Source organism: Python bivittatus, unplaced genomic scaffold (genome assembly GCF_059951505.1).
Source record: "Python bivittatus isolate LINGU-HERP-01145 unplaced genomic scaffold, Pbiv_v1 ctg000820_np1212, whole genome shotgun sequence".
Taxonomy (NCBI): Eukaryota; Metazoa; Chordata; class Lepidosauria; order Squamata; family Pythonidae; genus Python; species Python bivittatus.
This window is the reverse complement of record NW_028277107.1, coordinates 2,012,566-2,154,888: the sequence shown is the minus strand read 5'-3', so window position 1 is coordinate 2,154,888 and position 142,323 is coordinate 2,012,566. Positions and strand designations below refer to the sequence as shown.

Below are 142,323 nucleotides of genomic sequence, written 5' to 3'. Positions count from 1 at the left end.
GAGTTGGCCAAGCTCTTCCCCAACCATCTCTGTACTATATTCCCTGGTTTTGTGGCCCAGAACACTAACACCACTGTGATTGTTTTGGCCAAGACTGAAGAAATGGCAGCTGAGAAAATGATGCTGAAGGCTGTTTGTCAGAGAATGCAGGTGGCTCTCCTTGGCTGGCCAAGGAAGAGGAAGGAGGTCAAGAAGAAAAGCAGGAGGGAGATGAGGAGAATGTAGGAGAGATCCCGATTGTTGGCTTTGATGATTGGAGTGTCTTGGAATTTAATGAAGATTTCTAAGGCAAAGCTTGTGGTTAAAGACAGGAACAAGGCAATGGAAGCCAGGATGATCCCCAGATTTTCTTGATAAGAAAGGAAGGTTTTAATCTTGGGGATACAGTGATCTCGATAGAAGTTTGGATGTTGATCTTCTGGACATGTGGTGCATTTTTCTGCATCTGAAAAGAGCAAGAGTAAGATCTCCCATTAAATGCATATTTTGGGTGAATCTGGAGATGGTGTAAAATGGGGTCTCCCCTCCCCTGTTCCAAGGGAGACTGGGCTGCCATCCCTTGAGGATGCTTTAATTTGTGTTCCTGAAATCAGCAGACAATTGGACTCATGGCCTCTTCCAGCTCTGATCCTTGTAAAGGGGTATTTTGTTCTCCAATGACCTCAGCTCCTTGTCTCCCATTACAGAGAGGGAATGATTGAAGCCAGTTTTACAAAACACATTTCCAGATTTAGTCCTTTAAAAGGGCAGTTTTTCTGTCTGGTCAGTTGTTACCCTGGTTGGTAGCTCCCCCTCCCTCTCTTCCCCTCCCACCCATGCCTGGACAGCAACGATTATCCTCTTCCTTTTCCTTGATCACATTTTTTGGTGCCTGATGAAAAAAACCCACTCGAGTGTCACACTTTTTACTTTTATTCCAGCTAGAAGGGAAAACTGGGAGGACTCTCCTTCATTTGACTGTGTTGTTGTTGTTGGCGCCACTGGTTCATCAGTGAAAGAAAGAAAGATCTCACCTCTACCATTCCACTGCTGAACCTATTTGGAAAAACAACCACCCTGAGCCTTCAACCTATGTCTGAGTGGACCAGGGAACAAAGAGAAACAGTAAGAGGGCCAGATGTTCCCCATTTCACTGGTGGCTGGGCTGGAGTGGGTTGAGGATGTGATCATACATTTCTCTTCTCAGCAGTTAGTGGATCATCACTTCCAATCAAGAGAAGAAGGAAGTGTGGCTCAGCCCTGGGTCATGATTTCTCCTGCCTCAGCCCCCTTCAGGAGGTAATCCAGAGCCTGGAAGGACCATCAGTCCATCAGGTCTGTGATTCTGATTCAGTGTAGGGACTCAGTTTTGGGAGTGCTATAATCTGGATTTTCTGAACATGGTAATGAAGAGTAGAAAACAAAGAGGCAGAGAGAGAAGTCTTTGGACTCTGGAAGCATCCTAGATGGTTGTCTGCCTCTTGACTTCTCAGGAAATCTGGAGCCATGAACTTTGGCTTCCCATAGAATTAGTTCCATCCAGACAGGGACCCTTGCAAGAAGACCAGATCAATCGTCTTCCAAAGACCCACCCAAGGTCATTATGTCTGGAATCCTGGAAACTCTCACTCTTCGTTGAAATAGGGTGATTAGCAATTTGAAGAATGAAAGATGTTTGCAAAGAGGAACAACCAGGAATGCCATCTCCCTGGTAGTTTTTAAAAAGCAAAACTTAGAAATGTCAATCAAAACACCCTTTCTTTGAAAATGTCAGTGTATGTGGTCTTTCCCAAAGCCTGCCCCTTTCCTCTCGAGTCATCCACCTTCCATGGTGGAGATGGTTCCTTCTGCACAAGGAAGAAAGTCATAGCAGCAGATGGGCCTCCCTTCCTGAGCCACCTTCCTGAATCCAGGCCCACAGCTTTCCACACACCTGGAAGGGGGCAGGGGCTGAGCAGAGAGAAGAAGAACATCCAGAAAATGAGTTATTGCATTTCCTGAAAGAGGTCAAAGAGTAAAGGCTTGGGGATCTCCAGCTTTGCTAAATTTGAAACCTATAAAAAACTTGGAGCTCATCAAACTGATCCGGCTGAATGTTGTTTCCCTATTTATCTTCTCTCCTAATTTTCCCACACTACAACTTTTAGTTTAAATTGTCAATGTACACACTCAAGGGAAAGTTGGATGGATTCTTTGCTTTGGTGAAATGAATCATGTTGCTCCATGATTTAAATCTCGCTCCCTTGCAGAAGATTGATAAACAGTTAACTGGAATAGTTAAGGATATATTTCTCATAGACACCAGAACATCTAAGGAAAGAAGATGTTGCCTCTCTTGGAGAACCCAGATGACATCCTGTCCCTGTCCCAACACTGGAATCTTATTCACAAAGAGTGGAATGAAGCCTTTTCCCCACCTTGTTCAGCACTTCCATCTCTGCAGTGGCATTCTGGTTGATCTTAAACTTGAAATCCAAGGATCCCTGTCTTTCTAGACTTCCAAACATCACTCTGCTAACAGACATATTGGAGAAAATCACCAAGGTCACTAGGAGATTTCTTCCAACACTCCAGCCTAGCCTAAAGTTCTGATATTTTCTGATTGTCTCCCATCCTGTCCAAATAATATCCTGGCCTGATCTCTCTTACTTTCCAGATCATAAACACTTCCTCTGGGTCAAGGTGACCCAATACAGTAACTTTATTGCAGTCGTCAACCAGCACAGGTCAAGCTGACCCACCCATGTAGCATTCTTGGCCAGAGGGAAAAATCTAGGAGACTTTTCTCAAACTTTCAGCCTAGGCTAAAGTTCTGATATTTCCTGATTGCCTCCCATCATGTCCAAATAGCCTGACCTGCTTAGTCTCAGGGCCCAAAACAGGGCAATCATTCATATATGAAGAAGTATTGTGCAAAACAAATGGTTTTGTCTGGTGGATTCTAAAAGGACATAATTTCTCCTTCAGATCAGTAATTTAATCTTTCCCGATACTAACGAGGCTTCGCTGTGGCTCTAAATCCCAAGGGAATTCCAGTAAACCACAGACAGGCTGAGCCTGTCTTACATCCCCTGACTGCCAGAGGCCCTAAAGCTCAGTCTTCCTTCCCAGGAGCACAAAAAGGAATTCCTGTTTCACGCAGTTGTTGAATTCAACATTTGTGCCTTTGGAGGGCTCAGAGACAATCTTAGTCAAAAGGAAGAGTCAAGCATCAGCAGGAAGAGAAATCAGCTGCTGTGGCTGGGATAATGGCAGGGCCAAAGAGCATCTCCTGGTCTTCAGGTGGCTCCAAGCACAGCTGCATCCCTGGGGGGCAATCAAGGATAATGACCCAGTTGAGTCCATTCCCAGCAGCTGCTCCTTCTTCTGATGACAAGCAATGTCCTGCAGAAACACCAAGAGAAGGCAGAAACAAGGAACAGATGTGGGACTTTCATGCCTCTCCCAATCCGGGGCCCTCCCAGAATCCCTCAACCAATATGGTGTGTCTCTGCTGCATCACAGAAGATGAGATGATTCTTTCTTGGATCACATGAACATAGAAAATTCCCTGGATTAGTTCTGTGGGATCAGAAAACAGAGCCCTTCTGCACCCATTTTGTCTGCTCTGATGAATCAGCAGGGACTCCCCAAAATCTCAGCTGAGCAGGATCTTTCTGGGCCCTAGGCTCACTCTCTCATTTTCATCCATATGCAGGCTTGGAGGCTGATTTTTCCAGCCAAGCCTAAGGAGACTCCAGCCAACTTTGCTGCTGGGAAATCTGTAAAGAACCTGTAATTCCCACTTTCCCTTAAAAGATATAGATTGGATCCATTGTTTCATTAAACCAGAGTTGGCTCTCCTGAATAAGCCAGTTGTGGATTCCCAACTGAGCCAGGATTCATATCAGAGAAAAGCCACTGCTTTCAGGAATCCACTCATTAGCTTCAAGTTGGAGAGCTCATGGGGAAGCCTGAAAAAAAAAAATGGAGTGAAATGGAGTGGAGGAGGAGGAATTCACCCTGAAGCAATGGCTAGGAAAAGGAAGAAGTTGAAGGAGAAGGCATGGCCTAGAACAAGGTAGCCTAAGGAGACAAAGGGATCCAGACCCAAAGCTTTCATTTAAACCAGAAAAATTACTCATGAGTAATGAAGAGTTGAAGGGGAGAAACCTCAAGGCTGTTCTCCCTACTCCACTGTGGCCAGCTGGGATTCCACCCACATAACTCACAATGGGATTGAGGGCAGCTTGGGGTGCACCAACCGTCCAGGAGGGTCAGTCGGCTCCCTTGGCCATTTGGCAGGGAAAGAGGCTGCCCAGCTTCACCAGCTGGAAAACCAGCCAGTGAATTGCAGGGAGGATTCAGGTTGAAGGCAGAACAGAGGAGAATCAGACTGAACTGGCCAGGAGGGAGGAGATCCCAGAGGGATCAAGCAGCCAGAAAAATTGCTACATGAGACTTGCAGAGAGCGTCATGCTGGGAAGAATTTCTTAATTAAGCGCAAGCTGTGCTTTGGAAATGTCCTGCTCATTTTGTTGGAGAGGGTGAACTGGTAGCTTTGAACAACCCTGTTAGGACACAGGAAGACTTATCCCATTGAATTCAGCAGCTCAAGCCCTTCCTGCACCTGTGAAATACTGTCTGTGGCTGTACAGATTTCAGGTGGATGCTGGACCTCCATTTGGATAATCAAGGAACAGAAGGAAAGATTTGACCTGGAAGTCATGTGTCTTCCTTGATGTAGAACAGAAACATTCAATGTTTCTTCAGAGTGGGAGGGGGCAGCCTGTGGCTGTACAGAGGCTGCTGAACCATAATTCTGATAGTTCCCAGGCAGCCTGCCCAGTGATCAGAGAGACTGGAAGTTGTAATTCAGCAGCCTCTGAAGGGCCTGAAGTCCTCAAGGTACAGCCATCACCAAACATATCAGACAAAACAAAGGTCTCTTGTCTAAACTTAGTAGGTGATTGCTCCTCAGTCTGTCATTCCTAGAGCAGCCCACCCAAGATTTCTGGAAGGGACAAACCATTCCTAACCACAATGAGGCCAAAGTGACAAAATGTGCAATGATCTAAACTCCACTCTTTTGTTCTTACCATCACCTGACAATATGTAAGGATTGGAATTTGTGTCTCAGCACTAGGATGCATCTTTCATAACTTGCCCCTGCCTCCTACCCCTGCAGATACATGGGAGAGAGGCAAGGGAGCAAAGTGGCAAAATGTTTCTCATGATACCACCATCAAACCCATGTCTTTCTTTGAGATTCAAGTAGAAAGGGCTGGGGATTGTATCGTGATACCATGACACCCATTTCATTTCTTCACCACTGTGATTTGTAGTAGACACTTACAGAAAGAAGATATTTAAGACCCAGCATCGAATATTCCAGCTCAGATTTTAATTTTGGCAGAGGGGTGCAGATAGACTTCTTGACCTCTTGGATCAGCAGGAGTGTCAGATTCAGCCGGCACGGCACAGCTAGGGACTTGCCCAGCCGTGCTTAGTCAGTTTCACCACCCGAGCGCCAGTAGAGAAAAAGGGGAAGTGAGAAACCACGAACTGATTAATGGACCAGCTGGTGCCGTTTAACTAAACCACAAGTGGATATTTTGTGTCAATGCCAATTTGCCTCGGGCGCTGCAGACAAAGGGGAGAGCAGTGGCTCAGAGGCAAAGCAATCAGCATGTGATTGAGAACTCCCGGCTTTGTATGCAACAGAAAGACCCAACGAAGACAACAACTGTGCTATCAATAAAAAGCAATCAAGAACACAAAAGAACTGGACTGAATCTGCCATTTGAGTGAAGGGGGGGATTACTGCAGGTAATCTGTAACCAAGCAACAGGGGCTAAGCGTGGGAACGGGGGAACTATAAATTGGGCTGTAAGATGTGCCAAGCCAATTCTGGCTTTGTCTGTACTTACTTATGTTATGCTTGAGTAAACTTTGCTGAACACACGTGTCACAAGAGTTCCTCTGAGATGAACGGGGTAAACCTTACAAAGAGAACCACAAAGATGAATCCTCTAGGTCTCTCATGTTGAGCATCTCTGTCTGAGGTTATACAGCAAGGGAGAGGTTTTCTGGAGGCTTCTCTTTTCTTTGACTCTTCCCAGGGAAAGAGGGGCATGTCAGATGTATGTATGCATGTATATTTATTTGATTTATATACCATCAGCTCCATACAGAGGCATGGCAACTTGCGTCAAAGGGAAAACATCCACTCTATTACATAAAGGTATGAATAATAAAGCATGCACAATAAGTCTAAAACAACATCAGCACCACAGCATTCAAATGTCCACAGTAAGAGGAAACTAACAGTGACTTCATGACATCAGAACCACAACATCACTACATAAAACTGTCACTCATAATAACAGCAGTATGAAATCAGCCAAGGAAGTTAATACATGCCCCAGCCCCAAAGCCCCAGCTTCAAACAATTTCATCTTGAAAGCTTTCTGGAAATCCGTTACATTGAGTTATCTCAGTAGTTCTCCAGCTGGGCCCCAGGTGGATTTTGCAAAGATCCTACTTCTCCATATAATGATTAGAATGATAGTGATTTCTTTCTTGCCTTCATGTTCAAAGTCATTCTTCTTTCCCCTAGAAATTCTCTGAAAGACTTCAACAGACTCAGGGCAGCATCAGGAAAGTTGGTGCATTAATTGTCTTGGGCCCCTGGGAAGCTGGACTGAGTGGAAGCTCTGCTGGTGTGTTGGCCCATGACTCCGTCATTTGGGAAGTCCTCTCTGGCCTTAATATTATATTAGAAAAGCCATCCAAACCCTGTCTTGCTGCAATCCACTTTCCAGTTCTCCAAACTCTTCTCCTCTCCTAATTCTAAGATCGGATACAAGGCGGGGGGTTCATTCAGTTAAAACCAGAAATGGACCTGCTGCTTATTCTTCTCATGCAGCTTTTGTTGCCCCAGGCAGCCTATGGCATACTCTGCACCAGGTGCTTCTTGACTTTGGAGAGAGATGCAGTAGACCCATTCAGTCAACACAGGACAGGAGACCATCTGATCAGTGGAATCTTCTCTGCAACGAATGCTCATGGATTTGAGCTGTACAATTTCAGTTTGAGCCCTTCCACAAAGGCTTATGGGTAAGTCATAGAATGATGTGATGTGATGTGATGTGATGTGATGTTGCCTTTGAGGAAAGCTGGAAGGGGGGCAAGTTACATTTCATACATCTGTATACAAGCAGCACTTTTTGGACCACTTTGAGTTATAGGCATACTGAAGTGGAACACATTCAGCAGATAAAACACAAGCAAGCTTTAATGCTCAGCACACTTATACCCAGAGAGCCAGTTTGGTTTAGTGGTTAAGGCACCAGGCTGAAAACCAGGAAGCACTGACTTCTAGTCCCACCTTAGGCACAAAGCCAGCTGGGTGACCTTAAGCCAATCACTCTCTCTCAGCTCAAGGAAGAAGGCAAGGGCAAACCACTTCCAAAATCTTGCCAAGAAAAATCCAGGGATTTTTCCAGCCAATCACCAGGAGTCAACAGTGATTCAAAGGGACCAAGCCTTCACCCCCCCAACACCCTTCTATCAAGCTGATCGCTACATGAAAAAATTGCTTTGATCTTTCAAGATGATTAGCCTGGGAGGTCATGGTCATGGTTTCAGTATGTCTATCAAAAAAAAAAAAGGATAGGATAGGATAGGATAGGATAGGATAGGATAGGATAGGATAGGATAGGATAGGATAGGATGCTCTAACTGGTCACTGGCTTCCTTTTTGAGTCTTTCCTAGAAGACAGTTCTATATCTTTCAGAAGGACAGTAGCCACAAGTCCAAAGACATTACTAGTCAGCCCTGGAGCCTTCAGACATTCTGCCTAGTTACTCAGTTGTGGCTTTCCACAATAGTGTGTGGAGAGCAAAAATGGTAGTTCAGAATGTATGTTGTTGTTGTTCAGTCGTTAAGTCGTGTCCGACTCTTCGTGACCCCATGAACCATATTGCGCCAGGCCTTTCTGTCCTTCACTGCCTCCCTGAGTTTGCTCAGTTTCATGCTCATCAGAATGTATACCTGCTTAGATCTCAAACTATTCAGGATCTCTGGAAGCATTGACTTTCCAAAAAACGAGATTTGGATTTCCTCTTATCTTTCTCCATCTATTGATGACAGTTTCTTGTTTACATTCTCTGCAGGCACTTACAATCAGAAACTGTGGGTAACTTATGAGGAGGCTGGTGTTTTCTCTTCACCAAATTCTATGCAAAATGGACAGCAGATTGATTGAGAGGCACAGTGAGTCTTAACATTTGCATATACATGGATCTGTTTTACATTTCTGAGTTTTTAAATTAATGATGTAAAAAATAAACAACTAAAAAAAGAGAAAAACAAATAATATATAGTACCAGTAAGTGGACAGAGAAATATACAGTCTACTTTGCATAACTCTATAAAGAGGGAGTGTAAATCCCCTACAACCCACACACAAACACAAAAACACACATTTATGTGTGGCTTTGTCTCTATCCTGTCTATAAAACAATTTGCTCTTCAATGTAATTTTGTTCTCCACTTCAAAAGTCCCTTGGCAAAATTCTCTTCCACTCACCTAGAGCACTCACTCATGTTGCACACTTTTCTAAATACTCAAATAGCAGAGAAAAAACAGCAAATATATTTATTAAAAAGTGGTGATTATTTTTATTGTGATGCAAACAAAAATAAAAACAAAACAGGATTCATGTGTGTGCATGGTTTTTAAAAAATATTAAAATACCAAATAGTCTTTTGGAAATAATTAACTGGTTTCTGAGGAATACACCTACCAAAAGTCACTTTCTATTTTATTTTGATAGCAAATGTTCTTTTGTATTCAGATCTGGTCTTAGGAAAATAATGTAACATTTGGGGAGGAAAATGAATCCCAGCAGGCCAGCACTGGATGCCAAGATGGAGAAGATCTGCACGGCCACCATATACTTCCCTTTGGTGCTCAGGTAGGTGGATACAAAGGACACCCAGACACTGCAGAAGACCAGTATGCTGAAGGTGATCAGCTTGGCTTCATTGAAGGCCCCAGGCAGGTTCCTGGCCAGGAAAGCCACTGTGAAGCAGATGACAGACAGGAAGCCCATGTAGCCAAGGGCAAGGTAGAAGATGGAAACAGAGCCTACATTACATTGCAGGATGATCTCCCCAGATTGTGAATACATGTCAGAATCAGGGAATGGGGGAGAAGAGACCAACCAGATGCTGCAAAGGACAACTTGGAGACAAGAGCAAAAAAGGATGATAGAATTGGCCAGGCTCTTTCCCAGCCACCTCTGTATTTTATTCCCTGGTTTTGTGGCCAAGAATGCTAACACCACCATGACTGTTTTGGCCAAGACAGTAGAAATAGCAACTGAGAAGATGTTGCTGAATGCTGGTTGTTGGAGAAGGCAAGTGGCTCTCCTTGGCTGGCCAATAAATAGGAATGAGGTCAAGAAGGAAAGCAGGAGGGAGACGAGGAGGATGTAGGAGAGATCCCGATTGTTGGCTTTGACTATGGGAGTTTCTTGGAATTTAATGAAGATTCCCAAAATTAAGCCTGTTACAAAAGACAGGAACAAGGCAAGGGAAGCTAAGATGATCCCCAAATTTTCTTGATAGGATAGGAAAGTTTCAATCTTTGGTATACAGTCATCTCGATGGATGTTTGGATGCTGATCTGATGGACATCTGGTGCATTTTTCAGCATCTGAAAATAGCAAGATTAACATCTACTGTAAAGCATGCTCTTCCATCAGATGCATAGTTGGAGCGAAACCTGTGATGGTGTACATGAATGTATGTGGAGAAAGGTAGTATGCAGCAATGGTTAGGAATTTTGAGTATTGTAATTCATAAGGACAAGTGCCAAAGGTGAATGAGAATCTCTGCCAAATGGTTCCAGAAAGAGCTGTGTCTGTTTTCAGAGGTTGCATTGTTTGAATCCCATATTCTGTGAACTACCTTTTAGAGATGAAATCCAACACACTCTGCAGCTCTCCCACCAAAAAGCAATGGAGAGATGATAATTGAGACTTCCTGTACTGGACTATGTGAAGCACAGGAAGGTGTAGAAGGTTGGACTCAAGGTCTCAGTGGCCCCTTCCAGCTCTGATTCTTTTAAGAGTGAAGATATTTCTCCAATAAACTCAGCTTCCAGTCTTCATTTGTAAACTGGCTGTTAAGGAAGCTGATTTAATAAATTCCCCTTTGCAAATGTCAATGCCTTCTCCCCTTTGATCAAGGAGATGGCCAGGTCTTCTGTCTGGACAGCAGTTCCCTGGCTGGTGGATTCCCCTGTCTCTTTATTCTCTGATCCATTCCAGAAAAGGAAGCACCAATGGCTTCCCTCTCCTTGGGCATCTTTCTTGAGGGCTGATGAAGAAAAGCCAGCCTCAGTTTTACTGTTCTTCCTGTGACTCCAGCTAGAAGGAGAAACTGTTGTCAGTTTCACCCACTTAAAAATAGAGAAGGTCCCTCGTCTCTCATCAGGGAACTTCTTAAAAGAAAAAAGGGAGGGAGGGAGGGAGGAATAGTCCAGTGTTGGACCTGTTGGTAGACCTGTTAAACAAGCAGGTCTAGCTTTTTACTTATGCATTAGTGGAGGAAAGGAAAGGAAAGGAAAGGAAAGGAAAGGAAAGGAAAGGAAAGGAAAGGAAAGGAAAGGAAAGGAAAGGAAAGGAAAGGAAAGGAAAGGAAAGGAAAGGAAAGGAAAGGAAAGGAAAGGAAAGGAAAGGAAAGGAAATGATCAGAAGTTCTCCATTTCTCCAGAGACAGCAAGAAAAAATGACAGAATTTCTCCACCATATAAGATGAAGAGCAAGAAATGTCATCTCCTTTCTAATGCCAAGTCCTCATTGATCCCAGCCTGGTTCTGATTTAAACTCAAAGATTATTTATTAACATTCACTATGAAAGAAATCATACAAATTCTTATGAAATGAAACACACACACACACACATACACACACACACAGAGACAAAAAAAAATTAGAAATTCCTATCAAATACACTTTCATCAAAAGGGTCAGGATATTTGGTCTTCCCCAAAGTGTGCCCCTTTCCTCCAGTGCCACCCACCTTCCTGGGTGGAGATGGTTCCTTCTGCACATGGATGACAGTCATAGCAGCAGATGGACTTCCCTTCCTGAGCCACCTTCATGAATCCGGGATGACAGTGTTCCACACATCTGGAAGAGGGCAGGGGCTGAGCAGAGAGAGAGAGAAAGAACCTTCAGAAAATGAATTTACTTCCAGAAAATCGAGACAGGAGGAAGGAATTGTTATTTCCACTTCAAAGTTTAGCTTTGATCAATGAGAAGCCAGTAAGAAATGTGAGGTTCATCAAACGGAGTGAACTATATATTCCTTCTCTGTTTCTCTTCCTTTCTGATGTTTCATACACACTACAATTTTCAGAATTTCAATTTAAAATTAGATATTAAATCCTTCTGGGAAATGTTGGATGGATCCTTTGCTTTGGCTAAGTAAACCACGTTATTTGCCTGACTGGCTCAGTCTATCTCCCTTTCCATAGACTCAGTGAATAGTTTGCATGAAAATTGAAGACTGTTTTTCATGGCCACCTGAATAGCTATAAAAAAGAAGTTCAGACTCTTGAGAACCTGATGAGTTGACATGAAAATTCAAAGGCACATCCTTCCCCAAAGAAGCACAATCCTGTTGTTGCCACCTGTAGTGGAGTGAAATCAATATTATTCCCACCTTGTTCAACATTTCCACCTGTGCGATACTCTTCTGGTCGATGGTAAATCTGAAATCCTGGGATGACCATTTTTCTAGACTCCCAGATTTCACTCTCTTGACAGAGTTGTTGGAGAAAATTACCCAGTTCACAATGTCCAGGTCAACTCTCAAATCCCCTTTGTCATCCAAATATACCCCATCAATGGAATTATTGTGAAACTGAGAGTTTTGAAGGAAGGAGTGAAGCTGGAAAGCAAATGAAAAGAAGAGTTTAGACAGGGCATCAGTCGTTCTTTGAGGGGAACCCCTTGGTCTATGCTGGGAATTATCAGAACATTTCTCCCTCTCTGCTCAAAGACCAGGTTCCATTTTCATTTTCCAATTTTGTTAGGAGAGTATCGATAAACATAGGAATGATAACACTTACTAACTTAACGTTTAAATCTATACATCAGAACAATTATTGTAAAGGACAGAAGTTGGAATTAGGTTGGATTTGAGTTTTCAGAATAATGTAATTGTTCCGAATATGTAACTAAGGGATCCACTGAGAAAACTGATTCCCATCTGCAGGGGAAACATATCTAACGGAAAAGAAATACCTGCCAAGCCTTCAGCCTTGGAGCTTCCACCGTCATTCCCCTGTTCCTCACTGATCTCTTGTGTCTGGATGCATAAGCTGAATGTAAGGCCCGTCCCACAGCCCAGATCGTGTTGTGAATGAGAAAGCTGTCCAGAGCCTGGATCCGATCAGTCTCCTTTTGGGGCAGAGGCTCCAGTTCTTCTCTCTGTCTGCACCGACTCCACAGTTTCACCGAAAAGGCATCCTTAGTGGATGAACATGTAAAAGTTTCCTTTACAAAGTCATGCATGGATTCGTAAAAGAGGTGAAAAGCATCATAGTTTGCCCATTTCCTTTTCTGTATCAGAAAGGAAAAAATGTCACCAATGTCATCCAAGGCCCTATTAAACATCAACTCAAGACTGAGATCCCAGTGAACTGTTGTGATCCAGACTTTTCCTACAACATGTTTTTGAAACAATTGAAAAAGTCCTTGAACAGCCTGTATTCCTATCTCGAATGAACTAGTCTCTGCACCATAAACAAAGACATTGACTTGTCTCCATCTGACATATTGTTCGAAATTTAGCATCATCTCACCATAATTAAGTCTAAAGCTTTGATATATAACCACACAAATGCCATTAGTTAGCAGCATAGAAGTCAATGTCCTCATGAACCTCTCCCCCTGGTCTGTGTCTGAAGCCACCAGACCCACCAAGTTCCACCTGAAATGAAGCAGAAGCTTGACCATTCCTGGGTACTGGATTCCTTCTGTGGGGAGCATTGGGTAAAAGAAAGGAAACCGAGTTTTATCACTCAGAATCTGGGAAGCAAAACCATGCTTGATCTGAAAAGGAAAAAGACAAATTTATTCTTTGACCCGTAGAGCCTCAAAATAACACTCTTCTCCCCACTGACTACCCCTGAACTGAAGATCCTTGGTGGGAGCTTTGCTTCTCTGCTCATCCATTGCTTCTCTTCTACTCTTCTAATTGCAGCATTTTGCACTCCCAAGAGCCAAAAAGGTTCCTTGATCTGGATTAGAATGATGGCAGGAGAGAAGACATCGGCTCTAACCCTTCCCTCCCATTGGGTCCCTCATCCGTCATCCTCAAGGCCTCCCAGTTCCATCATAACTCTCTCTTCTTGGATTCCAAGGGAGGAAACTCCATCTGAAACTTTCAGAGCTGAATGTTGTCTTCCAGCAAAGACACACCTGGGGGATTTTGTAGGTGCCCAACATGTTTGAAATCTGGATGGAGATGCCTGTCTCAGCCTCTTCGAGAACGGCCACTGTGTTTCTCTGCCTTCCACAGCTGTAGTTGGGAACACTGGCCTCCCCAGCTGAAAGCAGGTCCAGCAAAGCATCTGAAGTCATTTGTGGATTGAAAAAGCTTTCATAAATTGTGTATCCCAGGGTGACGTTAGGTAAGAGCTGGCCATTCTGGTTGATGTCCTGAATGGCGAGAAGAAATGGCAGAAATTTCCAATAAAGTTTGGATGTTGTCCTGCAAGTGTAAACATATCAGTAGAATAACATTTTATTTAACTGTTCTTCCATGATAATAGTTTTAGCCAATTTAGTCACAAATATTTTTACAGACAGATTGCTATATTCCAAAATCATTACAATAGAAAAAGGGATAAAAATAGTACAAAATATTAGATGATATTTCAAAGGCACCCTCCCAGTTGGTTACAGTAGAACCACTTCAATTTCATGGGTCAGTTTTCAAGCATTTTATCCCATATTTGATGGTTGGTTTCCTCTTTCTTAATAAGAGTGGGTGATATACCAAGATAGCTTCCATATGTCAGTGCAGATTTAGGATTCTTTCAATGATATTACATTTTGGGATACTGAACGGCTAAAAAAAGCTATTTAATATGAGCTCTTGCATATTCTTGATATTATAAAAAATTTGGAGTGGGTCCAAGGGTTAGACTGACTGAAAAAGAGGAATATCATCAGAACCAGCTTCTGATGCCTTTCAGAAACTCGTTATTCTCCCAGCTCTAGGGCAGAGTGAAAGTTGAGCCCTTCTTAGATGGACCTTTGTAGTTTTTTTGTTCTGTCTTCTTTTTCTGTTTTCTATTGTGTTTCTATTGTGTTTCTATTGTTTTCTGTTTTCTACTTTCTATTCTATAAGCCACCCAGAGCCATCCAGCCTATAAATTGTATAAATAAATAAACCAAACTACAAATAAATAAAGTACATTCACTCTTTCTTTAAATGAAGTTAGATTATCCAATACTGCATAGCTGGAGAGACAAATATCTGCTGTCTTTCCAACCAGTTGCAAGTACATGAGTTATAATGTTTTCATTTGAAAAAAGTTTGTTAGGTACTTGACATGAACTTGTGAATGAGAATCAGAGACATTTCCAAACTCCACGAATGCAAATGTTCTTAACTGGGACTTTTTCATCTCAACAGTAAATTTGGGTGTGGGAAACAAGGGTGGACTCATCTCATCTCTGATGCAGAGAGGAAATACAGTTTCCCTCTGTGCTTGGGTCAGGGCGTCCGCCAGAGTCCCGCTCAGCTCAGGGGTGAGGTGGAAGGTGTTGGGCAGAGTGATAATCACAAACACTCCTGTTTGTGCAGAGCGCAGCAAAAACTCCAGGAAAATATTAGCCATGACAGCAAACACAATGCAATGTCCATTTCTTGTTTCCCAAAGAAATCCAGTCAGAAAATATATACTAACTGGTGTTTATTGATAAAAATGCAAAATTCCATAAAATGCAAATATCATACAAAATATAAAGAAAAACACATCTTCTCATTTAATGTAGCATCCAAGACTTATTAGCAACACAAGCTTAACAAAATCTCTAGCTACAAACTCTTAGAGAAGAGGTACGCTACTTGGTACTTTGTTACAACTACGTAGCCCATAAAACCTACATAGTGGCTAACACTAAAACAACTAACAACTACTAAGAGAAGACTGAACATTTTCCTCCCTTTGTATTATAGCTCTATGCCACCCCCACTGGGTAACTAGCATACACACGCCAATAGGTGGCAGTAAATAGCACAATACACAACACACAATAACAGGTGTTTTTCACATGATCTCTGTAGTCAAAATATTATTTGTTATTGTTGTAAAGATAACGGGATGAATCCTTTCCCATGAGAAAGAAAATCCTGACACCCCTCTCAGCCCGTTTTCGACACAACAATTACACGTTACAAAAATAATACAGACAATTGATTACAACAAGATAGAATCAATTACATTTGTTCAAACCCAAGTCTGGTTAACATTGTTTCATGTTGTACAATAGGCAATGATTTGGTAAATACATCTGCAAGATTTGCTTCAGATACACAAGATCAATGAAATTTTTTGACATAGCTTGTCTTACATTTGTGTACTTTACATCCACATACTTAGTACGAGCTTTTAAGTTTTCTGTTTTAGCTAACCCTATACAGGCCTGGGAATCTTCGTGCACTGTATAAGGCAATGACACTTTGATGCCTAAATCAGTGAATAATTGATGAAACCATCTTAATTCACAAATTGTTTCTGACAAAGCTGCGAATTCTGCTTCTGCAGTAGACAAGGCAATTGATGTTTGTTTCTTTGCTTTCCACGCAATTGTGGATTCACCAAATTTACAAACAAACCCAGTTATTGACTTTCTATCTCCTCCTTCTGCAAATGAAGTATCAACAAAAATTACAGGCTTTTCAGGCCCTTTGGTTGACATTTTGAGACAAAAATCTACTGTACCTTTTAAATATCTCATTATTCTTTTTAATCCTTGCCAGTCATGCTCAGTTGGTTTAGCTACTTTACGGCTCAAAACTCCAACAGCATAGGATAAATCAGGACGTGTCCATTGGGCTAGGTGAAGGATTGAACCTATCACAGAATGGTATACTTCAGGTTTTTCACACACCTTTTCACATGTCTCATGTTTTAAGAAATCACATGTCATTGGGGTCTTTACAGGTTTTGCATCTGACATCCCCATCTGTGCTAACAACTGTTCTATCTTTTTCTTCTGACTCAGATAGATTTCTCCATTTTCAGTTCTATGCACTTCAATACCAAGGTAGTATCTTAACATACCCAAATCCTTCATTTTAAAATATTTCTCCATTTGCTTTGCAAATTCTTTTATCAAGTTTAAAGAACCAGTGACAAGACAAAAATCATCAACATAAGTGATAAGGACTGTATAATTTTCTCCAGTTCCTCTGGTGTACACACATGAATCAGCTAATGATTTCTTGAAACCAATTTCTAACAAAGCTTTATCTAAACATTGATGCCAACATCTCCCAGCTTGTTTCAATCCATACAGTGCTTTACGCAACCTGTAAACTTTCTGGGAATCTCCACATGAATATCCTGGCGCTTGTTTCATGTAAACAACTTCAGGAAGATCAGCATTTAAATAAGCTGTATCCACATCAGAATGATGAACAACCATGCTTCTTTGTGCAGCTAAGGCCAACATTACACGCAATGACTCAGGCCTAACTGTAGGTGCATATGTGAGGTTGTAATTCACAAATTGCTCTTGTGAATAACCTTGTGCCACCAACCTAGCTTTATACTGCACAGTATCATCAGGTAAAAGCTTCTTTCTAAATACCCATCTGGAACCTATGGCTTTTTCTGATACAGGTAAATCAACAATTTCAAAAACATTTTGTTTTACCAATGAATTAAATTCTGTGTCCATAGCAATGTTCCATTTATCTTGCTCATCAACAAGTAAAACTAACATTTCTTTGAAGTCTTTTGGTTCGCAAGTGATGTGACATACTCTCACTTGTTGAACAACAAACCTTTCAGGTGGAACCCCTTTTGTTATACGGGTTGACCTACGTGGAATCTCAAAAACGCTTTGTTCCTGTTTTTTACTTTTCTCTTGTGCCTGTGCCTTTAACTGCTCAGCTTCAGCTACAGCCGGCAACTCCTCCGCTGCCGCTTCTTGTTTTATCTGCGGAGAGGGGGGTGCATGGGCTGCTTGCTCTCTAGCTAAGTCTGTGTATGAAGGCAAAATGACTTCTGAATTTGCATGGAGCCTTTGCCAATTAGAAGGCTCTTCAAAATTACAACTTCTGGAAATCACTACTCTTCCTCCTCCCACTGAAAATCTATATCCTTTAGATTCTCCTGAATATCCAACAAATCTAAGATACCGTGTTTTTGGTTGGTTTTTCCTCCTTTGAGCCTGAGGAATCTGTACGTAGGCAAACGTTCCAAATGTACACAAGTGCTTTAAGGAAGGATATCTCCCATACAGCAAAAAATAAGGAACTTCATTCACAGCTGAATTCCAGTGTCTATTCATGAGAAACACTGCTGTTAACATTGCTTCACCCCAAAAATGGGATGGCACATTAGCATCCTTCAGTAGGCTATCTTTCAAAACCTTCAGAACGCCAACCTTGCGCTCAGCTACACCATTTTCCGCAGACACACCAACATTTGTTAATCTGTGGAAAATGCCTTTTCTATGTAGCCAGTTTTGAAACTCATTGCTTACAAACTCACCCCCTCTGTCCGTTTGCAAACTCCCTACTTTGTGCCCATGTTTTCTCTCAACAAAAGCCACAAACTCTTTGAAACGAGAGAAAGCTTCAGATTTCTGTTTAAGCAAATAACAAAACGTGAAACGTGTTTTATCATCCACTAACACAAACATAAATCTTGCTCCACCTTCACTTAAAGGAAACGGACCAGCCAGATCTGCATGCACAAGATCAAATGGTTTTTTGACAATTCTGCTACTTTTCCTAGCAATAGGTGCAGATTTTATCTTAGATTGCTTACACACAGTACAATCAAGATATTTTTCACACTTCTTGAATCTCAAATCTGGATACACTTTTGCCATTTTTGACAAACATTTCCATCCTGGATGTCCAAGCATTCTGTGATAATAATGTATACAATTATCATGCAAAGACACATTGCCAGTGCAACTTCCAATTAACACATCTTGTTTAGGAACCATTTCATACAATTGATTAACCAATTCCCCTCTAGCACATTCAATTCCCTCTTTACTGACATAGCACTCAGAACCTTGGAATACAACAGTATAGCCAAGTTTAGTTAATACAGGGACACTGAGAAGAGAATAATCAAGTGTAGGCACACAAAATACATCAGAAACCACTTCCCCCAAACAAGGAATGAACACGTTACCTTGCATAGTGACCTTAGCTACAGAACCATCAGCCAAGTTAACTTGCTGAATTTTAGGCTTGCATTTGGTCAGTAACAACTGCTCATTGTTTACAATGATTTCACTACAAGCAGAGTCCAACAACCACTTATCAGTACAATGTTTGTTTCTGTTAGACATCAAGGCAGACACCATTCTAGTGCTTGCTCGCTTTTTAACAAATTGTCCTTTTCCACAACGAGGAGCCTTTCTGGAACTCTCAGTAGGCTGGTTTTTCATAGGACAGTCTTTTAGAAGATGTTTGGTAGACTGACAACGAAAGCATTTCCTCACCATGCATGCAGTCTCTGTGCCAGTAGAAGAGCACTGCTTTACGTTATCAAGCCTCTTCTTTGATGGTAATTGTAAATCCCTTGAACTCTGAATTTGTTGCAATCTGTTTGTCAGGTAATCAACAGTAAGATCTGCTGGCGGTAAAACATTCACAGTTTCTACAAGCATATCAAACGAATCATCCAGACTCGAAAGTATTATACATGCTTTTTGATTCTCGGGAAGCTGCATATTCTGATCTGCCAATTCAGCAAACAAAGTTTTCATCTTGTTCAGATGCTCAATCACATTAGCACCTTGCTCCAATTTAAGGTTATACAACTGCTTTGACAAACTTACGATGGCAGCTGAAGTCTGTCTTGCATAGATTTCACGCAAAGCCACCCAGCATCCATTAGCAGTCTCCAAATTACGAACATGCACTAGTTCTGAAGACTCAAGTCCCAATATAAGATTACCATATGCACGGTCAAGCAAAACTCTCTCAGCATCAGTAGGAGCTGCTGGCGCAGGATTGTTTACAACTTGCCAGAGCCCTTCTTTCATGAAGAAAGATTTCATCTTTATACTCCATGTCTGATAGTTCTTTGAATTCAATCTTTCAAACGGAAAACTCACCGTTGTCGTTGCCATGTTTTATTCTTTATAACAGGCACTTGACACAGAAAGAATCCAAACTTCAAATGAAACGTTGACCAGATGCTCACAAGCAGGGTGATAAATCCATAAATCTCCCATCACTTAGGAATTTCAGTCCTGGCTTCCAGCACCGGCATCCACGGCAAAACAAGCCTGGAATTTCACATCTGGGCTAGCACACGCCTACGACCACAGTCCTGGGACTAGCACTCCTGGAACCATAATCCTGGGACAACACTCCATACCTGGGCTGGCACAGCACCACTGGCCATAACCTGGGCCCATAACCTGTCGGGCAGAGTGATAATCACAAACACTCCTGTTTGTGCAGAGCGCAGCAAAAACTCCAGGAAAATATTAGCCATGACAGCAAACACAATGCAATGTCCATTTCTTGTTTCCCAAAGAAATCCAGTCAGAAAATATATACTAACTGGTGTTTATTGATAAAAATGCAAAATTCCATAAAATGCAAATATCATACAAAATATAAAGAAAAACACATCTTCTCATTTAATGTAGCATCCAAGACTTATTAGCAACACAAGCTTAACAAAATCTCTAGCTACAAACTCTTAGAGAAGAGGTACGCTACTTGGTACTTTGTTACAACTACGTAGCCCATAAAACCTACATAGTGGCTAACACTAAAACAACTAACAACTACTAAGAGAAGACTGAACATTTTCCTCCCTTTGTATTATAGCTCTATGCCACCCCCACTGGGTAACTAGCATACACACGCCAATAGGTGGCAGTAAATAGCACAATACACAACACACAATAACAGGTGTTTTTCACATGATCTCTGTAGTCAAAATATTATTTGTTATTGTTGTAAAGATAACGGGATGAATCCTTTCCCATGAGAAAGAAAATCCTGACAGAAGGGAGAGATCATTCGGTGCCTGTCTTACTTGAAGAATTTCACTGAGGGACTTCTATTGAAGCTTAATGGTTGAATCCTAGCCTTCATTGCAGAGACTATGCCTCTCACAAAATAATCTCCTGGTTTTTACAGATTCTGCGGGTCCACTTCACCCTGCTCCAGAGTCAGGAGGCATTTGGCTTTGAGCACCCCACAGGCTCCCCATGGCCACAGAAGCAGCACAAGTAAAAGCAGCAGCAACATGACTTGTGTTCCTGACTAAGCCTTCTCTGTGGCACCTGCTTTTTAACAAGGAATGAGAAGAAGAGGTGGAAGAAGCGCAAACCTCTTCCAAGACTGAAGCTTTGGATCCAGACAGTCCACCCAAGGGACATAAAAACAGCCCCTGCTTTTCCTGACACCACCCCAGGATTCTCATTTGCTGACATGCTTGCGTAAAATCGTTTGCAGAAGTGTCTCTAGAGACTTCACATAAAGTCAGCCAATAAATCACTATGATTTGAATAATTGCAAGGAAGAGAACTGTCACCTCTCTGAACCCTGAACAAGTCATCAGGCAGATGCCTAAAGGGAGAACTCACAGATGTGGCTCCAAACTTTGAAGATGGGCCAGTGAGGGAGGCTGGAGAATTTGGCCCCAAAGCTTTCCAACAGAATCCTTTTAGAAAACCCAGGATCCAGAGAGACCTTTAGCATGGCCAGCAAGAGTGGCATATTGATATGGATTTAATTGGGCTTTTTTTTCTAGGCCAGTGGTTCCCAACCTTTTCTATGCCCCATACCCCTAGGAAATATTTGATTAATGTTCACACCCTCTACAAAAGGTAATATCACATGAAGATGAAGAAGTCTAATTTCTAATGCAGGTGGACAAGTTGAATAAATAAAAAAAAGAGCTTTTAACTCAGTGCATAAAATTGTCACACCCCCTGAAATTCTATCTGGCACCCCAATTTGGGAACCTCTGGTCTAGGGCAATTTGCAGATAGGTCTGTAAGTAGCTGTGAATCCCATTTAGAGATGAGCAATTAGTCCCTGTTTGGAGGCAGACAAATTTGGGGTCAGCAAAATAATTTCCTGTTGATCTTACTAACCTTCACTTATGCTTCCCATCAAGTCTGGCAAAATCCTGAGAAGGAGACCTTTTCCTCAGCGTGAGCTGCATCAGCAGTTTGGCTTCAGTTCTGCAAGTGCAATTCAACCGTTACTCTTCTCTTCTCTTTCTTTGCTTTGCTTTGCTTGTGAAGCAGAACTAAGTAGCTTTATTTCTGTATTTCTCTTGAAAATATGACATTCCTTATCCACAAGTTATGTGTCAACTTGGAAAGCCCTGACACAATGATTTAAAATGTAGGGTCCTTGCAGTCATTCAGAAGTACACATAGACTCACACCCAGAAACTTATTCTGTACACTCAAAAACAAATGATAGTTGAAAAAAAAAGGACTTAGTGCTTTTCCTTCCTAAACTCAGTAGCAATGTATGGCTGTGAGAACTAGGCCATAAGAAAGGCTGAGCACCAAAGAATTAATGCCTTTGAATTGTGGTGCTGGAGAAGACTCTTAGGAGTCCCTTGGACTGCTAGGAGGTCAAACTAGTCAATCCTAAAGGAAATCAACCCTGACTGCTCATTGGAAGGATTGATATTGAAGCTCAAGCTTAGATACTTTGGCCACCTAATGCAAAGAGAGGACTCTTTGGAAAAGACCCTGATGCTGGGAAAGATGGAAGGCAAAAGGAGATGGGGATGGGAGAGGATGAGATGGTTAGAGAGCATCACTGAAGCAATGAGCATGAAACTGAGCAAACTCAGGGAGGCAGTGAAGGACAGGAAGGCCTGGCGCGATGTGGTTCATGGGGTCGGACACAACTTAATGACTGGATAACAACAACAAAATTTTGAGAAATCTCCCCAAAATTCACTTTATTATTTTGATATCAAATATTAATTTGTATTCACATCTGGCCTTAGGAAAATGTTGTAGCATTTACGGATAAAGATGAAGTTGAGCAGGCCAGCTGTCAGAGTCTGCACACTCATTCCCAAAATTCAGTAAATCCGCTGGAGACTAAACAGTTCCATGTAAGATTTCTTTATTACGAGAAGTGCACAGCAGCATAGATTGTTGAGTCTAATTCTACAAGCAAAACTGTTCTCTTTTTAAGCCCCAAGTTCCCCCCCTTGCTCCTTCCTTTTCCCGCTTGAAATTCTTCGCGCCTTGCTCCGGTTCTCACAACGCTTGGCCTTGGAGATGCCTGTGTAGAGATAAAGATAACAGCACCTGCCCTCCTCTCCCCCCTTCAATGGCAGGTCAACCAAGCGGCCTGAAACTAACATTCTTTCTATTAACTCTTACTAGGCATAATAAAAGTAATTTTTAAAAATCAGAGGTTATAGCTTGCATAGATCCTGACATGCCACCCTCCAGCAGAACGAATGTTCTCACATTCGAAAGATAATCTGAAAGACAGAAAATATATACAGATAGTAAATTACAGAAGTTTTCATTTAGGTTTATCAGGATATTTTGAATGGAACAAAGAAATGAGTGTCAGAACCTGCATCACCCAACTGTTGTTGTTTTCCATTGTATTGCATTTGTTGGGAGTTGGATTGATTTGTTTCTGCCACTTGTAACTAAGGGTGGATGTTAATGGTTGTAAGGGGAGTTGGGAAGCAGCTTAACCATATATGGGCAATTTAGGCTGGCTTGATTGCCGGCCAGGCAGCTGGGGCCCAAAGAACCAGGAAGAAGCTTGGGGAGGAAGGAGAGAGGTCAACAACAGGTGAAGAGGAGTCACGATGCCAGGCAATAAGGGGAGGGGGGATAAATAGAGGGAGGTTTACCCAAGGCGTTAGTTTTAGCAATGTTCTATTTACAAGCTACATGTACCCCTTAATTAAAAAGTATTTTTCCGAACCAAGTCCGGTTGCGTGAGAATGCTTCAGAACTGAGAGCTGGACATCATGGACTTGACAATGAGTTTAGGAGCCTTAACATTTGAGCTGTCAACCCATTCATGGTGTGTCTTAGGAAAATGCTTCCATTGAACTAGATATTGTAGTTTGTTTTTATATATTCGAGAGTCCAATATGTCTTTAACTTCAAAATGACTTTGTCCTTCAATCATGATGGGAGGTGGAGGTTCAAATGTTGGATGCCAATGTATTTGATTGTTTAAAAGATTTCAATAGATTCACATGGAAAACAGGATGTATGTTTCTATAATGTTTTGGTAAAGTGAATTTAAAAGCAACAGGATTAATAATCTTCTCAATGGGGAAAGGCCCAAAGAATTTTGGGGCGAGCTTTTTCCAAGGTTGGGAAGATCTCAGGTTTTTGGTAGAGAGCCAAACCATGTCACCTACCTTCCAAGGAGGGTTTGCAGAACGTTTTCTATCAGCAAACTTTTTATGTTGGGATTTGGCTTTCTCTAATGTTTTTACAATGAGAGGCCAGAGGTTTGTAATGTTAGTAATCCATTGATCAGCTGAAAGTTCAGGAAAATCTTTTAAAGGTAGTTCTGGGAAAGGAGGGAAATCCTGACCAGTAGCTATTTTATAAGGTGTAAATCCAGTAATTTGGTGTACCGTGTTGTTGTAGGCTACCTCAGCAAAAGGTAAAAGTTCAGACCAATCATCCTGTTAATGATTAGTAAAACATCTTAAGTATTATTAAAGTAATGAAGTAATTTTCTCAGTCGATCCGTCCGTTTCCAGATGAAAACTGGAACTCAATGCCTGAGCTGATCCAATTAACATAATAAATTCTTTCCAAAACTTAGAAGTGAACTGTGGGCTGCGATCTGAAATTACCCTCTTGGGGGCGCCATGGAGGCGATAGACATGTAAAATGAATAATTTGGCAAGTTTTTTAGCATTTGGAATTGAAGTACATGGAATAAAATGAGCTTGTTTAGAAAAAAGGTCAGTTACAACCCAAATAACCGTATTATGGTTACTTTCAGGTAAATCAACAATAAAGTCCATAGAAACCTCTTTCCATGGTTGTTGGGGAGATGCGACAGATTGTAAAAGACCCAAAGGTTTTCCTCCCCTCTTTTTTGACATGGCACATATAGGACATGTAGATACATATTCAGAAATGTCTTTTCTCGTGGTAGGCCACCAAAATTGTTGACGTAATAAATGCAAGGTATTTATAAATCCAAAATGACCAGAGGTTTTATCATCATGGCCCCTTTCCAAAATCTGTTTATGTAGTGAAGCTGGAACATACAATTTGTCTGCCATCCACTAGGCTTGCTGTTCATGGGTTAAAGTATTTTTATTGTTTTGAAACCATTCATCAGAGTCCATTGCAGCATTTAACTTCTGAAGCAATTCATTAGTAGGAGGTTGCTTAGAAATTTTGGCTTGAGCTCTGGTAATTGCTACAGAGCCTGGTTGTGATTCAGGGATAACTGGAGCTATTACTTGCTCTCACTGACTGTTGTGCTGAGGCAATCTTGATAACGGATCAGCCAATAAATTTTTCCCCCCAGGGATAAACTTTAATGTGAATTTAAAGTGGCTAAAAAATTGAGCCCAACGCACCTGTTTAGGAGATAACTTTCTAGGTGTCGTAAGGGCCTCTAAATTTTTATGATCTGTCCAAACTTCAAATGGATATGATGAACGTTCCAGGAGGTGCCTCCAGGTCATCAGGGCCCAACGTACAGCAAAAGCCTCTTTTTCCCAAATTAGCCATCTTCTTTCTGTGTCAGTAAATTTGTGAGAAATATAAGCACAGGGCCTGAGCGATCCCCATTCATCCTTCTGGAGTAAAACCCCTCCAATTGCCACATCAGAGGCATCAGCTTGAATTACAAACAGCTGACTAGGGTCCGGGTGCTTCAAGATTGGTTCTGCAGTAAATAACGCTTTTAAAGCTTCAAAGGCGTTTTGGCACTCTTCAGTCCAAATTAATGGGGCTCCAGGCCTTTGAGCTTTTGCCAGTCCTTTGCCCTTGGTTTTAACAAGTCAGTTAAAGGCAACGCCACTTGGGCAAAGTTTGGAATGAACTGGCGATAGAAATTAGCAAACCCCAAAAAACTTTGTAATTGCCTTCTGGTTTTGGGAGCCTCCCATCCCAAAACATCTTTTACTTTGGAGGGGTCCATTTCGATTCCTGCATGCGATATGCGATATCCCAAATAGTCCACTTGTTGTTTATGAAATTCACATTTTGACAATTTGGCATACAATTGGGCGTCCAGTAGTTTTTTTAACACTTCACAGACCAACTTTACATGATCTTTCAAGTTATCAGAGTAAATGAGGATGTCATCCAAATAAACCAATACTCCCCAATACAAATGTTCATGGAACACCTCATTAATTAGCTGCATAAACACCCCCGGGGCTCCAGAAAGCCCGAAGGGGAGGACCTTGTACTCATAGCAGCCAAAAGGAATGGAGAATGCAGTCATCCATTCGTCCCCTTCTCGAATTCGCACCCGGAAATATTCCTTTTGGGTCATAGAATACATTTTTTTCTTTGGGAATTTAGCCCCTGGTTCAATTTCAATAGCACAGTCAGTGTCTCTATGGGGAGGCAGTGTGTCCGTTTCCTTTTTACTGAAAACAGCTTTCAGATCTCTGTAAGGTTTGGGAATGTTCTCAATGGACTCCGGGTCCAGGTTTTGGGGCTGACTGCTACTGCTTGCGATTGCAGCCATCGCCCTGTCCCCTTTTCCTGGCTCAGATCCCAGATAGATTCCATCTGCAAACTGCATTCACCCTGTCTTCCAAAAGACTCGAGGGTCCCACCTTCTTATCCAGTTCACTCCCAGAACTAGGGCGTAATTACCCAAAGGAGCCACTAAGCATTTAAGAGTCTCTCGGTGGGTACCTATTTGTAGTTCAAAAGGCTCAGTGCAGTACAGCACAGCCCCTCCCCCTGCTTGAGATCCATCCAGCTGGGTGAATATTATGGATGTCTTTATTTTTTTCACCCATAGCTCTAACGCGTTGACCAGAATCGGACTGATCAAGCAGCGCAAGTAGCCTGTATCCATTAACGCAGTTAGCGTAGCTGTGCGCTCTGTTTTAGGCGCTGAAATAGTCACTTTTACGGTGGTAACACTCACCCCCTCGTCATCATTGGAATCGCTGTCCTTGTCGTCCTTCGTCACCACCATGTTGTCGGGATCGGGATCGCCTGTAGTTCTCTGCTCCTTTCCTACCGAGCCTTCCTCATAAATGACGACATCTGGAAAACGCGACTCCATCCCCACAGCCGCGGTTCCCTTCTTGCCTTTACTGCCACTGGGTTTCTGAGCGGCTCTGGCGGTTTTCCACGCCTTTCCCACACGCACAGTTGGCGGTTTGGTGCAAGTGGGTGCGAATGCCCCTGCTCTCCGCAGCAAAAACAGACGTGTTGTATTGCCGTTCTGGGAAATTTCTCTTCTCTTCCTCTCGATGGTGGTTTCCGGGGCGCCTGCGCAGTACTGCTGGACTTCCGGTCGAATTCCGGATCCAAGGCTCTCCATTCGGCTTCAACCTCGCTGGCTTGCTCGATCCATCCATCAAGGGTACATGGGCTCCCTCACGCGAAAGTTAATTTCCATAGGTTGCACCGCATACCTTGCTGGAAGCAGGTGATTTTAAACTGTTCCGGCCAATCGGGCAGCTTCTCTGCAATGCTCCGAAATTCTAACCCGTACTTGCCAATGCTGCGAGAGCCCTGCCGCACTTTAACTAGTTGTGAGCGGGCTCTCATAACTTCTCCCGGGTCCTCAAATCTTCTACGTAGGGCCGTTAAGAACCGGCCAAGGTGGTGCAATTCTGGCGCTCGGGCCCCACGCAGTTTAATCAGCCACTCTCCTGCCTTTCCGGTGAGTGCCCTGCAAATGTAGAGCACGCGCTCTCGGTCAGAGGCGAATAGATGGCCCATTTGCTCCATGCACATGGTAACTTGAGCCATGAAATTAGGCAATTCACTTGGGTCTCCGCTAAATTTCTCAGTTAAACCCCAGCGCTTTAGGAGGGTTTCCTGGTTAGCCTGGGCTGGGGCGACCCATTGCTGAGCCCCCGGGACAGGCACGGGCGGCACGGCTGGAACGGGCGGAAGCCCCTGTGCCGCCAGGGTGACCGGAGTTGCTGTCACGGGAGTTGGAGGGGGGGGCTAATAGTGTCTCTCCCAACTTCTCTTCTCTGCACTCTCCCTCTTCCTCGGAGACCTGGAACATACCTGAGCGCCGTATGAGATTACTCATCCTGACCAGCTCCTTTCGCATCCAGCTGTTCTCGGCTTGCAGCATGCTCACGCACTCCTCTAGCACTCCCACGCGGGTGGATTCGACTCTCCCCGTAGTCAGAGCCCAGCGCTGCTCAGGATCCATGTCCAGGAACGACATTCCCCCCACCAGCTTGTCCATGCTCCATAACTTGGTTAAGTGCCGATCAGGTTTGCGGGGTGGAGGGAGGCGGGCGTAGGTTGCTGTTAAGGGTTCTTCCTCCTCTTCGATCCCCCCTACTGCCCCGAGTATAGGGCATTCTTCTTCCATCTCCGCAGCCGTGGGAGGGTTTTTGGGAGGGGTCTCCACAGTGGAATTATTCCCCGGGTAAATCCCTCATTAGAATTGAAGAGACTCAACAAAATGTCAGAGTCTGCACACTCATTCCCAAAATTCAGTAAATCCGCTGGAGACTAAACAGTTCCATGTAAGATTTCTTTATTAGGAGAAGTGCACAGCAGCATAGATTGTTGAGTCTAATTCTACAAGCAAAACTGTTCTCTTTTTAAGCCCCAAGTCCCCCCCCCCCTTGCTCCTTTCTTTTCCCGCTTGAAATTCTTCACGCCTTGCTCCGGTTCTCACAACACTTGGCCTTGGAGATGCCTGTGTAGAGATAAAGATAACAGCACCTGCCCTCCTCTCCCCCCTTCAATGGCAGGTCAAGCAAGCGGCCTGCAACTAACATTCTTTCTATTAACTCTTACTAGACATAATAAAAGTAATAAAAAAAATCAGAGGTTATAGCTTGTGTAGATCCTGACACCAGCACTCGAGGCCAAGATGGAGAAGACCTGCATGGTCACCATGTATTTCCCCTTGGTGCTCAGGTAGGAGGGCACAAAAGATACTCAGACATTGCAGAAGATCAGCATGCTGAAGGTGATCAGCTTGGCTTCATTCAAGGCCAAGAAGCAGCCAGGAAGCCCATGTACTTGAGGGCAACATAAAACATGGGTACAGAGCCTTCATTGCATTGCAGGATGATCTCTCCAAATTGTGAGGCCATGTCAGACTCTTGAAAGGGAAAGTCGAGGGTTCCATAAACGTAACAATCTCTCCAGGATGACAGTGCATCTCCCAGTCAGAGAAGGAGACAGAAGTGCCCAAACAACTTTGAGAACAAAGCAAGAAAGGAAGTGGGCCAAGCTCTTGCTCGGACATTTCTTCCTTATATTCTGTGGTTTTGTGGCAAATCACCATCGTGATTGTTTTGGACAGGACAGAAGGTGATGCTAAAGTCTGTTAGGGAGGGAGGGAGGGAGGGAGGGAAGGAAGGAAGGAAGGAAGGAAGGAAGGAAGGAAGGAGCCCAATTCCACGTTTCTACTGCTGAACCTGTTAAAAAAAGTCCAGCTTTTCATCATAATGTGGAGGAGCACTGAAAAACTACATACAATGGATTCAACTGCAGATGAAGCACTTAGCACATCTTCTGTCAGCAGAATTTACAAAGCTAGAAAACGTGTCACACAATCTGTTCAACATAAGCTGCTTTGTACACACTTGCACACACTTGCACACTTTTCAATAGACTGAGTGCCAGAGAGTAAAGGGGGAAATCATATTTATGAAAAAGGTGTAGTCAATTTCTGTTCTGATTGTGTGAAAATGCAACCATTGCTCCATTAGGAAAATATGCAACCTGTGAGAAAATATGATTGTGAAGATGCAACCTGAAGAGAAGTCTCCCAGCAGTGTTCCATGTACCATGCACAAATTCCTCCACAGATAATCATTCACACCAGCAACAATTTCACCCAATCAATGCATCTGATTAAAGGACAGGCTGAATGGGAGACCCAACTCTTGCTCTCTTTCAGATTGTCACAGTGTGACAGGAACGGGAGGTGTATTTCACTTTACACAGGTAGCAACTGGCACAGAAAAACAAGACAGTGAAGGCTGTTGTGGTTCTTACTATATACAGTGACCTTATTTACAGCAGATCTTTACAACCGGCATAGACACTGCAGTCCCAGTGTTGGGTTTCCTCCTAGGAACACCCTCCCAGTGACTATTCCCCCCCTCTCTCTCCTGCTTCCTTCCCCTTTCTCTCCATCTCCCTCCCCCATTTCCTGGCTTGGCAAGAGAGGGATTGAAAAGAAAGACATGGGCTGGAATTACTGTAGTGTGCTCAGCGTGGCATGACTTCTGCCTGCTCGGCCAAACATCTCCTGCTCTCGATATGCTGGTTTGTGCCAGCAGAACAGCAGCCAGAACAGGGCACCAAAACCCATATTCCACAGAGATGCATAAAAATGCCCCACATGTCCAGAAGATCAACATCCAAACATCAGTCAAGATCACTGTATCCCCAAGATTAAAACCTTCCTATCCTATCAAGAATCTCTGGGGATCATCCTGGATTCCATTGCCTTGTTCCTCTCTAATTACAGGCTTTGTCTTAGGAATCTTCATTAAATTCCAAGAGACTCCAAACATCAAAGCCAGCAACAGGGACTTTTCCTACATTCTCCTGGTCTCCCTCCTGCTTTCCTTCTTGATCTCCTTCCTCTTCATTGGTCGCCCAACCAAACCAACCTGCCTTCTCTGACAAACAGCCTTCAGCATCACCTTCTTAGCTGCCATGTCTTTTGTCTTGGCCAAAACAATCACTGTAGTGTTGGCCTTCCTGGCCACAAAACTAGGAAATCAATTACAAAGATTGCTGGGGAAGAACTTAGCTAACTCCATTACCATTTCTTGCTCTTGTGTCTACATTGTCATATGTGGCATCTGGTTGGGCATGTCTGCCCTGTTCCCTGATTCTGACCTGCACTCTAAATCTGGGGAGATCATCCTGCAATGCAATGAAGGCTCTGCTGCCATGTTTTATGCTGCCCTTGGCTATATGGGCTTCTTGGCTGCCATCTGCTTCACAATGGCTTCCAAGGGGTTTTCAATAAAGCCAAGCTGGTCACCTTCAGCATGCTGACCTTCTGCAGCATTTGGGTGTCCGTTGTGCCCACCTACCTGAGCACCAAGGGCAAGTACATGGTGGCTGTGCAGGTCTTCTCCATCTTGGCTTCCAGTGCAGGCCTGCTGGCCTGCGTCTTTGTCCCTGAGTGCTATATTATTTATAAGGCCAGATCTGTATACAACAGAACATTTGATATATAAATAAAATAGAAAAATGAGTTGTTAAAAAGCTATTTCTCAAAAATATTACTTGGGAAGTTCAAGGAACAGTATTTGACAATTTAATCTTTATATAGAAATGAACAAAAATCCCAAGTTACAATAGAAATAAGCTACTATTAAATAAACATTATTTATTCTTTTCTTTTCTTTGTTCTTGAGTGTAGAAAATAAGGGTGTGAGTGTGGATGTGGGTGTCTGTGTGAGTATGAGTAAAGACACTTAAGTTTAAATCATTGCACCAGAGGTATCCAGATTCACTCATGCTTGAAAACTGTGAATATATTTTTTAAAGAAACCACTGAAAATTACACTTGTAGAACCAAAGTTACTATGAAGGGGCAGAGTCAAAGTGCTGGAGGAGCAGCTGTGAGTCAGAGCTGTTTTAACTCTTGAAATGCCTATTGCTCTTGAGTAGACCAGGAGGATGACTGACCCTTTCTTAAGAGTTGAGACAGCCTTTTTACATGGTCAGCAAAATTAAGAATGAACGTCTGGTAGAAGTTAGCAAAGCCCAGAAAATGCTGCACACATTTTTCATTATGGGGATGGGACTGAGTGGGTTAGTGGGATAGTGTATTGTGGTGTACCTTGGTGATTAGAGGCCATTTCTAAAAGATGAAGCTGGATCTTCTGTCTCTCTAGAAAAAGAGTATGGGACTTGCAGGATTGATGTCAACCTTTCAAAGTAGTCCAGATAGGAAACCAAAATCATGAGTACTAATGCTATCTTTATTGTATGGTTACAGTAACAGAATCCTACAGGTCTGAAAGCGTGTCCCCCCTCTCCTGCTTTTACTTTCCAAAGAACTAGGGATGGTGCCTTTTCAGATGCCTTTTCCACCCCTATTCTTTCTGTGGGCTCAGATTTCTGTTACCAGACCATTGTTTAGGCTGCGGCTCTTCCTCCTGTCTCCCAAGGTTATTCTCACAAGCCATTACAAGTAGGGAGGAAGGTTGATGTGGTGATCAGCAGTGGGAGATATGGTGGGAGTCACATTCAAGAAATAAATTCTATTTATAAAGTGTTTCCTTTTTATTGTTTCAACATTCCCATTGTTTTTGTAGCCCTGCCCTCATATTGAAGTCCAGTTGCCTCACTGATCTCACTAGATACGTGATGTGAAATATCCTGTCAAATAATTCTTCTTGCCTACACTCCAACTGTATGTATCTTTTGATTTGCATCAGTCTATAAAAAGGGACCATAACCTCTCCCCTCTTTAGGCCCATCTTTTCTCCAGCACCATCAATACACCAATTTATGCTCCAACAAAATTATGTCCTGGTCTCTGGTTCTAATGTAGCCTTGGAAAATCCTCTTTCACTCACCCAAAGCATTTATATCCTTCCACACAATTTTCTATAAACTCAAGAGCAAAGAAATAGTGGGAAATTATATTTATTAAAAAGTGACGGTCCATTTCTATCATGACATCAAAACACAGGAATTGTGTTCTTAGGAAAATTAAGAGGTAAAAGGCTGTTTGTTGGAATTATTAACTGACAAGTTTGGAAAATACTTCACCCCAAACCCACTTTACTGTCTTATTTTGACATCAAATGCTCTTTTGTATTCAGCTCTGGTCTTAGCAGAATAATGTAGCACTTGGGGAAGAAGATGCAGGCCAGCAGACCAGCACTGGAGGCCAAGATGGAGAAGACCTGCACAGCTACCATGTACTTCCCCTTGGTGCTCAGGTACGTGGGTACAAAAGAGACCCAGACACTGCAGAAAACCAGCATGCTGAAGGCAATAAGCTTGGCTTCATTGAAGGCTCCAGGAAGGTTCCTGGCCAGGAAAGCCACCATGAAGCAGATGGCTGCCAGGAAGCCCATGTAGCCGAGGGCCCCATAAAACATGGTGACAGAGCCTTCATTGCACTGCAGGATGATCTCTCCAGGCTGGGACTGCATGTCAGAGTCAGGAAATGGAGCAGAGGTTCCCAGCCAGAATGTGCAGAGAATGACTTGGACACCCGAGCAAGAAAGGATGATGGAGTTGGCTAGGCTGTTCCCCAGCCATCTTTGCACTTTATTCCCTGGTTTTGTGGCCAAGAAGGCTAACACCACCATGACTGTTTTGGCCAAGACAGAAGAGACAGCAACTGAGAAAATGATGCTGAAAGTTGTTTGTCGGAGAAGGCAGGTGGCTCTCCTTGGTTGGCCAATGAAGAGGAAAGAGGTCAAGAAGGAAAGCAGGAGGGTAATGAGGATGATGTAGGACAGGTCCCGGTTGTTGGCTTTGACAATTGGAGTTTTTTGGAATTTAATGAAGATTCCCAAGACAAAGCCTGTGACTAAAGAGAAGAACACAGCAGTGGAAACCAGGATGATCCCCAGAGATTCTTGATAGGATAGGAAGGTTTTAATCTTGGGGATACAGTGAACTTGATTAATGTTTGGATGTTGATCTTCTGGACATTTTCTGCATTTTTCTCCATCTGAAAAAGAGCAAGAGGAAGATCTCCCAGAAAGGATGCATTTTAATCAAATGTGTCATTTGGGTGAAATTGGAGATTATATGAATGATTGTGTGAGGAGGAATTCAGTATGCAGTAAGAATGAGTATCGTGAGAGACGGGGCTCTTCTTTCATGGCCCAGGACTCAGGCCCTGACTCTGAAGAAGCTGCTCCAGCTGAACCACTGAGATATTAGCCTCAGGAGAAACTAAGCCAGGAATCACCTGAGGCTGATTGAACACAGGTGCTATCAGAACATAAGAGTGCTTAAGATTTAAGAGGCAGCTCTGACCTGTGTTTCCTTGTTGGAAACAACTATCTTATTTCCTGTGTCTGGTGCATTGTTCTTGAAACTCTGACCCTTGGATAGACTGATTAACCTTGCCTGCCTCTCTGAAGTTTGGGTTGAATCTCAACTATTCTTCTGAGCATTCCTGTGGAAAGCAAGACCCTGTTTGATTTATGTTCCTTTGTTTGTCTGCCATTTCTCTGTTCAGCTGTGAGTAAATTGCCACCATCACCTAGCAACTCTGTGTGTGTAGATGTGTGTTTGAAATTTAAAACAGGACATCCTCTCCATGGTTCAAGTGGTGGCTTTGGAATTTTGGTTCCTGAAATGAGCAAGCAGTTGGACTCATGGCTTTAATGGCTCCTCTCAGGTTTGAATCTTCTGAAAAGGCATCTCTGTGATAATCTCAGCTGCCTGTCTCCCACATAGATAATGGGGGATGTTGAACGTTTCTAAAAATACATTTCCACATTTAGTCCTAGAGTTGGGCAGGGTTTTGGTCTGGTCAGTGCTTAATTCCACTCCTTCTTTGTCCCTGTTACTCATGTGTAGACATCAGGGGCCAGTAGCTTCTTTGGGCATGCAATTGTAGTGTAATTCCTGTTATTTTGGCTATAAGTGGAAAAGGGAGGGAGGTATACTGTAAAAGTGGCTGAACTCTTTCCATTTTCACTCGGACACAAAGAAAGAAAGAAGGATCCACCATTTCACCATTCCTGAACCTGTTTAAAAAACAAGACCAACCTTCCATCAGAGCATCAGGTGACCAGTGATTCCATAAAATGGAAAGAAGTCCAAGTCAAGGACTTCTTAGCACAGCTTAGGTCAGCAAAACTTGGAAAACACTAGTTTTGACATGGAAGAAGAAAGTTAGGTAGAGGTGACCTTTGGTATGATGGGGGTGGGTTGAGGACATCATGCATTCTGAACAAACCATTTGTGGGACCATTTTTCCACCAGGACAAAAAGGAAGCCTGACTCAGCTAAGACTCAAGACTTCTCTATTCTCACCCTCCATTAGAGACAGAACCCAGGAGTCTGATGGATAATGTAGATAGTGATGATGAAGACAGTGTGGTTCAGCTGAGACTCAAAATTTATTTCTTCTCATGCTCCATTAGAGAGTACACCTAGGAATTTGATGGCCATTTAGGCCTTTGGGTCTGCCATCTCTGTTCAGTGTAGGGAGCCAGTTTTGGGAGTGGTATAATCTGGATTTTGTGAACACAGCAAGGAAGAGTTGAAAGTGGAAGTTGCCTGTCTTGTGGCTTCTCAGGAAATCTGAAGCCATGAACTTTGGCTGTGTATAGAAATGGCTCCATTTAGACATGGACAAGTGCAGGAAGACCTGATCAATCCTTTTCCAAAGACCCAGCCAATCTAATTTTTGCACAAATATGTTTGCACAAGATGAAGAGCAAGAGATGCCACCACCTTGGCAATGCTGATTTGTCCAGTATCTTTTCATGGTCTACTCCCACTTTAATCTCTAATATCATTTCTTCTTATTATGAAACAAATGATATGTATTATATAACAATGAACAGCAAAAAGCCAAGCTTTGAAATGCCTATCAAACCTCCCTTTTATGGAAAATGTCAGAGTATATATTCTTCCCCAAAGTGTGCCCCTTTCAATTGGTGTCACCCACCTTCCATGGTGGAGATGGTTCCTTCTGCACAAGGAAGACAGTCATAGCAGCAGATGGGCCTCCCTTCCTGAGCCACCTTCATGAATCCAGGACGACAGCTTTCCACACACCTGGAAGGAGGGAGGGGCTGGGCAGAGAGATGAGGAACATCCAAATAATGAATTTATTTCCAGAAGAAAGCAAAGCAGGTAGGAATTGGTGATCTCCAACTGAAGATTTAACTTTGTTAAATTTGAAGTCTATAAAAAAATGGAGCTCAGCAAAACATTTTGGCTGTGTGTTGCTTCACTGTTAATCTTTTCTAACTTTTACACACTATGATTTTTAGTTTTAATTTCTAAATTTACATACTAAATAAATTAAGAAAGGTTGGATGGATATTTTGCTTTAGCAAAAGGCAATCACCTTACTCCCAGGGCTCAAATGTCCTCCCTTTGCACAGGATGGATAAATTGTGTACTTAAATAGTTAAGGACATTTTTCTCATAGATACCTGGACATCTAACAAAGCAGTATTTTCTCTTTGGAGAACACTGATTGCATTCTAACCATTCCCTGTCAAAACAGTGCATTTCTCTTGGAAAGAGCTTCAGAAAGAGTGAAATAAAGACTTTTCCCCACCTTGTTCAGTGCTTCCATCACTGCAATAGCATTCTGGATGATCATCAACTTGAAATCCAGAGATCCCTGTCTTTCTAGACTCCCAAACTTCATTCTGATAAAAGAATAATAGGAGGAAACCACTGAGATCATAATGTCCAGATCTGCTGCCTGGTCTCCATTCTCATCGAAATACACTCCATATATGGAATTATTGTAGAATTGAGAGTTTTGAAGGAAGGAATGAAGCTGAAATGGAAGAGTATGTTTAGACAGGACATCCAACATTTTATTGAAAGTCCCCTTCATTTGTGCTGTGAATGAACTGGAATTTCTCTCCCTATATACAAAATCAGTTTCACATTCATTTTCCAGCTTCTTCAGGAGAGAGTCTATAATCCAAACTGAATGTCAGAACAAACTTTGGGAATTGTGAAGAAGAAACCAGAAGCCAAAGCCAAGGATGACAAAAATCTCAGAAAGGAACTGAACAAAGAGTTTCAGAGAGCTATTAGAAGAGAAGAGAAGCGGTATTAGGACAACATCTGTAAAGACACTGTAGATGAAAACAGACATGGAAAAACAAGGAATGTCTTCCAAAAGATTTTGAACTCAGGAGGCCCCAGCTTTGAATTGGTATGCTGAAGGATGTCAATGGACAGATAGTAGCCGATTCAAAGGAGATCAAACAAAAATGGAAGGAATATACTGAAACACTATGCAATAGAGATGTTAACATCTAGGATACCTTAGAAGATATCCCCTATTTACAAGATCCTCTAGATTAGATGATGAAGTTACATCAACACTCCGATCATTACCAAGTCAGAAGGCTGTCTTCACAAAGTTCAGATTTTCTTTTCCTGCATGGCAACATCAGCAACTCGATGTCCCAAAGGGTTTAATCGAGCCACATCATAAACACCATTATTTCTACGAAAGATCTTCAGCTCTTCCTCAGTAGCATGTTGAATGCCCTGCGACCTGAGGGGCCCATCGTCTGGCACTACATCATCAATCATTTTATATTTTCTATCCATGTGGTTTTCTTGGTAAACATACAGAACTTCTCCCACACAGTATGAAGAGACGCCTTTACTGTTGTCACCAAAGTCACCATCTGCATCTGGCATCTTCCTATATCGCTGCTCCCAAATGGGGGTGCCTGCTGGCTTTAGCTGAGCAGCCGGGATGACCTTCATGCCCTGGGTGACTCTGCTGGGAATATGTGCTCTTGGCATCTACTCTTGGTGTTCTTCACTCAGGAACCCCCTTCTACCATGATGAGGTAGCACAGCAGGACTTGGGGGGTGGGTATTGTATGGGCTGGTTATTAATTATTGTTCTGTTTTGGGTTTTTCAAAGCATAAGCTCATTCATTAACTTAGAGATTTAGGGTCTAAAGAGAATTGGTATTTTTGGAGGCTCCAATTGATAATATCTACCATAAAAACACTTATAAAAACTATTCAAGGAAGTGTCATTGTTCAAGAAAGCATGAAATCATTGGCAAATCTCTCTGATTGCATACATTTTCAGGTTTTCTGGGTGCTCTGGGTGGTCTTCCTCCCTATACGTCTGTCAGGAAGTGCACAATTGCACACAGACACAAAGATGGATGTGGTGGAGTGGCCCATCTGACTCTCACCCCAGGCACAGCCTGTTCGGCCGTGACCATCCTCCTGTTTTTGCAGAGGCAGGAAGAGAGGGCAAACAGATGCTTCTCATTCTGAGATTTTCTTGCCTTTTCTGGAACTCTCAGAATGGAACTGCTCTTTTTAGAAGAGGGTTAGGATTAGGGTTAGTCATTTAATGTGCAAAGTAAGCTTCAAGAGATGAGAGTTGGAGAAAGGAGAGAAAAAGGATTGTGGTCTCTCTTTCAGCTGCTCAGCTTCTGAGCAGGAATACCAATTCAGGAACATACACAGTACAGGTAGAAAAATTATAGACTGTGTTTATAAGGAAACAAGTCAGATCAACCCTTACTATGCATAAGTCCAACTGGGCTCCTTTCCAACCTTAGCCAAGGTGGTGCAGTGTTTCAGGTGATGGTCCAGGACTGGGGAGAGGGAGGATTAATGCCCCCTTCAGCCATGGAATCCCACTGGGGGTGTTTGGGCCAGTTGTCAGCCCAACTTCTCCTTAGGGTTGTTCTTGGGAAAAGGTTGGAGGGAGCTTGTGCTATGGATACCACCTTGAGTCTGAATAAACAGTGAAGTAGGGAGTTCAAAACTTAAGAATCTGAGGAAAAAGCATATCATTTGACAAGGAGATGAAACCCTAAATCTCCATTGTGAAAGATGAAGTCTCCTGCCAGTTAAGCTCCCTTTTGGTGACACAATGGAACATCCATGTCCCTTTGTTCCCTCTTGATCTTCTTCCAGATTTCCTCCATCCATATGGTAACCTGCATCACACCTACATAGTTTCTCAGCCCAGAGACTGTTGGCCACATGCTGCCATTGCTGAGACCCTTCACCATTTGGTGTCTTCAGTCCTACAGAGAGTTTAGAGGAGGGGGAAAGGAATCCAATTGGGTGCAACTGAGGATTGGAAAGTGTCTCTGGACAAAGGAAGTCCTTGAGCAGAGGGGCAGCCAGCAGATGAGAGGTCAGGGGCATTATGCTGTTTGATATATCACCCAGAATGAATCAAAAGAAAAGAAAAAAACTAATGCAAGGAAAGCAATATATGTAACAAGAAACCATTATTGGAATGAAATTATCTTGGATTGAATGAGGGAGAAGAGGGCCAAACATTGAAAGCATCGAAGTATGGAGTCAGACATGGCAGAGCTCCTGCTGCAAAGAGAGATGTCCAAGAAGAAAGACATGCAGGCAGTATAAGAGGTTGACCAAGAACCCCTTAAATGAATTTTGTGTCAACAACGGAGAAGGTCTCTAAACAGTGAAGACACCAAAGTATTCCCTTTGAAAACCATTTTAAGAAGATAATAGGTTGCAACAGAAAGGAAAGGAGTCAAAGAATGCAAAAGGGAGAGGACTGGAAAGATGGATTTATTTGTCTGTATTCAGAATAAATTAGTTTTTCAGAATATCCGTCCAGTTCTTACACTCGTGAAATTGATTCTCAGCTGCAGGAAAGAAATATGCAACAGAAAAGAAATACCTGCCATCCTTTTAGCCTTGGACTTTCCAAGTTCTTCCCACCTTTGATCCTTGTCCTCTTAGATCTGGATAAGTAGGCTGCATGTAAGGCCCATGCCACAGCCCAGATGGTGTTGTAAATGAAGTAGTTATCCAGGGACAGGATCCGATCAATGATCTCCTGAGGCAGAGCCTCCAGCTCTTCTCTCTCCTTGCACCGTCTCCAGACTTTCACCGAAAAGGCATCCTTGGTGTAGGAACACATGAAGGATAACTCTGTAAAGTTTTCCGTGAAATCTTTGAAATTCACATCCTCAGCAGATGTTGCCATTTTGTTTCCCTTCATAATAAAGGAAAAAATGCTATGGAAGTTTTGCAGGGGAATGACCTCACTTGCCATATAAATGCTGAAGTCCCAGCAGACTGTTATAAACAAGACTTTTCCTCTAACAGGTTCCCGAAAGGTTTGAAATACTACATGTAAAAGGAATATTCCTGAAGGGAGCGACTCACTCTCTGCACCATAAAGAAAGACGTTCACTTGTCTCCAGTTGTGGTACGGCCACACATCTATGGATACTGCATAGGTAGCTGCAGGAAAGGTTTGTGATAAAACTGGACAAATGCCATTCCTGATCAGCATGGAAGTCAATGTCCTCATGAACCTTTGTCCGTTCTCAGTGTCTGGAGCAAGGAGACCCACCAAGGTCCACCTGAAATGGAGGAGCAGCTTGACCATCCCTGGGTACTGGGCTCCTTCAGCAGGGAGCATGGGGTAGAAGAAAGGAAACTGAGTTTTATCCCTCAGAAGCTGGGAAACAAAAGTGTAACTAATCTGAAAAGGAATGAAAGAAAATTGTATATTTAAATTTCACATACAAAATTTAATGCTTATCATTTCCTTGAGAAAACTCATTTTATAATTGAGGACCTCTGATTGAAAGTTGCATGCTTGAAAACTATCTCCCTTGCAAAGACACACCTGAGGGATTTTGTAGGTGCCCAACAGGGTCGAAATCTGGAAGGAGATGTCGGTCTCAGCCCCTTCGAGAACCGCCACTGTGTGTCTCCTCCTTCCACAGCTGTAGTTGGGGACGTTGGCCTCCCCGTCTGAAAGCAGGTCCAGCAAAGCATCTGAAGTCTTGCCTGCATGGAAATAATTTTCATAGACATTGTAACCCAGGGTGATGTTGGGCAAGAGATGGGAATCCTGGTTGATCTCCTGGATGGCAAAAAGGAAGGAGAGCATTTTCCAGTATTCTGTTGGTGCTATCCTGTGAGTGTAATTTTCAGTGAAAAGAACATTTCATTTAACCTCTTTTTACAAAAATAGGTTAATCCAATCCACCAAAGCCCAAGAGTTCCTCTGAATGGATTACAGGATTCCAAAAAATATTAACATAAAATATTTTTTAAAATCAGTAAACTACTTTGATGAAATATATCAGCTTACATTTTGAAGGCACTATCACAGTTTGTGACAGGAACAGAGCATGTTTTGGGGCATTTCATTCACTATTTGGATCAAATGCTTCATCTTTCCTAAGAAGGGTGGAAGATAACCCCAGAGTCTCACATATTTCAAAGGAATCTTTATATATTTATTGCATATTAAGTATTGAATGCATTCCTGAAGTTTCCATCCTTGCAGTTGAACTAAAATTTCTTTAAATATTCTGTCTGTCTCTCTTCCTAGTGAGTTTCTCAAACACTTAATAATTGGAAATTATACCAGTTATATACCAGTTTGGAAATTATAATTGGAAATTATACCAGTTATTATAATTGGAAATTATACTACTTCTCCAAATTAAATATACACCTATTAAATGATCCAGTTGGAAATGACAAATTTTATTTATTTTATTGTTAAATCATTCAATTTGGATGCCCCCAACTACAACCACTATCAAGTCCACACTCATTCTCTCACACAGAGCAAATGAGCCACTGTGTGCATTAACAAAGCCAGTAAGTTATCCATTCTGAGACAGGTTTAGTTTCTGAATCCTTGAATGGAGACTTAACTTACCTCATTTACAATGCAGGGAACTAAACACAGCATTCCTGGAGTTTTATGATAGCCCCTGTATGGGCCAAGGAAGGGGTAGAAGGGATGAACCACCCTCTCTTCCCTATCCACAGTCTGGTTCGACTCAGAAGATTTCAAGGAAGTGGACATTTACTCTTTAACATCAAGCAGAACAGATAATCCATATTTCATATCTGTGCTGTAGAATGTCAAAGGAGGCTAATCAGCTCTAGCTATAAAACAGATACCCAAAGATGAAATGGGAAAGAAAGAGAGAAAAATTGGAAGATTAAGGGGACAATGCCTGTAAGACCAGAGGGCTGGAACTTCAGCAATGAGTCAGAAGTGGAGTGGCTCCAGTGCAGACTAGGAAAGTTGGCTTACCGTAATGACCGAGATGAAGGGATTGTGTTGAAGCTTAGTGGCTGAAAAAAAGCCTGGGTGGCAGAGACTATGCCACCAATGAAAAGCTCTCCTGGCTTGTAGTGATTCTGTGGGTCTACCTCATCCCTTTTCGGAGTCAGGAGGCATTTGGCTTTGAACCTCCCATAGATTCCCTGGGGCCACAGAAGCAGCACAAGAATCAGCATGACTTGTGTTCTTGATTGAGTCTCCAGCCCTGTGTCGGCTTTGAACAAAGAGCAAGCAGAAGTGGAAGAAGCCAAAGTCCTCTTCTGAGATGGAAGCTTCAAGAGCTTTCCAAATCCAGACAGGGACAGGAAGAAGCTTCACATCAGAAGGGGAGAGGAATCAACACAACTCCTGCCTACACTAAAAGCCTCCCCAGGTTCTCTTTCTCCACAGCCATTTATGCACCCCAGACCTGCTATGACATGAGCCAACAAGGCCCTAGGGGATATTAAGGCAAAAGCATGAAATTGACCCGTTTGTGTCAAAAAATCTCTAGAGATTTAGCACCAAGACAACAAAGAAATCACTATGATTTGGATAATGGCAAAGAGGTGAGGGATCATCTCTGTGATCTCTGAATGAGTCAAAGGCAGATGCCCGAAGGGGAAAGTCGCAGATGGGCTCCAAACTTTGAAGATGAGCCAATAGATGAGATGGGAGATTTTGGCCCCAAGGTTATCTCTGTGAGATTTGCCCCGTTCGACAGAGAAACTCTCGTGACACGTGTGGTTCACAAAGAAGGTTTACTCATGCGTAACGTAGTAGTCACAAGCAAAGCCAGGACTGGCTTGGTACAATTGCATCACTTGTTATATTCCCCCCTTCCCGCGCTTTTTCCCGCCTCGTGATCGCGTTGCGGCTGTGGGCTATTAGGCCCCCCAATGTCCCCCCTGATCGTTCATGATGGCAGGGTCGGTCAGAGTCCATTGTCCTTGATTGCCAGTCCCCCTCCGGCTGGGTTGGCCCCTCCCTGCTACGTGCAGACCGCGGGTTCTGTGCTGCGTTGCGATCTTGTTTCGCTGCCCTGCGGCCCCGTTCCTTGCTTGCTCGCGCCGTTATCAGTTCGTAATTAAAAGCTTCCGCTGCGGTTTTCCTGTTTAGCTGGCCGCAGGTGGCTCGTTAATTAGCGGCGCTTTCGGTTCCTCTTTTCCCCGCTAGCTACCGCCGGTGGATTCCGCGTGGTCTGGTTGCGAGCTTCCCTGCAGCCCCGTGCTTCCCTGAAACCTCGTGCTGACCGAACCTGACATGCCGCCCCCCTGACGACAACTCCCCCCCTCGGTCCTATTTCGGCTTCCCGGGGTATTTCCTGTAAAAGTCCCGCACTAGGTCCGGCGCCCTTATGTGGGTTTTACTCACCCATTCGCTGTGGGACTTGGGGAAATGTTTCCATTGCACTAGGAGCTGGGTCTGCCCCTTGTGCCTCCGGGCGTCCAGTATCCGGTTGATTTCGAAATGCTGCTCCCCCCCGACCATGATGGGTGGTGGTACTCCCTCCGCCTTGTGCCAGGCGTTCCCCGGCTGGTGCAACTTTAGCAGGCTGCAATGGAACACCGGGTGGATCTTCCCGAGGCTTTTCGGGAGCGTCAGCCTGACGGTCACCGGATTGATGATCTCCGAAATGGGGAACGGCCCCACAAACCTCGGGCTGAGTTTTTTCGATGCCTGGTGCGTCTTTAGGTTTTTGGTTGACAGATACACCTGGTCCCCCACTTCCCACTTTTCCTCGGGGAGCCTCTTGCGGTCCGCGTGCTTCTTGTAGTCGGCTTTGGCTCTTTGCAATGCCGCGTGCGCCGCTCGCCGGGTCTCGTCGATTTGGGCGAACCAGGCGTCCAGGGAGTTGATCTGGGATTCTGGCTGAGGCAGCTCCGGCATGGGGACGAATTCTCTCCCGGTGGCTACTTTGAACGGAGAGAACCCGGTGCTCTTGTGGACGGCGTTGTTGTATGCCACCTCCGCGAATGGTAGTAGCTCCGCCCAATCGTCCTGTTGGTGCCCCACGTAGCAGCGCAGGTACTGTTCGAGCCCCCGTTCAGGCGTTCCGTGGCTCCGTCCGTCTGCGGGTGCGCCGCGGAGGATAGGGCTTGTTTCGTCCCCACCCGCTTCAGGAACTCCCGCCAGAACCGCGCGATGAAGTTGCCGCCCCGATCGCTGACGATACGTCGAGGTGCGCCGTGGAGTCGGTAGACATGTTGCACGAACAGTTTCGCCAGCCCCTCGGCCGTGGGGACTCGCCGGCACGCTACAAAGTGCGCTTGTTTGGAGAATAAGTCCGTGACCACCCAAATGGCGGTCTTCCCCTTACTCTCCGGGAGCTCCACTATGAAGTCCATGGCGACCTCTTGCCAAGGGCCGTCGGGTTCCGCTACCGGCTGGAGTAGGCCTCTAGGTTTGCCTTTGGCTCCTTTCGCTGTTGCGCACACCGGGCAACCCCCCCGAGTACGCCTCCACGTCCTTCCGGAGCGTGGGCCACCAAAACTGCCGCCGGATTAAATGGAGTGTCTTTACGAAGCCGTAATGCCCCGCGCTCCGGCTGTCGTGGGCTCTCTCCATGACCTCCCGTCGGCAACCCTCGGGCACGTACAGCTTTCCTTCGTGCCACCACAACCCCTCTTGGCCGGTTAGCGCCTCTCAGTTCTGCTTGAGCCAACCGTCCCGCTCCGCTGCCTCCGCGAACCCTTGCCTTACTTCAGACGCCGCGTCCCGTCGCTCCCCCTTGGTCTGGCTTCGGGTCACCGCCTTTGCAGCCAGCCTGCTGGCGGGGATGACGGAGTCCACGATCTCCTCCCGTAGGCTGGCGTGTTGGGGCATGCGAGACAGTCCATCCACTAAGAAGTTGCGCTTCCCGGGGATGTGTTTCAGTGTGAACCTGAACCTCCCGAAGTATTGGGACCACCGTGCCTGTTTGGGGGATAGCTTACGCGGGGTCTTCAGGGCCTCGAGGTTCTTATGGTCCGTCCACACCTCGAACGGTTCAGTTGCCCCCTCCAGTAGATGCCTCCACGTGGCCAGCGCCCACTTGACCGCGTACGCCTCTTTCTCCCACACCATCCACCTCCTCTCCGTCTCGGTGAATTTGCGGGAGGCGTAGGCGCACGGGTGGATGGCCCCTCCGGGCTGGGTTGGAGCAGGACTGCTCCCGTTGCCACGTCTGATGCATCCACTTGGATTATAAACCGCCGGTCTGGGTCGGGATGGCGCAGGATCGGCTCCGCGGTGAACCGCTGTTTTAGTTCCTCAAACGCCCCCTGGCATTCTGCAGTCCACGCGAGTGCCATGCTGGGCTTGGGGGTTTCCCAGTGCCCTTGGTTTTTAGCAGGTCGGTTAGGGGAAGGGCGATTTGGGCGAAGTTCGGGATGAACTGACGATAGAAGTTCGCAAACCCTAGGAAGCTTTGGAGTTGCCTCCGGGTTCGCGGCGCTTCCCAGCCCAGGACATCCCTTACTTTCGCCGGGTCCATCTCAATTCCCCGGCTGGATATTCGGTAGCCGAGGTAGTCTAGTTGCTCTCGATGGAACTCGCATTTCGAGAGCTTTGCCTACAGCTGTGCCTTCAGCAGTCTCTGGAGCACCGTGCGCACCAGGCTCACGTGCTCCGCCAGGGTCTCGGTGTAGATGAGGATGTCGTCCAGGTAGACCAGGACGCCCCGGTAGAGTAGGTCGTGCAGCACCTCATTAATTAGCTGCATAAATACCCCGGGGCCCCTTTTAATCCGAACGGCATCACGGAAAACTGGTAGCTTCCGAGCGGGGTGTTGAACGCCGTCTTCCACTCATCTTTTGCGCGGATCCTAACTCTGAAGTAGGCTTCGCGCAAGTCCAGTTTTGTGAACACCCTCCCCTTCGACAGATGCGACATCAAGTCCTTCATCAGGGGGAGGGGGTATTTGTACTCCGTGCTGATTGCGTTCAGCCCCCGGTAGTCTACGCACATACGGAGCGAGCCGTCCTTCTTCTCCCGGAATAACACCGGGGCCGCTAATGGTGACTTCGCGGGTTGGATGAATCCCCGTGCTAGGTTCTTGTCTATGAACTCGCGCAGGGCTCCCATCTCCCTCCTCGACAGGGAGTACATTTTTGGCTTAGGCAGGGTCGCTCCTGGCTCTAGCTCGATGGCGCAATCACTGGGCCGGTGTGGTGGGAGCTGGTCAGACTCCTTCTCCCCGAACGCTGCCGCCAGGTCTCGATACTGCCTCGGGATTCCGCCGCCCGTCGGAGGTTCCCCGGGTCCGGCCCCTCGCTTTGCGGTTGCCTCGCCAGTCGCCGCTGCCTCCCCTCGCCTCGGGATCGTGGCGGTTCTCCGGGGTCCCGGCGCTGCTGCTGCTGCTGTTGCTGTTGCCGCCCGGGTCTCGGGCCCCATCTGCTCTCGCCCCGTCTCCCGGTGTCCCGGACCCTCCGCTTGTCCGCCGGTGGTTGCGGCTGCCTCCGTCTCCACGGCTCGGTCCCCTCTGCTCTCGCCCCTCGCCGGTCTGTCGACCCCGAACCGCACTGCCTCCGCCGTCCAATCGACTCGTGGGTTCCGCCGCCGCAGCCACGCCAAGCCGAGTACCACCGCGTAGTTGGCCACCGGGACCACCACGAACCTCAGTTCTTCCCGGTGACTCCCGATCGTCATCTGGACCGGCTCGGTGTAATACTGAGCTGGCCCCCCCCCTGCCAGCGTGCCATCTAACTGGCTGAATGAAATGGGCTCCCGGAGGCGCCTCAGCTGTAGCCCGAGCCCCGAGACCACCGCTGGGTGCATCAAGCAGTGGGTGCAGCCCGAGTCCAGTAGCGCCCGTAGCTGCGCCTCCCCTCCGGATCTCACCCCCCGGACGTGTATCCTCACCCGGAACGGTGGGCAGTCCTCGTCTCCTATTGGGTCCGCGCGCCTCGACTCCCCTGCTCGCACTGGGACGCCGTTCAGTGCGAGCGCGCCTCGTTTCCCGCCGGCTCCGAGTCCTCTCCGGAGGATGCTGTCTCCGGGGTCGACCACCCCCTGTGTCCTTTCTCGGTCACCGCCGCCACTGCCCCCTTCCGCGGTCGGTCACCGGTCCTTTTCCCGTTCGCACGCGGGGTTTTGACTTCGGGCCGTGGTGGGGCGCCTTCCCGCTCCGTCGGGCACTGCGCCGCTCAGTGGCCTCTGCCTCCGCATCGGAAGCACAGATTCGGGGCTCTGGTCGCCTCTCGCCTCCCGGTGGACTGCCGTCGACCGCTCCGTCTCTCCTCGGGGGTCCTCTCCCTCGGCCGGTCCCTCGTCTGGTCCCGTCGTCTTGTGCTCTGTTGGATCTGCCGCCACGCCGATTCCGCTGTTCCGGCCAGCCAGATCCAATCCTTCACTGTGGCCGGGTCGTCCCGCCCCAGTGCCCGTTCCAGGATCTCTGGGTTGAGTCCCCTCTTAAAATACTTCACCTTCAGGGACTCCGGCCAGTCCGCGAGCTTCTCGGCCAACCTCCGGAACTCCAGGGCATATTCCGATACCGATTTGCCCCGCTGCCTGAATTGTAGGATGTCGTCCTCCGCCCGCTTGGCGCTCAATGTGTCCTCGAATCTGTCCCGGAGCGCCTGCATGAAGTCCGGGAAACTCCGTAGTTCCGCCGCGTTGGCATCGTACAGCCCGATCACCCAGCTGGCGGCTTGGCCATCTAGCAGCTCGGCCACGTAGGATACCCTGTCCTCGTCTCTAGCGAATAGGTGACCACCCCTCTGCATGAACCCCCTGACGTGCGTCAGAAAGTGCGGCAGCTGTTCGGGGTCCCCTGAGAACTTCCCAGTGATACCTCAAAGTCTCAGGGCGTCTGCCGCCCGTTGGACCTCCGACCGGGGCGCCGTGGGTGGTGCCGGCGGGGGTGTCGGACCGCCCCCCCTGTCGCTCGCCTCCTCGTTCACCGCCGGTGGCCCCACTCTCTGTAGTAGGGTCTGGAGCATCGCCTCCACGGCGTCTAGGCGTCGCTCGACTCTCTCCTCTAGTCGGGCGAATTTCTCGCTCCACTCACGGTTCCGGAACCCCGAACCCGGGTCATCGTAACGCCCGAATCGTCTGGTCCTTGATTCACGCCCATCGACCACCGCTTGGATGGAGTGCGCCCGGCCCTGGCCGCTGCCCCGTCGCTCCCGGGCGGCTCCGACCGCCCTTCCGCGAGCCTGGATCCCTCGCGCTCCAGCTGACCCACGGATTCCTCGTCGCTGGTCATGCCTGTATTGAAAAGAAAACGCTCCTCGGTGGTACCGGGTAGCGCTGACGGTGAGTCCTGGCTTTATGTGAGATTTGCCCCGTTCGACAGAGAAACTCTCATGACACGTGTGGTTCACAAAGAAGGTTTACTCATGCGTAACGTAGTAGTCACAAGCAAAGCCAGGACTGGCTTGGTACAATTGCATCACTTGTTATATTCCCCCCTTCCCGCGCTTTTTCCCGCCTCGTGATCGCGTTGCGGCTGTGGGCTATTAGGCCCCCCAATGTCCCCCCTGATCGTTCATGATGGCAGGGTCGGTCAGAGTCCATTGTCCTTGATTGCCAGTCCCCCTCCGGCTGGGTTGGCCCCTCCCTGCTACGTGCAGACCGCGGGTTCTGTGCTGCGTTGCGATCTTGTTTCGCTGCCCTGCGGCCCCGTTCCTTGCTTGCTCGCGCCGTTATCAGTTCGTAATTAAAAGCTTCCGCTGCGGTTTTCCTGTTTAGCTGGCCGCAGGTGGCTCGTTAATTAGCGGCGCTTTCGGTTCCTCTTTTCCCCGCTAGCTACCGCCGGTGGATTCCGCGTGGTCTGGTTGCGAGCTTCCCTGCAGCCCCGTGCTTCCCTGAAACCTCGTGCTGACCGAACCTGACAATCTCAACAAATACTGTCTACCATTCAGTATTAAGAGAGTTTGTTAGCATAGGTGTGAACAGTCCATATCAATATGGATTTGGTTGGTCTTGATTTGCGGTGGATTTTAGCTCTGTTTCTCAGGTTAGCCAAGGGTCTGCTGAGACGAGAGGTTGCTCCTCTGTTCAATGTAGATCAATATGGGATCCAGAAAAACAATCTCTCTCATCCTAGTTCATTACTGGAGAAAAAAACTGTTCTTTTTTATGAAGGTGGAACTAAATCAAAGAAGTGAACACAACAGAACTTTATTACAGTGACCAGTACAAAAAAAAAAGTAGAGAAAAAACAGGAAATATCCATATCTATGTGGATGTGAATAATGAATAACTAAATGTAAGAAAGCATTATAGATGTCAAATCTATAAAACTGGTTGAGCTAGGTAACTAAACTTATAAAATCTATCATCTATGATACTTGCCTGTTTCACTTACTGCTTTACAATCCTCAGTTCAGTACATGCAAAGAATGAAGAAGAAAAATGGAGTGGAGGAAGCAGATAATTTTATGGCTCCGATATGAGAGTGGAATGAAAGGCTGAATTTGGCCTTGCTAAGCCTACTGATGTTTGTTGTTTTGTTCTGTTTTTAATCCCTCAGGCACTTCCTCTTTTGTATGGCTTCAGAGGAAGATCTCATAACTTGTGCCCGAGTATTTGGGACTCTGTTCTTCAGTAGTAAGTGAAGGTGGAATTCAGTGGACTTCCCTTGAAACCAGTGGAGTCACCCTTCAGGGTGCGGCTTGCTCATAAAAGGGCAGGTTCAAAGAATAGGAGCTCCTGATTCTATTCCTCCCTTTCCCCATTGAAAAAGTCTTTCTAGGTATGGGGTCTTCTCCTATCTGTCCTTCAGAGGGGAAAGCATTAATTCCCGCCTTTGACAAAGCCCATCTGTGTTTGTCAAAAATTATGCTTTTGTAAATAATTGGCCGGGGCACCATTAGTACCTTCAACTGATGAGCGATAGAGTTCTAGGGTTTGGGCCAGCTCCTTTTGATGTCCATCAATATCAGCTTTCCTTTCTTTAACCATTCTCATGGCATCCACATATCCTTGTTGACTTAGATATTCAGGTGAAAACTCATAGGTTGTGAGGTTTTGTTTCCCAACTATTTGTCAACTGTAAGTCTGATCTTCTGGCCCAGGCCTGGTTTTCAGTGTTTGCCAAACCTACCCACAGACACAGGATTCATGAGTCACCATGATGGAGCAATTATGATGGTCCCAAGGAAGGGATAGAATCCCTTTGTAACTTACCAAAAGTGAAGGTGGACCCACTTGTATTTCATACATCATTTGCACTATCGATTTGACCTAAAAATCACTTAATGGCTTCTGGGACAAATATCTCTCCCTGTCATGATGTGTTGGAGGCTTGAATGGAGGATGGTGCCATTTCTGTTTGGGTTACCATTTTTCCATCAGAAATTTCTATCCCTGATGATATGGCATTTTTCCAAAACAAGCTTCTTAGAACTATGTTAGGCTTAACTAAGGGGACAGCTGCTGCTTCTCCATGCAGAAACAGGTCCATCCCCAATTAAAGAACATCTGTCCACCCCACAAGTTCCTATTGGGAGGGGCTGCCCCAGGTCTTCCCATTTAAGTATTGTCATCTCATGGGACTTAGGAAGTGTGCCTTTTTGGTGGCTGACCCTGCTCCCTGGAACAATCTTCATATATGATGGGCCCCTGGAATGATCTTCATCTATGATGGGCCCCAACCCTACTGGCTTTTAGACAGACCCAGCTCTCACCCCAGGCATTTGGATCTAGATGAAGGGAGCCCCCAATGGTTATTTTCATCATTTCTGTTCAGGTCACCATTTAGCACAACTAGATTATTTTTTTTAATGATACAGGGTTTATCTTTCTTGTTTAAAGCTTATTTTTAATGTACACAACTCTGAGTCATGCTGGTTGAGTTGGATGGCTACTTAAATACTTGGAATAAATAAATAAATAAACACATCAAACTCGTCCCCCCCCCCCCAAAGGCAGGAATCCAGCGCGTAGTATCAAGGAATATAAGGGGGGAAAAGGAGATTTTATTGTTTGATATGTTGTGATGGTAGAGCCCCCTTCTTCTTTGCCTCCCCCCATCCATGCCTGTACCACAAGGACAGCTTCCCTTTCCTGGGGAATGTTGTTGTATTATGATTCCTGTCACTTTGGCTAGAAGAGGGGGAGGGAGGGAGGCCCACCACATCTCCATTCTAATGTCGAACCTGTTAAAAAAATGCCCAGGCATCAAGCAACCAATGACGTGTTTTGTAAAATGGAAAGTAGTTCAGGGGAAAGACCATTAAGCACAGTTTATTTCAGCAGAGATCAGAACTCACTACTTTTGACAAGAAGCAAGACAGGTTAAGTGGAAGTAACCTTTAGTGTAGACTACGATGGGTTGAAGACATCATTGTGCGCTCCTGTTCTCAACAAACCATGTGTGGGTCATCTTTCCATGAGGGTAAGAAGGAAGTGTGGCTCAGCTGTGACCCCAAACATATCTCTTCTCATGATCCATTAGAGGTGGAACCCAGGAGTTTGAAGGGCCATTTAGTCCAGGAGCTCCACCAAGACTGTTCAGTGCAGGACCAATTTGGGGGGTTGCTTTAATTGGGATTTTCTGAACATACTGAGGGACAATAGAAAATGGTAGTTGTGTCTCTCTAGGTTCCTCAGGAAATCTGATGCCCTGAACTTCAGCTACTCATAGAAATGGTTCCCTCTACACCTTTGGGGAGTCCAGGGTTTCCTTTCTGTTACTAACTAGTAACAGTGACTAACTAGCTCCCCACCTCGCTGTCTACAAGGGTCTCTGCCACACTTTCCAAATAATGATGGTGCAGACGTCTGCTTCTACGCTTTGCATTTCTATTGTTTTCGCTGAGTTTGGTAAACCAAGGAGAGATATGGCATAAGATATCTGAGGAAGATCAGTTGTCCAAGCCATGAACTCTTCCTGGGGCCTTCCTTTGGTTTGTCAAAGCAAAGGACCACTCACCCTATAAACCTGGGTGAGTCCCAGACTTTTTGAGAAATGGGATTTCCAGAAGCTAATGAACCCACTACAGACACCCAGGCACAGAGCACTGACATGAAACTACCAACAGGTCTTCTCCATCTTGGCTTCCAGTGTGGGCCTGCTGGGATACATCTTCATCGCTAAGTGCTACATCATTTTATTAAGACCAGATATGAACACAAACGAACATGTCATGTCAAAATAATAAAGTGGATTTGGGTGGAAGGCTTCCCAAAATATCAGGTACTAATTCCACCAAAAAGTATTGAATGCTTTCTTTTAAAAAAAATTTTTTTAAAGCACCAAGTCCTTTTTTTCTTCAACTATCATTTGTTTTTGAGTGTACCAAATACGTTTCTGCGTGTGACTGTGTGTGTATTTCTGAATGAACCTAAATTTTAAACCATTGTGTCAGGGGTTTCCAAGTTGACACACAATTTGTGGATAATAAATGCCATATTTTCAAGAGAAATACAGAAATAAAGCTACTTAGTTCAGCTTCATGAGCAGAGCAAAGCAAAGAAAGAGAAGAGTACCAGTTGAATTGCACTTGCAGAACTGAAGCCAAACTGCTGATGCAGCTCACGCTGAGGAAAAGGTCTCCTTCTCAGGATTTTGCCAGACTTGATGGGAAGCATAAGATTACTTATGCTTCCCATGAAGATTACTAAGATCAACAGGAAATTATTTTGCTGATCCCCAAATTTGTCTGTCTCCTAAATGGGATCCATACCTACCTAGAGACCTAAAGGCAGCTTCTCCTAGAAAAAAAGCCCAACTAAATCCATATTGATATCCGACTCTTGATGGCCCTTCTAAAAGTCTCCCTTGATCTTGGGTTTCCTAAAAGTATTTTATTGGAAAGCTTTGGGGCCAAATTCTCCAGCCTCCCTCACTGGCCCAACTTCAAAGTTTGGAGCCACATCTGTGAGTTCTCCCTTTGGGTACCTGCCTGTTGACTTGGTCTGGGTTCAGAGGGGTGACAGTTCTCTTCCTTGCAGTTATCCAAATCATAGTGATTTATCTGCTGACTTTATGTGAAGTCCCTAGAGACGTTTCTGCAAACTTTCAGAAGATTTTACACAAACATGTCAGAAAACGTTTTGATGTCTATATCAGACTGAAAGGCAAAGCTGGGTGGGGTCTATGTCAGAAATGCTGGGTGGATAAATGGCTCTGGAGACAGAGAGAGAATCCAGGGGTGGTTTCAGGAAAAGCAGGTGCTGTGTTTATGTCCCTTGGCTGGACTCTGTCTGGATCCAAAGCTTCAGTCTTGGAAGAGGTTTGCGCTTCTTCCACCTCTTCTTCTCATTCCTTGTTAAAAAGCAGGTGCCACAGAGAAGGCTCAGTCAGGAACACAAGTCATGTTGCTGATGATTTTACTTCTGCTGCATCTGTGGCCACGGGGAGCTGGTGGGATGCTCAAAGCCAAATGCCTCCTAACTCTGGAGCAGGGTGAAGCGGACCCGCAGAATCATTACAAGCCAGGAGATTATTTCATTAGTGGCATAACTTCTGCAATGATGTCTAGGTTTCAATCATTGAGCTTTGATAGAAGTCCTTCAACAAAATTCTCCCAGTAAGTCAATCTTCCTGCACCGCATTACAGCATTTCCAATTAATTTCTACAGCTCCAGCCCTCCAAAAACACAAGGTTCTCTCCCCATGATCTGCTTCTTTTGCTAACTTACATTCTGATTCTGTCTTGGGGTCCCTTTTACATACTGCAGGTGACGAAGCTCATTTTGAGCTGTCAGGTATAAGAAGCCAATCAAGATCTCTGCCCTCACCCACTTCCCTTACGCCCTATAAGCAGCGCTAGACTGTGGACAGACAAGCACCGAATGATCTCTCCCTTCCACCTCACCCCTGAGCTGAGCTAGACTCTGGTGGAGCCAAGGTGGCTCAACCTTCACTGACCCAGAGCCAGGGAGAAGAACCTGGTCTTTAACAGCTTCTGAATATCTTCTCAGTGGGAGCCTTTTACAGTCAGTCTAAACTCTTGGACCAACTCCAAAATATTTATAATATCAAGAAGATACAAGAGCTATTATTACATAGTTTCTTTTAGCCATTCAGTATCTTAAAATGTAATATCTTTTGAAAGAATCCTAATGGTGCACTGAACTATGGAAGCTATCTGGGTATATCACCTCCTAGCCACCACCACCACCCCTTATTGAGAGAGTCCATCAAGTACGGGATTAGATGCGTGGAAACCAACATGTGAAATTGAAATGGCGTTTGTGTAACCAACTGGGAGAGTGCCTTTGAAATACTGCATGATCCAAAATTGTCTATTGTTTTTATTCTTTTTCTATGGTAATATTTTGGAATGTTGAAACTGTTTCAGAAAAGAAGTGATTGCATTGATTAAAAGTATTATTGTGGAAGAAAAGTTAAATGCTATTTTCATCGCTGTGTTCATACTTGCAGAAAGACATCGAAACATTATTGGAAATTTCTCCCCTTCCTTTTCACCACTGAGGCCATCAATCAGAATGGCCATGTCTTACCCAACCTCAGCCTGGGGTATAAAATCTATGAGAATTTCTACAAGGTAGAAATGACTTCAGAAGCTTTGCTGGACCTGCTTTCAGACAGGGAGGCCAATGTTCCCAACTACAGGAGTGGAAGGAGGAGACCCACAGTGGCTGTTCTGGAAGGGGCTGAGACCAGCATCTCCATCCAGATTTCGACCATATTGGACACTTACAAACTCCCTCAGGTGTAAATTAATAGATGATAGAAAAAAATGGATGTGAAGTTGCAATCCTTAAGTAAGAGTTTAATGTATGTTTTACTTATATCTCCTGCAAAAAAAATTAAATTCTGCTTGTTAAATTTTAAATACCACCTTCTTTCTTTCCTTTTCAGATCAGTTACAGTTTTGTTTCCCAGATTCTAAGGGATAAAAGTCAGTTTCCTTTCTTCTACCCGATGCTCCCTGCTGAAGGATTCCAGTATTCGGGGATGGTCAAGCTTCTCCTCCATTTCAGGTGGACCTTGGTGGGTCTCCTTGCCCCAGACACTGACCAGGGGCAGAAATTCATGACAATGCTGACTTCCCTGCTGATCAGGAATGGCATTTGTACAGCTATGTATCAAAGCTTTACACTAAATGAGGGTCAGATGGAAGTAATATTTAAAGAATATTTCAAGTGGAGAGAAGTCAATGTCATTGTTTACGGTGCAGAGACTAATTCCTTCCAAATAGGACTACAGGTTGTACATGCACTACTTCAAGATTTTCAGGAAGATGCTGTAGAAAAAGTCTGGATCACCGCAGCTCATTGGGATCTCAGTCTTGAGCTGATGCTCAATACCTTTTCCTTTAAATACGTTGGTAGTGTTTTTTCCTTTTTGTTACAGAAAAGGAAATGGCCAAATTATGATGCTTGTCTCCTCTTTTACAAATCCATGGATGACTTTGTAAAAAAAACCTTTACATGTTCATCCACTAAGGATGCCTTTTCGGTGAAAGTCTGGAGTCGGTGCAGACAGAGAGAAGAACTGAAGCCTCTGCCCCAAGAGGAGACTGATCGGATCCAGGCTCTGGACAGCTTTCTCATTCACGACACGATCTGGGCTGTGGGACGGGCCTTACATTCAGTGTATGTACACAGGTCCAAGAGATCAGTGAGGAACTGGGGAATGATGGTAGAAGCTCCAAGGCTGAGGGCTTGGCAGGTATTTCTTTTCCATTAGCTACATTTCCCGTGCAGGTAGTAATCAGTTTTGTCAGTGGGTGCCTTGGTTACTTATTCTGAACATTTCAATTATCCTGAAACTCAAAACCAATCTAATTCCCACTTTCCGTACCATTCATTTACCTTTCCATTCCCTCTGATCCTTGTTTTTCCAATATTTCCCCCACACACACGCAAACACTTTTTTTTTTCAAAGAGAATACTTTGACATCTCAGTTGTTCAGCCATCCTTTTATGACATTCCATGAAATATCTTCTAAGAACTGGCCAATGTATTGTACTGCGTCTATGTCTCTCTTCTTTGACCTTTCTCCCTACAAGCAGAGCACTGCTGGGTCCCAGAGAGCCCCATTCCATCTCTTCTGAAGGGGGGCAGCCTCTGCCCCCTCCCCTGATGGGCTGCCCTTCAGCTCAAGGCCTCCTTTTGCCCAGGGCCTCTCTCTCTATTCCATGGCTACAGCCAGCTCCACTCTTTTGCCAAGGCTCTCATGTCTCACCGAATGACAGAGGGTCTCCGAAGCTGCCTTCACAGGGCCAACATTATCTAGGCTGGGAAGCTAAGCAGGGTAAAGATTGTTTCTTAACAGTTGTTAATTAAAATTGGGTGTTAATGATAAACACAGTGAACAAATACTGAGTAGCTGGCAGTTTGGAGGTAATTCAGCACAAAGGATATTTGTTCCTGCAAGGCTAGTCAATCCAAAGGAAGGAAGAAATCAGTTCATTGTCCACAAGAAATTCATCTGTTTCTCAGTTCCTCAGGAGGAAGGCAAAGTGTTCAGAGGAAATGGGGACAGTTTAAAGAAGTGATTCATGCAGTGGTCATGCTCCTTCTAGTGCATAAGGGTGTTGGTATGACAGTAGAGGAGACCTCTCCTCTGCCATCAGCATTTTTGACCTGTTGACTTGACCACAGGGCTAAGGTTGTGCTGACAAGGAGCCAAATTGGGCTTACACTTTAGACTGTGGGAGACAATCAGCTAATACTCTTCAATCACAGAAAGGAATGACTGTTAGCAAGAAGAGAGATGTTGTGGACCAATATCTTTGGATCATCAGTGGTATTTCCCATGCTAAGTCACTGGTCTTTGCTGATGAAGACCCAGGAGAACAACATAGGGAGGGAGGAAATGTGAAGCTACCCATCTCAAGTGGGCAATGAATGAAAGAACAAAAGAGAAAAATCACTCAACAATCATCAAGCTAAAGGAAAATCTGAATGGCTGAAATTGACTTCTTTAGGTTTCTTTTCTTTTCTTTCTTTTTTTTTTTTTTGAGGTTGATAACACATCAATGAAAAAAGAATTGGTTGTTTGCCAAACTTCTGATGTCTTTTCCCTTCCTTTCCAGCTCCACTCCTTCCTTCAAAACTCTCCGCTTCACAATCATTCCATGGGTGGAGTATACCTGGATGAGAAAGGAGATCTGACAGCTGACCTGGACATTGTGAACTGGGTAGTTTTCCCCAACAAATCGGTCAAGAGAGTGAAATCTGGGAGTCTAGAAAACCAGGCATCTCAGGATTTTAAATTTACCATCGACCAGGAGAGTATCGCCCAGGTGAAAATGCTGACCAAGGTAGGAATAATATTGACTTAACTCCGCTACAGGTGACAAGAAGAGGATGGCACTTTTGGTGTGGGGTGGGAGTTTGCTTTCAATGCCTCTGAGTTGTCATGTCAGATGATCATTTTCTCAAGACTGTGAACTTCTCCTATTCAGGAGCCCTTGAAAAATAGAGTCTTCAGTTTTCATGGAAATTATTCACTGAGTCTATGGAAAGGGAGGTAGCCTGACCCAGTCATGCAAATAACGTGGTTTACATAGCCCAAACAAGGAATTCCAGTATTTCCTTGAAGAATTGAATATCTAAATTTAAAATGAAAGTCTGAAAATAGTAGCATGTGTGTGTATAAAACATCTGAAGGGAATAGAGACAGAGAAGGAATACGCAGTTCACTCTGCTTGATGAAGCTCACGTTTCTAATTGGCTTCTAATTAGTCTAACCTAATCCTTCAACTGGAGATCACCAACCTTTCCTCCTTTGCCATTTTTCTGAAAATTAGTTCATTTTCTGGATGTTCTTCCTCTCTCTGCTCAGCCCCTGCCTCCTTCCCGGTGTGTGGAACGCTGTCGTCCTGGATTCCGGAAGGTGGCTCAAGAAGGGAAGCCTGTCTGCTGCTACGACTGTCTTCCTTGTGCAGAAGGAACCATCTCCACCAGGGAAGGTGGGTGACACCAAAGGGAAGGGACAGCCTTTTGGGAAGACCAAATGTCCTCATCTTTTTGATGAAAGGGTGCTTTTAGGCATTTCTGAAATTTGGCTATTTTGTTCTTCATTTCCGTAAAATATGTATAATTTATTTCATAGTGAGTGTTAAGAAACAATCTTGGAGGTTAAATTGGGAGCAGGCTTCTAAAAGAATGGAGATCAATGAGGGCTTCGAATTAGAAGGGAAATGGCATTTCTTGCTGTTCATCATGTATACTGGTGAACCTCTGCCATTTTTTCTTGGTGTCTCTGGAGAAATTGAGAACTTCTGATTCTTCCCTTCCCTTCCCTTCCCTTCCCTTCCCTTCCCTTCCCTTCCCTTCCCTTCCCTTCCCTTCCCTTCCCTTCCCTTCCCTTCCTTTGATCCAAGGAACCACAAGTAGAAAACTGGACTTATTTAACAGGTCCAGCAACAGGTCCACAGCCAACACTGGATCTTCCTTCCTTCCTTCCTTCCTTCCTTCCTTCCTTCCTTCCTTCCTTCCTTCCTTCCTTCCTTCCTTCCTTCCTTCCTCCCTCCCTCCCTCCCTCCCTCCCTTCCTTCCTTCCTTCCTTCCTTCCTTCCTTCCTTCCTTCCTTCCTTCCTTCCTTCCTTCCTTCCCTTCTTTCTTCTTTCTTCTTTCTTCTTTCTTCTTTCTTCTTTCTTCTTTCTTCTTTTCTTTTTTCAGAAGTTCCCTGATGAGAGAGGAGGGACTTTCTCTTTTTTTTAAATGGGTGAAACTGACAAGGGTTTCTCCTTCTAGCTGGAGTCACAGGAAGAACAGTAAAAGTGAGGCTGGCTTTTCTTCATCAGCCCTCAAGAAAGATGCCCAAGGAGATGGAAGCCATTGGTGCTTCCTTTCCTGACATGGATGGGAGAACAAAGAACAGGGGAATCCACCAGCCAGGGAACTGCTGTCCAGACAGAAGACCTCGCCATCTCCTTGGTCAAAGGGGAGAGGGCATTGATATTTGCAAAGGAGTATTTATTAAATCAGCTTCCCTAACAGCCAGTTTACACATGAATGCCAGCAGCTGAGTTTATTGGAGAAATATCTTTGCTCTTAAAAGAGCTGGAAGGGACCCCTGAGGCCTTGAGTCCAACCTTCTACTCGTTCCTGTGCTTGAACTAGTCCAGTATAGGAGGTCCCAATGATCATCTGTCCAAGGATCGTTGGTGGAGGGCTATGGAGGGCTTTGTATTTCATCTCTAAAAGGCGATTCAGGGAATATGGGATGCAAACGATGGAACCTCTAATAGGAGACACAGCTCTTCCTGGAAAGGTGAAATAACAACTTAAAATTCCTAACCCTTGCAGTATAATGCATTTCTCCACACACATTCATCCACACCATCACCAGTTTCACTCCAACTATGCATCTGATGGAAGAACCTGCTTTATGGTAGATGTTAATCTTGCTATTTTCAGATGCTGAAAAATGCACCAAATGTCCAGCAGATCAGCATCCAAATATCAACCGAGTTGACTGTATACCGAAGATTGACACTTTCTTATCCTATCAAGAAAATTTTGGGATGATCCTAGCTTCCCTTGCCTTGTTCCTGTCTTTGGTAACAAGCTTAATCTTGGGAATCTTCATTAAATTCCAAGAAACTCCCATAGTCAAAGCTAACAATCGAGACCTCTCCTACATCCTCCTTGTCTCCCTCCTGCTTTCCTTCTTGACCTCCTTCCTATTTATTGGCCAGCCAAGGAGAGCCACTTGCCTTCTCCAACAACCAGCATTCAGCAAGATCTTCTCAGTTGCTATTTCTACTGTCTTGGCCAAAACAGTCACGGTGGTGTTAGCCTTCTTGGCCACAAAACCAGGGAATAAAGTGCAGAGATGGCTGGGGAAGAGCCTGGCCAATTCTATCATGCTATCTTGCTCAGGTGTCCAAGTTGTCCTCTGCAGCATCTGGTTGGGAATTTCTCCCCCATTCCCTGAGTCTGACATGTTCTCACAATCTGGGGAGATCATCCTGCAATGTAACGAAGGCTCTGTTGCCATCTTCTACCTTGCCCTTGGCTACATGGGCTTCCTGGCTATCATCTCCTTCATGGTGGCTTTCCTGGCCAGGAATCTACCTGGGGTCTTCAACGAAGCCAAGATGATCACCTTCAGCATGCTGGTCTTCTGCAGTGTCTGGGTCTCCTTTGTGCCAACTTACCTGAGCACCAAGGGGAAGTACATGGTAGCCGTGCAGGTCTTCTCCATCTTGGCCTCCAGTGCTGGCCTGTTGTGCTTCATTTTCATCCCCAAGTGTTACATTATTTTCCTAAGACCAGATTTGAATACAAACGAACATTTATTGTCAAAATAAAATCGAAAGTAATTTTTGATACGTATTTCCCCTAAATCCCAGGTAATTATTCCAAAAATATTGCTACTGTAATGATCCTAAAAAAGCACAGGCATGCACACACACGCACACAAACACACACAAAAAGATTTGGTTTTCTGGGTTTTTTTGTTTTGCATCACATAGAAATAAACCACCAGTTGTAATAAATATATTTCCCCTTTTTTTCTTTGTGTTTAAGTATGTAGGAAACTGTGGTTGGTATGTGCATGCTTTGGGTAAGTTTAGGAGAATTTTGCCAAGGGTATGTTTGAAATGAGAGCCTCCAAAAAATTACATTGAAGAGCACTTTCACAATCAACTGATGTGAGGAGGTCAGCAAAATCCTAAGATGTTCCTGCTTGACCCTGAACTCGGGGGTTTCAATCACCTACAAATAATTCTGGCAGGAGGTTCATGTTCCACCACTTCCTGATTTAATGTCATTGCTGGAACTTGAGTGAGATTTGGAGAGGGATTCTGGAGAACATGTGAAAGCGCGAATTAAGGGACTGAATCCCAGCAGGTGATTTGGAACAGCTGGAACTGAGTTTGCTGAGATACCCATCCTTTTCGGCAGGGACATCCTCAGTTTATTTATTTATTTATTAGATTTATCTCCTCCCATCGCCCCCTAATGAGGGACTCTGAATAGCTCAGAGAATCCATTAAAATAATAAATCCATATAAAATTAGAGAAGACATAACAACTGTACAAAATATTACCAAGAAGAAAAAATCCAAGTGGCAGATGGTCTCCCGGGCTGGAGATGAAAGGCTTCTAAGGGACTAGCCATCCCCACACTCGATGTGTCCCCTCCTCCCCCCAGGCCAGGTGACAGAACCAGGTGTTCAAGTCCTTCCAGAAGGCCAGGAGTGAGGGAGCCAATCTCACCTCTGGGGGCAAGATATTCCAAAGGGCAGGGGCTACAGCTGAGAAGGCCCATCTTCTGGATGCCGCTAATCAGAGCTCTTTTACCGAGGGGGTCCGAAGCATGCCCTCTCTGATTGATCGGGTAGGATGGGTTGAAGTCATGGGGAAGAGGCGGTCCATTAGGTAACCTGGTCCCATTCCATGTAGGGCTTTAAAGGTGATAACCAACACCTTGAATTGGACCCGGAAGCAGACTGGTACCCAATGCACGGTGTTACATGGGTCCTTCTTGGAGCTCCAAAAATAGCCTATGTGGCTGTTCTGGACCAGCTGTAGCTTCCAGATACTCTTCAAGAGTAGCCTCATGTAGAGTGCATTGCAGTAGTCTACAGTATATGGGAGATAACAAGGGCATGAGTGACCATTTGAAGGGCATCCCGATCCAGGAAAGGGTGTAACTGATGTAGAACCCGAAGTTCTGTAAAGGCCCTCCTAGCCACGGCTGCCACCTGCTCTTTGAGCTGTGAGTTCAGGAGGACCCCCAGATTATGCACTGGGTCTCTTTGGGGCAGTGCTACTCCATCCAGCACCAAAGATGACAAAGTCCCAGATACAGAGGAGCCATTAACCCACAGCCACTCCATCTTACCAGTGTTCAGCTGAAGCCTGTTGATCCTCATCCAGACCCTTACAGCCTCCAGGCACTGCGAAAGAGCAGTCATGGCATTACTTACCTCACCTGGGATGGAGGTGTATAATTGAGTATCATCAGCATATTGATGATACTTCATCCCATGATGGCGGATGATCTCACTCAGGGTTTCATGTAGATGTTGAACAGGAATGGAGAGAGAACCGAACCCTGTGGCACCCCACAAAGGAGGGGCCGAGGATGGGACCTCTCGCTCCCTATCACCACTGATTGGGATCGGCTCTGGAGAAAGGAGGAGAACCAGCACAAAACCGTGCTGCCCACCCCCAATTCCCTGAGCCGTCCCAAAAGGATACTGTGGTTGACAGTATCAAAAGCTGCTGAGAGTTCAAGAAGAGCAAGGATGGTCGCACTTCCACCATCTCGCTCCTGCCAGAGATCATCCATAAGTGGGACCAATGCCGTTTCCATTCCATATCTGGGCCTGAAACATGACTGAAAAGGGTCCAGATAATCCATTTCCTCCAGAACCCTTTGGAGCAGTGAAGCCACCACTTTCTCAACCATCTTCCCCAAAAAGGCGAGGTGGGAGACCAGATGAAAATTGTCCAGTACAGTGGGATCCAGGGAGGGTTTCTTGAGGAGGGGGTGCACCAATGCCTCCTTAAAGGCAGCCGGAAACACTCCCTTCTGCAAGGATGTCTTAACTATTGCCTGGATCCAACCACATGTCACCTCCCGAGCTGCTTTCACCAGCCAGAAGAAGCATGGGTCCAGATGAAAAGTGGTGGCCTTCACAATCCGAAGGATCCTGTCCACTTCCTCAGGATCAGCTGGATCAAACTGTTCCCAGATAACTAGGTAAAGATGATTCCCTGGTATCTCCCCAGACCCTGCCCCATGCTTGGAGTCTAACTTAGAACGAATCCGAGCAATTTTGTCCTGAAGATTCTCTGAAAATTACTCCACACGGCCCCGCAAATGAATCACTGAATCACTTTTCCAAGGAGGGATCTATTGATCCCAAACAGGGCCGCCGGGCAGCATTCAGCTGACATGATAAGAGCGGAGAAGTATTGGCGCTTCGCCGCTCTTATCGCCACAAGGTAGGCATTAATAGTGGCTCTAACCTGTGTTTGCTCAGATTCAGACCTTGTCTTCCTTTATGAAGTCCTTCAGTGGAGTTTGGGGAATATATTCTCATTGGTCATGAAGGAAAAAGGGCAACCTGTCTTTTCTCCCCATCATTATCCTCTGGGATCGGGATGAATGGGCTGTATTTAAGGCACGAGCCACAGTCTGGATGGTGTTTTAACTTAAGGAACTGTCTAGAGAGAAGATCCTCTCAACTTCCTATTGAGGTAGAGTCTCCAAGTTCTCTTTCTCTGTATGCTTTTTCCACCCTTTCACAGACAAGGCAGGCTTTGCATATGAACAGTGAAAATGTTTAAGAGTGAGCTGCTCCGTAAAAAGAAGAAAGAATTAAAATCATCATATTTGGTCCTTTTGTTTGTCTGGATAACAAAAGAAAAATCTGAGGGGTTTATCTGAAAGGAAGATCACTGTATGATAACTCCATGGTGAAGTCCCACCAAGCTGTTGTGATCCAAACTTTCCCTACAACAGGTTTTCTGGAAAACCCGAATACTCTTTCTAGAATAAATTCTCCCTCTAAGAAGGATTCAGACGTCTTACATTGTAAACAAGTACATTGATTTGGCTCCCCTTTCAAAAACAGCAATCAGACAACTGATGTTCTTGATACTGAGTAATGTGATTTGTGCAGAAACAACACAAATGCCGTTCTTAGTCAGTACGGGAGTGAAGGTCCTAATGAAACGCTCCCCATCATCCATGGGGAGCAAAGGCTCCAATAAACGTCCAGCTAAAGTACAAAGCAGTTTTATAGTCCCAGGTTCTGAGCATCTTTCTATGTAGGGCTCTAATCAGCCTTGGATGTCCTTAAGCATTATGATGCTAAGATGTGAAATTGAGCATATCATGCAATAACTTGGCACTGGTATGTAGACTGACCCCTTCCAATCTAACGGTCACTGTGTCGTTCTCCAGATTTGCTGACATTGTTCAGTTGACCCTTTAGAGAAACTTCTTCTGTTGCTTGCCCTAAGATGCTTACAGCCTAAACAGAAAACAGCGGATATTGGAGGGAGGAGATGAATGGGGAAAGCATCTGCAATGATTCCTGTTGAAGAGGGTCAGTGCTGAATACAGATTTTCAATTAAAGCAAGTTTAGTCACCTTTCCTTCAATACATGACCCCTAAGACATGTCCATTAATATCCCTTTTTATATACTTAATCCACTCCCCTTTCCAGGGGCATGGAAAGCTGTCACCCTGGATCGATCAAACTGATTCAGGAAGGAGATCCAGTTGGCTGCTCTGAATGTGTTCCTTGTGCAGACGGGACCATCTCCATTCAGAAGGGTGGGTATTCTAGAGGGGACGTCAGTCAGTCCTATAACCCATCAGCTTCTGTGCCTTCTCATGTCTGTGCTAAAGGATGTGTTGCATATGAAAGTGTGGCCTGAGGTGGCCCTGAGTGTGACATTGGGTGCATGGAGATGTAGTCACTGTGGGAACTCTTGTGTAAAGTTTAGAAAGTAAAAATGCTCACGGTTCCCTTCTCCAGGCATCTGGCATTTGCACTGAATCATATTTTTATATACTGTATGTATGTATGGTATTTATTTCTTCCTGTGTATTAATCTTTTGTGAAGGAATCATGCACTTAAGGATACATCGAGCAAGTACTACAGCAACTACGAGGTACCCAAAATTCAATATCCCAAATTTATTGCATCCTAGAAAAATGGTTGTCTCTAGTCGGAAAGGTGGAAATAAACAGAAGTGCCAACAAAGTAAAGATGGTAATTCTCAATATTAGATACTACCTTAACCACTAGGGCCCAGAGTAGCCCGCATACCCACTCAGATCTATTTTCCCAACTTCCTTTTATCTCCCATTTCATTTTGTTCTCTTCTGGTCTCTGCAAGATATTGTCTTCGCACACACACACACACACACACACACACTCTCTCTCTCTCTCAAGCCATGAGCCTTTTTCTTCTAATATATTGATGGCATTTCCCAAGACTGTCCCTCTGTCCTGTGTTTGGGGATTGATGCTTCCAGGTGGGATGCAAACATTTGCCATTATTAGGTCAGGCTCATTCCTTTTCCTGAACCTCATTATCATCCTGGAGGGATCAGAGTCCAGGTTTATCTGAATGGCCTCTGGATTCCTCTACTTGTTTAGCACACCAGGAAAATCCCCCTAAATGAGAATCGATGGGATGTGATTGCCCTGGTGGGACAGCTCATAATTTGCTACCCACAGGTCCTCTTGTAGATGGGCAGTCATATAAATTTGTTTCATAAATAAGTAAATAAATAAGTAATATGAATCCTGTCAATTAGATTTTATAAGCCCGACTCTCAGGGATCCAATTACCTGAGCATGAAAGAGAAGCCCATGTTGGCCAAGGAGCTCTTCTCCATCTTGGCCTCCAGTACTGGCCTCCTGAGCTGCATCTTTATCCCCAAGGGCTACTTGGTCAAGCCTAATGTCAATTTCCAAGAATACTGAATAGTAAAATAAAACAGAAAAGTTTAGATAGCTGTTTCCCAAAATGTCACTTAGTAAGTCCAAGGAACAGTATTTGACAATTCAAGACTCCTGAAGCAAATGAACAAAAAATTCATAAATTATTTTTATTTCCAAGTCTTGGTAAAGAAGCATTTAACAAATACTTCTTCCTTTATCCATGTAATAAAACAAAACAAAAAATGCATTTATAATGTTGGAAAAGAGAGAAAAACAAAGAGTAAAGGACTGAGGTGGAGATAGAAAGATACAAAACAAGTTTGATCCAGCGGTGAAGGCATTGGAGAAAAGCAGGGAAACTTGAGGTCTACTACAGCTTTATGTATGGAAAGCAGACGGTGACCTGGGACCAGACCCTTTAGGAAGAAGGCCACAGCAATCCATGCTAAAACGGTTACCAGAACAATCCCTGGATTGTGCATGATGTCAGCAGGAGTGAAGTCTGACTTGGAGGCAATCTAGGTCAGTCTCCTGGAAGAGTAGGAGCCCAGGTTCCCTGCATATTCCTTTCTTTGGAGTGGGGCTTGTGAGTCACAGAACTAACTGTCTGCAACACTCTGGGACTACACTCTGCTGCAGACCTTCCTGAGTCTAGAGAACCCCGGAAAAGTGGCCGGAATCCCCAAGAGACATATCTCCATCTCTATCTATTGCAAAGGCACGCACAAGGGTACAGCTCTAACTTTAGAAACCCATCTGCAGGGAGGTGGGACCCATTTGACTGGTCTGCCCGGGCGACTGATGGACCCAAAGGGGTTCCAAAGGGAGCTGGGGTTATACCTCAGGATCTGCTGCACAGACCAGTTCTAGAGTTCCTATTTTACTCTCCAATTACATTAAATTTACCTTACTTTTTCAATGTTTTGCTTCTGATTGATTGGTAGATTTTCTTTTTCCACTTTCTCATTTCCTTTTTGCTAAACAAAGATTTTTACAGTTCAAGAGAGAGATGCCTTAGCTGAAGTTGGAATGAAACGTCTTGTCGTCCGCTAAACTGTCCATGACATATGAGAATATATTAGCCATTTGATATCTTGGATCTGCTCTTGTGTGAGATTTGTTGGGGATCTACCTGTATTATATGGCTAGTATTGGTTTCTTCTTTCTCAACATATTTTCCACATTCTTTGAAACCTGAATTTCTATTACATCACTTATTTTCCTGATTTCTTGAAATTATAAGAGTAAATAAAATAATAAAGCAAGTTGCCATTGTAGTGAGAGAATGTCTCGCTTAAACCATAGACCAAGGTGTTTAAGCGATTGAAGCAATGAAGTAGACTTTTTTGGACAGACTGACAGGGATGACTGGGCTCCCAGGTAGCCGGCTGCAGGAGAAACCCCCAAGCAAAACAACTCCTCAGATGACATATGTTTAGCCAATTATGTTTGAAAGCAATCAGTGAAAGGGGTACTACAATTACACTGTTTCCTTTCCTCTGGAATGCTTTGATTAGTCATTTAGATAGCCCCCCTCTTACTTTTCATACTCGCAGGATCCTTCCTGAGGTTCTCAACATGTCCCATCAACCCCAATGTTGATATCACAGCCCATTCCTCTCTAAAGAAGGATTGTCTGGTTTATGTTAACTGTCTCTGGTCTAAGGCCGCAGGTTACATACCGGTAAAGGCTGCTGTTGTACCTACAGCGATAACTTTAGGATGAATATTCTATACCATCACAACATATAAAGAAATGTGACTCTGAGCAGCATACAAAGTTAAAAACACAAATGAATACAACAAAAGAATAAAATAACCAAAGTAATAACAAGAATCATTTTTAAAAAAATTGAAACACTGAAACATGATTAAAAACCATTAAAACCATAATCTACTGGAGAGCACAACCGATCTCACAAACAGTATAGTCATTTAACACTGGGGTCTTCACCGAAGCCAAGCTGATCACCTTCAGCATGCTAGACTTCTGTAGCATCTTAGTGTCTTTCATGCCCACCTACCGAGGAACCAAGGGGAAGTATATGGTGGCCGTGCAGGTCTTCTCCATCTTAGCTGCCAGTGCTGGCCTGCTGGGCTACATCTTCATTCCCAAGTGCTACATTCTATAACCAAGACCAGATCTGAACACAAAAGAATATTTGATGTCAAAGTAAAAGAGTAAAGTGAATTTGGGTAGTAGGTTCCCCAAAATATCAGTTAGGAATTCCAACAAACATGGTTTAAAACTTTAATGTTCATTAATAAAAGAGAAAAAAAGCACCCAGTCCTTTTTTCTGGAACTATCACTTGTTCCTGAGTGTGGAAAATAAATCTGCGTGTATTTCTGAATGACCCTAAATCATTGTGTCATAATTAATAATCATAATTTCTGGAACACAAGTGGTTTATTGACAAAAGAAATACAGAAATAAATCTGGATAGTTCAATTTTATGAGTAAAGAAAAGAAAGAGAAGAGTAACTGTTGAATTGCACTTGCAGAACTGAAGCCAAAGTACTGATGCAAGCTAATTCTGATGAAAATTCCTCCTTGTCAGGATTTTGCTGGACTTTATGGGAAGTATAAAGATTAGTAAGATCAACAGGAAATTATTTTGCTGATCCTCAAATTTGTCTGTCACGTAAATGGGATCCATATCTAGCTAGAGACTGAAAGGCAAATTAACCTAGAAAGAAAGCCCAACGAAATCCATCTTAATATCCAGATCTTGATGGCCCTGCTAAAAGTCTCTCTTGATCCTGGGTTTTCTAAAAGGATTCTGTTGGAAAGCTTTGGGGCCAAATTCTCCAGCCTCCCTCACTGGCCCATCTTCAAAGTTTGGAGCCACATCTGTGAGTTCTCCCTTTGGGTACCTGCCTGTTGACTTTGTCTCGGTTCAGAGGGGTGACAGTTCTCTTCCTTGCAATTATCCAAATCATAGTGATTTATGTGAAGTCCCTAGAGACGTTTCTGCAAACTTTCAGAAGATTTTACACAAACATGTCAGAAAATGTTTTGATGTCTGTATCAAACTGAAAGGCAAAGTTGGGTGGGGCCTTCGTCAGAAATGCTGGCTGCATAAATGTCTCTGGAGACAGAGAATCTGGGGGTAGTTTCAGGAAAAGCAGGGGCTGTTTGTGTCCCTTGGCTGGACTCAGTCTGTATCTGAAGCTTCATTCTTGGAAGAGGGTTGGGTTTCTTCCACCTCTTCATCTCATTCCTGGTTAAAAAGCAGGTGCCACAGAGAAGGCTCAGCCAGTAACACAAGTCATGTTGCTGCTGCTTTTACTTGTGCTGCTTCTGTGGCCCCAGGAAGCCTTTCGGATGCTCAAAGCCAAATGCCTCCTGACTCTGGAGCAGGGCGAGGTGGACCCGCAGAATCACTACAAGCCAGGAGATTATTACATTAGTGGCATAGTCTCTGCAATGAAGGTTAGGTTTCAGTCATTAAGCTTCAATAGAAGTCCTTCAAAAGAATTCACCATGTAAGTCAATCTTCCTGCACCACATTAGAGCATTTCCAGTGAATTTCTACAGTTCCAGCCCTGCAAAAACACAAGCTTCTCTCCCCATGATCTGCTTCTCTTGCTAACTTACATTCTGATTCTGTCTTGGGGTCCCTTTTACATACTACAGGTGACGAAGCTCATTTTGAGCTGTCAAGTATAAGAACCCGATATTTGCCCTCACCCACTTTCCTTTGCGTCCTACGAGCAGTGCTCGACCGTGGACAGACAGGCACCAAATGATCTCTCCCTTCAATCTCATCCCTGGGCTGAGGTGAACTCTGGGGGATGCCCTGGTCCAAGCACAGAGGGATACTGGATGTTCTCTCTGCCTTTGAGATGAGATGACTCCACCATTGTTTTTCCATACCAAAATTTACTGCTGGGATGAAAAAGTCCCAGTTGAGAACATTTGCATTCGTGGAGTTTGCAAATGTTTCTAATTCTCAATCACAGGTTCATGCCAGGTACCTAACAATCTTTTTAAAAATGAAAATAGTATATCTATCATATTGGTTGGTTTGTTTATTTGTTTATTTATGCTTTGTGACTCTGGGTGGCTTACAATTAAAAGTAATAGAATAGAATACAGGAAAAGAATCATGAACAGCCCCAGAAACAACAGTAACAGCAGCAGCAGCAGCAGCTGTACCTTCCCTACCCCAGGGGTAGGGAGAAGAACGTCGTCTTTAACAGCTTCTGAATGTCATCTGGGCAGGATCCTTTTTCAGTCAGTCTAAACTCTGGAACAAACTCCAAAAATGCTTATAATATCAAGAATATACTGTACAAGAGCTATTATTACATAGTTTCTTTTAGCCATTCAGTATCTTAAAATGTAATATCTTTTGAAAGAATCCTAATGGTGCACTGAAATATGGAAGCTCTCTGGGTATATCACCTCCTACCCCCCCCCCCTTATTGAGAGAGTCCATCAAATACAGGATAAAATGCTTGAAAACCAATGCATGAAACTGAAATGGTGTTTGTGTAACCACCTGGGAGAGTGTCTTTGAAGTACTGTGTGGTCCAAAATTTTCTATTGTTTTTATTCTTTTTCTATGGTAATCCTTTGGAATGTTGCAAACTGTTTCAGAGAAGAAGTGATTGTGTTGATTAAAAGTATTATTGTGGAAGAAAATTTAAATGCTATTTTCATCACAATGTTCATATCTGCAGGAAAGCATCCAAACTTTATTGGAAATTTCTGCCCTTCCTTTTCACCTTCGAGGCCATCAACCAGAATGGCCATCTCTTAACCAACCTCAGACTGGGGTATGAAATCTATGAGAATTTCTACAAGGTAGAAATGACTTCAGAAGCTTTGCTGGACCTGCTTTCAGACAGGGAGGCTAACGTCCCCAACTACAGGTGTGGAAGGAGGAGACACACGGTGGCTGTTCTGGAAGGGGCTGAGACTGGCATCTCCATCCAGATTTCGACCATGTTGGGCACCTACAAGATCCCTCAGGTGTAAATTAATAGATTGTAGAAAAAATGGATGTGAAGTTGTAATCCTAGAGTAAGAGTTTTTCTTATGTATGTTTTACTTATATATGCTGTAAAAGAAATTGGAAATCGTTTTTGTGTGTGTGTGTTTCTATTTCTTTCTTTTTCTTCACCTATGCTTTCCTTCTTTCTCTTTATTCTTTTTCTTCTATTCTTTTTCTTGATTATCAGTTACTGCTAGTTTTTATCTGTTTTTAAAATTTAATAAAGCTATTATTAAAAAAATCCCTCAGGTGTCTCTTTCTTGGGGAGACAGTTTTCATTCATACAACTATGAATCAGAGGTCCTCTGTTTAACAAACAGCAGAGTTTTATTATGGAAATGATAGGAATTAAAATTTGTTTGTAAAATTTTAAATACGACCATCTTCCATTCCTTTCAGATCACTTACAGTTTTGTTTCCCAGATTCTGAGGGATAAAACACAGTTCCCTTTCTTCTACCCAATGCTCCCTGCTGAAGGAGTCCAGTATTCGGGGATGGTCAAGCTGCTCCTCCATTTCAGGTGGACCTTGGTGGGTCTGATGGCTCCAGACACTGACCAGAGGCACAAATTCATGACATTGCTGACTTCCCTGCTGATCAGGAATGGCATTTGTACAGCTATGTACCAAAGCTTTGCACTAACTGAGGTTCAGATGGATGTAATATTTAAAGAATGTTTCAAGTGGAGAGAAGTGAATGTCATTGTTTATGGTGCAGAGACTAATTCATTCCAAATGGGACTAAAGATTGTACATAGACTACTTCAAGACTTTCAGGAAGATGCTGTAGAAAAAGTCTGGATCACGGCAGCTCATTGGGATCTCAGTCTCGAGTTAATGCTCAGTACCTTGTCCTTTAAATATGTAGGTGCCACTTTTTCCTTTCTGATACAGAAAACGAAATGGGCAAACTATGATGCTTTTCATCTCCTTTATGAATTGATGCATGGCTTTGTAAAGAAAACCTTTACATGTTCATCCACTAAGAATACCTTTTCGGTGAAAGTCTGGAGTCAGTGCAGACAGAGAGAAGAACTGGAGCCTCTGCCCCAAGAGGAGACTGATCGGATCCAGGCTCTGGACAGCTTTCTCATTCACAACACGATCTGGGCTGTTGGATGGGCCTTACATTCAGCGTCTGTATCCAGGTCCAAGAGATCAGTGAGGAACAGGGGCATGATGGTGGAAGCTCCAAGGCTGGAGACTTGGCAGGTATTTCTTTTCCTTTAGACATGCTTCCCCTGCAAATGGGAATCAGTTTTGTCAGTCAATGCCTTGGTTACTTATTCTGAACATTTAAATTATCCTGAAACTAAAATCCAGCCTGATTCCAACTTTCGATTCCCTTGTGTATTGTCGAAGGGTTTCCATTCCCTTCCTTTTCCTTTCCATTCCCTCTGATCCTTGTTTTTCCAATATTCCTCCCCCTCCCTTTTTTTTTTAAGAGAATACTTTGATATCTCGGTTGTTCAGCCATCCTTTTCTCTTCTTCCATCAAATATCTAGCTTCCTGCCCCATGTATTATACTGTGTCCATGTCTCTTTTCTTTGACCTTTCTCTCTGCAATCAGGAGTCCTGCTGGGTCCCAGAGAACCCCATTCCTTCCCTTCTGATCACAGGACAGCCTGACTCCTCTGCCCCCTCTCCTGATGATCTGCCCTTCAGCTCAAGGCCTCCTTTTGCCCAGGGCCTCTATCTCTATTCCTTGGCTACAGCCAGCTCCACTCTTTTGCCAAGGCTGTTATGTCTCAGTAGGGTTGGAGAGACCAAATGATGGAGGGTCTCCGAAGGTGCCTTCACAGGGCCAACCTTCTCTGGGCTGAGAAGCTAAGCAGGATGGAGTTTGTTTTTTAACCGTTGTTAATGAAAATTGGATGCTAAGGATAAGCTCAGTGATCAAATACTGAGGAGCTGGCAATTTGGAGGGAATTCAGCACAAAGAATATTCGTTGCTGCTATGCTGGGCAATCCAAAGGAAGAAAGAAATCAGTTCATTGTCCACAAGAATTTAATCCATTTCTCAGTTGCACAGGAGGAAGGCAAAGTGTTCAGAGGAAATGGGGACAGTTTAAAGAAGTGATTCGCTTTATGTAGTGGTGTGTTGTAGCAAAGGACAGGAAGAGAAGAAACAAGACTTGGGCCCCAAGAAAGACAGCCAAAATTTTTGAGGCTTCATATCAAAGCAAGGAGGGAGAGAAATTTACAAGAAGCAGCATTGACATACAACACAACACACAGAACACATCCCTGTCATGCTCCTTCTAGTGCATGAGGGTGTTGGTGTGACTGTAGAGGAGACCTCTTCTCTGCCATCAGCAATTTTGACCTGTTGGCTTGACCACAGGACTAAGGTTGTGCTGACAAGGAGCCAACTTGGGGTAACACTTTAAACTGTGAGAGAGTATCAGCTAATACTCTCCAGTCACAGAAAGGAATATTTGATAGCAAGAAGAGAGATGTTGTGGACCAATATCTTTGGATCATCAGTGGTACTTCCCATGTTAAGTCACTGGTCTTCATTGCTGAAGACCCAGGAGAACAACACAGGAGGGAGGAAATGTGAAGCTACCCACCTTAAGTGTGGAATTAATGAAAGAAAAAAATAGAGACACACAACAATCCTCAAGTTAAAGGAAAATCTGAGTGGCTGAAATTGGCTTCTTCAGGTTTCTTTTCTTTTCTTTTCTTTTCTTTTCTTTTCTTTTCTTTTCTTTTCTTTTTGAGGTTGATAAAACATCAATGAAAAAAGAATTGGTTGTTTGCCAAACTTCTGATGTCTCTTCCTTTCCTTTCCAGCTCCACTCCTTCCTTCAAAACTCTCCACTTCACAATCATTCCATGGGTGGGGTGTACCTGGATGAGAAAGGAGATCTGACAGCTGACCTGGACATTGTGAACTGGATAGTTTTCCCCAACAAATCGGTCAAGAGAGTGAAATCTGGGAGTCTAGAAAAACAGGCATCTCAGGATTTTAAATTAACCATCGACCAGGAGAGTATCGCCCAGGTGGAAATGCTGACCAAGGTAGGAATAATATTGGTTTCAATCCACTAAAAGTGGCAACAAGAGGATGGCACTTTTGGTGTAGGATGGGAGTTTGCTTTCAATGCCTCTGAGTTGTCATGTCAGATGATCATTTTCTCAAGACTGGGAACTTCTCCTTTATCGGCTATTCAGGAGCCCTTCAAAAATAGAGTCTTCAGTTTTCATAGAAACGATTCATTGAGTCTATGGAAAGGGAGGTAGCCTGGCCCAGTCATGCAAATAACGTGGTTTACATAGCCAAAGCAAAGAATCCGTCAACATTTCTCTGAAGAATTTAATATCTTAATTTAAGATGAAAGTCTAAAACTTGTAGTGTGTATCAAACATCAGAAAGGAAGAGAAACCAAGAAGGAATATGCAGTTCAATCTGTCTGCACATCACATCTCTTATTGACTTCTAATGTGCCAAAGTTAAACCTTGAACTGGAGATCACCAACTTTTCCTCCTTTGCCATTTTTCTGAAAATCAGTTAATTTTCTGCACATTTTTCATCTCTCTGCTCAGCCCCTTCCTCCTTCCCACTGTGTGGAACGTTGTCATCCTGGATTCCGGAAGGTGGCTCAGGAAGGGAGGCCCATCTGCTGCTATGATTGTCTTCCTTGTCCAGAAGGAACCATCTCCACCATGGAAGGTGGGTGAGACCGGAGGAAAGGGGCACACTTTTGGAAGACCAAATATTCTGACCTTTTTGATGAAAGGGTGTTTTGATAGGCATATCTAAAATTTGGCTATTTTGTTCTTCATTTCTTTAGAATATGTATTGTTTATTTCATAGTGAGTGTTAAGGAATGATCTTGGACTTTAAATTGGGAGCAGGTTACTAAAATGAAGGGGATCAATGAGGACTTGGCATTAGAAGGGAAATGGCATTTCTTGCTGTTCATCATGTATACTGGTGAACCTCTGCCATCTTTTCTTGATGTCTCTAGAGAAATGGAGAAGTTCTGATCCTTTCCTTTCCTTTCCTTTCCTTTCCTTTCCTTTCCTTTCCTTTCCTTTCCTTTCCTTTCCTTTCCTTTCCTTTCCTTTCCTTTCCTTTCCTTTCCTTTTTGATCCACTAATGCATGAGTAAAAAGTTGGACTTGTTTGTTTCACAGGTCCAGCAAGAGGTCCAACACTGAACCCTCCCTCCCTCCCTCCCTCCCTCCCTTCCTTCCTTCCTTCCTTCCTTCCTTCCTTCCTTCCTTCCTTCCTTCCTTCCAACAAGTTTCCTGATGAGAAATGAGGGACTTTCTCTTTTTTAAGTGGGTGAAACTGATAAGAGTTTCCCCTTCTAGCTGGAGTCACAGGAAGAACAGTAAAACTGAGGCTGGCTTTTCTTCATCAGCCCTCAAGAAAGATGCCCAAGGAGAGGGAAGCCATTGGTGCTTCCTTTTCTGGAATGGATCAGAGAATAAAGAGACAGGGGAATCCACCAGCCAGGGAACTGCTGTCCAGACAGAAGACCTGGCCATCTCCTTGATCAAAGGGGAGAAGGCATTGACATTTGCAAAGGGGAATTTAATAAACAGCTTCCTTAACAGCCAGTTTACACATGAAGACCTATGTTTGTTAGAGAAATGCATTCCCTCTTAAAAGAGTCAGAGCTGGAAGGGGCCACTGAGTCCAACCTTCTACCCCTTCTTGTGCTTGAATTAGTCCGGTATAGGAGGTCCCAATGACCATCTCTCCAGGGGTCATTGGTGAAGAGCTATGGAGTGCTTTGGATTTCATCTCTAAAAGGTGATTCAGGGAATATGGGATGCAAACGATGCAACCTCTAAAAGGAGACACAGCTCTTCCTGGAAAAGTGTGGCAGAGATTCTCATTTGCCTCTGGCATTTGTCTTCCTGCAATAACAACTTAAAATTCCTAACCATTGCTCAATACTACCTTTTTCCACGCACATTCATGTGCACAATCACAGGTTTCACTCCAACTATGCATATGATGGAAGAACGTGCTTTATGGTAGATCTTGTTATTTTCAGATGCTGAAAAATGCACCAAATGTCCAGCAGATCAGCATCCAAACATCAACCGAGATGACTGTATACCGAAGATTGAAACTTTCCTATCCTATCAAGAAAATTTGGGGATGATCCTAGCTTCCCTTGCCTTGTTCTTGTCTTTGGTTACAGGCTTAATCTTGGGAATCTTCATTAAGTTCCAAGAAACTCCCATAGTCAAAGCCAACAATCGAGACCTCTCCTACATCCTCCTTGTCTCCCTCCTGCTTTCCTTCTTGACCTCATTCCTCTTCATTGGCCGCCCAAGGATAGCCACCTGCCTTCTCCAACAACCAGCATTCAGCAACATCTTCTCAGTTGCCATTTCTACTGTCTTGGCCAAAACAGTCACAGTGGTGTTAGCCTTCTTGGCCACAAAACCAGGGAATAAAGCGCAGAGATGGCTGGGGAAGAGCCTGGCCAATTCTATCATCCTTTCTTGCTCTGGTGTCCAAGTTGTCCTCTGCAGCATCTGGTTGGGAATTTCTCCCCCATTCCCAGAATCTGACATGTTCTCACAAACTGGGGAGATCATCCTGCAATGTAATGAAGGCTCTGTTGTCATCTTCTACCTTGACCTTGGCTACATGGGCTTCCTGGCTATCATCTCCTTCATGGTGGCTTTCCTGGCCAGGAATCTACCTGGGGGCTTCAACGAAGCCAAGCTGATCACCTTCAGCATCCTGGTCTTCTGCAGCGTCTGGGTGTCCTTTGTACCTACCTACCTGAGCACCAAGGGGAAGTATATGGTGGCCGTGCAGGTCTTCTCCATCTTGGCCTCCAGTGCTGGCCTGTTGGGATTCATTTTCATTCCCAAATGTTACATTATTTTCCTAAGACCAGATCTGAATACAAAAGAACATTTGTTGTCAAAATAAAATCGAAAGTAATTTTTGGTACATGTTTCCCTCAAATGCCAGTTAATTATTCCAAAAATATTGCTACTGTAATGATCCTAAAAAAGGAGAGAGAGAGATTGAGAGAAAGAGAGAGAGAGAGAGAGAGAGAGAGAGAGAGAAACCTGTTTTTGTTTTTTTGTCACAATAGAAATAAACTGCCACTTTGAATAAATATATTTCCCCTTTTTTCTTTGCTTTTAAGCATGTAGGAAACTGTGGTTGGTGTCTGCATGCTTTTGGTGAATGTAGGAGAATTTTGCCAAGGGTACATTTGAAGCGGAAGCCCCCCAAAAATTACATTAAAGAGCATTTTCACAATCAACTGATGTATAAAGGCCAGGAACCTAAACACCCTTTCTAGAATATATTCTCCCTCTAAGAAAGATGTAAACACTGCATAGTAAATGAATACATTGGTTTGGCTCCACTTGTAGAAAATAGAAATCAGATAGTTGATGTTCTTAATATTCAGCGATGTGATTTGTGCAAAAACAACACAAATGCCGTTCTGAGTCAGCACAGGAGGGAAAGTCTTAATGAGACGCTCCCCATTATCAGTGGTGGCAGCAAAGACTCCAATGAACGTCCACCTAAAATACAGAAGCAATTTAACAATCCCCAAGTTCTGAGCACCTTCTTTGGGGATGGTCCGGTAGAAAAAGGGTAACTGAGTTTTATCACTTAGGAATGGTGAAATAAAAGTGTAGCTGATCTGAAAAGAAAAAAAAGGAGGTTTGTGTGTTATTTTGTGTCCGTGAAAACCCCAGCTATTAGATCCTGAAAAGATAGAGTCAGAGGTTAGGTAGTGGTTGGAATATTCCAGCCTAACTTGGTGGACTTAATGGGAGAGCAGAAATGCAGAGAATGTAAACAAGCAATGGATGGCTAACGATAGAGGCAATCCAGATCTCCTCTTCTGGAAAGTCCACACTTCCAGAGACCCTGAATAGTTTGTGCTCTGAGCAGGTATACGTCCTGAATTACAATTTTCACTCTCTCATGACTTTGAACTATAGTTGTACCACTGTTTGTCCTTGTCTCTTTGGGAGACTAAATGATAAAATAAAGATGGCTTGTTAATCTTTACCTGTGATCAACATTTCTAGGATGAAAAATCCTGGATGCTCTTTGGAGTAAACTTGGAGCCATTTACTTGTTATTTACCTGTGGGATTTTGTAGATGCCCAACACGGCAGCAATGAGGATGCATCTGTCAGCGTTGCCCTCTTCCAGGAGAACGAGCATGTTTTTCTTCCTTCCACAGCCGTAGTTTGGAACATTAACCTCTCCAGGCGAAAGCAAATCCAACAGTCATTCTTCTGCTACAAAAGTTGTCGTGGAGGTTGTAGCCCAGGGTGATGCTGAATAAGAGATGGGGATCTTTGTTGATCTCCTGAATGGCAAAAAGGAAGGACAGAATTTTCCAGTACATCACATCTCCTTTCCTGAAAAGATATGTGCAATATGTCATGACATTACGTTCAGCAAAAATAATGCATTTTCTGCATGCTGTGGTGACTGCACAAGTCCCTGTCCCCAAAGTTCCTCTTCTCTGCTTATACCGATTGAAGGCCAAAACAGAAACACTCCAGACAATCTATGCATTATTGTCACTTGTTCTCTCTCAGCCCCAGACTGAGAAGTCAAAAAAAAACATCCCAGAAAAAGTTATTTTTCATGCAGTTGTTGAATTAAATGATCATGTTTTTGGAGGGCTCAAAGATAATCTTAGTCAAAAGGAGTCAAGCATCAGCAGGAAGAGAAATCAGCTGCTGTGGCTGGGATAATGACAGGGCCAAAGAGCATCTCCTGGTCTTCAGGTGGCTCCAAGCGCAGCTGCATCACTGCTTTGATCTTTTAAGTGATTAGCTTGGGAGGACATGGTTATGGTTTCAGCATGTCCATCAAAGAAAAGGATAGGATCCTCTAACTGGTCACTGCTTCCTTTTTGAGTCTTCCCTAAAGACAGTTCTGTATCTTTCAGAAGGACAGTATCCACAAGTCAAAAGACATTGCTAGTCAGCCCTGGGGCCTTCAGACATCTGACCCTGATGCTCAGTCATGGCTTTCCACAATAGTCTAGGGATTTCCCCAATCTCCCCAATGGCAGATTGGCAGCCAGATGTTGTTTCCCAGATATGGGCATCGGCAGCTTCAGATGGTCTTTCTTGACTCACCCAGAGAGATCTTTATGATCCTGGAAGATGTGGAACAGGGCCAGTGTATTCCACTCAAATTTGGTGTCACTTGAAATGACCCACTGAGACAATCTCTAGGAGAAGCCCAAGCATTGGATCCAGCCCCACTTCTGTGACTTGCTTGACACATCATATTAAAACAGGGTTATTTTACCATGATTTATTGAATGAAAACAATGATCTGGGTTTGTACAACACAATAAGTAAGAAATCAAAGTTTACTAACCACCATGTTTTGTAAAAATAATGTGGTTTTGGTTGAAAGCACTATTTGAACTCAGCCATGGCTTATGGCTCAATCAGATATCTCAACCAGGTCCACTGTTGCCTAGTCAACAAACATGGTTTTACAAACTAATCCTTAGTATGATATATAGCCTGGAGCCCAGGAATTTCAGGACTGACTTTTTCTGACAGCCACCAGCATAGTGATGACCGTATGCTGATGGATAAGCTCACCCAGTGGTTTCATGGAGCTGTTAAAGAGGAGCTGGGAGAAAGTTGAGCCCTATGGCAGCCCCCAAAGCAGAGGCTTAGGGCTGGACCTCTTCCTGCATCAACAGGAACTGGAAGCAGCATTGGAGGAAGGAGGAGGACCATTGAAGAATGGAGCCTCCCACTCCTAACCCCCTCAGCTGGCCAGAAAGGTGCCATGATACCAATCAAGCAAGCTTAGCATGAACATACTGCAAAGTCTCTAAATTGTCCTGGTTTAAGGTGTCATGTGAACGCTGCCAAAGGGAGCAGAAAAAAAAATAGTCTAAACTTAGATCACACTCTTGATAATGGCTGGGTATTGTGATGAAAGATTTGAGTGAGGAGGTCCAAAGTCATAGGGAGGGGGAGAAGAATCTTAAGCATCTCCTCAGCCTGCAGCTTGAGAGTGTGAAAACTATGAGGATGAGATTGGCACCACCCTAAGGAATTCAGAGTGTTTAGCTGCTGTTGTTGAGGGTTAGAGTTAGTCTGGCAAGATTCTGTCTAGTAGGTGTAAGATAATAAAGTAACTGAACTGTTCCTGAATTGTCCTGCTGAGTTTCTTGGGCTGAACCTGACAGATATTGATTGAGTGATCTTTTATAGACCATCCACTTCCATGGACCCATGGTGGTTTCCCATAAAAAAGTACCAACCATGCTGACATAATCAAGACCCCACCTAATATAATCTAATTCACGCTAGGCAGCCATTGAGGACAGTTGGGTTTTCAATGCCTTCTTGAAATCTGGGAAGATGGGTGTATTCCTTATCTCAGAAATGAAGGTGTTGCAAAGTATGGGAGCAGCCATTGAGATGGTGCAATGCAAGAAGTCCTTCTTGACCTCTGAGAGCCTCTGCATACCCTCGCTCACAGACTGCACTCAGGGGAAGGCAAATACTCAGTTGTCCATCTCTGCCCTGGACTGTCCAAGCAATGCTGTTGAGGTGCTTTCCCAGTGCCTGGAAGCTGAAAGGGCCTGGATGGGGAAGAACTAGCTTTGGCTCAACTCCAACAAGCCCTAGTAGCTATGGGTTTTAGAGCCCCCATCTCTAGGGATTTTCCATTGTTAACTTTGAATGGGGTTACACTCCCCCAGGCAGAGTTGCTGTGCAGTCTGATAGTGAGGAAGTTCCTTCTGATGTCTAGCCTGAACCTGCTTCTTTGTAGTTTTGATCCGCTTGTTCTGGTCCTGCAGTAGAGAATAAGTCAAAAGCATAGCAAAGATTCAGGATTCCCATTACTAGTGAAAAATCCCGCTTCCTCACCAGATCACCACCTATTAGAAAGAAAATTGGAAAATCTCTGTCTTAATGTAGACAGGAAGATATTGTATTTGTTTATTCATTTATCAAATTTATGTGGCCATCCATCTATCCAACGAGAACCCAGGCAGCACATAAAATGATTCCATTAGCTTAGCAGGAACGACTTGGATGTATCTAAATTTAGGAATTAAGGTGAAAGACAACTTCTAAGATTGGAAGCGATGTCACAAGCAAGTATTTATCTGACCCAGCAGGGAAGCCAAGAAAAATTGACTGGACAAAGAGAGACTGGGAGGAGGACTCAGGTCTCCAGAAGGTGTACCTAAAGGCCTTCTCAGGAGGAACAAGAAAGGATTCCTAGAAAAGCACAGATGGTCTTTGAGGAACTGGCCAATCCCAAGCCAGAGTCAGCATAAAAGACCATGTACTTAGGGTGCCTTGACCAATCACAGGTAGCAGTATACCTTAAACATTACCTTAACAGACTGGGAAAAAAATCTATTTCCTCCCGTAATTGCAGTTCTACCACATTTTCAGAAAGGAAAGGTTGGAAGCTGGATGAAAGTTCTCAAAATTTGCCAAGTCAAGCAATGGTTACTTGAGGAAGGAGTGGACCACTACCTTCTTCAAGGCCAACAGCAACACCCCTTCACTCAAGGAAGTATCTACTATCACCTTGATCCAGTCTCCTGTCACCTGCCTTGTTGTATTTTTGTGCAATTCCATCCCTTTCTTCTCAGTAGCTAAAGAAACATTGGGCTTCTCCAACTGCCTGGTTGCCCTGTTGCCAAAATGAGGCTGTTGAAGGTGACTCAGGATAGAAGCTGATACAGACACCCACACAGAGTCAGATGAGTGGTTTTGTTCTGGCCACTATGTTGACTCTCCTAATGAAGTAATGTGATCTAGTAGTATGTGCAACCAATCGTATGATTTACAAAACCCATATGGTTTTCTATGCATGTGAAGAATAATAAAAGTAATCAAGTCTTGACCTACTGAATCTTTTCCCTCTTATGACTCTTTCTCTCACTTTCCACTTGTAATTTATTACTGCTGCTTCTCCCCCTCCTAATTGTAATGATTGCTGCATTTAGCACTGAATAAAAGACTCCGTGAGACACAGGCTCGTACAAAAGCAGTTTACTCTGCTGTAATGCATAGCGGTTAGAGACAAAGCCAGGATTGGCTTGGTGCGGTTACATACAGTGTTTTTATAGGGTTCCCCCCCTTGACCAGGAGTTACCCCTCGTTCCCGCCTTTTACCCCAGTTCCCTGGGTTACTCAGTTCGTCAGCGGTGTCCTTCCCCTCGCCTTAATGGCAGATTCAGCCAGGTTTCTTTGTCTCCCTGATTGCTGCCCTTTGTTTGTGTGATCATTGCATTCGTTGGGCTTTTCTTCTGCGGACCAAGCCAGGGCTCCTTGATTGCTTGCCGACTGCTGCAGAATTGCTATGCTTCCAAGCAGTTGTGGTTGGGGGTGCCTGGGGCATTCAAGGGAAGCCGGCTTTGTTACAAAGTATCCGTTTCTGTCCCGAATCAATTTCTGCCACCTGCCGGCAATTAACTTGCGGTTTGCCCTTCTTCCTCTTTTCAACTGCCTGCGCCTGAGGTGGTGAAATTGACTAGGGTCGGTGAAACTGAACAGTGGTGTTGGCCGTGCCATGCCAGCTGAATGTGACACTAATCTCAGTTACTGATGCTGGGATGTCTCTGAGCTTTCTCCCTTGCTGCCAAACAAGATAACTCCCAACTTTCTTTGGTACAGGCACAATTATATATTACATTCATCTTTTACTGTAATTTTGAAACGAATAAAAAGTATTTTTATATCCATAGAAATATCAGTCATCAAACCCTAATGTTAAAGTTTCATTTCTTTCAATTTCAAGCGAAAAGTCCAAAAACGGTTTCCAAGTAGAAACAAAATCTTTTCTTTAATCAAAGTAGTCAGTTTCCCCATTTCTGCCAATTCCATTAACTTCACTATCCATTCTTCAGTTGTAGCTATTTGTAAGTCCTTCCATTTCTGCACACATAAAACTCTTACTGTTGTTATCATATAAAGAAATAAAGTCCCATGTTTTCTTTCCATCTGTTCATCCACCATACCTTAAGGATGACCTCTGGTTTCAACTGTACCTCCATTTTTAAAAGTCTCTGAATCAAAATACATACCATACCCCAATATTTCTTAGCCTTCTTACAAGTCCACCGAAGTTGATAAAAAGTACCTTCACACTGATTACATTTCCAACATATATTTGACATTCCTTTATACATCTTAGATAGTTTATCAAGAGTTAAAAACCAATGATACATCATCTTATACACATTTTCTTTCAAATTGTCAGTAAGTGTAAACTTCAAGCCTTTATTCCACATTTTCTTCGACTGATCCAACTTTATTTTCTATCCATTTTTTTTTTTTGCCCATTTAAGCATAGTCTTTAACATATTCATCTTCCATATTTATTTTCAGCAAATGTTTATACATTTGCCAATAAGATGTTCATCATTAGTATACAAAGCCAACTCAAAGTGTGTGACCAGGCTGAAACTGCCATAGCCTAAAGATGAAGCAGGCATGTCAGCAGAGAGGATAAAAGCCAGGAATCTTGTCTATGAGATCCCTTCGGGGAGGTAGACAAGAAGGAAGCAAGTTGTTAAGGACACAAAGGAAAAATGTGACCTGCACCAGACAAAAGAAGTTGGGCCTGAGCACATGGAAACCTTCACCCCAATCCCATCAACAGTTGAACAAAGCAAGGACTTTTTGGGGATAAAAGGGGTCCCAAAGCCCGCCCACAAAAAACAGTCATCTGAGTCGTCTGAGTCATCTTTAGATCCAGACTTGGCAGCTTCCGTCTCTCTAGCTAGTGCCTGGCAGCCTAGTTGGGAAGGACGTGGGTTGTGCACATGTGTGTGTGTATGTGAGAAAGAACAAATGTACCTTGCAACCAGTAAAGTTTTGCTCTTACTTTAAATTCTCTGGGTCTCCGTGTATTACAAAGAACCTTTTGTCCCTCAGTGTTCAGTTGAAAGTGATTTGTGTGTGTCCCTAATTATTTCCCGGCTGCTGACCAGGGCTGTGTGTCTTGTCTGCTCAAGCCTCACCTATCTGGAAAACCCAGGTAGAAAGCAAGGGGGGCTGACAAGATCCATGTGCCTCAACAGGCTGTGAGTGTGTGAGTGAGTGACCGTAAGCTGAACCTGGGAGCAGCATGTGTAACAAAAGTCAGTTTTCTCATAAGTAAAATCATAACTCTTCTTGTCCACTTTGAATCTTTCTAAGAACTGGGCATAAGTATACCATCAGCAGGTTTCCAGTTCTTTCCTCAACCTCAATTTAGGTGCTCCTTCAAAGAAAATCAGCAAGTTTGCATATGATACACCTTGACCACTTCCTCCTCCCATCCTGTCTTCCTCCCAGCTTAATAAATTAGACAAAGCACTCACAACTACTTGCCTAATATTCTCTGAGGATATTCTGGAATGGCTCTTAATTTTAAACAGAATTTGTTTTCTTTAAGTTCAAGTAAAGCAAGATTATCTAAGCCTCTTTCCATTTCAGCACCTTTAGTCTCCATTCTATTTCCCAATACATCCAGTCTGTCATTAACTTTTTTAAAATCAGCAACCATCCTGTCCAGTTTTTTAGTCCAATTTTTGTTCTAACATTTCAAATTTAATGTATTGTCGAAGGCTTTCATGGCCGGAATATGATGGCTAGTGTGGGTCTTCCGGGCTGTGTGGCTGTGTTCTGGAAGTTTTGTTTCCTAAAGTTTCGCCAGTATCTGTGACAAGCTAACCGCATTTACGACCGACTCGAACAAGCCCTCTTGCATGAGAGAATACACACAACCCGCAGAAAACTTGCCATCACAGACAAATAACTATTTGACATACACATCAGCATCAGTCAGAAAATGAGAAGCCAGGACTGGGACAAGATTGACACCCTAACCTACAAGAAAATGGAAAAGGATATCATTGACCCCATAACCAGGCAAAAGCAAAAATTTAACAAATGCCAAAACAATCAACCAAAACCGGCGTTGGATCCCTCCTGCATTGTCATCAATTTGACGGAACGCCAGCTCACGCCAGAAGAAACCGCCATCCTAGCCAAGGGAGGAAACTTCGCAATCACACCCCCAAGAATTCCTGTGGAAGATATCATCGCCAATGTGGAATCAGCCATCCGTCACCATCCTGAAGAGGAAGCAGAGGAAATAAGGGGTGAAATAGCAAGGATCCTATGAAGAGCAAAGCCCCCCACCAGCAACATAACGAAGAAAGAGAGAAATGCCATAGAAACCCTCAATTCGGACCCTGACATCATCATCCTGCCAGCTGACAAAGGCAACGCCACGGTAATTATGAAAACAGATGAATACAAAGACAAAGTTAGAGAACTACTAGACCCCACCACATACAGAAAACTAAAACGGGATCTGACCAGCAAAATCATGAAACAAACCAACACCCTGACGAGGAGCTCCTCCCTTCACCCCAACGTACTTCAACACATATGCAAGACAGAAGCCCTTACACCCAGACTATACGGACTCCCCAAAATCCACAAAGACTCGATCCCACTCAGACCCATCGTAAGTGTCATTGGCTCCCCGACATATCAATTATCCAAACATCTGGCCACCCTTCTACAGACCCACGTTGGACAGACTCCAGCCCACATCAGAGACTCAGAACATTTCATCAACAAAATCAGCACCCTGAAACTCAACCCCACGGACAAACTGGTCAGCTTTGACATGATCTCCCTGTTCACCAAGGTACCAGTGAGGGACACCCTGGCACTCATCAAACAGATCTTCCCAGAAGACATCACAGCTTTATTTCAGCACTGCCTAACAACCAGTTACTTCCAATGGGATAATGAGTTCTATGAACAGATAGACGGCATCGCCATGGGAAGCTCCCTGAACCCAGTCGTAGCAAATTTTTACATGGAACACTTTGAAAAACGGGCTTTAGAAACTGCACCCATTACCCCAACAGTCTGGTTCCGGTTTGTAGATGACACCTTCACAATTTGGAGTCAGGATGAAGAAGAACTAGAGAAGTTCCTGAATCACCTAAACAGCATCCACCCCAATATACAATTCACCATGGAAAAAGAAATGGACGACAAACATTTCTAGACACAGTCATACGCAAACCAGACCTCAAATTAGGACACAAAGTTTACAGAAAACCCCACACAGACTGGTACCTATACAAAAACTCCAACCACCACCCACGTCAGAAAAGAGGCATCATCAAAACCCTGATGGATTGGGCCAATCGGATCTGCGAAACCCAATTCCTAAACTCTGAACTTAACCACCTTAATTGGGTCCTACAAGCAAATGGCTACTCCAAGAATGAAATAAAAAGAGCCATCAAACCAAGAAAACAACATGCGACTGAAGAAGAAAAACAGCCACCCACCAACAAAGTATTTCTGCCCTACATCAAAGGGGTCACAGACCGCATGGGAAAACTGATGGAAAAACACAATTTCCAAACAATCTTCAGACCCACCAGAAAAATACAACAAGTGCTAAAATCAGCAAAAGACAAAAGGGATCCCCTCACCGCCGCAGGAGTATACCGCATACCATGCAGCTGCAGGCAAGTATACATCGGGACCACAAAACGTAGCATCCAGACCAGGATAAAAGAACACGAAAGACACTGCAGACTACAGCAACCAGAAAAATCTGCAGTAGCTGAACATGCTGTCAAGCACACTGGACACAAAATCCTATTTGAAAACACAGAGATACTGGACAATACCAACAGCCACTATACCAGGCTATACCAGGAAGCCACTGAGATTCACAAACACCAGCACAGTTTCAGTAAAAAAGAGGAGAGTCTAAAAATCAACAAAACCTGGCTACCAATCCTGAAAAATACAGCCTGCAAAAGATCAACAAGCTCTGCTCAACCACCAGAACATGTGAGCAGCTCACACAATGAACATACTAATCACCCCCAGCAGCCACTTGTTAACAACTCAATAGAAGAAAAAACCCTGCCTAATCCCCAGGAAGATACACACATATTCTGACACCAAAACAAGCAGCCACTCAGTAACCCAACCCCCCCACCCCCCAATCCCCCCCCTTTCCCCCCCTCAGATCTCTATAAATACCCACAAAAGGGTCGCCTCATCCTGGGCACAGAGAGAACTGCTCCTGTCTGTGCTCCTGCTCTCTGAAGATGCCGGTCACAGGTGCTGGCAAAACGTGAGGAAACAAAACTTCCAGAACACGGCCACACAGCCCGGAAGGCCCACACCAGCCATTTCAAATTTAGCTTCTATAGTTTGTGTTACCTTGCCAGACAACTCTTCAAACATGGATTTCAATACTTTATATTCTCCAGACCCCCTCCTGTATAAACCTTTGGCTGCCATGATCAGTAAATCAGTCAATAGATTCAGTCAGTAAGTCAGTTAGTTATGCTCACTCTAGTGACCAAAAGTGAAAATTGCAGTGTACAGTTTTTCTGAATGGGAGACAGTGAAAGGGAACTCTGCAATGAAGAAAAGAAACTTCTTCAATTACCTTGTTTACAGCTCTGGCAGAGTTGAAATGATAGAGTTGAAAAAATGGAACTTGGTCTTTTTTTGTTTTCATTTTTTAAAAAAAACCTTGAAAGTGTCAAATGCTGTTAGAATTATTAACTGGCATTTCTGGGAACTACCTACCCAAAATACACTCTACTATTTTATTTTGACATCAAACATTCTTTTGTATTCAGATCTGGTCTTAGGAAAATAATGTAGCATTTGGGGAAAAATATGAAGACCAGTAGGCCAGCACTGGAGGCCAAGATGGAGAAGACCTGAACAGCCACCATGTATTTCCCCTTCGTGCTGAGATAGGTGGGTACAAAGGAGATCCAAACACTGCAGAAGACCAGCATACTGAAGGTGATCAGCTTGGCTTCATTGAAGGCCCCAGGTAGATTCCTGGCTAGGAAAGCCAGTGTGAAGCAGATGGTGGACAGGAAGCCCATGTAGCCAAGAGCAATATAAAACATGGCAACAGATCCTTCATTGCACTGCAGGATGATCTCTCCAGACTGGGAATGCATGTTGGAGTCAGGGAACGGGGGAGAAGTTCCCAACCAGATGCTACAAATGACAAATTGGACACCAGAGCAAGAAAGGACAATGGAGTTGGCCAAGCTCTTCCTCAACCATCTCTGCACTTTATTCCCTGGTTTTGTGGCCAAGAAGACCAGCACCACCATGATTGTTTTGGCCAAGACAGAAGAAATGGCAACTGAGAAGATGATGCTGAAGGCTGTTTGTTGGAGAAGGCAGGTGGCTCTCCTTGGCTGGCCAATGAAGAGGAATGAGGTCAAGAAGGAAAGCAGGAGGGTGACGAGGAGAATGTAGGAGAGATCCCGATTGTTGGCTTTGATGATTGGAGTGTCTTGGAATTTAATGAAGATTTCTAAGACAAAACTTGTGCTTAAAGACAGTAACAAGGAAATGGAAGCCAGGATGATCCCCGGGTTTTCTTGATAAGAAAGGAAGGTTTTAATCTTGGGGATACAGTGATCTCGATAGATGTTTGGATGTTGATCTTCTGGACATGTGGTGCATTTTTCTGCATCTGAAAAGAACAAGAGTAAGTTCTCCCATTAATCATGCCCTTCAATCAAATGCATAATTTGGGTGAATCTGGAGATGGTGTAAAATGGGGTCTCCCCTCCCCTGTTCCAAGGGAGACTGGGCTGCCATCCCTTGAGGATGCTTTAATTTGTGTTCCTGAAATCAGCAGACGATTGGACTCATGGCCCTCATGGCCTCTTCCAGCTCTGATCCTTGTAAAGGGGCATTTTGTTCTCCAATGACCTCAGCTCCTTGTCTCCCATTACAGAGAGGGAATGATTGAAGCCAGTTTTACAAAACACATTTCCAGATTTAGTCCTTTAAAAGGGCAGTTTTTCTGTCTGGTCAGTTGTTACCCTGGTTGGTAGCTCCCCCTCCCTCTCTTCCCCTCCCACCCATGCCTGGACAGCAAGGACTATCCTCTTCCTTTTCCTTGATCACATTTTTTGGTGGCTGATGAAAAAACCCCACCTGAATCTCACGCTTTTTACTTTTATTCCAGCTAGAAGGGAAAACTGGGAGGACTCTCCTTCATTTGACTGTGTTGTTGTTGTTGTCAACGTCACTGGTTCATCAGTGAAAGAAAGATCTCGCCTCTACCATTCCACTGCTGAACCTATTTGGAAAAACAATCACCTTGAGCCTTCCACCTATGTCTGAGCGGACCAGGGAACAAAGGGAAACAGTAAGAGGGCCAGATGTTCCCCATTTCAGTGGTGGCTGGGCTGGAGTGGGTTGAGGATGTGATCATACATTTCTCTTCTCAGCAGTTAGTGGACCATCACTTCCCATCACGAGAAGAAGAAAGTGTGGCTCAGCCCTGGGTCATGATTTCTCCTGTCTCAGCCCCCTTCTGGAGGTAATCCAGAGACTGGAAGGACCATCAGTCCATCTGGTCTGTGATTCTGATTCAGTGTAGGGACTCAGTTTTGGGAGTGCTATAATCTGGATTTTGTGAACATGGTAATGAAGAGTAGAAAACAAAGAGGCAGAGAGAGAAGTCTTTGGACTCTGGAAGCATCCTAGACGGTTGTCTGCCTCTTGACTTCTCAGGAAATCTGGAGCCATGAACTTTGGCTTCCCACAGAATTAGTTCCATCCAGACAGGGACCCTTGCAAGAAGACCAGATCAATCGTCTTCCAAAGACCCACCCAAGGTCATTATGCCTGGAATCCTGGAAATTCTCACTATTTGTTGAAATAGGGTGATTAGCAATTTGAAGAATGAAAGATGTTTGTAAAGATGAACAGCCAGGAATGCCATCTCCCTGGTAGTTTTTAAAAAGCAAAGCTTAGAAATGTCTATCAAAACCCCCTTTCATGGAAAATGTTAGGACATATGGTCTTCCTGCCCCTTTTGTCCACTATCACCCACTTTCCATGGTGGAGATGGTTCCTTCTGCACAAGGACGACAATGATAGCAGCAGACGGGCTTCCCTTCCTGAGCCACCTTCATGTATCCAGGATGACAGCTTTCCACACACCTGGAAGAGGGAAGGGGCTGAACAGAGAGAGGAAGAAAATCCAAAAAATGATTAAATATTTAATTTTCCAAAAGGCAGCAAAGGAGGATGAGGTTCATGATCTCTAGATCAAGGCTTAGCTTTGCTGAATTTCAGGTCGATAAAAAACGTAGAGCTCATCAAACTGATTGGCTGCATATTGCTTCCCTGTTTATATTCTCTTCTAATTTTTTGCACATTACAATTTTAATTTGGATTCTAAATGTACATATTAGGTAACTGAAGAGCAGGTTGGATGGATTCTTTGCTTTGGAGAAATCAATTCTGTTGTCTCATAACTAAGGATTAATAAAAATTTTACTTGAATTATTAAGGCTTTATTTCTCATAGATTCCTGGATATCTAATCAAATGATATGTTGCCTCTTTTGCAGAATGTAGATGACATTCAAAACCACTTCCTGCCCAAAGAATGCAACCTGGTGGTAAAAGCTTCAGTGAGAATGAAATAAACTTTTCCCCACCTTATTCAGCCCTTCCATCTCTGCAGTCACATTCGGGTTGATCATAAATGTGAAATCCTGGGATCCCTGTCGTTCTAGACTCCCAAACTTCACCTTGGTAACAGACATTTCGGAAAAAATCACCCAGTTCACAATGTCCAGGTCTGATGCCAACTCTCCATTTTCATCCAAATACACCCCTTCTATGGAATTATTGTAAAACTGAGAATTTTGAAGGAAGGAATGAAGCTGGAATGGAACACAAAATTGGTTTGTTTAGACAGGACTTACAAAGTTCTATGTCAAGACCCTTTCACATGTTTCATGAAAGAACTGAATATTTCTCTGTCTCTCTCTGTCCACAAAAAATCCATGTTTCAGATTCATTTTCAGATCTGAGTTGTAGCATCTTCTAACTTATATCTTAATTCTATATGATATGGACAAACACTGTAATGTGGGACAGAATTTTGGACAATTTTTCTGGAATCCCTGCAGTGTCTTCTTCTCAACCTGGCCAACCTGACTTTAATTTTGAAAGGCTGTCCAAGTTTTTCTCTGTCCCATCTTATACTGAACAAAATAAAGTGAGTTTCTTTTCACACCTATCTCTGGATTATCTGATCTCTCCTTAATGGCTTGTTCCTTCCTTCACCCCTTAATAGATCTCTCAAGACTTCCAAAGGTTACGTCTAAGTTATTTTACAATATGTCTACTACAATTGTTGATCAGGGAATAAAAGTCGTTTTGGAAAGATCCAAGGATGACCTTTCCAAACAAGGATGGTGCAGATATCTCCTTCCACTCTTCTCATTTACATTGTTCATTGCTGAGTTGGGTAGACCAATGCAAGATACCACGAATGCTATCTGGGCCATTTCCTTGATTAGTCAAAGGAAAGACCCAGAATATAAATACCTACTGTTTAAACTGTTGTGAGTCTACAACTGCTCAAGAACTGGGGTTTCAAGAAGCCAGGGAATATACTAAGGAGAAACACTCAGAAAGCACTGATGAGATTCTACTGATGAGAATCTACAGATAGAGATGCCCTGTGTTCTCTCCTCTTCAGATGTTGGAGGATCCATCTAACACCCATCCTTGAGGGACAGAAATGTGAAGAGAAGCAGCTCAGTGCTGTCAAGAAAAGGTGCTTCTTTTTCTCCCTCTTGGCCTCTCTCTCTCCTTCTCCAATCCAGAATTATTCTATTTCATTTTCAATACTAACCATTCTTCTGTATTTTGCAGAGGAAGGTCCTTGTTGCACCTTCACTCAGGAGAAAAAGAGTGCAAAGATCACCTACCCTCTACTTTTTTGCCTTTTCTGTAGCTAGAAAAAGGTGCGGGAGGCTAAATTTCCTCTCAGAGCACAACTGCTCTTCAGAAGAAGTTGCAAATCATCTAACATGCAAAATAACCTTCAAGAGCTAATTGAGAGATGGAAACAATAGAGAAAGAGGAAGAGGAATGATCATGACTCCTTCAGACTTTATCTCAGCTGATAATCTTCCAAGCAGCAATACAGATTCAGACAAACTCACACTACGAGAGAAAAAACAGGACTAAGTTTATAAAAAGACAATTCAGATCAACTCTTAATATGCAGAAGCCCAACTGCTGAATGCATTACTGGGTTCCTCAGCCCAGGCGGTGTAATGGTTAAGTTGTTGGATTAGGACAGGGGAGACCAAGGATTACTTCCCACCTCAACCAGGAAAGCTCACTTGTATTCAGAATAAAGGAATATTTCAAAATAATTGCCCAGTCCTCACTCTTGTAAAATTGATTCTCAGATGCAGGAGAGAGATGTGCCACAGAGAAGAAATACCTGCCATGTCTTAAGCCTTGCAGTTTCCAGATTCTTCCCACCTTTCATCCTTGTCCTCTTGGATCTGGATAAATAGGCTGCATGTAAGGCTCGTGCCACAGCCCAGATGGAGTTGTAAGTAAAGTAATTGTCCCAAGACAGGATCCGATCGATCTCCTCCTGGAGCAGAGCCTCCAATTCTTCTCTTTCCTTGCACCGTCTCCAGACTTTCACAGAAAAGGCATCCTTGGTGTACGAGCACATAAAGGATTTCTCTGCAAAGTGTTCCATGGAATTGTAAAAATGCAGAAAAGCATCATAGTTTGCCATTTTATTTGTCTTCATAAGAAAAGAAAAAATGCTATGGATGTATTGAATGGTAGCTTCATCTTCCATCAAATCAATGGTGAGATCCCAGCGGGTTGTTGTGATCAGGACTTTTCCTCTAACAGGTTCCTTAATGGTTTTAAGCACTAACTCCAGAATGGCTTTCCCTATCTGGACTGAATTAGCCTCTGCACCATAAAGAAAGACATTCACTTGTCTCCAATTTTGGTATGGATCAAAATCTATCATCAGTGTCTTCACAACTGTGGAAAAGGCTTGTGATAAAACTGGACAAATGCCATTCCTTATCAGCATGGAAGTCATTGTCCTCATGAACCTCTCCCCCTGGTCAGTGTCTGGAGCCAGCAGACCCACCAAGGTCCACCTGAAATGAAGGAGCAACTTGACCATCCCTGGATACTGGACTCCTTCAGCAGGGAGCACTGGGTAGAAGAAAGGAAACTGACTTTTATCACTCAGGATCTGAGAAACAAAACTGTAACTGACCTGAAAAGGAAATAAGGAAGATGCTATTTTATTTGACACCTATGACACTCAACATTTGGAATAACAGTTCTGACCTTAACGAAGTGATAGTTCTATTCTTTGCAATAAAGATGTCTCTACTCATCCATTGTTTCATGCATGACCTCCCTTCCCCTTTGCTCCTTCAGAGGATAATTTTCCTATCCCCAGGAACTAGAAGGCTCTGCAGTCAGGATTGGGTGCATGGAGGGAGGATATATTTCTTCTCAAATCCTTTACTCTCACTGCATAATCTGAACCATCACCCTTAATGCCTATCTTTTCCATAATAAAACACTATTCTTCATTTATAACTGAGAACCTCTGATTGAAACTTCCATGACCAAAACTATGTTCCTAACAAAGACATACCTGTGGGATTTTGTAGGTGCCCAACATGGTTGAAATCTGAATGGAGATATCAGTGTCAGCCCCTTCGAGAAGAGCCACTGTGTTTCTCGGCCTTCCACAGCTGTAGTTTGGGACATTGGCCTCCCCATCTGAAAGCAGGTCCAGCAAAGCCTCTGAAGTCGTTTGTGCACTGAAATAGTTTTCATAGACATTGTAACCCAGGGTGATGTTGGGCAAGAGATGTGGATCTTGGTTGATCTCCTGGATAGCAAAAAGGAAGGGCAGCATTTTCCAATAATATTTGTATACCCTCCTGCAAGTAGAAGTGCATTAAGCCATGATCTGCAAAAATAATATTTTATTTAACTTGTTTTCACAGTAACAGTTCTAAACTACCTAATCTTAAGAGATTATCTGACTGGATTATACATTCCAAAAAATATTAACCTAGAAACCATTGTATGAAAGGAGATTGGGTCATATTTCAAAGTCACTATCCCTGTATGTTTCAGGAACAGAAACTCTACAAGCCTTATAATTTTGCCAAGTTTTCAGATGGTGTCCTCTCTCCTCAGAAGGGGCAGGGGGGACAGTTCATCTATTTCATGCAATTCTGGAATTCTTTCCATTTATATTGCTTGATAAGTCACTCAATGGATCTTATGTTGAAAATATTCCATTCATTATTAACTCTTCTTTAATCTTGCTGTTTTAAGCATCTTTGCTCTTGACCTGAGACTTCAGACTGACTTAAAATACACTCTCCATCTCACTCTTCGGTTCCAAGAAGTTACCTTTTCCAGAAGTTAATAGTTGAAAATTTGATCTATTCTTCTATATAGGTTATAAAATCAGAAAATTGGAAAGAGCCATTTACACTATCAGGTTCATTCCGTATAGTGCAATGCATACACACACACACATCCAGACAAACAGAAACAATAAGCTAAGACAAATGCTTCTGACTTAATGAAACCATTAATCATTTTCTGGACACATTTAGATTTTTGAAGTCCATTGTCCAACTCTCTGGAATGGAGAGTTAATTTACATTTAAACCATTCTCTGTGAAAAAGGATCTATTTATTTTTTAAAAATCATAAATATTGTATAGATTGTGAAGATCATCTTATCTACATGACACCATTCTTGCATCCTTGTGTCCATGTTGACCATAAGAGTTAGCCTGAGCTGAAGGGTTGTTTCCTTTTATGGGGCAGAAGATGGTGAGGGAGAAGAGATGGATGATCCCGCCCTTCTATCCACAGTCTAGCTCTACTTGGATGATGACAAAGAAGTTGGGTATCTATTCCGCAAATTCAAGGAGGACAAAAGGCATCTATTGGTCCTGGTCTACTTGACCATTCCAAAGGTCCCTCATCAGCTGCAGTGTCTGAAATGGATCCCCAGTGGGACAGAAAGAGCAAAGCTAGATGGTTAAAGGGACAATGCCTGGTCAGGTGGGAGGGCTGTAACTTTAGAAACCATCTAGAAATAGAGGGGCTGTAACACAGTGCAAAGAGATAGACTTACATGGAAAACTGAGTTGAGGGAGTTGTGGCGAAGCTGAATGGTTGAAACCTAGCCTGCACTGCAGAAATGATGCCGCTCATGAAAAGCTCTCCTGGCTTGTAATGGTTCTGTGGGTCCACCTCATCCCTCCTCAGGGTCAGGAGGCATTTGGCTTTGAGCATCCCACAGACTCCCTGGGGCCACAGAAGGAGCACAAGCAGCAGCCCAAGTAGCAACATGATGCGTGTTTCTGATTGAGCCTCCAGCATTGTCTCTTCTTTGAACAAATAATGAGAAGAGGTAGAAGAGAGCAAAGCCCTCTTCTGAGGCAGACAGGTTCAGGGGCTTTCCTAATCCTGAGAGAATCCAGCCAAGGCTTCACATCTGAAGGGGTGAGGAGAAACACAGCCCTCCCAGGCCTAACTGCCTCCCCAGGCTCCCTCTTTCTCCAGACCCATTTATGCACCCAAGATTCTCCAATGCAAAGACATTTGCCAACATGGCTTTACTCTGAGCTTGAAGTCAAACACATGTTTTTGATGTGTTTGTGTCAAATCCTCTGAAGGTTTGCAAAATGTCTCTAGAGACTTAGCCCCAAGACAACAGATAAATCTCTATGATTTCAATGATTGCAAGGAGGAAACCTCTCTGAACTCAGAATGAGTCAATATGCAGGTACAGTACACAAAAAGAGAATTCATAGATATGTCTCCGAAGTCAGACCAGGGAGTGAAGCAGAAGAATTGTCTGCAAACACTTTTATTAAAGATCTTTATGCAATCTAATACAGAATCAAGACTTTTAACATGGAAGTAAACAAATGAACATGGATTTAGGTGGCCATGCTTTGTGGTTGACTTTGTCTATATTTGTCTGGTTAGCCATGATTTCTAGCATTAGCCATGTTTGAAATGAACAGAACACATTATTCATGTAGTGAACAATCATTAAGTATATTCACAGAAGTTGGAAACTTGGATGCTGTTAGTTTGGTCAAACTCTATGTGCCCTTCCATGTCACGATAGTCCAAGTGCCATTTTATTTATTTATAAAATAAATAAAATTTGGTCTTAAGAGGACTGTATCTTTCTTTTCTTCTTTTTTTTTTTTAAAAAAGGACATCAAGCAGACCCTGCACCTGAGGGAAAATGCTAGGAAGAAAAAAAAAAAACAACTGACATCAAGGCCAGTTGTTTGTCACTGGAGATCCAGATGTTTGTTGATGCTAGGTTGTGGATTGTGGTTGGAGAGGTAGGTTGGTGGAAGATTCAGAGGTGGGTTGAGAGCCTGGAGTCTTCAAGGTGCTTGGAGATTTGCACAAACATTCTCAGTCTGAGATGGTGAGAGAAATGGCAGTGGTGGCAGCTTGGGCAGCTGGCAGATAGCAGATCCCCTGGAATGTCCTGTTGGGTAGGTCAAGTACAGTTGGATGGCTGGGGAGGCTCACAAATCAGTCATGTTTCTGAAGATGAAGCTGGCTATGTTCTTCATGTTGGCTACAATTCTAGTGACACCTTGGTGGTGGAGTCCATCCAAGTTTCAGTGTGCTCCTGGGGTGCTGACAGCCTAGGAGCAGCCAACCTCATTGTCTTGGAAGTTTCTGGGCTTCCAGGTTTCAGGCCATATCAGGAGAAGGAGGAGACTGATGGTCTCAGGAGAGAATCAACCTGTGTCCTCCTCTGCTGTGTGTCCATCTATGTGGGGCTGCAGCCATTTTGGCTGCTCATTTGTCATCCTTTTTCTCTCACTTTGCCATGGATCCAAGACTACAAGCAATGGGCCCTACTATACCTTTACATCGGTGGTAGGAGATAGTGTTTAGTACTGTAACAATGCCCATCAGACAATTCAGATGTCTCCGTTCTTTGTCAGCTATGGTGTCCATCTTCAGTTCCTTCCATTCCTGCAAACCTCTTCACTTCCAGCAGGGGAGCTTTCATCAGGAATTAATGGCAATTCATTAAGTCTTGCAAGATCAACTTAAAACGGCTTAAGAGATTTACAAGGAATTTGCAGAAAGACATCAGCAACCTGGGCTCTGTTTAAAAGTGGGAGATGATGTATGGATTCCTACTCAACATTTAACCATGCCACATCCATGTAATTAGATCACAAGTTTATTGGTCCCTTCCCCATCGAAGCTATCTTTAACCCACTTGTGTACCATGTCAAACTCCCTCCCTTGATCAGAATGCAACCCGTATTTCATCTTTTCTGGTTTCTGATGCTCCAGCAAGCTCTCTTCATCCTTCCATTCCACCTCTGCCTCCCATTTCAGTTGATGGCTAGCTGCAATATGAAGTTGCCCGCATCCTGGACTCTCAGTTGCACCACAGTCACCTCTAGTACCTTACTGACTGCAAAGGCTATGGACCTGAGGAACGTTCATGGGAGGACGCATCACATGTACAAGCCCCACTTTAAGTCCAATGTTTCCATTAACGGTATCCTCAGAAACCTTGCCTCGTTGTTGGGGTGGAGGGGCGCCCTGGGCGGGGGGATAGTCTCATGAGCCATGATTGAGAGTCTGACTCGGATGATGTTGCTCCAGCTGAGCCGGTGGAATGTCAGCCTCAGGAATCGTTAAGGCAAGATACAGCTGGGGCTAATTAGCCACAGGCATCTCCTGATCCGCTGGTGCAGTCAGATGATGAGGCACGACCCCCAAGCCCCAGATCCAGACCCGTGCAGTGGCGAGCAGAGCAGTGTCAATCAATGAGATTCCTCACAAGGCATAGGGCAAGGCCTGAACAATTGCAGCCATCTGCCAGCAGAGAGATTTATATGGCTGCTTTGCTTTCAGTCTCTGTTGGTAAAAACTGTTGGAATTCTAGCTCTTGACTTGTGCTCTTATGTATCCTATTCTTGACTTCTGCACTAGCTGACTTCCTGATCTGGCTTCATGACTTTTGGCAACATAACTAGGCCACCCTTTTGCTACCCAGACTGCACGTTTCAGGCAAACGTGCTTTGCTAAGTCTTTGATTTACATTCTGTCTGCTGTTATCTGCTTCTGCTCCTTAGCAATTGTATCTGCTTTTACCAGCCTGCTGAAACCTTATGAAAAAGGGTTCTCAGTGTCTCTCATCCTTTTCCTTACCTGTGGGGAGTCAAGGGATGACAAGGAAACTAATCTTCATGGACCTCCACACATTCCTCTCATTTCTGTTATTGTTGAAAGACATAGGGCAGACATCCTGTCTCCTTAAGTGTCCAGGCCGTAAAGATATGGGGGGAACTGACCCCAATTGATAGCCTCCAGAACACCCTTCACCTGCTCTGGAGATGCCTCTGCATTCCAGGAAACAATAAGTATCAGAAGACCAAAGGGGTGCCCCAAAACTGACTGGCAACCAATGGGTCATCAGGGAGATAAGTTTCCCCCAATAATAAGGAGGATCCCAAATATATGCCAATTGTAGCCAATCAATTTGTTAATTGCTGTATCTCTGTATAAGAGACGTGTATAAAATCTTCTTTGAGTGTGATCGGGGTACTCCTCTGCCTTAAGGGGAGACCCCAGCTGACTCTATTGGCTTACTTTCAATAAAATTTTAAAACTTCAGCTGGTACTTTTGTGTCTGATCTTCTGCCGGACTGAATCCTAATTGGGGAGAGTCAGAAACTCTCAAATTTTGCTAACGCTGAAACAGAACAAGTGAAGGTTGAGCTCCTGTTAGATGGACTTTCATGGGTTTGTTGTTGCTTCTGGGGCTGTTTATGATTCTTTTCCTGTTTTCTATTTTATTACTTTTAATGGTAAGCCACCCAGAGTCACACAGCCTATGAATCCTATAAATAAATAAACAAATCAACCAACCAACCAATATAATAGAGATAATATTTTCATTTTTAAAAAGATTGTTAGGTCCCTGGAATGAACTTGTGAATGAGAATCAGAAAGATTTGCAAACTCCACGAATGCAAATGTTCTCAACTGGGACTCTTTCATCCCAGCAGTAAATTTTGGTGTGGAAAAACAATGGTGGAATCATCTCATCTCCAAAGCAGAGGGAATATCCACTTTCCCTCTGTGCTTGAACCAGGGTGTCCCCCAGAGTCCAGCTGAGCTCAGGGGCGAGGTGGAAGGGAGTGCTCATTCGATGCCTGTCTGTCCACACTAGCTTGCTCATAGGACATAAAGGAAAGTGGGTGTGAACCCCCCCAAATGTCTTGATTGAGTTCTTATACTTGACAGCTCATATAGGCTCCCCGTGGCCACAGAAGCAGCACAAGTAAAGCAGCAGCAACATGACTTGTGTTCCCAACTGAGCCTTCTCTGTGGCACCTGCTTTTTAACAAGGAATGAGATGAGGAGGTAGAAGAAACCCAACCCTCTTCCAAGACTGAAGTTTCAGATCCAGAACCGAACATAAGTAAAACATGTACAGTACTTAACTTTTCTTGCTTCTTGTCAAAAGTTAAAAAGTGGGTTCTGCTGAAATAAACTGTGCTTAGTAGTCCTTTCCCTGAACTACTTTCCATTGTACAAAATGTGTCACTGGTCACTGGATGGCTGGGCACTTTTTTAACAGGTTCAACATTAGAATGGTGATGGGGTGGGTCTCCCTTCCTCCCTCCCTCCCTCCCTCCCTCCCTCCCCCCTTCCCTCCCTCCCCCTCTTCTAGCCAAAGTGACAGGAATCATATGACAACAATGAACCCCAGGAAGTGGAACAGGCATGGATGGGGGGAGGCAAAGAAGGAGAGGACTCTACCAATTGGGATCACCACTGATCAGACCGAAGCCCTGCCCAACCCCAGGACTGTACCTGGAAAGGTATCTGTAAAAACTGGCTTCAGCAATCTGCATTTTATACATGGGAGACACGTGGCTGAGTTCATTAGAGAAATAGATGCCTTTTCAGAAGACCCAGAGCTAGACCATCGAACACCTGAGTCCAATCACTTGCTGATTTCAAGAATCCCAACAAAAGCATCCTTAAGAGATGGCACTACTGGGTCCATTTCAATTGTGGAGGGCATCCCCATCTCTCAGAGTCCTCCATCTTATTGCATACTGACTTCTTCCACATACAGTCATTCACACAAGGCTCAGTTTCACCCAAACGAGGCATTTGATAGAAGTTCACGATTTATGGGAGATCTTACTCTTGCTCTTTTCAGATGCAGAAAAATGCATCAAATGTTCAGAAGATCAACATCCAAACATCCATCAAGATCACTGTACCCCTAGGATTCAAACTTTCCTTTCCTATCAAGAAAATTTGGTGATCATCCTGGCTTCCATTGCCTTGTTCCTCTCTTTAATGTCTGGCTTTGTCATTCAATCCCAGGAAACTCCAACTGTCAAAGCCAACAATCGGGATCTCTCCTACATTCTTCTCATCTACCTCCTGCTTTCCTTCTTGACTTCTTTCCTCTTCATTGGCTGACCAAGGAGAGCCACCTGCCTTCTCAAACAAACTGCCTTCAGCATCATTTTCTCAGTCACTGTCTCTTCTGTCTTGGCCAAAACAGTCACAGTGGTGTTAGCCTTCTTGGCCACAAAACCAGGGAATATAGTACAGCGATGGCTGGAGAAGAGCTTGGCCAACTCCATTGTCCTTTTTTGCTCAGGTATCCAAGTTGTTATCTGCAGCATCTGGCTGGGCACTTCTCCCCCCTTCCCTGAGTCTGACATGAACTCGCAGTCTGGAGAGATCATCCTGCAGTGCAATGAAGGTTCTGTCCCCATGTTTTACGTTGCCCTCAACTACATGGGTTTCCTCGCTGCCATTTGTTTCTTGGTGGCTTTTCTGGCCAGGAACCTCCCTGGGGTCTTCAACAAAGCCAAGCTGATCTCCTTCAGCATGCTGGTCTTCTGCAGTGTCTGGGTCTCCTTTTTTCCCACCTACTTGAGCACCAAAGGGAAGTACATGGTGGCCGTGCAGGTCTTCTCCATCTTGGCCTCCAGTGCTGGCCTGCTGGGATGCATCTTCATCCCCAAGTGCTACATCATTCTGCAAAGGCCAGATCACAATACAAAAGAATATTTGATGTTAAAATAAAATATAAAAATGTCTGTTTGGGTAGATGCTTTCCAAAATTGTCAGTTAATAATTCAAACAAACAGCCTTTCACTATTTAATGTGCCTTAAAGAAAAACTGATTCAGTTTGAACATAATACTTAGAGAGAACAAATATCCCATAGTCACTGGGAGTCAGGCAGCATAAACATTTAAAAGATGACGCTGATGACGATGACCATGATCATGATTTATCCCTGGTACATTATTCCAGTTATGATTGCTAAAATAAGTAGTTCCTTTTCTCCAAAGCACAATAAACAAATTGGACTTTTCTTCTATATTTGACAACAATATTGGAAACTAATTTTTCATAGAATGGTGCACATTCTGAGAATTATAATTCCATTTCAAGCTGAGACATATTTACTAAACTTCACCAAATAACTTATTTCTTTGTAATAACTGAAGTGGCCTTGTATATGATAACAGGTATAAGGATTTCACACACTTGTGATTGGAAAAAGATCTCTGATCCCCTGTATAGAAAAATGTTTAATTAAACTGTGGGAATATGCTTCTAGAATAGATTCATATCTAAAAAAATAATTCTGATGTACAATTCATTTTGATTTGGTAACCATTTTTGGACTTCAATTCTATACATGGAATTGTGCAACATCCAAAAATGGGGTTCTAGAGTTCCTGTTTAATCTCAAATATAGCTATACATTATTTTCAATACAACAAAATAACTAAAAAATAGCAGCAAGGATCATTTTTAAAAAAACACTAAAACACTAAAAAAAATTAAAAACCATTAAAAGCATCTGCAGGAGAGCACAATCAATCTCACAAACAGCACAGCCAGATCCCCAGGCCAGATGGCAAAACTCTGTCTTCAGGCCCTTCCAGAAGGCCAAAGGGTTGGGGACAATCTGATCTCAGTGGGAATGTTGTTCCACAGGGCAGGTGCCATGTCAGAAAAGTTTCTCCTCCTGAGTCCTGTCATATGGCATTCCTTTGTGGATGGGGCCCGGAACATGCCTTTCCTGCCAGATCTGATGGGATGGGTAGATGAGATTCCTATGATTCCTAAGTCTCCAAGTTGTCCTCCACAGCTTCTGGTTGTGCACTTCGCACCCATTCCGTGACTCTGACCTGCACTCCCAGCCTGGAGAGATCACCCTGCAAGGCAAAGAAGGCTCTGTCACCATGTTTTATGGAGCTCTTGACAAAGACATAGCACCTTCAATAGAGTCGTGCTTGAGTTTTATTCTGATAATTTGGGGGTTTCTGTTATTTTGACTGTTCTCTGCATCACCCAGGATTGTTGTGACAATATGGGCAGCTATATAAAACTAGATAGATAGATAGATAGATAGATAGATAGATAGATAGATAGATAGATAGATAGATAGATAGATAGATAGATAGATGATAGATAGCAAGCTCATAAGTAACAAGAACTAACAGGTTCTTGAATTAAGAGAGGAAGTGGGGGAATCCAGTGTCTGTTTGAAGGTGCCAAACTGTGGCTTAGGCAAAATGATTTTCCCCTTGGGTGAAACTCTCTGGAGACCACTATTCTATGATCTCTTCACAGGGAGCCTCTGATAGAGCAAATTGTGGGTGATCCTAGTCCTCTCCTTGATCTGGAGAGGAGTTCTGAGGAGCGGATCCACTCACCAGCTCCTCTTTCCACTGCAGCTGTTGGCTCCACTCTCCACAGAGCCATCTTTAGTCTACCATTGCTTCCCCAGAGGTGATCAGTAAATCCTGAGATTATCAATTGTTTTTTGTCCATTTTCAGCAAAAAGTCCATAAAGGGTTTCCAGTCTTATATAAAGGTTATTATTGTTCCTTCCCTAATCAGAGAAGTCAATGTGGCCATTTCAGCAAGTTCTGACATCTTCCCAGTCCACTCTGCCTCATCATATCCAATATATTTTTTTGCTTTTTCGCAAGTCCACCATGCGTGGTAAAATGTCCCTTCACGCTTTTCACATTTCCAGCAACAGTTAGAAGTACTTTTATACATCTTAGATGGTCTCTCTGGAGACAAATACTGAAAGAACGTAATTTTATAGAAATTCTCTTTTAAATTAGAAGGCAATCTGACAATCAAATTAAGTTCATACAATCCATCTGAATCTACAGATGCATGGAAATGGAACAGGATGTTAAGGGAGCCCCAGATATGTGGGTCTCTTTTTGTGAATTGCTATACAGTATATTGATTTTCTTTTGTGTATTGAAATATTTGGTTTAGGGCTTTTTTTAAAAAAAAATTATTTATTTTGGTATAGATTGTTAATTGTCTGAGTTATGTGTTTAAGACAGGCAGGGACATACATTTTTTAAATAAATAAATAAATACATACATACATACATACTTAGGAAAAGGGTTCCTTTGTACATAAAATCTGCTCCTTTTGAGTGAGAACAGCCTCTGACCACCATACTCGGTGAAGAAGCTTCTGGAGTTCCTTTCGGTTCTTGGTGTGCAATTATTTACTTGAAGCTCTCAGAAGACCAGGAGGCACTGATGGGACAGTCCCACCAGCTGAGGGGGCAAGTTCTCACATGTGGGTCCCTGTCCCAGGGTTCAACTTGCAAGCAGGTCAGAAATCAATTTGGCAAGCTCAGAGAGATCCAAAAAACTTTCAAATATATTCTTTATGGAATACCGACACCAGAATTCCAGTGACTGCAGAATTTCTGTGGCCACCCTATTTCTAGAATCCACATTCAAACCCTTTTGCACCTTTCTCATGCCCTCCATATTATTGCATTGGGTGCCAGTTTGCTTCTGGGTCCAATTCAAGGTGTTGGTTATCACTTTAAAGACCTACATGGCATGGAACTGGGTTACCTGAGTGACTGTCTCACCCCCATTATAGTGACCCATCCCATATAGCAATTCCACAAAAACAGACCCACATATATGGGGCTCCCCAACGTCCTGTTCCATTTCCATGCATCTGTAGATTCAGATGGATTGTGTAAACTTCGTTAGACTGTCATATTGTCTTATAATTTAAAAGAGAATTTCCTGGGAGGGGTATACTATGGACCCCGTCGATGAAAGAATTTTGACTAGTGGGGGCCAGAAGGTGACCCTTCTCTGCCATTCTCCCCACCCTATAGAACCCTGCCCCAGAAGTGAGGCAGGCCCTAACTCTCTCGACCCTCCAGAAAAGGGTGAAGACCTGGCTCTGCCCACTTGTGTGGGGTGAGAAGAGGGGAAACCAACTCTGGGTGTGGCTAGCAAATTGAAGATGGTCCTGTAGGTTAATATCTTTATGTACCAGCAGTACCTTGGAAGATACTATTATTTATCAATGAATATGGTTTTTATTTTACTTTTATTGTATTTTAATTTATATTTATACTTGTTTTTACTGTAAACCACCAGAGTCACTCCCTAGTGAGATGGGTGGTGAAATAGAAATAAATAAATAAATAAATAAATAAATAAATAAATAAATAAATAAATAAATGTCTCCCGATCCCACTTTTTCAGACAGGAGGCCCTGATCCATCTTCCTTCTTTTGGTAATGGCTAGACTTGATACCACTTTGTTCTCCTCTGACTATATCAAAAGGAACTGTCAAAATATTTGGGACCCTTATGTGCCCTGAACATGGATTTACTTATTCAAATAGAAACTGTGTTTGAAACTGCTAAATTTGTCCCCTCAGAAAACATCTGAGATGAGGGAATCACATCTGGTCCATCTGGAAAACATGTTTTCTGTGGCTCCATCAACCCCTCACCCACACCCACCCCACAAGCACACCCCAACTGAATTCAGGATGTGGCAGAGCTGATTTTCTCCTCTTTGTAATTTTCAAATGAGTTGGTCTTGTTTGTCTTCTGAACAAATCTCCAGGGATTTCCCTCAAGATCACCTTTGAAACAAACAGCAGAGCAGAGAGAGACACAAGATGACATCTTGCCCTGAGCCTGAAAGGACAGCAGCATAAAGGTCTCCTGTGTAAGGTTTGCCCCGTTCGACAGAGAAACTCTCGTGACACGTGTGGTTCACAAAGAAGGTTTACTCATGCGTAACGTAGTAGTCACAAACAAAGCCAGGACTGGCTTGGTACAATTGCATCACTTGTTATATTCCCCCCTTCCCGCGCTTTTTTCCCGCCCCGCGATCACGTTGCAGCTGCGGATTATTGGCCCCCAATAATCCCCCTTGATTGTTCATGATGGCAGGATCGGTCAGGGTCCATTGTCCTTGATTGCCAGTCCCCCTCCGGCTGGGTTGGTTCCTCCCCGTTACGTGCAAGCCCGCGGGTTCTGTGCTGCGTTGCGATCTTGTTTCGCTGCTGTGGCCCCGTTCCTTGCTTGCTCGCGCCGTTATCAGTTTATAGTTAAAAGCTTCCGCTGCGGTTTTCCTGTTTGGCTGGGCGCAGGTGGCCCGTTAATTAGCGACGCTTTCAGTTCCTCTTTTCCCCGCTAGTTACCGCCGGTGGATTTCGCGTGGTCTGGCTGCGAGCTTCCCTGAAGCCCCATGCTTCCCTGAAGCCCCGTGCTGACCGAACATGACATACCGCCCCCCTGAAGACAATTCCCCCCCCCCGGCTCTATTTCGGCTTCCCTCTATTTCTTATCTTTCCTCTATTTCGGGTATTTTTTGTAAAAGTCCCGCACTAGGTCCGGTGCCCTTATGTGGGTTTTACTCACCCATTCGCTGTGGGACTTGGGGAAATGTTTCCATTGCACTAGGAGCTGGGTCTGCCCCTTGTGCCTCCGGGCGTCCAGTATCTGGTTGATCTCGAAATGCTGCTCCCCCCCGACCATGATGGGTGGTGGCACTCCCTCTGTCTTGTGCCAGGCGTTCCCCGGCTGGTGCAGCTTTAGCAGGCTGCAATGGAACACCGGGTGGATCTTCCCGAGGCTTTTCGGGAGCGTCAGCCTGACGGTTACTGGATTGATGACCTCTGCAATGGGGAACGGCCCCACAAACCTCGGGCTGAGTTTTTTCGATGCCTGGTGCGTCTTTAGGTTTTTGGTTGACAGATACACCTGGTCCCCCACTTTCCACTGCTCCTCGGGGAGCCTCTTGCGGTCCGCGTGTTTCTTGTAGTCGGCTTTGGCTCCTTGCAATGCCGCGTGCGCCGCTCGCCGGGTCGCGTCGATTTGGGCGAACCAGGCGTCCAGGGAGTTGATCTGGGATTCCGGCTGAGGCAACTCCGGCATGGGGACGAAGTCTCTCCCGGTGGCTACTTTGAACAGAGAGAACCCGGTACTCTTGTGGACGGCGTTGTTGTATGCCACTTCCGCGAATGGTAGTAGCTCCGCCCAATCGTCCTGTTGGTGCCCCACATAGCAGCGCAGGTACTGTTCGAGCCCCCCGTTCAGGTGTTCCGTGGCTCCGTCCGTCTGCGGATGCGCCGCGGAAGAAAGGGCTTGTTTTGTCCCCACCCGCTTCAGGAACTCCCTCCAGAACCGCGCGATGAAGTTGCCGCCCCGATCGCTGACGACCCGTCGGGGCGCGCCGTGGAGCCGGTAAACATGTTGCACGAACAGTCTCGCCAACCCCTCTGCCGTGGGGACTCGCCGGCACGCTACAAAGTGCGCTTGTTTAGAGAATAAGTCCGTAACCACCCAAATGGCGGTCTTCCCCTTACTCTCCGGGAGCTCTACTATGAAGTCCATGGCGACCTCTTGCCATGGGCCGTCGGGTTCTGCTACCGACTGGAGTAGCCCTCTAGGTTTGCCTTTGGCCCCTTTCGCCGTCGCGCACACTGGGCAACCCCCCGAGTACGCCTCCACGTCCTTACAGAGCGTGGGCCACCAAAACTGCCGCCGGATTAAGTGGAGCGTCTTTACGAAGCCGTAATGCCCCGCGCTCCGGCTGTCGTGGGCTCTTTCCATGACCTCCCGTCGGCAACCCTCGGGCATGTACAGCTTTCCTTCGTGCCACCACAACCCCTCTTGGCTGGTTAGCGCCTCTCGGTTCTGCTTGAGCCAAGCGTCCCGCTCCGCCGCCTCCGCGAACCCTTGCCTTACTTCAGGCGCCGCGTCCCGTCGCTCCCCCTTGGTCTGGCTTCGGGTCACCGCCTTTGCAGCCAGTCTGCTGGCAGGGATGATGGAGTCCACGATCTCCTCCCGTAGGCTGGCGTGCTGGGGCATGCGAGACAGTCCATCTGCTAGGAAGTTGCACTTCCCGGGGATGTGTTTTAGTGTGAACCTGAACCTCCCGAAGTATTGGGACCACCGCGCCTGTTTGGGGGATAGCTTACGCGGGGTCTTCAGGGCCTCGAGGTTCTTATGGTCCGTCCACACCTCGAACGGTTCAGCTGCCCCCTCCAGTAGATGCCTCCATGTGGCCAGCGCCCACTTGACCGCGTACGCCTCTTTCTCCCACACCATCCACCTCCTCTCCGTCTCGGTGAATTTGTGGGAGGCGTAGGCGCATGGGTGGATGGCCCCCTCCGGGCTGGGCTGGAGCAGGACTGCCCCCGTTGCCACGTCTGACGCATCTACTTGGATTATAAACCGCCAATCTGGGTCGGGATGGCGCAGGATCGGCTCCGCTGTGAACCGCCGTTTTAGCTCCTCAAACGCCCCCTGGCATTCTGCAGTCCACGCAAGTGCCATGCTGGGCTTGGGGGGTTTCCCAGTGCCCTTGGTCTTTAGCAGGTCGGTTAGGGGAAGGGCGATTTGGGCGAAGTACGGGATAAACTGTCTATAGAAGTTTGCAAACCCTAGGAAGCTTTGGAGTTGCCTCCGGGTTCGCGGCGCTTCCCAGCCCAGGACATCCTTTACTTTCGCCGGGTCCATCTCAATTCCCCGGCTGGATATTCGGTAGCCGAGGTAGTCTAGTTGCTCTCGATGGAACTCGCATTTCGATAGCTTCGCGTACAGCTGTGCCTTCAGCAGTCTCTGGAGCACCGTGCGCACCAGGCTCACGTGCTCCCCCAGGGTTTCGGTGTAGATGAGGATGTCGTCCAGGTAGACCAGGACGCCCCGGTAGAGTAGGTCGTGCAGCACCTCATTTATTAGCTGCATAAATACCCCCGGGGCCCCTTTTAATCCGAACGGCATCACGGAAAACTGGTAGCTTCCGAGCGGCGTGTTGAACGCCGTCTTCCGCTCATCTTTTGTGCAGATCCTGACTCTGAAGTAAGCTTCGCGCAAGTGCAGTTTTGTGAACACCCTCCCCTTAGACAGATGCGACATCAAGTCCTTCATCAGGGGGAGGGGGTATTTGTACTCCGTGCTGATTGCATTCAGCCCCCGGTAGTCCATGCACATTCGGAGCGAGCCATCCTTCTTCTCCCGGAATAGTACCGGGGCCACTAATGGTGACTTCGCGGGTTGGATGAATCCCCGCGCTAGGTTCTTGTCTATGAACTCCCGCAGAGCCCCCATCTCTCTCCTTGACAGGGAGTACATTTTCGGCTTAGGCAGGGTCACCCCTGGCTCTAACTCGATGGCGCAATCACTGGGCCGGTGTGGTGGGAGCCGGTCGGACTCCTTCTCCCTGAACGCTGCCGCCAGGTCTCGATACTGCCTCGGGATTCCGCCGCCCGTCGTGGGTTCCCCGGGCCCGGCCTCTCTCTTTGTGGTTGTCTCGCCAGTTGCCGCTGCCTCCCCACGCCTCGGGATCGTTGCGGGTCTCCGGGGTCCCGGCGCTGCTGCTGCTGCTGTTGCCGGCCGGGTCTCAGGCTCCGTCTGCTCTCGCCCCATCTCCCAGTGTCCCGGACCCTCCACTTGCCCGTCTGTGGTTGCGGTCGCACCCGTCTCCACGGCTCGGTCCCCTCTGCTCTCGCCCTTCGCCGGTCTGTCGACCCCGAACCGCACTGCCTCCGCCGTCCAGTCGACCCGTGGGTTCCGTCGCCGCAGCCACGCCAAGCCGAGTACCACCGCGTAGTCGGCCACCGGGACCACCACAAATCTCAGTTCTTCCCGGTGACTCCCGATCGTCATCTGGACCGGCTCGGTGTAATACTGAGCTGGCCCCCCCCCTGCCAGCGTGCCGTCTAGCTGGCTGAATGCAATGGGCTCCCGGAGGCGCCTCAGCTGTATTCCGAGCCCCGAGACCACAGCTGGGTGCATCAAGCAGTGGGTGCAGCCTGAATCCAGTAGCGCCCGCAGCTGTGCCTCCCCTCCGGATCTCACCCCCCGGATGTGTATTCTCACCCGGAACAGAGGGCAGTCCTCATCTCCTATTGGGTCCGCGCGCCTCGACTCCCCTGCTCGCACTGGGATGCCGTTCAGTGCGAGCGCGCCTCGTTTCCCGCCGGCTCCGAGTCCTCTCCGGAGGACGCCGTCTCCGGGGTCGACCACCCCCCGCGTCCTTTCTCGGTCACCGCCGCCACTGCCCCCTTCCGCGGTCGGTCGCCGGCCCTTTTCCCGGTCGCACGTGGGGGCTTGACTTCAGGCCGTGGTGAGGCTCCTTCCCGCTCCGTCGGGCACTGCACCGCTCGGTGGCCTCTGCCTCCACACCGGAAGCACAGGTTCGGGGCTCTGGTCGCCTCTCGCACCCTGGTGGACTGCCACCGACTGCTCCGGCTTTCCTCAGCGGTTCTCTCCCTCGGCTGGTCCCTCGGCTGGTCCCGTCGCCTCGCACTCTGTTGGATCTGCCGCCATGCCGATTCCGCCGTTCCGGCCAGCCAGATCCAATCTTTCACTGTGGACGGGTCGTCCCGCCCCAGTGCCCGCTCCAGGATCTCTGGATTGAGCCCCCTCTTAAAATACTTCACCCTCAGGGACTCCGGCCAGTCCGTGAGCTTCTCTGCCAACCTCCGGAACTCCAGGGCGTACTCTGATACCGACTTGCCCCGCTGTCTGAACTGCAGGATGTCGTCCTCCACCCGCTTGGCGCTCAATGTGTCCTCGAATCTGTCCCGGAGCGCCTGCATGAAGTCCGGGAAACTCCGTAGTTCCGCCACGTTGGCATCGTATAGTCCGATCACCCAGCTAGCTGCTTGACCATCTAGCAGCTCGGCCACGTAGGATACTCTATCCTCGTCCCTAGCGAATAGGTGACCACCCCTCTGCATGAACCCCCTAACGTGCGTCAAAAAGTGCAGCAGCTGTTCAGGGTCCCCTGAGAACTTCCCAGTGATACCTCGAAGTCTCAGGGCGTCTGCCGCCCGTCGGTCCACCGACCGGGGCATCGTGGGCGGTGCCGGCTGAGGTGCCGGACCGCCACCCCTGTTGCTCGCCCCCTCGCTCACCGCAGGTGGTCCCACTCTCTGTAGCAGGGTCTGGAGCATCACCTCCATGGCGTCTAGGCGCCGCTCGACTCTCTCCTCTAGTCGGGCAAACTTCTCGTCCCACTCGCAGTTCCGGGACCCTGAACCTCGGGTCATCGTGACACCTGAACCGTCTGGCCCTTGGTTCACGCCCATCAACCACCGCTCAGCTGGAGGGCGCCCGGTCCTGGCCGCTGTCCCGTCGCTCCCGGGTGGCTCTGACCGTCCCTCCTCGAGCCTGGGTTCCTCGTGCTCCAGCTGACCCACGGATTCCTCGTCACTGGTCATGCCTGTATTGGAAAAGGAAACGCTCCTCGGTGGTACCGGGTAGCGCTAACGGTGAGTCCTGGCTTTATGTAAGGTTTGCCCCGTTCGACAGAGAAACTCTCGTGACACGTGTGGTTCACAAAGAAGGTTTACTCATGCGTAACGTAGTAGTCACAAGCAAAGCCAGGACTGGCTTGGTACAATTGCATCACTTGTTATATTCCCCCCTTCCCGCGCTTTTTTCCCGCCCCGCGATCACGTTGCAGCTGCAGATTATTGGCCCCCAATAATCCCCCTTGATTGTTCATGATGGCAGGATCGGTCAGGGTCCATTGTCCTTGATTGCCAGTCCCCCTCCGGCTGGGTTGGTTCCTCCCCGTTACGTGCAAACCCGCAGGTTCTGTGCTGCGTTGCGATCTTGTTTCGCTGCCTGCGGCCCCGTTCCTTGCTGGCTTGCGCCGTTATCAGTTTATAGTTAAAAGCTTCCGCTGCGGTTTTCCTGTTTGGCTGGGCGCAGGTGGCCCGTTAATTAGCGGCGCTTTCAGTTCCTCTTTTCCCCGCTAGCTACCGCCGGTGGATTCCGTGTGGTCTGGCTGCGAGCTTCCCTGAAGCCCCGTGCTGACCGAACCTGACATCCTGGACCACTGAGAATTGGAGCTGAAGACCAGGCCACTTGAGAAGGATTATTTCTCTAACTTCCTTTCAGACACAAAGCTTTTGCATCAAGGAAGCCACCAAACTCTCACATTTGGGCTGCTTCTAATCCTTTTGCTGACTGCTTGAGTCGAGCAAGTGGCTATGTGAGGAATGGTTCTCCTCTTCTTTCTGCTTCTCCATCCCCAGATATCCTGTGAGATGATGAAGGCAAAATGCCCCTTGAAGTCACAATGAGATCCATTAGACTGGAAAAATCACTTCAGGCCAGGCGATTATCTCTCTGGTGGAATCATCACTGTCAAGAAAGGTCTAAATCCACTTTACACTTTCGCTGAGATTCCCTCCAGCCAGCCTTTCCGCTGGTGAGTCATTTTTGGGGGGTGGAGTTGCTGCTGGTTGATTTGCTGCTAATTATCTCTAATTTATTTCACTCCCTTCCCATTATCTTATCCTTCCTAAATTTCTATTGGAGGTAAGGAAAGGTTTGGGGATTCATCAAGACTGAGACATAACCAAATGCCTGAGCTGCTCTTTCAGCTGGAGAAGCTCCTTTTGACCTAAAGAGCAAACCAATGTTGGCCTGACCTTCAGATGCACAGCAAGAATCATGTCTGCGGTGGAAAACATCTGACAAGGGGCTCTGTAGCCAAAATGTTTCTTCATTGCCGTTTCAGCCCCTAAAGCTCTATCTTTTCTTCAGGTAGCTCCGTAAGGAGTTGATGTATTTTGAAGTTTGACCCTCTCCGAAGCTTCCTAACTTTGAGAAGAAGGCAGATGTTTCCTTTGGTTTCTTCACAACAAAGCACAGCCACTGAGGCTTGCAGGAGAAATGAAGTGGAGGGCAATTGGCAAGTGGTTACAGTGAAAAGGGGGGTTGAGGCCGAGGCTCTCACTTTCTGAGGAAAATTGGAGAGCTGAGATAGTTTCTCTCCTGATATTAAAAACTGGGCTTCAGAAGAGAAAGAACTCAGAGCCATTATTCCTGGTAAGTGACACAATGGACGAAACGCAGGACATCTTCTAAGTCCCCAAAGTCCCTCAGCCAAATTTCCCTTCTCCCTGCAGCTGGCTGGGCAGAAGAGCCTTCAAGGCCAGGCAGGGCAGAAAGGACCAGCTGCATCTGCACTTCCCGCTTAACATCTGATTTTTGGGGTCGATCAGCAGAAAAGGGGAGGACAGGGAAAATATGGATCCTGGGGATCATGGCAAGGAGGTAACCTCCCTGAGGCCAACATGCTTTTAGTTTCTTGCAGCTCATACCGGTTGGTTGCTTGAAACTTTAAACAATGGGAATAAGTTACACATAACAACACAGACCAAAAATGAATCTGTGAGGTCATGGATTTTGTCCTTCAATAATGATTTAGAGTTAGAAATGAGCAGTGAGCTGGCCTCTTTTATTCATCACCTCAAATTAATCCTGGATGATAAAATCAAAGCAAAACAGATCCAGATCTCAGAAATGAGCAACAAAAGGAGAAACAGTGTTAATTCACATAAAACGTGAATAAAAATAAAGGTTTTGAAATGCTGGGCAATGTTACTATGAAGGGGACAATCATGTTACAGGGATCTGTTGGGGAAAATATTAAAAACAACAGCCTGTCATGACAGTACTTTCCAAAACATTAAACATCAGCCAAAATGGCTTGAAATTTTCTTTCATGAGGAGACCTGCAAGATTTCTTCTTAGGTCTGCATCTTTAATAAAGATTTTTCATATACATCAATTTCAATCTATGTATCTAAATAGCTCACATAAAAAGTACAGATCTTAGTAAAATAAAATTAATACAGCAATGACAGCAGTGAGCAAGATTCAGTACTGGAATAATATAAAAGATTACAGTAATTTCAATTTCATGAATTCAAGATCTCTCCTCATTTAACAGATCATAGAAAATTCATATTTCAGAAATTTAAGCCAAGAGAAACCCGAATTTCAGATGTGGGAGAAGCTGGTCCAAAAATGGTTTCCCTTTGCCTTAACCACAAATACAAGATTATTGTTGATGTTGAGACACAGTCCCACAGATGTTATTTTGCAAAATGAATTATACGTGCTTTTCAGGAAGAAGCATAAAGTATTCTTGAATTTCTTACCATATGGAAAGCTTATTCAGTGCACTTTGTAGAAGTGTAGGGCTTGTGATCTGTAATAAAAAAATTGCAGGCTGGAAAGGAAAGAGTTTTATTCATTTTCCGAACTTGCTGAGCTTTACAATGCAACCAAACGTGGAAGAATGAACCAATCTGATTGTTACATTTCCAGTGATTTTAGAAATCACTCCTGCAGTTACATTTGTAAACCATCTAAGTTTTCTCTATAGAATTCGCTGTAAGTTTAATTTTTCTGTAACGTTGAAGATATTTAATGATGCATCTTTTTAACTTTCTACATCATTTACGCCTAAGCTTAGAAATTAAATGTACTATTTTTATATTCAGTTAACATCCAAATTTATTAGAAGAGGCATTGTGATTTATATGAGCTTCACCATATGTGGATGGCCCAAAGACTCTGTAAGATGGGTCTGAATTCCCTATGCAGCCCCCAAAGTGAAGATGAAGGTCAGTGGTCTTTATCATCTACTTCTTCTGTCTGTGAAGGCTTAACAGGAATGTCCACTTTCCACCTGATTTTTTATACTTCTTTAGATCCAATAGCCAAGGTTATTATTAGCCATGGTTTTTGACCTAACTGATTAGTCCATCAATCAGTATTATATCCTGACGATCTTTCCATAGAGGCTCTGGTGCACTTGATGAACCCCGTTAGGCCAATTGGAGGATTACTGGTCTAAGTCAGAACGAATGCCAGATGACAAAGATCTGGGTGTTCGTAGAGAAAGTGATGATTTTTCTACGTGTACTGAATTTAACAACTCTTTAGCTATTCTTTGATCTGTCTCTGATAATTCCATGAAAGTTGGATATAAAAGAGGTTTTATTGGAGATTGATTTGGGAGAGTTTCTGCCTCTCCCTTTTGGATAAATTAAACACTTTCAATGGGAAGATAAATTGATCAATATAATGAATGAAAGTTCTCAACGCTGAGGAGAAGAACCAAGTTCATTGCAATGATCGTTGGGTGCCTGCTTTCAAGACAGAGGGACCCTGAACCCCCCTGAAGTCCACTTGTAAACTTCTACCACTGCCCCTCCTGGCACAAGGTCAAATGTGCGAGGCAGAGGTCCAGATACTGAAGTGGTGAGGCAGGATGAGCGGTCAGCTGAGGCAGGTCAGGATGTGAAACAAGAAGTACAGGTCTCTCTTTCTGGGGAGAGGCTTGGAACAGCTGATCCTTCGCTTGCAATGTTCAGCTCGAAAGGTGGTAGAAAGATCAAGTCATGCCTTCAGGAGGGAGGAAGAAAGTGGCTCAGGCAGTTGAATGCAGGGCCATCCCCCCCGAGAGCTCTCTCTTGCCATCTGCACACCCAGCCTTCTGCTGGACTCCCCGAGTTTCACTTGAGGGGCTTTACCTGTCCATTGTATGTACTGCAGACATGTGGCCCATCAACAATAAAAGTGAATTTAGAGTTGTATTTGATAATTAGAGAGTGCTGAGTTTGCACTCGCTCTCTTACAAAGTCAAAATAGTCACAAACTTTAGAGTCATTCAGTGGCTTTGTGTAGACAGGGAATGTCCTTTGCCAGTCATGAGGCACAGACATGGAGACCCAATATTTACACTGCTGTTCAGCGATGGCAGTCTGGCAGTTGAAATGTCAGTGAATGCAGCGGGCAGGGTAAGAGGCAGGCGTTTTCAGCCAGCGCAGGAACGTTTGCTTGAAACAGATCCACGCCCAACTCAAGAGCTTGGAAGACTCCTCCTGAGGTGACTGCAATCCTCCTCGTGAGTTCCTATTGAAGTCAACTGAAGAAAAGGACAATCCTTCGCCACTCTTGTAGGGGAGTCTCCTTCTATTGGGAGATGTGAAGCAGGTTTTTTTCCTGCAGGGCAGAATACTTTGCCTGCTTTCGAATGCCCGGTGCCTCCCTTCATCCACACTTTTGCTCCTGTGGCCCCAGGTTGTCTTTCCCCCTTTCCCTTCCTCTGGGCACGGGGGTTCCCTTTGTCACAGGAGGGGATGGGATCTTGTGCAGGATCAGTTGCGCTGCTCTCTCTCCTGCTGTGAGGCTCCCTTCAGGTCTCTCTGGGCCTAGCTGGAGAAGCACTCCTTGGTGCCCAGGGTCTATTGCATCCTCCCCCTGTACATCTATGCCCAGTAGTGCCAAGTCTGTTTTTTATTATTATTATTATTATTATTATTATTATTATTATTATTATTTACATTGCTGTCACTGGGCACTCTCGGGTCTGCTCCTGCAGCTTCCTCGGTTGCAACCAACAGCAGGAAAGCATCAGGGTCTGACTTCCACACATAAGCATGCAAAGCTTCTCTCCTGGGGGGGGGTTTGATATTGGGCAAGACTAGGTGGGGGTCAGCACGTCGTTGATGGAGCTTCAGGTTAGCTTGATCCATTAGTGGTCTCCTCCCCTTCAACAATTTGTGGCCAGAGAGGAGGGTGGAAGGTCCCAAGGTACTTGCGCTACCTGTTGAGGCATGTGGGTCTTGTCAGCCCCCCTTGCTTTCTAGGGCCTCCCAGCCTTTGCCAAGAAGGACGCGCGGAAGTCTGGAGGTGGCTGGAACTGAATTTTTAGACCCACAGCCCTGGTCAACAGCGTGGATTGAAACGTAAAGAGGGGATCTCACACTCACACATTCACTGGGGACAAGATGCAAAAAAGGGCAATTACCAACTATGAAGTCTCAGGTTCAAGCAACTGTTTGGCTCAAAACCAAAAATACTTTTATTTCCAATGTCGAATCGGGCAGATTCAGGGACAGCGCCCTCCGGAGAAATGATCCGGTGCCATCCGTGTGAAGTTGCCCGGGCACGGTCCGCTGACCCGGTTAGTCTCGGGCTCCTGGCTGCCTTGCCAAATTGTTAGAAAGAAAGCTTGTGAGGTTCGCCTCTGAGGCGGGAATAAACACGCAGGTGCTTCCTTGAAGGAGAGGGAAGACTTCCACCATCAGGACCTCAGGAAGGAGGAGAACCTTCTGCAATCATTCTCTCTCAGCCAACCTACTTCACAGGGTGGTTGTTGTGGGAAAAATAGGAGAGGGGTATTCATCTTGAGCCTACGGGAGCTCTGTGATGTTGTTGTGGGGCACAAGGACAGAATCTTGAAAGCCTGTCAGAGTTTCCCACTGACCTCTTTTCTGAGATACAGAATCAAGACAGGATTATTTTTGCTCTCTTAAGTAAGAAAAATGCTGAATTCCATTTCCTGTCTGCTCCTTTCCTCCATCTGCTCCCTCTAAATGGTGATGCAACTTTCTCCAGAAACTTTCTTAAAAATGGAAGCTTGGAGATGTTCTACAGTTGCCGAAAGCAGCTGGATGGAGAAAGCTTCCAGATTGGGGGGACACCACAGCCCCCTTCCTCCTGACCCTATTGAAATAAACCTCTTTCTCCCCTATTTGCACAAGTTGCTGAGTTGCACAGAGCATCCACCAGGGGGCTCCCTCTGCAAAGAGAGGGGACACCACGTGCTTCAGCTTTGGGCCACTGGAGGGCGACGGCCACAGATGGCTTTTCAGAGGAGGGTGGGAAGGGAGTGACATCACTACTTCTTGCCTCTCTAGGACGCTGCACTCTCTCTCTTTAACCCTCTGAGCTTTGCAGGAGGTAAAAGGCTGCAGGGAAGTCTTGCAGGGAAGAGACCCAGAGGAGTCCCTGGGAGAGGGAGAATTTGCACTGCAAATCTCCAGCAGGGAAGAAGAAAAGCCCTGCAAGGAAGGAGGTGCCCGAGATTGTGCCTGCATTCTCACCACGTGCTGATCAGGCTGAAACAGGGCTGGATCCTCTGCAGTTCAACATGTCTTAGGAGGGTGAGTGAAGCAGGAGATCCTCTTAAGCTTTGTTCCTTCAAGCCCTCTGCTTTGTGCGAACTCAGCCCCTGCGGTTGGGGGATCTGTTTGGGTTTAGGGCATGTTGTCTGAACCTGCCTGGGTGTCCTGGTGTGACTTGGCTCTTAAAAGCAAACCCTGGAGAAAGGGAAATGGAACATCCCAAGCCAGGCTCATTTCACTGGCATTTCATTGTATCTGAACTGGACTTTGGGGGTTTGTTAACCTGTTTGGGGTTTGGCATGTTGTGTGAATCCTGCTTGTAGGGAAATGTAGATACGGGTTTTTAAAAAGCCAGCCCTTCTTTCTGGGAAAAAGAAACGGAAAATGCTCCAAGATGCATTTATTGGGCATTCCAAGTGCTTGACAGAAGTCAATCCCCGGTTTTGCAACACACACAGAGAAACACACAAATAAACACTTCTTATCATCCTCTTGCAGCTTAGTAGTATGGAACCCTCAAGAGATAAGATTCAGGTATGCCAATCAGCTGCCCGGCCCTCAGTTCCTATCTGCTCAATGCCACCCCAGTCCTTGACCAGCTCAGAAAAGTGGTGCCCTCCATGGGGATGAGTGGTGTTCAATGGTCAAATCCATCACTTTCTAATTCTTCGAACTTCTTTTCTTTTCCATCTCAGATACAGAACCTGGAAGCCTTTTGTAGGTCCTTGGGTACAGACAAAATTCTCCCTTGGGCAAAGAGGGCTGAGTGGCCTGCTGTGGTCATTCCTGCACTTAGAAGAACAGTCCTATGAATGAAAAGGCATTTGGAGAGCCACAAGATTCCTCAGACCCCTTTGGAGTTGCGTTACAGGACAGAGAAAGAATGGAGACACAAGCCTTAGCAAGTGAGGGAAATGGAGAAAGCCCTTCTGCTCTTCAGCCTGGGAGCTGTGGGGAGATCTGGGCAAGAACTGGGCCGAAGGTCCTGGAGGAGGAAACCACCCGTCCAGACGTTCAGCCCCAGAACTTCAGGAGCATCCAATACCAGGAGGCTGAGGGTCCCCGAGGGCTTTGCAGCCGACTCCACTACTTTTGTCATCGATGGTTGAGACCAGAAAAGCACACAAAGGCGCAGGTGCTGGACCTGGTTGTTCTGGAGCAGTTCCTGGCCCTTCTGCCCCTGCAGATGGAGAGCTGGGTGCGGGAGTGCGGAGCAGAGACCAGCTCCCAGGCAGTGGCCCTGGCGGAAGGCTTCCTCCTGAGCCAGGCAGAGGAGCAGAAGGAGCAGGTCAAGTTGCAGGTGAGAGACCTTCATTTTGGGAGCCCAGAAGGGGTCTGAAGGGAATAAACAATGTGTTTGAATTCTTAACCCCTCCCAACGAGAGTTTTCTGGCATTTTTAATATGTGGAGATGTTTCACTTATTCTTGAGGGACATTGTTGCGTTATCCATTCTAGAAGATAGATTTGGGACAGCCATTCCTTTCTCACTTTCCAGCCTTCCTGATGGACACTGGAGGCTTTGAATGTGTGTTCAGAGAACTACAATACACTTCATGTTGTGGGATGTCTGTTAATTCTTCTTCTTTTCTCCTGCCTCCTATTTCAAGTCCTTCGCAGTGGACATGAGAGATCCTGAGGGAAGGAGGAATCCATCCAGTCCCCCTCAAGAGCTGTTTTTCAGGAGGATCTCTCAGGATGATCCAAGTCAGGACAGCTCAGGAGGTAATCGAAGGCCCTCCCATTCCCCAGAGGGATCCCAGCTGTCTCATCTTTTCTATGTATTCTCTTCTCTAGAATGCCTCCTCCTATTTTATTAATTCTGCACTTTAAAATTCTCTCTCCCTCACAGGGAAGACTCGAACGAAGTTGTCTGCTCTTTCTGGTGGAGCTGAAACAGTGGCTGAACCTCCAGCTCCAGTAAGAGGAGGAAATTTATCTATTGAATTTGCATTCTCCGTTTCCTTCAGGCAGTCAAGCTGGTGTATCTAGGACTCTCTCCTTGCATTTTTCCCCCTTTTTTGGGCCTGGGTGTTTTCTTGTCCTTGAGCAACATTGAATGGGGAATGGAAGATTCAAGTTGCCCTCAGTCAGCTTAGCCTCCTCTGAAGTCTGTGGTTTGGATACAAGGGTTTGTAATTCGCTCCCTGAGATTCTTATTAGGAAATCTGTTTTTTTAAAGACCAGTACTTAACTCCTTCTACCAGTTACTCTTCCTACTATTTGTTTACAATAACTGATTTTTTAAAAAAGTTCCTCAAGTGATAGGAATAATATTATTACAGCCATAGGAACCGCTAAACAGAGACCCATTCTTTTTTTTAATTCTTTGACTTGGAATAGTGCAAGCCTGCTCAAAAATAACTAAATACTCAGATTGGCACATCAGATTAAGACATGCTATTAACATCCAATGAAAATGGCCGGATAGAAAAGATTTTAAGTACAAATTGTTCTGAAAGAGCATATAGTCAAGGCCTTTTTGCCTTGCAAAGTAATTTCTAATCCTCTGTTTTCTACCTGGATTTGGAGGCCAAAGAATCCAGCTTCGCAAAGGCTGAGAAATGTCCTTCCCAGAAAATTGCCTCCATTTTGTTGTCTCCCATTCAGCCAATGGCTCAGACTACTACCAGCTTTCTTGCAATCTGAGGAAGGGAAGGACCCGGCTTGCCTGCCTCTGGATATTCATGGCCCCCCCACCCAAATCCCTGGTCTGTCCTCTCCCAGCACTTCATGAAGTTGTTGAGGTGGGCACAATTAGTCATTCTGGGGACACCGTAAGCCCTTTGCTAAAATGCTAGGAAGAATCTCCCAGCCCCCCAATTTTCTTCTGCAAACACAGGAAGGATTGGAGACATTGATAGGTGGAGTTTCTGAAGCCCATCTGCCAGTTGGTCCTCTCAAAACACTGAGAGTCTTTTGAAGGTGGGCGCATGGATCACTTGATGGATCTATCCAGAAGGAAATTGGGGTTGCTATCACTGAATGGCACTGAAAGGCCTGCAGAAGCAATCAAGTTGATCAAGCCTACCAGAAATATTTCTTCAGTCAAAAGCTTTTGGCTCTTTCCATTTTCTCACCTAAACCTTGAAATCCCACAAGCGTTGCCATTTAAGTTAGTGCATATTTTGCTTTGGGAATTTGTGAAGAATAGGACAAATCTTGCAAATCCTCCTGGCCTGGCCTATTCTGTTCTGCTCTGTTCTTTACTTTTTTTCCTTGTTCAGGAGGGTCTTGTGTCCTTCGAGGAGGTGGCTGTGTATTTCTCCGAGGAGGAGCGGTGTCAGCTGGATCCTCACCAGAAAGCTCTGCATTGGGAAGTCATGCTGGAAAATTACAGGAACGTGGCCTCTCTGGGTAAGGGTTTGCTTCTCTCCCATCAGAGAGTTTGGAAAGACATTTTCTAGTTAGATGCCATCAGCTCATCTATTTGAGGGAGGGAAGGAAAAGATCTGGCCTTCTCCTGCTCGAAGGAAGGAAGGACATCAGTGGCTCTCTGCTTAGATGCATCCCCTGCCATTTCTCATCTGGTGAATTTTTCCATTTCTTTTTAAAGGTATCAGTGAGAAGCTCACTCCTTGGCTTGAGGAGATGCTCAGCTCCATCACACTGATTTCATCCTTTTGGGCCCAGATGCTTCCCTGTCTGTCCTCTGAAGGATTCTCATTTATTCAGGCTGTTGGGTTAATGTCTTCCTTTTCATTTCTATCCTGAGCCTTGGGGTTAAGGGCAAAATGGTGCTGTTTTTCCATTGCAAACACGCTGTTTAGGGTTAATAGAAGAGCTCTAGAATTGTTTCTCTGCAACCATTTGATTTTGGCCAGAGAAAAATGAAGAGCAAATGGAAGGCAGTTTGGGTAGGAAAAAAGGACAAAGTTCAAAATTGATTTAGTTGTCACTGGTCTTTCCTGTTATTGACCCCCCTCCAATAAATGTTAGGTTTTCTCCTAAGGCCTCCCTGGATGTTTCCCCGGATTCTTCCTCAGCTCAACGCTGACTCTGGGTAAGGTTTGACTATATAAGGATGATTCTAAACAAACCGGATGCTGTAGATGTTTTCAAAGCTTATATGGCTCATGATTATAGAAATTATCATTTCTATACCATGTGATTGTTAGTATACAAATATGCAATATATTGGAATTTGGCAAAAATTCAGAAGGAAAATCATATAACCTCCTACATTGATCTTTTCCCCCACCCTTGCTATCACATTCATTTCTCTTTTCCTTTGAAGGTGATCATGGCTATGAGAATAAAGATCCCAGTGAAAAATTCGAAGTGATCAGGCATGGAGGCGGAATGGACAAGGAACTGGAGATGCAACTAGAAAGTCATGAGAGAAGCCAGTCAAATAGTTGGAATCAGGAAAGCTCCATGGATGCTGAGACGCAAGGCTTTCTTGCGCAACAAGGAAAAATAAAGGAAAAGTATACTGGAAAAAGTGTAAGACTATTAAAAGACCAATTAGTTGTAAATGAACACTCTCCAACCCAAACCAAAGGAGAAGATTCTATCTGCAGAGACGGTAGAAAAAATCACAATTGGACTTTCACTTTATCCTGTGAAAATGGATCCCTTACTTCTCATAAAAGGATCTCCACAGGGGAGAAGCCATGTAAATGTTTGGAATCTGGAAAGATTTTCAGAACAAGTTGTCAAGTTACTTCACATGAAAGGATCCAGACTGGGGAGAAACCACATGAATGCACAGAGTGTGGAAAGAGCTTCTGGACAAGCAGTCACCTTATTATCCATAAAAGGATCCACACAGGGGAGAAGCCATATAAGTGCATGGAGTGTGGAAAGAGCTTCTCTCAAAATACATCCCTTATGTATCATAAAAGGATCCACACAGGAGAGAAACCATATAAATGCCTGGAGTGTGGAAAGACTTTTAGTCAAAACGGTCATCTTACTTCCCATAAAAGGATCCACACAGGGGAGAAACTTTATAAATGCATGGACTGTGAAAAAAGCTTCACCAGAAACAGTTCTCTTATTTGTCATAAAAGGATCCACACAGGGGAAAAACCGTATAAATGCATGGAGTGCGGAAAGAGCTTTACTACTAGGAGTGATCTTACTTCCCATAAAAGGATCCACACAGGGGAGAAACCATATAAGTGCTTGGAGTGTGAAAAGAGCTTCACCAGAAACAGTTCTCTTATTTCTCATAAAAGGATCCACACGGGAAAAACCATATGGTTCCTGAAAGCAGTAATCTTCCCATAAAGTTATCCAAACCGGGGAGAAGCCATATAAGTGCCTGGAGTGTGGAAAGAACTTCAGGAGGAGGAATGACCTAATTTCATATACACAGATCTGTTTGTTTCAGAATCCATGCAAATTTTAGATTCAGTTGTTTAAATCTATACATTTTCTATTTGTTTACACTGACCTGGGAAAAGATTTCTTTGAGTCTGGCCCTCACAACCGGCAGCCCAAGGGAAATTAATTTACTATTGAAAATAAAAGGGCTGTTTTAATTATGAACTGGATTTTCGAACGTACGCTTATTATACAGTGGGGCAAAAAAGTATTTAGTCAGCCACCAATTGTGCAAGTTCTCCCACTTAAAAAGATGAGAGAGGCCTGTAATTTTCATCATAGGCATATGATGAACTATGAGAGACAAAATGGGGAAAAAATCCAATTGTCTGATTTTTAAAGAATTTATTTGCAAATCATGGTGGAAAATAAGTATTTGGTCAATATCAAAAGTTCATCTCAATACTTTGTTATATATCCTTTGTTGGCAATGACAGAGGTCAAACGTTTTCTGTAAGTCTTCACAAGGTTTTCACACACTGTTGCTGGTATTTTGGCCCATTCCTCCACGCAGATCTCTTCTAGAGCAGTGATGTTTTGGGGCTGTTGCTGGGCAAAATGAACTTTCAACTCCCTCCAAAGGTTTTCCATGGGGTTGAGATCTGGAGACTGGCTAGGCCACTCCAGGACCTTGAAATGCTTCTTACAAAGCCACTCCTTCGTTGCCCGGGCGGTGTGTTTGGGATCATTGTCATGCTGAAAGACCCAGCCACATTTCATCTTCAATGCCCTTGCTGATGGAAGGAGGTGTTCACTCAAAATCTCACAATACATGGCCCCATTCATTCTTTCCTTTACACGGATCAGTCATCCTGGTCCCTTTGCAGAAAAACAGCCCCAAAGCATGATGTTTCCACCCCCATGCTTCACAGTAGGTATGGTGTTCTTTGGATGCAACTCAGCATTCTCTCTCCTCCAAACACAATGAGCTGAGTTTAGACCAAAACGTTCTACTTTGGTTTCATCTGACCATATGACATTCTCCCAATCCTCTTCTGGATCATCCAAATGCTCTCTAGCAAACTTCAGACGGGCCCGGACATGTACTGGCTTAAGCAGGGGGACACGTCTAGCACTGCAGGATTTGAGTCCTTGGCAGCATAGTGTGTTAGTGATAGTAGCCTTTGTTACTTTGGTCCCAGCTCTCTGCAGGTCATTCCTGCAGATCACCGTTCTTGTGATCATTTTGACCTCATGGGGTGAGATCTTGCATGGAGCCCCAGATCGAGGGAGATTATCAGTGGTCTTGTATGTCTTCCATTTTCTAATTATTACTCCCACAGTTGATTTCTTCACACCAAGCTGCTTGCCTATTGCAGATTCAGTCTTCCCAGCCTGGTGCAGGTCTACAATGTTGTTTCTGGTGTCCTTCAACAGCTCTTTGGTCTTGGCCATAGTGGAGTTTGGAGTGTGACTGTTTGATGTTGTGGACAGGTGTCTTTTATACTGATAACAAGGTCAAACAGGTGCCATTACTACAGGTAATGAGTGGAGGACAAAGGAGCCTCTTAAAGAAGTAGTTACAGGTCTGTGAGAGCCAGACATCTTGCTTGTTTGTAGGTGACCAAATACTTATTTTCCACCATGATTTGCAAATAAATTCTTTAAAAATCAGACAATGTGATTTTCTGGATTTTTTTTTCTCATTTTGTCTCTCATAGTTGAGGTATACCTATGATGAAAATTACAGGCCTCTCTCATGTTTTTAAGTGGGAGAACTTGCACAATTGGTGGCTGACTAAATACTTTTTTGTCCCACTGTAGGTGGCCAATTCTATTGCACACCATTAAGAAAAATTTATTGTTTATTAAGTTTACGTTTATTCCAGTGTTAGACAGAAACCTTACAAGGTTCGTCTCCCAGCTCGGAATAAACCCGCAGGCAGTTGCTTGAAGGAGAAATAAGAGCTGATTTTCCAGAACCAGATACAGAAGAGGATCAGCTGTGGGGCAGCCATGCTCGGGTTTCCCCAGGAGTTCCCTTATAGGGCAGATCCTCTTGTTCCTGGAAAGGTGCGAAGGAATGCCGGCCCTCGAGGAATGCTTGGAGAAGGTGATTCCCGGATTCCAAGAGAGGTGAAATGGGTTGGGTCTTTAGAAGGGAGCTTTTTGAGGCCAGGCGCCCTCCTGCGCTGGGGTTTCCTGTGGTTCCCTTACCAGGCACGGTCTAATTGGCATCTAGATCCCTTCAGAGAAGAAATCTTCATATAATCTGATTAAGGCTTCAAGGAATGTTGCCCCTTCCTGCCAGGTCTTTGTTCTTTAATTCTGGGCTGGGGTGGAGGACTCCCGATTCTTCCTGCTAGTTTTTAATCTTTTCAGGTGAGCCCGTTCTTACTATAATTTGATCATATGCCTCAACTGCTGTTCAGATAAACGATGGTAGGGTGAGACAAATGGGAAGTGTTGACTTTCTGCTGACATGGGGGGGGGGGGAGATTTGATTTCCCTCTCACAATCCCTCCTTTTTCTTGTTGTGCAAAAACAGAATATGTTATGCACAATCAGTTAGGGAATCTTGTAGCTATACATCATCCTGTGACTCAGATTCGTATTTTTGGCCATTCTGCATCAAGATTAGGGGTCCCTGCCTTGGGGAAAGGTGTTGATCTTGCTTTGAGAACAGAAGAGCATCCCCTGCAATACCCCAAGCAGGAGGGTAAGCCCTGAGCAAAACGGCAAACAAATATTCCTATTACCACCAAGCCCATAATTCCCAGGAATGTTGTCTTCAGCCAGGCAAAGTTTGGTAACCAGGAGGTAAGCCATGAGAAATCAAAGCAGCCCTGACTGTAGCCAATGTTGTGAACCAAAGTTTTGAAATCCCGTTTTTTTCCCTGTATCAATTTGGAATTATCAACTGAATTCCAGTCATCATTCGGATTTCATTGCCCATTGCTATACTTGGTGGTGTCTTTTTTTTTCTTTTTCTTTTTCTTTTTCTTTTTCTTTTTCTCTTCTCTTCTCTTCTCTTCTCTTCTCTTCTCTTCTCTTCTCTTCTCTTCTCTTCTCTTCTCTTCTCTTCTTTCCCTAAATTGGTTCAGTAGGAATTTGTGGAGCAACCAGGGGCAGAGAGGAAGACAAAAATCAAAAGGTCAGTTTGCTTCCAATTTTAATACTTCCCCAGTTCCCCCTCCCGACTCCCAAGCGCACTTCCTGAGCACGCAAAAGCTTTCAGCACCTGCTGCTGCTTCCAACCACATTATGTAACCACATCCTCTGCGTAGTTCAAGCGAGCTAGGCAAAGAGATCTCATGTTAGGACCCCCAGAGCAAGTGAGGACTAGGAACTTGAGACTATATGTTGCTAAAGCTAAATATCACACCAACCTTGGAAGGTGGGCACACTTGCACCTGATTTTATAATTATGCATTCTGCTCTTTGTGGGGTCTGCTGCTGGCTGCCCCTATAGCCTGGAGTGCACTGTGTGTTGCTAGACCCCCATTATGTGGGTGCAAACTATTTTGAGCTTGTAGCCAAGCTTCACACATCCTGTTTTCCAGGTTGTCAGCCCCCTTGCAAGCGTTTCAGCACATTTTCCCACATCCTTACCAGCCGTCCCAGCCACGGGTGTTTGGCTTCGTGCTATGCCCATAACGGCTCATGGGTGTTCACGTGCCATTTCCTCCCGGTTGCCTTCACATGTGCATGGCCCTCCTTCCTCTTCAAAATGGTGTCGGTGTGGTCTCAACTCCACATAGAAGCCTGAATTGGGGTTACCCCCCTCCTTTCCTGACCCTTCAGAAAGGTGCTTAGTTAACGGTCGAGGGGCCAGAATAGGGAGGGAGGGAGGAAGGGAGGAAGGAAGGAAGGAAGGAAGGAAGGAAGGAAGGAAGGAAGGAAGGAAGGAAGGAAGGAAGGAAGGAAGGAAGGAAGGAAGGAAGGAAGGAAGTCCCTAGTACGGAATGGGGCTGAGGTGGGACATGGGGGGCTAAGGAAGGGGTGGGATTCTGAAGGAGGGGCTGACCGAAAAGCATCCATTGTGCCAAGGGGGGGGGTCAGGCACGGCCGCCCACCTATCAGCCTGCTGTCACCGCTCTGGCTTTGGGGTGAAGAATAAAGAGCTGAATTTCGTGCAACTGCCTGTTGTCTCTTTGATCCTGGCTCAGAAACGAACTGGGAAGAAATAATTCTAACAGCTATACGGACTGAGACTTTGGGAAATCCAGGGTTAGGGGTGGAAGGTCCCAAGGTCTAAGGACATCCCTTGAAAAGAAATCCCATTTCCCTACTTACAGAGAGCTGAGGGAAAAGGGAACACACACATACACACACACACAACGTTGGGAGTAGAAATGAGCAGGAGGCACACACAAGAACTTACCTAATTAGTGGAGGAATTAAAAGTTACACTCAGGATAGAAAGTCCTACCCAGCAGAACCAACAGGGGAGATGGGAAGCTCTTAGTTTCGATCGCAGAGATTTTAATATGGCGCAGTTGAAGGTCCCCATTGCAGGCCAAATTGGTCTACCAGCTGTGTGGTTTATCCGAGCCCATCCCAGACACAAACCTCGGGCACAACTCTTCCTCGTTCCCGCCTGTACGGGTAATAACCCCCGTCCCAGGCGAGGGGCATCCTTTCCGGGGGGAGGTCAGGAGACCTTGGGCTGCTCATTCCCCATCTTCCCCAACCGATGACACACGTGTCCCCCAAGGTGTTAGGCGTATCCTTTACACCCGGAGACTTCCCAGTGAACTCCTGGCCCTCCTCCTCCCTCCCTGGTTCTGGACTGAGAGAGGGACAAGACAAGCAGGCCGGTATTTGCCCAGATAGAGTCCAGCGCACGACCTTGCGCTACCTGTTGAGGCACATGGGTCTTGTCAGCCCCCCTTGCTTTCTAGGACCTCCCAGTCTTTGCCAGGAAGGACTCTGGGGGTGGCTGGAGCTGAATTTTTAGACCCACAGCCCTGGTCAACACTCTGGATTGAAACATAGAGAGAATCTCACACTCACACATTCACTGCACAGAAGGCGCAAAAAAGGGCAGTTACCAACTATGAACTCTCAGGTTCAAGCAACTGTTGGGCTCAAAACCAAAACTCCTTCTACTATCAGTTTCAAAGTGGGCAGAGTCATGGACAGCACCCTCCGGAGAAATGATCCGGTGCCATCCGTGTGAAGTTGCCCGGGCTCGGTCCGCTGACCCGGTTAGACTCGGGCTCCTGGCTGCCTCACCAAATTGTTAGAAAGAAAGCTTTGGAGGTTCGCCTCTGAGCCGGGAATAAACACGCAGGCGGTTGCTTGAAGGAGAGCGAAGATTTCCACCATTAGGCCCTCTGGGAGGAGGAGAAACACTGCAAAGCAGGGCATTCCCTCAGACACGTTGCAGAAGAAGGCCACGGTCAGGGGGACTGAAGGCCACTGAGAGACCTAGGAGGACTGCACTCCCCCAATCCTGGTCTCTCCATAAGTCATCCAGAATTGCAACCAATGCAATTCCCATCATGTATCCTGGCCAGAATCTGAGTGTCAGCCCTTTCAGGCAAGCCAGGTCAGGAACTGGATGTAAGGTTTGCCCCGTTCGACAGAGAAACTCCCGTGACACGTGTGGTTCACAAAAGAGGTTTACTCATGCGTAACGTAGCAGTCACAAGCAAAGCCAGGACTGGCTTGGTACATTTGCATCACTCGTTATATTCCCCCCTTCCCGTGCTTTTTTCGCCCCGCGATCGCATTACCGCTGCGGATTATCGGCCCCCCAATAATCCCTCTTGATTGTCCATGATGGCAGTTTTGGTCAGGGACCATTGTCCTTGATTGGCAGTCCCCCTCCGGCTTGGGTTGGTCCCCCCCCGTTACGTGCAAGCCCGATGGTTCTGTGTTGCATGGCGATCTTGTTTCGCTGCCTGCGGCCTCGTTCATTGTTGGCTCGCGCCGTTATCAGTGTGGAGTTAAAACTTCCGCTGCGGTTTTCCTGTTGGGCTGGGCGCAGGTGGCCCGTTAATTAGCGGCACTTTCAGTTCCTCTTTTCCTCGCTAGCTGCCGCCGGTGGAGTTCGCGTGGTGTGGCTGCGAGCTTCCCCGAAGCCCCGTGCTGACCGAACCTGACACTGGACACCACAAAGCCTATGGGAGCTCTGTGATGTTGTTTTGGGACTCAAGAACAGAATCTTGAAAGCCTGTCAAAGTTTCCCACTGACCTCTTTTCTGAGATACAGAATCAAGACAGGATTATTTTTGCTCTCTTAAGTAAGAAAAATGCTGAATTCCATTTCCTCTCTGTTCCTTTGCTACATCTACTCCCTCTAAATGGGGATGCAACTTTCTCCAGAAACTTTCTTAAAAATGGAAGCTTGGAGATGTTCTACAGTTGCCGAAAGCAGCTGGATGGAGAAGGCTTCCTGATTGGGGGGACACCACAGCCCCCTTCCTCCTGACCCTATTGAAATAAACCTCTTTCTCCCCTATTTGCACAAGTTGCTGAGTTGCACAGAGCATCCACCAGGGGGCTCCTTCTGCAAAGAGAGGGGACACCACGTGCTTCAGCGTTGGGCCACTGGAGGGCGACGGCCACAGGTGGCTTTTCAGAGGAGGGTGGGAAGGGAGTGACATCACTACTTCTTGCCTCTCTAGGACGCTGCACTCTCTCTCTTTAACCCTCTGAGCTTTGCAGGAGGTAAAAGGCTGCAGGGAAGCCTTGCAGGGAAGAGACCAGAGGAGGCCCTGGGGGAGGAAGGAGAGTTTGCACTGCAAATCTCCAGCAGGGAAGAAGAAAAGCCCTGCAAGGAAGGAGGTGCCTGAGATTGTGCCTGCATTCTCACCATGTGCTGATCAGGCTGAAATAGGGCTGGATCCTCTGCAGTTCAACGCATCTTAGGAGGGTGAGTGAATCAGGACATCCTCTTCAGCTAACTTCCTGCAAGCCCTGTGCTTTGTGTGAACTCGGCCCCTGTGCTTGGGGGATCTCTTTGGGTTTAGGGCATGTTGTCTGAACCTGCCTGGGTGTCCTGGTGTGACTTGGCTCTTAAAAGCAAACCCTGGAGAAAGGGAAATGGAACATCCCAAGCCAGGCTCATTTCACTGGCATTTCATTGTATCTGAACTGGACTTTGGGGGTTTGTTAACCTGTTTGGGGTTTGGCATGTTGTGTGAATCTTGCTTGTAGGGAAATGTAGATACGGGTTTTTAAAAAGCCAGCCCTTCCTTCTGAGAAAAAGAAAAGGAAAATGCTCCAAGATGCATTCCAAGTGCTTGACGGAAGTCAATCCTCTATTTTGCAACACACACACAGAAACACACAGATGAACACTTGTTATCATCCTCTTGCAGCTTGGTAGTATGGAACCCTCAAGAGGTAAGATTCAGGTATGCCAATCAGCTGCCCGGCCCTCAGTTCCTATCTGCTCAATGCCACCCCAGTCCTCTACCAGCTCAGAAAAATGGTGCCTTCCATGGGGATGAGTGTTGCTCAATGGTGAAATCCATCACTTTCTAATTCTTGGAGTTTCTTTTCTTTTCCATCTCAGACACAGAAACAGGAAGGCTTTTGTAGGTCCTCACGTAAAGACAAAATTCTCCCTTGCGCAAAGCGGGCTGAATGGCCTGCTGTGGTCATCCCTCGGCTACAGGAAGAGTCCTATGAATGAAAAGGCATTTGGAGAGCCACAAGATTCCTCAGACCCCTTTGGAGTTGCGTTACAGGACAGAGAAAGAATGGAGACACAAGCCTTAGCAAGTGAGGGAAGTGGAGAAGGCCCTTCTGCTCTTCAGCCTGGGAGCTGTGGGGAGATCTGGGCAAGAACTGGGCCGAAGGTCCTGGAGGAGGAAACCACCCGTCCAGACGTTCAGCCCCAGAACTTCAGGAGCGTCCAATACCAGGAGGCTGAGGGTCCCCGAGGGCTTTGCAGCCGACTCCACTACTTTTGTCATCAATGGTTGAGACCAGAAAAGCACACAAAGGCGCAGGTGCTGGACCTGGTTGTTCTGGAGCAGTTCCTGGCCCTTCTGCCCCTGCAGATGGAGAGCTGGGTGCGGGAGTGCGGAGCAGAGACCAGCTCCCAGGCAGTGGCCCTGGCGGAAGGCTTCCTCCTGAGCCAGGCAGAGGAGCAGAAGGAGCAGGTCAGGTTGCAGGTGAGAGACCTTCATTTTGGGAGCCCAGAAGGGGTCTGAAGGGAATAAACAATGTGTTTGAATTCTTAACCCCTCCCAACCAGAGTTTTCTGGCATTTTTAATATGTGGAGATGTTTCACGAATTCTTGTGGGACATTGTTGGGTTATCCATTCTAGAAGATAGATTTGGGACAGCCATTCCTTTCTCACTTTCCAGCCTTGCTTATGGACACTGGGGGCTTTGAAGTTGTGTTCAGAGAAGAAGAACCCACCTCATGTTGTGTAATGTCTCTTAATTCTTCTTTTCTCCTGCCTCCTGTTTCAAGTCCTTCGCTGTGGGCATCAGAGATCCTGACAGAATGAGGAATCCCTCCAGTCCCCCTCAGGAGCTGTTTTTCAGGAAGATCTCTCAGGAAGATCCAAGTGAGGACAGCTCAGGAGGTAATTGAAGGCCCTCCCATTCCCCAGAGAGATCCCAGCTGTCTCATCTTCTCTATGTCTTCTCTTCTCTAGAATGCCTCCTCCTATTTTATTAATTCTGCACTTTAAAATTCTCTCTCCCTCACAGGGAAGACTCGAACGAAGTTGTCTGCTCTTTCTGGTGGAGCTGAAACAGTGGCTGAACCTCCAGCTCCAGTAAGAGGAGGAAATTTATCCATTGAATTTGCATTCTCCGTTTCCTTCAGGCAGTCAAGCTGGTGTATCTAGGACTCTCTCCTTGCATTTTCCCCCCTTTTTTGGGCCTGGGTGTTTTCTTGTCCTTGAGCAACATTGAATGGGGAATGGGAGATTCAAGTTGCCCTCAGTCAGCTTAGCCTCCTCTGAAGTCTGTGGTTTGGATACCATCGTTTGTAATTCCTCCCCTGAGATTCTTATTAGGAAATCTGTTTATTTAAAGACCAGTACTTAACTCCTTCTGCCAGTTACTCTTCCTACTATTTGTTTACAAAACTGATTTTTTTTAAAAAGTTCCTCAAGTGATATGAATAATATTATTACAGTCATAGCAACCGCTAAACAGAGACCCATTCTTTTTTTAATTCTTTGACTTGGAATTGTGCAAGCCTGTTCAAAAATAACTAAATACTCAGATTGGCACAGTGCCATTTTTAAAAGGCCTTGTTTCCAACCACTGATATGAAATACAAGCACATCAGATTAAGACATGAGCCAGGCTATTAACATCCAATGAAAATGGCCGGATAGAAACGATTTTAAGTAGAAATTGTTCTGAAAGAGCATATAATCAAGGCCCTTTTACCTTGCAAAGTAATTTCTAATCCTCTGTTTTCTACCTGGATTTGGCGGCCAAAGAATCCAGCTTGGCAAAGGCTGAGAAATGTCCTTCCCAGAAAATTGCCTTCATTTTGTTGTCTCCCATTCAGCCAACGGCTCAGACTACTACCAGCTTTCTTGCAATCTGAGGAAGGGAAGGACCCGGCTTGTCTGCCTCTGGATATTCATGGCCCCCCCACCCAAATCCCTGGTCTGTCCTCTCCCAGCACTTCATGAAGTTGTTGAGATGGGCACGATTGATCCTTCTGGGGACACCATAAGCCCCTTGCTGAAATGCTTGAAAGAATCCCCCCCCGCCCCCCGATTTTCTTCTGCAAACACAGGAAGGATTGGAGACACTGATAGGTGGAGTTTCTGAAGACCATCTGCCAGTTGGTTCTCTCAAGATGCTGAGAGTCTTTTGAAGGTGGGCGCATGGATCGCTTGATGGATCGATCCAGAAGGAAATTGGGGTTGGTTTCACTGAATGGCACTGAAAGGCCTGCAGAAGCAATCAAGTTGATCAAGTCTGCCAGAAATATTTCTTCTGTCAAAAGCTTTTGGCTCTTTCCATTTTCTCACCTAAACCTTGGAATCTCACCAAGCGTTGCCATTGAACTTAGTGCAATGCTTTGCTTTGGGAATTTGTGAAGAATAGGAGAGATCTTACAAATCTTCCTGGGTCTCTTCTGTTCTTTTTTTCCTTGTTCAGGAGTGTCTTGTGTCCTTTGAGGAGGTGGCTGTGTATTTCTCCAAGGAGGAGTGGTCTCAGCTGGATCCTCACCAAAAAGCGCTGCATTGGGAAGTCATGCTGGAAAATTATACGAATGTGGCCTCTCTGGGTAAGGGTTTGCTTCTCTCCCATGAGAGAGTTTGGAAAGACATTTTCTAGTTAGATGCCATCAGCTCATCTCTTGGAGGGGGAGAAGGAAAAGATCTGGCCTTCTCCTGCTCGAAGGAAGGAAAGACATCAATGGCTCTCTGCTTAGATGCATCCCCTGCCATTTCTCATCTGGTGAATTTTTCCATTTCTTTTTAAAGGTATCAGTGAGAAACTCACTCCTTGGCTTGAGGAGATACTCAACTCCATCACACTGATTTCATCCTTTTGGGCCCAGATGCTTCCCTGTCTGTCCTATGAAGGATTCTCATTTATTCAGGCTGTTGGGTTAATGACTTGTCTTCGTTTTCATTTCTATCCTGAGCCTTGGGGTTAAGGGCAAAATGGTGCTGTTTTTCCATTGCAAACATGCTGTTTAGGGTTAATAGAAGAGCTGTAGAATTGTTTTCTCTGCAACCATTTGATTTTGGCCAGAGAAAAATGAAGAGCCAATGGAAGGCAGTTTGGGTAGAAAAAAAGGACAAAGTTCAAAATTGATTTAGTTCTCACTGGTCTTTCCTGTTATTGACTGCCCTCCGATAAATGTTCGGTTTTCTCCTAAGGCCTCCCTGGATGTTTCCCCAGATCCTTCCTGAACACAACGCTGACTCTGGGTAAGGTTTGACTATATAAGGATGATTCTAAACAAACCGGATGCTGTAGATGTTTTCAAAGCTTTTATGGCTCATGAGTATACAAATTATCATTTTTATACCATGTGATTGTAAGGATACAAATGGGCAATATATTGGAATTTGGCAAAAATTCAGGAAGATCATATGACCTCCTGCAGTCTGATCTTTTCCTCCACCCTTGCTATCATTTTCATTTCTCTTTTCCTTTGAAGGTGATCATGGCTATAAGAATAAGGATCCCAGTGAAAAATTCGAAGTGATCAGGCATGGAGGCGGGATGGACAAGGAACTAGAGATGCAACTAGAAAGTCATGAGAGAAGCCAGTCAAATAGGTGGAATCAGGAAAGCTTATCTTCCATGGATGCCGAGACGCAAGGCTTTCTTGCCCAACAAGGAAAAATAAAGGAAAAGTATACTGGAAAAAGTATAAGACTATTTAAAGACAAATTAGTTGTAAATGAACACTCTCCAACCCAAACCAAAGGAGAAGATTATATCTGCAGAGACAATAGAAAAAATCACAATTGGACTTTCACTCTTTCCTGTGAAAATGGGTCCCTTACTTCTCATAAAAGGATCTCCACAGGGGAGAAGCGATATAAGTGCATGGAGTGTGGAAAGAGCTTCACCAGAAACAGTTCTCTTATTTCTCATAAAAGGACCCACACAGGGGAAAAACCATATAAATGCATGGAGTGTGGAAAGGCTTTTAGTGAAAACAGTAATCTTACTTCCCATCATAAAAGGATCCACACAGGGGAGAAACCATATGAATGCATGGAGTGTGGAAAGAGTTTCTCTAATAATACATGCCTTATAAATCATAAAAGGATCCACACAGGGGACAAGCCTTATAAGTGCATGGAGTGTGAAAAGAGCTTTCGTAGTAGGAGTGAACTTACTTCCCATAACAGGATCCACACAGGGGAGAAGCCATTTAAATGCATGGAGTGTGGAAAGAGCTTTAGTACTAAGAGTCATCTTACTTCCCATAAAAAGATCCACACAGGGGAGAAACCTTATAAATGCATGGAGTGTGGAAAGACTTTTCGTCAAAATGGTAATCTTACTTCCCATGAAAGGATCCATAGAGGGGAGAAGCCACATAAGTGCACCGAGTGTGGAAAGAGCTTCACCAGAAACAGTTCTCTTATTTCTCATAAAAGGACCCACACAGGGGAAAAACCATATAAATGCAAGGAGTGTGGAAAGAGCTTTACTCAAAGCAGTAATCTTAGTTCCCATAAGAGGATCCACACAGGGGAAAAGTCATAAAAATGCATGAAGTGTGGAAAGAGCTTTACTGCTAGCAGGGATCTTACCTCCCGTAAAAGGATCCACACAGGGGAGGAACCATATAACTGCACAGAGTGTGGAAAGTGTTTTACTCAGAAGGGTCATCTGAATTCCCATAAAGGGATCCACATGGGGGAGAAATCATATAAATGTGTGGAGCATGGAAAGAGCTTCAGGAGGAGGAATGACCTAGTTTCCCATACACAGATCTGTTTGGGTGAGAATCCATGTAAATTCTAGATTTAGTTGTTTAAATCTATACATTTTCTATTTGTATACACTGACCTGGGAAAAGAAGATTTCTTTGAGTCTGACCCTCAGAACCGGCAGCCCAAGAGAAATTAATTTACCATTGAATATAAAAGGGCCGTTTTAATTATGAACTGGATTTTTGAACATACTGTTATTTTAGGTGGCCAATGCTATTGCCCACCAATAAGAGAAATTTATTTTTTATTAAATTTACGTTTATCCCAGTGCCAGAAGGCATGGTTTGTGTCCTATCCAGGAATAAACACGCAGGCAGAGAGAGAAGAGTTGATATTCTGAGAGCCAGATACACAAGAGGATCAGCTGTGGGGCAGCCATGCTCAGTTTCTGCTGGAATTCCTTTTATAGGGCAGATCTGTCAGATTCAGCCCAAAGAACTCCACGAGACAGTACAGATACTGTTCTGTTGCACTTATTAGCTTCCATCTCCAAGATACAATCTCTCCACACGGAATCTAAACTTCCCACGCCAGGAAGCCAAAACACCATGAATTCCTTAGGGTAGTGCCAGTCTCATTTTCTTAACCTTCCCACGCTCCTGCTGGGGGCTAAGGAAATGCTTATCTCCCTGAGCGCAGCCTTCATCAAACCATTGCATCTCAAGATCCTCTTGTTCCTGGAAAGATGAGAAGGAATGCCGGCCCTCGAGATATTCTTGGAAAAGGTGATTCCCGGATTCCAAGAGAGGTGAAATTGGTAGGATCCTTAGAAGGGAGCCTTCTCAGGTCAGGCGCCCTCCTGCGCTGGGGTTTCCTGTAGTTCCCTTACCTGGCATGGTCTAATTGGCATCTAGATCAATTCAGACAAGAAATCTTCTTATGATCTGATTAAGGCTTCAATGAATGTTGGCCCTTCAAGCCAGGTCTTTAGTTATTTAATTCTGGGCTGAGGTGGAAGACTCCCAATTCTTCCTGCTACATTTTTAATCTTTTTAGGTGAGCCCGTTCTTACTATAATTTGATCATATGCCTTGATTGCTGTTCAGATAAACGATGGTGGGGTGAGACAAATGGGAAGCTTTGACTTCCTGCTGACTGGGGCGGGGGGGGGGGGAGATTTGATTTCCTTCTCACAATCCCTCCTTTTTCTTTTTGTGCAAAAACAGAATATTTTATGCACAATCAGTTAGGGAATCTAGTAGCCTTACATCATCCTGTGACTCAGATTCATATTTTTGGCCATTCTGCATCAAGATTAGGGATCCCTGCCTTGGGGAAAGGGTGTTGATCTTGCTTTGAGAACAGAAGAGCATCCCCTACAACACCCCAAGCAGGAGGGTAAGCCCTGAGCAAAACGGCAAACAAATATTTCTATTACCACCAAGCCCATAATTCCCAGAAATGTTGTCTTCAGCCCGGCAATGTTTGGTAACCAGGAGGTAAGCCATGAGAAATCAAAGTAGCCCTGACTGTAGCCAATGTTGTCAACCAAAGTTTTGAAATCCTTTATGCTTCCCTCTATCAATTTAGAATTATCAATCAAATTAAAAGAGCAAATGTCTCCAGGAGGGAGAAGGGAAGTGGCTCAGGCGGTTGAATACAGGGCAGTCCACCCCTGGGGAGTCCTTGGGGCTCTCTGAGCTTGGTTGTTTTCTTGGAAACGTTTCTTGCTATGACTGAAGATGTAACCCAGCCAGGTAACGAAACGTTTGCAAGAAGACAAGCAAGCTCAGAGAGCCCCAAGGACTCCACAGTTGAACCCTGAGCCACAGATATTCTCTTCTATTGGTCAGTCCACCCCTGCAAGCTCTCTCTTATGATCAGCACGCCCAGCCCTCCACAGGATGCCCTGAGTTTCACTTGAGGGGTTTCACCTGCCCATCGTATATGTTGTAGACAACAATAAAAGCCTATTTAGAGTTTTGGTTGATTATTAGAGAGTGCTGAGTTCGCATCCGCTCTCTCACAAAGTCAAAATAGTCACCAATCTTAGAGTCATTCAGTAGCTTTGTGTCGACAGGGAATGTCCCTTGCAAGTCGTGGAGTCTCTTGTGAGTTCCTATTGAAGTCCACTGAAGAAAAGGACAATCCTTCGCCACTCTTGTAGGCAATATTATATTCGGAGATGTGAAGCATTTTTTCCTGCAGGGCAGAATACTTTGCCTGCTTTCAAATGCCCAGTGCCTCCCTTCACCCACACTTTTGCTCCTGTGGCCCCAACTTGTCTTTTCCCCTTTCCTCCCCTCTGGGCAGGGGGTTCCCTTTGTCACAGGAGGGGAGGGGATGTTGTGCAGGATCAGTTGCGCCGTTCTCTCTCCTGGTGTGAGGCTCCCTTCAGGTCTCTCTCGGCCTAGCTGGAGAAGCACTCCTTGGTGCCCAGGGTCTATTGCATCCCCCCCCACACTTACATCTAGGCCCAGTAGCGCCAGGTCTGTTGTGTTTTATTGCCATTGATGTCGCTGGGCACTCTCCGTGTATTCCTGCACCTTCCTCATTGCAACCACCAGCATGAAAGCATCAGGGTCTGACCTCCTCACATGGAGTGTGCGAAGCTTCTCTCCTGGGAGAGGTTTTGATATTGGGCAAGACTAGGTGGGGGTCAACAAAGCGTTGATGGAGCTTCAGGATGGCTTGTTCCAATAGTGGTCTCCTCCCCTTCAACCATTTGTGGCCAGAGAGGAGGTGGACTGGCTGCTTTGGGAGGCCTTCCGTGTGAAAGCCCAGTGCCAATATCCCAAGAGATCTCCAAAGATTGGCCTTGCCTCACAGGGGAGAGAGTGGCTGAGTCCCAGATCCAGTGGATCACCTTCGCAGGGATCCTTCAGCCTTGTTAGGGTTAATTCCCTGATCATTCAGCGTAAGATGAAGCTGCTAGGCTGATTCTTACTGGCACAGGGAGGACAAATCATGGGAGGTCAGGATAACTCTAGAAATGCACCCCCAGATTGCAGGCCCTCCTGCTGTGAACTGGTGTGGGTGAATGCCAGCAGCCCTGAGACAGAACATGGATTGCTCATCACATTTCTACTTCGATGAAAAGATCATTATATACTTCAACTGCTAAAGACTTTAATACCTTCTCATTCCTAATAATTTCCTAGAATGAGACCTTGAGAAGCTGGAGAGAAGGAATCTACACTGAGATAGGATTCTCAAGCATCCAGGTGGAATTGTCTGGAGGTTGAGTCACGGCAACTGGACTTCTTTTCTTTTTCTCTCAACAAAAGCTAAAGAAGTCCAACTGCCATGACCCAACCTCCAGACATTGACACAAGAATTGATAGAGTATGGATGGCCTGCAGAGCCAAAGGTTGTTAAAAAATATTTTTCTTGTTGTTTTCAGATAGACCATATGTCAAGTCCACGATGTCTAACTCTCAGTTCTGAAGCATTCTCATGCAACCAGGCTTGGGTCAGATAAATACTTCTTTATTAAGAGGTACATGTAGCTTGTAAACAGAACATTGCTAAACCTAATGCCTTGGGTAAACCTCCCTCTATTTATCCCCCCTCCCCTTATTGCCTGGCATCGTGACTCCTCTTCACCTGTTGTTGACCTCTCTCCTTCCTCCCCAAGCTTCTTCCGGGCTCTTTGGGCCCCAGCTGCCTTGTCGGCAATCAAGCCAGTCTAAATTGCCCATATATGGTTAAGCTGCTTCCCAACTCCCCTTATAACCATTAACAGCCACCCCCCCCCTTCCTTAGTTACACGTGGCAGAAACAAATCAACTCCCAATCAATGCAGTACAATGGAAAACAACAACAGTTGGGTGATGCAGGTTCTGACATACTGCCCCCCCCAAAAAACCCTCTTCACCACGCTGGTCATGAGCCCTAGAAATAAGAAAAAGAGGAACTGGAATTATGAAAACATACATCCTATAGAGTTCAACACGTTCACCTGGGTTTGTTAGGATAATTCTTATAAAAGTCCAAAATTAAGTCAGGAGCTCTAACATGTCTTTTGGAGACCCATTCAGCCAGAGATTTAGGGAAATGTTTCCAATGCATCAAATACTGAATGTCTCCTTTGAATTTTCTAGAGTCCAATATTTCCCTGATCTCAAAGTTTTGTTCCCCCTCGATCATAATAGGTTCAGGAGGGGCCACTGCCGGCCTCCATTTATCAGATTCCTTGTAGGGTTTCAATAGTTCACTGTGGAAGACAGGCTTACTCTTCCTGAGGGTTTTGGGGAGTTTCAAGCGTACAGACACAGGGTTAATTATCCACCATGAAAGGTCCTATGTATTTGTTATCAAGCTTTCTACATGCCCTGGAAGATTTCAGATTCTTGGTAGATAACCACACTTTGTCCCCCACTTTCCACGGTTCATGTGGTGCTCTCTTCTTATCTGCTTGTGCTTTATAACTTTCTCTAGCTTTTGCAATCACTTTTTCAGCAATAGGCCACAATCTCCTTATCCTGTCCTCCCATTCATCTACTGTTTTAACCCCTGTTTGAGCGTGAGGAAGTTCAGGTATAGGTACAAAGTCTTGCCGTGATACAATTTGGAAAGGTGACAGCCCAGTACTATCGTGGACAGCATTATTGTAAGCCACTTCAGCATAAGGTAATAATTCCACCCAATTGTCCTGTTGATGGTTTATGAAACATCGCAAATATTGTTCCAACCCCGCATCCCTCCCCTCTGTCGCTTCGTCCGTCTGAGGATGAAAGGAAGAGCTCATTGCTTGCTTAGACCCCAAAAGGGTTAAAAATGCCCTCCAGAATTTAGAGGAGAACTGGACCCCCCCAATCGCTGATCACTCTTTCAGGACAACCATGTAATCTGTATATGTGTTTGATAAATAAGGCAGCTAGTTCAGGCTCTGAGGGGATGGCCTTGCATGGGATGAAGTGAGTTTGTTTAGAGAAGAGATCAGTAACAGTCCAAATTACAGTCATTTTCCTGCTCTCTGGCAGGCCTACAATAAAATCTATGCTTATTTCTTTCCATAGTTTGTCGGGGTAGGCCACAGTTTGTAATAACCCACGGGGTTTCCCCCCTTGCCTTTTGGCCATAGCGCATACAGGACAGGTAGTTACATATTCTGCCACATCTCTCCTGAGCGAAGGCCACCAAAATTGCCTGCGGAGTAGATGTAAAGTTTTGACAAAGCCAAAGAGTCCTGCTGTTTTATCATTATGGCACCTTTGTAGTACATTTTGCGAGCCTCCTGGGGCACGTACAATCTATCTGCTTTCCACCATGCCCCCTCTCTCTGGGTTAGTTCCTCCTTATCTCTTGGAACCACTCATCCTGTTGCAGGAATCTATTTAAGTCCCTGACTTGAGGGATTTGGTGGCATTACTTTATGATCTGGTGACTGCAGCGGCCAGTTCTGGCCCCTGCCAGTTGGGGATTACAGCTGACACCACCTTCTCCCTTTGGCTATTGTGCTGGGGCAGCCTGGAGAGAGCATCTGCCAAGAAATTCCGCCCTCCCGGGAAGTATTTTAAAGTGAAATTAAATCTGCTGAAGAATTACGCCCATCTTATTTGTTTAGGAGACAACTTTCGGGGTGATGTCAACACTTCTAAGTTCTTATGGTCCTTCCAACATCAAAAGTTTCCTCCGCACCTTCCAGCAAATGTCTCCAATTTGTTAAAGCCCATTTCACTGCGAAAGCTTCCTTTTCCCATACTGGCCACCTCCGCTCAGGTTCAGTGAACTTGTGAGATAAGTAAGCACATGGTTTTAACACACCTTTCTCATCCCTCTGTTAGAGGACTGCTCCAGTTGCTACGTCAGAGGCATCTGCCTGAATAACAAAAGGCTTTGCTGGGTCTGGGTGTTTTAGGATGGGTTCAACAGTGAATAATTTCTTGAGTGTTTCAAAAGCCTCCTGACATTCTGCTGTTCATTTTAAAGAGGCGCTGGGGGCTTTTTCAGCTGCCGAGGGTTTGTCCTTCGTTTTTAAAACATCAGTCAATGGGAGGGCTACTTGTGCAAAATTAGGAATAAATTGTCTGTAAAAGTTGGCAAGGCCAAGGAAACTTTGCAGTTGTCTCCTGGTTTTTGGGGCCTCCCAGGCTAGGACATCCCGCACCTTATTGGGATCCATTTCCACTCCTTTATTAGATATTCTGTAGCCCAGATAGTCAATGCAATCCTTATGGAACTCACACTTGGATAATTTAGCATACAACTGCGCATTTAGCAGTTTCTCCAGCACTTTCCTGACCAATTTCACATGTTCCTCCATTGTTCTGGTGTAGATTAAAATGTCATCCAAGTACACCAACACTCCTTGGTAGAGGAACTCGTGCAAGACCTCATTAATCAGTTGCATGAATACCCCGGGGGCGCCTTTTAATCCGAATGGGAGGACTCGATACATGTAGTGTCCCAGTGCGCAGCGGAATGCGGTGCGCCATTCATGCCCAGCTTTTATACGCACCCTGAAATATGCCTCTCTCAAATCTAGTTTGGTAAAAAATTTTCCTTTTGCCAAATGGGCTAACAAGTTTTTTATTAATGTGAGAGGGTATTTGTTCTCTGCGCATATTGCATTTAACCCCCTATAGTCCGTGCATAAGCGTAAAGTCCCATCTTTCTTTTCTCTGAAAAGTACTGGCACTGCCAGGGGGGATTTGGCGGGCACTATGAAGCCCTAGCTCAGGTTTTTGTCAATAAATTCCTTCAACGCCCCCATTTCCTTTTGGGTCATTGAGTACATCTTTGGGGTTGGGTACTTCGCTCCTGGCACCATCTCAATCTCGCAGTCTGAATCAAGCAATGCTGTGAGCCGGGCCCGATGAGTCGATCGCGGAGCACAGATCACTACCTCATACGTCATGGGACTCACCCGGATGTCCTCGATCGATTTGCTCGGGATCGGCTGGTCGCGCCTTGGGCTCTCCTCCCTTTCGCCGGAGCTCTCCTGTCCATCCTCGCTGTCGGAGAGGTAGGCCATTCTCAGCCTCTCTTCTTCGCCTCTCGCCGCTGTGCTTTTCGTGGGGCTTTCATCGCTCTTGCAGGTTTCTCGGCTTTTTTCCCTTTCTGCGCGGTTTGTAGCCTGGGGTTCTGGGGGCAGGCCGCCACGAAGTGCCTCTTCTCGCCGCACATGAAGCAGGCTTTCCCCGCGGCCGCTGGCCTTGCCGAGAGGGTTAACTCCTTCCTTGGTGGTTTCCGCCCCGTTTGCCGGGTGGCACGAGGGGGCCGCCATCTCGCCTCCGCGCCATGTGGTTTGACTCTGGCCAGTTGCACCTCCAACACGGAGACGTGGGTGATCCATCCTGCCAAGTCTCCGGGCACCCCCGCACCACGGCCCTCTCGAAGAGCTGTGGGTCCACCCCCTCCTGGAATAGCCACACAAGGAATGCTTCTGGCCAGTCTGGCAGCTTTGCCACCAAGCGCTTGAACTCCAGCGCATACTCGGTCACCGAGCGCGGCCCCTGCTTCAGCTCCCGGATTGTCTCCGCACCATGTGAGCGGGCACATTGGTCCTCAAATTGGTCCCGTAGTGCGGTGAGGAAGCGGTCAAAGTCCCCCGGTTCTGGGGCCTCCGCTTCATTCAAGTCGTTCACCCACTCAGCTGCCACGCCTACCAGGAAGCGGGACACATACAGCACCCTCCAGGCATCGCTGGCAAACAGGCGCCCGCACATGCCCCTGCAGATTCTCACCTGGTTCAGGAAGGGCAGTTGGGCAGCGTCTCCATTGTACTTTTATATCAGTCCCCATCTTCGCAACAGGTCCCCTTCTGCCTGTTGAGGTTGTTGGGCAGCTTGCTCCTGGTCTGCTCCCCCGCCGCGTCCTGATGAGGGGGAAGGGTTGGTGGTTCCAGCGGAGCCATTGGGGAGGGCTGGTCGAACGGTGCCGGCCCCTGTAGGGGGTTGGGATGTGGCACGGAAGGTTGCGCCCGACCCCTCAGCTTGTTCAACTCCTTCCTCAGTGCGCGCACTTGGCCTTCCAGCTCCCTCACCCATTGTCCCTCATCCCATGGCGTTGCTACTTTGGCCACGGTCTCCATGGCCTTCGACCATCTAGGGCGGGCTGGCACCTCTGGGGTGAACCCTCCAGCGGTTTCCCAGAAGCTCAGGTCTCTCAGTGGGTCCCAGCAGTGGCCCAGTCGCCTCGTTGGGGTCTTCGGTCTGGCTTCCGCTAGAGCTTCAGTGAGGGGGATTTGCCATTCCTCCTCTTCTGCTGGTGCCTCCGGTGAACTTTTCTGCAGTTCCTCAGAGGCCATGCTAAGTTGCTGGAAATTCCTCATAGAGTTTCCTCTCGGGTGAAATCCAGTATCAGGGAGTGTACATGTAGCTTGTACATGTACAATATCAGGGAGTGTACATGTAGCTTGCCGGCAAATTGCCCATATATGGTTAAACTGCTTCCCAACTCCCCTTACAACCATTAACAGCCACCACCCCCTTCCTTAGTTACAAGTGGCAGAAACAAATCAATCCAACTCCGAACGAATGCAATACAATGGAAAACAACAACATTTGGGTGATTCAGGTTCTGACACCATACCAGTCCATGGAGGCTCTACCAAATATTGTCCTAAACATCGTTTCCCTTTTGTCCATAATATCCATATTGAGGGACAAAGATGAAACCTAGTAAACATTTCCTCATCACCCCTTTAGTTTGAAGGGAAAACACATGAAGACCCCCTTGAGGGCCAATGCTGGATTCTTGTTGCAAAGCAGGGAAGGAGATTGCTGATCAAAGTGGAAATGCAAAGCACTCCTGGGGGCAGCCCAGCAATTCAGAAATAGGGCAAAAATGTTCCTCCTTCCCCCTTCTCTGAACTGTTGCTCCTCTGAGGTTGCCGAGGTCTTTCTGAGAAAACTGATCACTTTTTCCTAACTGTAGCTGCTGGAAGAAAATAAATTTGCAAAAGAAAACCTTTGAAATGCAAATCTTTATTCTAAAAAGAAACACTTAAATTGCCCATTTCCTGAAATCACCTTTTTTACCTTAGAGGGGAACCAAGCTCCCCCACACCTTTAAGTCTGATAGACTGGAAGGAAAGTGCATCTTTTTAACAAACAGGATCAATATCAGAGATTACATGATTGGTTACATAGTTCAGCATGTGCACTTAACAAGTAACATCCCGTAATAACATTACAGGTTTTCAACCCATAGATGTGACGATGTCCATGATGACCTGTGGTTTTCTGCATCTGGGATGCCTGGTGGCCTTGGAGCCTTTGCTATCTTAAGTCTTGTCTGGGCTTATATCTG

General features: G+C 45.1%; 5 protein-coding genes across 8 annotated transcripts; 4 read left to right on the top strand and 1 right to left on the bottom strand.

Annotated features, from left to right (window-relative positions):
• Window positions 1-53,631: 53,631 nt before the first annotated feature.
• LOC112542674 (vomeronasal type-2 receptor 26-like) lies at window positions 53,632-59,353 on the top strand. Its single transcript, XM_088128886.1, has 4 exons — window positions 53,632-53,793; window positions 56,126-56,353; window positions 56,878-57,004; window positions 58,458-59,353. Exons 1-4 carry the CDS (start codon window positions 53,632-53,634, stop codon window positions 59,351-59,353), a joined length of 1,413 nt encoding a protein of 470 aa, XP_087985012.1.
• Window positions 59,354-64,377: 5,024 nt separating this feature from the next.
• LOC148214057 (vomeronasal type-2 receptor 26-like) lies at window positions 64,378-75,377 on the top strand. The gene is made up of 6 exons (XM_088128885.1): window positions 64,378-64,485; window positions 67,779-67,898; window positions 69,204-69,443; window positions 72,263-72,490; window positions 73,017-73,143; window positions 74,482-75,377. Exons 1-6 carry the CDS (start codon window positions 64,378-64,380, stop codon window positions 75,375-75,377), a joined length of 1,719 nt encoding a protein of 572 aa, XP_087985011.1.
• A 3,766-nt stretch (window positions 75,378-79,143) lies between these two features.
• Window positions 79,144-92,245, bottom strand: LOC148214056 (vomeronasal type-2 receptor 26-like). Its single transcript, XM_088128884.1, has 4 exons — window positions 91,979-92,245; window positions 91,295-91,588; window positions 88,968-89,168; window positions 79,144-79,266 (listed from the first exon to the last, which is right to left on the bottom strand). The coding sequence occupies exons 1-4, from the start codon at window positions 92,243-92,245 to the stop codon at window positions 79,144-79,146; spliced, it is 885 nt and encodes a 294-aa protein (XP_087985010.1).
• Window positions 92,246-115,271: 23,026 nt separating this feature from the next.
• LOC107326740 (zinc finger protein 202-like) lies at window positions 115,272-120,942 on the top strand. Of its 4 annotated transcripts, none has more exons than XM_088128918.1 (6): window positions 115,272-115,486; window positions 116,149-116,747; window positions 117,057-117,171; window positions 117,299-117,366; window positions 118,674-118,803; window positions 119,684-120,942. In XM_088128918.1, the coding sequence occupies exons 2-6, from the start codon at window positions 116,256-116,258 to the stop codon at window positions 120,679-120,681; spliced, it is 1,803 nt and encodes a 600-aa protein (XP_087985044.1). In that variant the 5' UTR covers window positions 115,272-115,486; window positions 116,149-116,255; the 3' UTR covers window positions 120,682-120,942. The 4 variants fall into 4 exon arrangements, with proteins under 4 accessions (XP_087985044.1, XP_087985043.1, XP_087985045.1 ...); XM_088128917.1 differs by having other exon boundaries at window positions 116,143-116,747; XM_088128919.1 differs by having other exon boundaries at window positions 116,143-116,747; window positions 119,003-119,817.
• A 6,379-nt stretch (window positions 120,943-127,321) lies between these two features.
• Window positions 127,322-135,043, top strand: LOC148214055 (zinc finger protein 18-like). The gene is made up of 7 exons (XM_088128916.1): window positions 127,322-127,600; window positions 128,246-128,849; window positions 129,156-129,270; window positions 129,398-129,465; window positions 130,817-130,946; window positions 131,548-131,598; window positions 131,832-135,043. The coding sequence occupies exons 2-7, from the start codon at window positions 128,358-128,360 to the stop codon at window positions 132,893-132,895; spliced, it is 1,920 nt and encodes a 639-aa protein (XP_087985042.1). The 5' UTR covers window positions 127,322-127,600; window positions 128,246-128,357; the 3' UTR covers window positions 132,896-135,043.
• Window positions 135,044-142,323: the final 7,280 nt, after the last annotated feature.

What these genes read in the sequence shown, in the direction of transcription:
- LOC112542674 (XM_088128886.1), top strand. Translation starts at nt 53,632, where the DNA reads ATGACTTCAGAAGCTTTGCTGGACCTGCTTTCAGACAGGGAGGCCAAT. An exon ending in ACACTTACAAACTCCCTCAG is followed by an intron (nt 53,794 to 56,125) that starts GTGTAAATTAAT and finishes CTTCCTTTCCAG; the next exon opens with CTCCACTCCTTCCTTCAAAA. An exon ending in AGGTGAAAATGCTGACCAAG is followed by an intron (nt 56,354 to 56,877) that starts GTAGGAATAATA and finishes CTCTCTGCTCAG; the next exon opens with CCCCTGCCTCCTTCCCGGTG.
- LOC148214057 (XM_088128885.1), top strand. Translation starts at nt 64,378, where the DNA reads ATGAAAGAGAAGCCCATGTTGGCCAAGGAGCTCTTCTCCATCTTGGCC. An exon ending in GCTACTTGGTCAAGCCTAAT is followed by an intron (nt 64,486 to 67,778) that starts GTCAATTTCCAA and finishes CTGTGGCCCCAG; the next exon opens with GAAGCCTTTCGGATGCTCAA. An exon ending in GCATAGTCTCTGCAATGAAG is followed by an intron (nt 67,899 to 69,203) that starts GTTAGGTTTCAG and finishes TTCACCTTCGAG; the next exon opens with GCCATCAACCAGAATGGCCA.
- LOC148214056 (XM_088128884.1), bottom strand. Translation starts at nt 92,245, where the DNA reads ATGCTGCCCTTCCTTTTTGCTATCCAGGAGATCAACCAAGATCCACAT. An exon ending in CATACCAAAATTGGAGACAA is followed by an intron (nt 89,169 to 91,294) that starts GTGAATGTCTTT and finishes CAAAATTCTCAG; the next exon opens with TTTTACAATAATTCCATAGA. An exon ending in AGATGGAAGGGCTGAATAAG is followed by an intron (nt 79,267 to 88,967) that starts GTGGGGAAAAGT and finishes TCTCTACTGCAG; the next exon opens with GACCAGAACAAGCGGATCAA.
- LOC107326740 (XM_088128918.1), top strand. Translation starts at nt 116,256, where the DNA reads ATGAATGAAAAGGCATTTGGAGAGCCACAAGATTCCTCAGACCCCTTT. An exon ending in AGGAGCAGGTCAAGTTGCAG is followed by an intron (nt 116,748 to 117,056) that starts GTGAGAGACCTT and finishes TCCTATTTCAAG; the next exon opens with TCCTTCGCAGTGGACATGAG. An exon ending in AAGTCAGGACAGCTCAGGAG is followed by an intron (nt 117,172 to 117,298) that starts GTAATCGAAGGC and finishes TCTCCCTCACAG; the next exon opens with GGAAGACTCGAACGAAGTTG.
- LOC148214055 (XM_088128916.1), top strand. Translation starts at nt 128,358, where the DNA reads ATGAATGAAAAGGCATTTGGAGAGCCACAAGATTCCTCAGACCCCTTT. An exon ending in TGGCTGAACCTCCAGCTCCA is followed by an intron (nt 129,466 to 130,816) that starts GTAAGAGGAGGA and finishes TTCCTTGTTCAG; the next exon opens with GAGTGTCTTGTGTCCTTTGA. An exon ending in GAACACAACGCTGACTCTGG is followed by an intron (nt 131,599 to 131,831) that starts GTAAGGTTTGAC and finishes TTTCCTTTGAAG; the next exon opens with GTGATCATGGCTATAAGAAT.